Raw genomic sequence first — 144179 nt, forward strand, 5'->3', positions numbered from 1 at the left:
ATGAGCATTGGTTCAAAGTGGTTTCAGCCCAGGCCAAGTTTAAACCTTAACAATATAGTGTTAAAGTATTTCTGAAGCCAGACATTTTTGAAAAACAGATATGATATACCAATTTCTGAAAAAAAAAAAACAAAAAAAAAAAGTCTGTTTAGAATTCCCTCCAGAGCACTCAATTGTTTCGTAGCGCCATAAGCCTATTTTCTATTTGGAATATCGTAGCAAATTTGTTTAACGACATTTTCGAAAATGATTCTTGGCACAGGCCAAAGAGTCCTGCAGCATCTTAAGTTTTAATTAACCAATGGCACCCGTGAGAATTTAGACCGTTTATCTGGCCCATTTTTCTATCTTAAGATGTAAATGTGAGTAAGTTAAAATTAAAAATTAAAATACATCTACATAACAACTTTATTATGATTCGTTGATTACCTAATGTGATGAAAAGCAGTGAACATGGCAACTAAATATAATTCATCTCATTATAAAAATGTCATAAAAATAAAGCACTTGATTGCACATTATATAGCAGTACAACCTTTTTACATCCTTGTACTGTTAATATCATGATCCATGTGAATGTTCACATTACTCTAACAAGTAATCACCAGCAAATCGGATAACAGAAATAAAACTGGCAAAAAATCTCCAATATTCTTCACATTGAAAATAAAGATGTCTCAAAATATATTACTAAACTCAAAGATTAGGTCTAACCTAATATGGCATTTTCTTATCTTACCAATTCTTTTAAATATCAATGATTACCTTCACAAATTATTTCAACAACTACGAGGGGCATTTAAATAGTTTTGCAAACTGCAGGTTTTATTTTTTTTTAAAAAAAAAATATTTACAGACCTTCCAAGTAATATTCATTTATTTTCATCACAGAGGTCCAACATCTGAACAAGTCTTATCCATCTAATTACTCTGTTCACTTCATCTAAAACCTGAATGGTATTGAATCAATTCCCTTGTAGGATTTCTTCAGTCTTAGGAACACATCAAAATGTATGGGCAAAATGCAGCTTCTCATTATCATTCAAAATGAAGACATCTTTACCTAATTTTGTCTTCCAATTCAGAATTTATCAGAACAGACATGAGTTAGTCAGAAGATGCATCCATAACATTGTATCCTGAAGGCTGACTCACAGCTGATAGTAACAACTGGAACAATTTCATCATCGTACCAGCCATGTGTGCAGGTGCAAAACTTTTGAATGACCTTCACATAAACGTGAGAACATAAATGCTAAATTATAACTAGGTCGACCTGCTTACATATTAGGGCCAATGCTAGTAATGTTGGAATGAATCAGTTTAAATCTTAAGAACGTATGTGGATAATACATTTTTTTAAATAACAACAATCCCACAAGTACGTTCTGTAGAAACACAGCATGGATTTTGTACTTGAAAGGACAACTATTTAATATTATGACTGTGAATCTATGAATATTTTAAAGAAACAAATCTTGATGTTTATAACTATTCGGACAAAAACTGAACTAGCTACATAAATAGCCTTTGGCACACAGAGGTTATGTTATAATGTAATGAACGCTTTGAAAATTGTGACAACTAGGGATTGAACACACAGACATACAGGCCACAACGCATTTCAACCTAAACATGCTGTAGTTTCAAACATGTAAGTGCTCCTGTTTCAAAATACATTCCTGAAGAAGCCAAGTAAATTTAATGAAATATAGATTAACAAACTGTACCCATATGCCACGATGAGTACCTTTCATTATATTATGAAGTTGGTAATGATATTGACAGCCTAAGAGACTATTTTATTCACAGAAGGTAATGAGAACTGAACATGGAGTTTTCAATAACACACAAGGCAATGAAACATATCAACGAGGTTTTAAACTTGGAACACCCATATTAAAAGGCAATACATTTACCCACTGCACATTAACATAATTTTTGTATTACATAAAAGAAGTAAAATTTTGACGTGCAATTTTATAGTGCATTAACATTACGGTATCCTGCATGTCTTGCACAATATGCAGACTCCAGAATAATACTAATGTGCATTCACTTTCAATCTTTGAATCAGTTTACAAATACTGCTGAAGAGTAATATTAAGAAATGAAAATGACACCAGAGGGGAAATTAAAAGCAAACTTTGTTCAGGTAATGTATGCTACTTCTCTATTCATAAACTTTTATTCTCTCGTCTAATATCGAAGAAAGTAAAGGATGGAATGCAAAACAGTAATTTTGCAAGTAGTATGGATCTGAAACAATGGTCTCTTACACTACATAAGCAACGTAAATTAAGATTTTTGAAAATATACCACGTTTGTTACAACCTGTCCCTTTTCCCGCGCTACGGTGTTTCGGTGACAGTTTCGGTGCCATTGAGAAACGAGGAAAAAATCGTCTGCTGGGCAGTGAGGAGCGAATGGAAGCCAGAAGAGAGGCCTTTACGTAGACGATTGCGTTTTTAATTGGCTGCCTGGCTTTGACTTTCCCCAGCACGGAGAAAAGGGAGCGATCAGCTAGCGCGGGAACCGGGACAGGTTGTAACAAACGCGGTATAAATATTAGCAGATCCCATGCAGCCAAATGGTCAGGACTCTCACCTTTGATGCAAGTGGTCCCAGATTGGATTCCTGATGGGAGCCCCCAAAATTTCAGTATTGATTCAGCATCACGAGGACAAATGGGGAGCTACTTGAAAAGAAGTAGCAGGCTCCGATCCTGAAAGCGAGAAAACAATGGTGATGTGACTCGATGCGCTGACCACGTGTCAACCAATGACAGGCTGCTGCTTGGTAAGCCACGGGTCTTAGACTGTTGTTGCACCATGAAATTTAGTTTAATTAGAAAATAAACCTTAAGAAAGATATTTGTACTTGAAAGACCAGGGGAGTGGAAAAACTTACAACACAACTGCATAATCTATATTCATCCCCTGATATTATCAGAATAATTAAATCCAGATGACTTGGTTGGACAGGCCACGTAGCATGACAAGAGGATAGAAATATCTACAGGGTTCTTGTTGGGACAATCTGGTTGGTTGAAGCAAATTCTATTCTTGTTGATATCATTAACATTAACATCTTGGCAGAGTGTTCATTGGTTTCTCAAGCAGAATTTAATCAAGGTGTTTCAGGTTCAGTTCCTGGATCATCATCTACTTACTGCCTTCAGGAGCTTACAACAGAACTATAAATTTTGGGAGTTATGCTTTACGTTAAATGTACAAGGCCTCTAAAAATGTACCCAGTGCCTAACATATGAATAACCTGTATTTATACTAACTCAGAGCTAAAAACTTTAACAATACAAAAAAACTTTCAATGAAATTTTCTATTTTACTGTACTTGATACACTGAAATAAATATGAATGGCAAGTGGTATGGTACAATTAATAAAATATATGCTTGACATGTAAAGAGGCAAATGTGAGGCATGTTCTAACCATTAATAAATTACTTTCTTCATGCTCAAATTACTTGCATGCATTCTTCACACGGAAACTGACACATTTGCAAACTGATTTATCATTATGTGCAACAGTTATTAAATAGAAAGCCCATGCCACTATACCCAGAGGAAAAAAGAAGAAAGATATTAACATATGTGCATACATAATTCATTTCAAATATATTTTCTATGACACACATAAAAATTTTATATTGCTTGGAACTTTCTTTCATTGCAAGGATTACTAGAATACAAGAATGATTTTCTTAAAAACAAAACTACTTTCTGGAGCACATTATAATTCTCTTTAAAACTAATACATAAATATTCCACTCTAGATTGTTCATAAACAAATTCTTTGACATCTCAACAATTTATACTTTCTCAGACAGGTAAGCGGATACTGCGATTCCCAAATCTCTGGATTAGAATGTAAGATATTTATATTTATTATTCTCTGTACATGCATTGCACTTTTTACATTCTTCAGGAGACTGTGCTAAAGAATAAAAATAGTAATGTGGAAAAATGAAAAATCTGGGAAATAATATTCTTAGATTGTTGCACTGCAACCAGAGGACTTAAATGTATAATGCAGGAAAACAATAATAATAAAAAATCCAGCAACATAAAACCAGGGATTATTCTTATCAAAGGACACAAATTAAAGTTAAAATTTAGAAACACTGGGGAAAAAAATCTATTCCGAACTTTGTATGAATATCCAATTTAAGTGCATAATTTACTTTATAAACAACTCATCATTGCCAAAAAAAACAACAATCAACCCCTTGTAAAAGGAATGAAAAAATAGTTTATAATGCACAAGTACATTATCTTTAGTTCAGGTACCATAAATATTGCTTCTGTAAGTATACATTATGGTTATTAATGTCCAACTTATCGTACATTCACATGGAACACAAGAGAATAATGCATTAATGTTGTGCTGCTTACGAAAATTTTCACTGAAATCTATAATTAGCAATAAAAAAAGTAAATATAATTCATGAATGCAATATATAATTTGTTTTTTATAAACACAAATAACTATCAAGCATTACCTATGTAGATCATTAAAAAACTTGCAATGGTAAATAAAAGAAGAAAAATACAAATGACTAACTACCACTCATTACGCTGTATTTGAACAAAAGGCAAACAAAACTTAACTCTTTATCTTGCATAATGACAATTGCTGTCTGAAAAGGAAGACTTAACGTGAGCATTTCATGTGCAACTTGTAGCCCTACGCCTACCACACTTCAATGGCACAAACTTATACATTTTATTTTTTCACTAGGAACAAATAACTAACACCTACTGAAGAGGATTTGACAAAAATAATAACACACAGGTATAAAAATATTCTATTCCTAACAATTCTGGCTTCTGGTCCTATTCCATGGCACAACAATTAAAGGTTAAAATATACTCTACTCTACTGTCTATCATTACTCTGTTATTTTTCCTGGAAGAAGGATGTGATATTTTTGGCCAACAACTATGTACCACTTTCATGAAAATCTCTACTGTTTAAAGGTAACTCAAACGTGGCCCCTTCAGCAACAATGACTTATCTGCTTCCATGGTCGCTATTTACGACTCCTAGTTCTTCTAGCTGAAAGAATAGATAACATGTATCAAAGACAACTTCTGTCTATATTACAAATAATTCTTGCCATCAAATGTGTACTGATTTTTAGCATTTATGGAAGTGTGAAAAGTTCTAATAAAAATTTATACTCCAATTAGGCAATAATTGAAGCATAGTTTGTAACATATATTCCTAGTTAAATTAATCTAATATCACTAATGATAATATACAAATAACTGCATAAAATAAATATAGTGGAACATCGATTTTACGTTCCCAGGTTATTTTCCCACATTATACATTCAATCTTGATGATGGCTACAACATAGCAAAATGTAAAAAAAATTCCTCGATTTTCTCGCATTTTAAGTTTTTTTAAGCTTGGTCCCCTGAAAAACGTAAAATCGAGGTTTCACTGTATTTTGTAAATACAATAACACTAGCTGCTTAACTGCTCTGCCCAAAGTTCCAACCTGAACCCAATTGAACATCTTTGGGATGAGCTGGAGCATCGGTTGCATGCCAGACTCACTCGACCAACTAACACACGTCAACTATCAGGAAGAATGGAAAAAATTCCCCCAGTAGTTTACTAGAACTTAGTGGCGAGCCTATCCCGTAGGATACTCTCTGTATTAACAGGAAAGAAAGATGCAACATCTTATTAATAACACGATTGGTGCCTTCAAAATCAAAAGCATGACTTTTTGGATACATATATATAGTATATTTAGAATAGTTCTTAATTCAATGCACTGAAAACAGCACTCTTGAGATTAACATCGCTGAAACAGCCCTGATATGTCCAAGGGAGCTTTCAGACCAGTTACTAGTGACAAGTAGTAGTAAATGACAATTGTCACTTGTGACATATTGAAAAACACATTACAGTGTTAATTTTTGATGTTTTTGAAAGGCATGCGATACATTTTGCTACCATGTTTTGTCACGAAATAATGTGAAATGAATTGGAAAATGCGAAATAAACTGTTAAACACGAAATTTAGGGTTTACTTACAGATGTGACACCTTCTGAAGTCTAAATTATCCTGCAAGTTATGCAATTCACAGAAAATTGATTAATTCTGCTGTTAATATGGAGAAGCAAAAATGGACTCCCTTACACAGAAATAAACTTAATACTCTGATAACTACATAAATGTGCTATTAGAAGTGAAATGTTAATTTTGTGTAATAAGTAGTTTTTAAATCAAATTTAGGATTATATTCACAATTTTAAAACCAAAATGTATTTTTATATACCACTTTTCATCTAATTTTTCACCACTATAACACCGAAATTTTATTTTATTTACCGCTTTTGAATCTGATATTGACTGTTTTTGTACCGAAATTTTGCTCTTTTATTTACCAAAATTATGTGCCTGTACTTATAAGTGAACCTTCCGAAATAAAATGCAACCTAACATACCAGAGTAATACGACAAGCTGTACATGTTGCTCGTCACTCAGACTGCACTGCCAGGTGGTTGTACTTGCAAAATGAATGCTTCATTCCCCCCCCCCCCAAATTGGAGGGGCTCATGTTGCTTGTAGCTTGTCACTTTGGTGTGAGAGCTCCCTAAGGGCTAAAAGTTCATATGTTTTATATGAAATATTGAATGTGTTAGATGACATCACTTACTTGTTTGAGTTTTCCTTGACAATACCTAAAGATAATCACAAAACAGGCCATATGAGAGATCAGTTTGGTTTACTTGGGATGGAAAAAGGGGATGGGGGTCCAGTGAAAAACACTAGGGATGGACCAATATGAAAATTTCAAAATACCGATAAAGTACAGATGTCAAATTTGCTATATTGTGTCCATCCAGTATAAAATTTCAAATATTTCACAAGAAATACGAATGGTTGACTAATTTACTTAACCCAGTGACTGCAATAGATTTTGCCTAAAGAAGCAGTGTACTTTGTCATTTACTTTACAAAAACAGGTACATGAATTATACCTTTAAGTTCATAAAAATAATAAATGACCCAGTTTTGCACTAAATTTCTAGAAATATGGGATATTTCTAGAGCTTTGGTTAAGCTGCCTCATCCTTTATGTATAAGAATATTTCCTTGCATCTACTTAAAATAAAGTTTCTGTGGGATTACCTTTTCACATACACCAATTAAATTCATGCACATTTAATCCTCAGAATTAACAACCTTCATTATTCCCAATTTCCGGTCATTAGACATCATTCTATGATTAAAATTGCATTTTTTTTTAAAAAAAAAAGTGCTTATCTTGTCTTGGATTGTGTATTCATGTTTACCTCCTTCTCCTCGTCAACTTCATCTTCATCTTCATCATCACTTCCATGTATTGAAGGAGCAGGAGTGGTTGCACGAGATGAAGATGGTGATGGTGGCTCCGAGATTGGACGGGGGTAATTGAATCTGCCCACGGAAGACTCTTCGTCAATCGCCATATCTGGGTACACTGTCTGGAGTGCTTTTATTCTGGCCTGCCTGTAGAACTGTGAAAAGATCAAGCATGCTTCATCATAACAATATTTCACTTTCAATTAATATGAAGGTGTTATGTTTTCTTCAAGACCAAAACAAAAACACAACACATACATTGCCTTTTTAACTTGTAATAATTCTTCTCAAACAAGCATAATTTTGACAATACTTGTCAAAATTATTAGGGGGGGGGGGCAGCGGCTCTGAATCACTGAAACAAATTAATGAATAACTCACTCTCTCCCTTTTTTAAGTTTTGGCCTCAGTGTTCGGAATCTCGTAAAAGCCCATGAATTCCTCAAAAATATTATATTAAAATTTTAATTTACAGTTCGAATGCAAAATGTCAATTGTTCACGGATGGATATGTCACAAGTTTCGTCAACCATAATAGCAAAATATTCCCGACTTTTAATATCTGCTACCATGGAGCGCAAAACAGATCTCTGTAATATATCAATGATCTCGTTCTGAATGTCATGCGAGAGCCATCTGTACCCCGAACGTCCCATTCACTCTTCTAGTTCATGCACATCATCTTTTGACTCTTTTTAGTAAAAATGTTAACAATATTCATAATTATATACTTAGTATATAGTAATAAGTCATGTGTTTTGCTGTCTCTGGTCATAGCTCCCCCAAAGTTGATGGTTTAGCGGTCTCAGCCCCCAAAACTGATGGTCTAGAACATTTCAATGTGTATTTAAAGTTAAGTTCATGTGGCACAATTCAGAGTAAACTTTTCAAGAGAAGCAAAATAATACATTAGATTCTCTTAAGGAAAATTATTTGGGGGGCTCTGCCCTCACATCGATAACATTAGGGGGTTCGAGCCCCCCCCCCCCCCAAGAACCATGGAGTCTGCGCCTATGCTTGGTATTCAAAGATGTAATTGTAATGGTGTTCATGTAAATACACATGTGTATTTCCACACAACACTGAAACATTTATTTTCCTGTAGTTTACGGTTATTACAAGCATAAGAAAACAGTTTTTTCTTTGTGACGTTTCAGGAGAACACACGCTCCTTTCATCAGACATTTATTTTCATTTTGACTAAAGATACAGTTATAACAATGGTTAGTAATTTTTAAACAAAAAGAATCTGTTATATAATGGATGTTGTCAATGTTACATTGTTGTAATATAGCAACTTAACTGTGAAAAAAGCAGTCTATTTTTTTTTTTTTATTTATTTATTTATTTATTATGAATCCCAAATATCATCAGGTAATTCAAATTCATCATTGTTTTCACAAAGTCTCTTGATGTTTTCTGTTACATTAAATTTTAAAGATGGTGGCTTACTCCATTTGTGAAAAAGAAAACTCCACACTGGATCTATGTTACCATTTTCATTATTTAATTTATTCCAGTGTTCTTCTGCAATGAACGAGGCTTCCCAGACATTCAACTCTGTGTTTCCCGTTAATCTTTTTAAAACCCTTCTCTTTTTAATCAAATGCTTCTCTTCGATGATATGAGTTGACAAACCTGTTCTTGGGTTTAGATTTATAATGTCCAAATCATGTTCGTGCCATCTTATTGCCATTTTCCTTGCTGTTTGTCCCACATAATCTTTTGAACATGAACACCTTATATTATATATTCCTGTGGTTTCCACATCTGGTAGCGAGTTTCTCATTTTGAATTCATTAAATGTACATTCCAAACTTCTTGGTGATTTAAAAACAATTTTGAAATTAAAACTTCTAAAAATTTTTGCAATTTTATGTGAGAATCCCTTGTGGAATGGAATGCACACAAATTTCTTTTCAACAGATTTTTCATCTTTGTCTGTATTTCTCTTTTCCTTTAGTTTTCTTGCAACTTGTTTTTTGATTTGGTTTATTCTGTTAGTGTGAAAGCCATTTTCTTTTGCTATATTAAAGAGCCTTTCTTCTTCATTTTTGATATCCTCATTATTAGAACATAGTCTTTGTGCTCTCAGGAAAAAATTTAAAAATATGTTATCCATTGTTATACGCGAATGTTCTGATTTTGCATGGATGTATTTTTCCCCCGCTAATTTTTTTCTATGGACTGATGTTAGAATTGTTGAGTCCATGCCAAATCAGAACATTCGCGTATAACAATGGATAACATATTTTTAAATTTTTTCCTGAGAGCACAAAGACTATGTTCTAATAATGAGGATATAAAAAATGAAGAAGAAAGGCTCTTTAATATAGCAAAAGAAAATGGCTTTCACACTAACAGAATAAACCAAATCAAAAAACAAGTTGCAAGAAAACTAAAGGAAAAGAGAAATACAGACAAAGATGAAAAATCTGTTGAAAAGAAATTTGTGTGCATTCCATTCCACAAGGGATTCTCACATAAAATTGCAAAAATTTTTAGAAGTTTTAATTTCAAAATTGTTTTTAAATCACCAAGAAGTTTGGAATGTACATTTAATGAATTCAAAATGAGAAACTCGCTACCAGATGTGGAAACCACAGGAATATATAATATAAGGTGTTCATGTTCAAAAGATTATGTGGGACAAACAGCAAGGAAAATGGCAATAAGATGGCACGAACATGATTTGGACATTATAAATCTAAACCCAAGAACAGGTTTGTCAACTCATATCATCGAAGAGAAGCATTTGATTAAAAAGAGAAGGGTTTTAAAAAGATTAACGGGAAACACAGAGTTGAATGTCTGGGAAGCCTCGTTCATTGCAGAAGAACACTGGAATAAATTAAATAATGAAAATGGTAACATAGATCCAGTGTGGAGTTTTCTTTTTCACAAATGGAGTAAGCCACCATCTTTAAAATTTAATGTAACAGAAAACATCAAGAGACTTTGTGAAAACAATGATGAATTTGAATTACCTGATGATATTTGGGATTCATAATAAATAAATAAATAAAAGAAAAAAAATAGACTGCTTTTTTCACAGTTAAGTTGCTATATTACAACAATGTAACATTGACAACATCCATTATATAACAGATTCTTTTTGTTTAAAAATTACTAACCATTGTTATAACTGTATCTTTAGTCAAAATGAAAATAAATGTCTGATGAAAGGAGCGTGTGTTCTCCTGAAACGTCACAAAGAAAAAACTGTTTTCTTATGCTTGTAATAACCGTAAACTACAGGAAAATAATTCTATCATGCAAGCAATGCGTACATACAAGAAAAACTGAAACATTTGTCATGCTTTATCAGGAACCTGTAAATAAACACTTCCATAATATATGGGTAAACATAAAAGCTGCTTACCTCTACTACTATATCTGCTGTATATTTCAAGCTAATAACTCTCATTGTATACCTGGTCACTTCCTCATTGTTGTTTGACATTTAAATATTTATTCTATAACAATTAATTTAATTCCAGGCACATATAAATATATCTCCACCACAAACAATTTGTCCATTGAGAATGCAAATGTTCTATCTCCAAATTGTAAACAAATGGAGATAATTTGACTGTAGTCTATTTAGGAAGTAATTGTTTCATCTCTGCAATTGTCTGATGCATACATACAACTAATACTGATATATTGAGAGTCTTTTTGGTCCATGTGCAGAATTTGGAAACAGCCACGAGAGTTCAAACTCCAACAGCCAATGAAACCTTACGACAATTTCCTAAACCAACTACAAGTGTCATCCGAGGTATGCATTCTATCACTTGTGGGATATGCTTAACAATGGTAGTGGTCTTCGGTTCTTTCTTTTGTGGTTAACAGACAAGAATTTTGAATAATAGTGGATTCAAACCAGTTGATTGATTTCCCAAAATATGAATTATATATTTTACAGTGCTCAAAATAAGTTTTGCATATTATGATTGCGTCTCGATATCCCCAAAAGATATACAATGTTCATTATGTGAGCAATGCCCGAGACAGAAACCGACATAATGCCCCAAGAGAGTTCGATATTCAGCAGATAGAGGGCAGTAGTTGCCACATGATTCCTGAGCAGATTTGAAAGCAGCCCGATGGGAGCTGGTGGAAAACAAGGGGCAACATGCCTCGAGCAACCATTTCTGCTACGGATCGTATTCGAATTGTAACGTTGCTGCAAGAAGGACATCGCCAAGTGGACATCGATGCCCATGTTGGAGTGAGCCAAAGTGATGTCTCTCGAGTGTGGAAAAAGTTCAGGGAGACACAATCAGTTGCCGATCGACCAAGGACAGGGCGGCCACGCAAAACAACACACAAGGAAGATCGGTATGTGGCGATATCGGCACGTGGTAGACTCACTGTAACTGCTGCCAGTTTGTGCCAGGATCTGCGGAGGGCCTCAGGAGCAAATGTTTCCAATCAGACAGTGCGGACTCGACTTCATGAGGAAGGATTGACGTCAAGAAGACCCAAGGTTCCTCTGAAACCATACCATAAGAGACACCGTGTAAGGTGGGCAACAATGCACAGCGAATGAGTCAGAAACAGTGGGAGCACATGCTCTTTACAGACGAGGTCACCATCAGTTTGCACCCGTTAAGCAAAAGCATAAGTGTTTGGAGACGATCAGATGAGAGATTGAATGAGCCCTTCAACCAGGAACGTCACCAGCAGCAGGGGGCTCCATCATGTTTTGGGGTGGAATCATGTGTGGTCGACGTACGCCCCTAATTCCTCTCCAGGGTCACATGACAGGTCTGATATACAGAAACGCTATTCTCGAACCCGTGGTAGCAGGTTTCTCTACAACTGTGGGAGATGGCTTCAAGCTGGTGGATAATAACGCTCGACCACATCGAGCCAGAGTGATTCAAGAGTTCCTTGATGTGCATGGCATTCGACGCATGGTGTGGCCGGCGTATTCTCCAGACGTGAACTGTGTGGGACATGCATGGGGACACCTGAAGTGAGCAATTGTCAGCCATGAAAATCCTCCCGTGAACAAGGTGCAATTGCGGGAGGCTGCCATTCAAGAGTGGGACAATCTTCCTCAGGAGAAGTTGATTGCACTTACCCTTAGCATACCCTGTCGTGTTCAAGCATGCCTTCGGACTCAAGGTGGCTATACACGGTACTGAACTCCCATCTGTTGATCCCAGACATGCCTTTGAGCCGTAGGTACATAGTATTGCCCTGCCTTTCTTTTGTGTTTCGCATCCCACATTTTCAATCTTGTGCTTCTGGTGTGATTTTGTTTCTTCTGATACACTGTTTCCTTTTGTTTGTATGTCTCTTCTGTACTCTTGAATATGATTCCATGTATGTAGTACAATTAAATGATAAGAAACCCTGAATATGCAAAACTTTCTTTGAGCACTGTACTTTGCAACCAAATGACAAATTTATAATGAAACTGTTTCAGCTCCATCTCGTTTCCAGAATGCAGTGTTAAATCTGGAAGACAGAACATTGGCACTCTCAAATCAAAACTAGTGTTGCGTGCAATTGCTTTATCTGAAATTTCGATACTGAATTACAGCATAAATACCTAACCAAACAACAACTTATTTTTAGAGAGGCTTCAATATATCAGCCTTTGCAATGATACAAACTTTCAGCACAATCGTGACAAAGGTCCAATAAATATATCATGTCAAACTTTAAAGGGCTCTCCTGAAAAAAGAAAAAATTGGACATAGAACATTTACATTCTCAGTGGACGAATTATTAAGAAAATGGCACTAAGTACTTTGAACAAACAGCCTCACTGATGTAGACACTCATACAATGAGAGCCTGCAGGGGGAGATTTCTGAAAATAGTTAATGTAATTTGAATGGTGAAATTGTAGATATTTTATAACAAAAAGTATTGTTTTCTGTGACTTAGAGGCCATAAGTTACAGCAACTATTATAATAATAATTATTATTTGAAATAGGGTTACATTTAAGCTTACAGTCTATTTTACACTGATTATCTAACTATAAAAAACAGCTTTTTGTCCTTCATGAATTAATGTTAACTATACAGTTATGCATATAGATATACAGAATATGGAAATTACAAATGTATGTAATTAAAAAAAAACAAAAAAAAAACAGTAGTAGTAGTAGTAGTAATGCAATAATAATAATAATAATAATAATAATAATAATAATAATAATAAAGTTTCTGCGATTCTGCCCTCTCTGAGAAAAAATCCTGTGGGCACCTTTGACTCATACCAATTCCCATGAATACCAAAGCCAATGCTAGAAAATTGTAGCATTTAAAAGTTGTTCAAAATATTGATACATGTAAATATTAGTGGGTGATTATTCCAAATTATATGCATCAATTTACCAAGAGTTTTGCTTTAAAACATACAATAAATTACATCAAAATATGAAACAACTTGTATGTAAACATAAAATCCATTTTTTTTCCACAATACTGCCACAAAATGAATGAAAACTTCAAATTTTGCATAATTTCTGCAATAATGAGACTCAACAAAAATGCCATGTGATGTGATGTGATGTGATATGTCTTGGCTCACACCTAGTAATAATCCATACATCTGGGTAATATGTGTATACTGATGATGTTAAAATGGAACTGATATATGTATTCTCTGAAGCTAAGTACCAGCACTGACAGTTCCACATTAAGTCCTGGCTCATTTTTCACCCTCATTGTTACAATGACCCTAAAGAAGCAGCATACAATAAGAAAACCAAATACACGTAAAATATGGTATGCAGAAATCTTAGAAAACTAACCCCCCAAAAGAAAATGGGAAGAAGGGTACAGAACATCCAGTAAATTAGAAATGAAGCAATTTACAAGATAGAAATATGAGTGGGTGTGTGAAAAACTTACTATTCCGAGATTCCTCCAATCAAGCAGATCGCTTAATCTCTCCGTTCTATTCCTCTGAATGATGCGTTGCCTTCGGTTGAGGCGTGAGAAATCATACATGAACTGTGCTAGCTGCTGAACGGAACCCTCCAGCGACATGTAGCGTCTATCAACAATGTAAATTCCGTAGCTCATGGGATCTGCTATATGTTCAGCCATGAAACACCCAAATCCTGAAACAAAGGAAGAAGCTCATACGTACTAATTTCTTTCATTTCTTTCCATCACAACACCTTATACTACTGCTATGCTGTCATGGGCGATGGATATGTTTATGCCTAACTTTGTTATATGAAACTAAAAGTTATCCTGTAATATGAATATTGACAGTACTATATTGTTTTTGATGTAAAATTAAAAATATGTATTTCCCAGAAAAATATATTAATATTTTTGCATGTTACAATCAATTCAATTCAATTTGTGTTTCACCAAAAGAGAAGTTGAAAAAGATGACAATGCTAACTAAATTCAATATTTATCATCATAATGTGATTGTTATAACATAATTCTGTATTTAATTTTCACTACAAAGTGTGAATAGGATGGATTACTGCATTGTATCACTGCTAATTCTTCTGCTATGTGGATATCAAAATAAAGGTGAATACCAATTTTACACTTAATCTCCTCCCTGGATGCAATACAACAAAAGATTTGAATTAACTTCCAGATTCTACATTTATCCGCAATTTTAAGTTTTATGCACATGTCACTGAAAAACACAAAGTTCCACTGTTCAGAAAATTACCGTTCACTTTGCAGATCCAAAAACTAACCTTAACTTAGTACAAAATATTTTGGCATTGTGTGGTTATTTTCTATTATATAATTGTGTAATTCATATACCCTTCTCTTGTAACTAAATATGCACATTCTTTCTTCAATGCAAAACCCAATGTAGTCACCTGGTTACATTTGTTAAGGATGTGAATAAAGCATTCCAATTCTTCATGAAACATTTGTAATTTTAAATTATATTGGTTACCAGTAATCATAAATTTTATAATAAAATTTAATTCATGTATCCTTGGTTTTGCATAATAAATTTCTAACATGAAGCTTCCATTTGAGAAGTAAAAACCACAAAGTTAATACATTAGACAGCTTTCAAACTGAAATGACAAACAACATGGGTTTCACACCAAAGCAACAAGCGACATGGGTCCCTCCCATTTGAATAAATGCAATCACTTGATTAACAACCCAAGGTAACAAGATGCATGCCATTGAGACAAATCCATGTGCCCCACAAGCGACACCTTGTTGTGTGACTATGGTATGAAAGGCTGCTTTTATTTCTGAATGTTTGCTTCCAAGTGACACAACTCTGAAAGCTGCATAATAAAGAAAGTGAACAAACATGAAGATTCTTCATGAAAAGTCATTATATCGGCAAGAATTTTATTTCAGTTCATTCCAAATTACATTTATTCTAGCTTCGAAAGAAATGACCAACCGGGAGTCAAACACAGCAAATTGATAGTGCTGTTGAAGATGAGAATTTGATAAAAACTTTCATTTCATAACAAAGGGAAGAGATAATATGGATTTTCATGTTCAGCAAACCTAATTATGCATACCTGAAAGATTTGTTGTAACTGAGGGAATTCCCATGACTGTACACTCAGCTGGTGTGTATCCCCAAGGTTCATAGTAGCTAGGAAACACGCCTAAATGGCATCCTCTCACAAATTCTTCATAGTCAAGTCCAAACAGTGGATTTGTAGAAGACAGAAATTCAGGATGGAAAACAACCTACAACAGAGGAAATAAAAAATAGGCATATGCAGGGTGATTCATAAAAAGTTGACACTTATATACATGTCCATGTGTGTTCCATTTTTTTAAACCATGAAAGCTACAGTAAGACTTCCCCAATTTGCCTCCTATGTGAACATACAATAATGTATAATCTATACTAGTTCATTTATACATTTTTTGCTTTAAGAATATTACAGCAAAAACACGGTTTGTCTTGCAACACCTTTACTGCACTTACAAAAATTGCATTAGAATCAAAATATTAATAATACACATAAGCTATTAGTGTTCTTATTTTATTCAAACAATAACTTTTATGAATTGTACACATACTGTATATGCTGCTAAGAAAAATGAACACAAAATTTCATAATGTAGTATATTTTAAAGAAACTTTTTCTCAAACATCTATTAAGAAGCAAGTTTACAGAACGAACACGAAAAAGTTTTTAATATCCAGAGTTTTTGTGTGTAGTTCTCCCCCAGATTGCACAAGAATATTAAATAATAATTCCACAATCATCAGACTTATTTAAACATATCCTCTATGTGTAACAAAATCAGATTGGTTATTGTAAGTTAAAGAAATATTATTTATGCATTCAAAACAGACTTATTGGGGAAAATATGCTTAAAACAAGTTACGTATAAATTAAATTACCTTAACTCTATCATGAATAGTGTTGAACAACTGGCATCTCCTGATTGAATTCAGAACTGGATCGTTCCAATCATCCACAATGTTGTGGGTGGTAACTGGAGGCAAACCATTTCTCTGCAGAGCATAAATACATCTTTTGATCTTCACAACATCTTCCTTCCTCAGAAGATCTTCTGGACTAGGTAACTTCCCCCTGCAAAAAGGTGTCAGCTACATCAAGTTTCCCAGTAAAAATAAGTTGATAGGTTTTTCCATGTGTGTTCTCGAATACAATTTTTACAGGCACTAGTCACTTGTGTGACATTAACTAACTGGGAACCGGTATTCTCATTTAGTCACTAGCTTAATTTTGTGATTTTTATGTGTAATTAATTATAACCTTTTTAGTTATCTTAGCATTGCAAGGTATTCAAAGTTTTTAGAAGTGTTACTTCTACCTAAACTAAATATGACTTATTTAAATTGCATTTCCTTCTTGTTTTCTTTTTAATTATTAACTAATTACCGTATTTGCTGCTGTACACATTTTTGAGGAAAAAGCTTTATCACTTAATTAATTCACAGTATTTCAAATATGAAGTAATATTTAGGTCTACATTCAACTTTTTACTTTGACAGCGTATACGCATCCATGCATATGAATGCTCTCGTACACTACAAGGAAGCAAGAAAGAAATCGTCCAACTCAGATTAGAGAAAATTTCCAGAAATGAAAGCAATCAAAAACTGAGTATTGGCATTTAAAATGCACCCTGTTTTTCAGATCTATTTAAAGGAAAAGGTTGAGTCTTATATGCCGGCAAAATACAATAATACTTCTTTGAATATAATTACTAAAATATTGAACTAGTAAAAAATATAACAAATTTTTCAATAAACTATTACACTTAGTTACTTCAATCAATCAAACCAAACAAATTGTCAACTAATATGAATAAACCCAAAAACGTATAAGCACAACACAAAAAATGTATCTTTTAACACACACATCATCCACAATGTTCTGGGTGGTAACTGGACGCAACAGTGACAAGGCCAGATGAAGGAAACAGTCAGTAAGCTTGCCTTTCTAACTCACAAGAAAAGTTCAGAAACTAACACATTTACAAACAACATGCAAGTTTCACATGTGGGATCAGTAAAATTATTTTCAACTTTACTCATTAATAGGGCTTGGAAGTTGAGGAAAAATCCTTTTTTTTCCTAGTGTCCGAAGACGAGGGCCACCATAACATATGTTCATTTTAGGTCATTGTAGGCCAGAAAAAGGTAGGTTTTATTTGTCCTTTTTTGCCTTTTTCAGCATTTTTTGGCTTATTGGTCCTTTTTTAGGCTTTTTCTGGGTCTTAACGGCTTTTTTTTGCAACTTCACCTTCTTTCAACTATGTTTTTACTGCACATTCTCAATTCGAATCATCATCAGTTCATCACCTCTTAAACATCCTTTCTGTAGTAAAGAAATAAAAAAAGAGAGAAATACATATATTTGAACCGATCCCTGAAACGAGAGAAAAACATTTTTGGACGACTGAAGCAGGTACGGTAAAAGATCCTTTAACTGTAACTTGTCTGGAAGGTCGCGCTGTAAGTGGCAACTTTGTCTTGTTTTGAAGCTTTCAGCACGGTGTATACAACCAGACAGCACACGCCTGCAAAGATCTCAAGGTGCTGCGCAGAGGGAGGGGGTGGGGAGGTTAAAACTGAAGTTATTAATTAATTTGGATCACATTTATACGTCCTTTTTTCCGTTTTAGGTCCTTTTTTGGCAATTTATAGGTCTTCAACTTCCAAGCCCTACTCATTAATATGTCCCATCACTGCATTATAAAAATAACGTTCCATTTCCTTAACACTTTTGCAGAAATACATCCTTACTGAAACACTGTATTCAATAACCCATGAAAGTTCTTCTAAATAACTGAAGTAAAAAGTACACAACAAAAATACACAAAACAATACCTCAAACAAATCTCATACATCTTCTTCCCCATATCCTGTTGGATATCAGTGATTGTGTCCCTGAGACTCTTAGTGACGGCATGCCCCCTCAGGCTCTCCACATTGAAGTTGTTTGTTTTGGCAGGGAAAATGAGGAACGCCACAACAGTTGTATCAGAGTTGGCAGCCTGAAAGAAAAACATGGGAAATTTTAATCTTGTGCTGTCAACATGATAGAATTCTAAGAAAAAAAAACACACATATCTGAACATTAATCCACCAAATTTTAGATGAAAACCTGTCTTCTTCGAGAGCTGAAGGCAAAAACTTGAGGATCAACTTAGAGGTACGTATTTGTTTTCTTTGAAGTGAAGAACATAATACGTAATTATGTGCAGTGAAGATTTAACTTAATTCATCAAAATATGTAATTAGAAGAGAAATACAATGTCATTTCTACAGTACAGAAGCAAATAATTTCCCGGACTTTTGAATAATAATTCTGAAATGTTTCAACTTACTTTGTTTACAGCACATTTTTCAGTACTTATTTCTACTTGCAAACACCTGTTGTACCAAATTAGGATTTACAAATATGTGAAAAATCGAGTACAACAACAATATTTATTACTCCCAGAAGTTACTAGGTTTTTAAATATTTATGAAATTCACTGATATTTTCCATGACTTATTTAGTCATAGGTGGCTTTCCGTGCTTTACATCTCAGATAAAATCCTAATGAATATCTTTCATGTTTAATTTTGTTTCTCATAAATTCACAAAAATCATTGCACATTCTTAATATTTCCATTTCTTATGTTTCTTTTTTTATACACATATGTAATTTTAAAGTAGAGCTGAAATAAAACTTTGTTGGTTGATTTACTTAAGTATCACTGTCGTTTAAGTTAACATGATGGCAAAATGATAAGTAGTAGTATGAAAAGGAACCAGAAAAGGAATAAAAATAATTCCCCAGAATTCTTAACATGAAAATAGCAGAAAATGCAGAACAAGATTACAGTAAATATAAAAGAAAGGGTTTGGGTGTTGACATCAAGCACAGAACATACATAAATATACATATTTGTATGTTCTTACCTTCAAATAATGATTTAATCTCGCCAACGCCTCAATAAATATATCTGCACCCTTGTTACCAAATTCGTAACGGCCAGCAATGAAGAAGTATAAAGTTTTATCGAGATCAAAGTTAAAATGGCTGCAAAAAAAGAAAAAAAAATGATCGTGCTAATATAAAATGATTAGAAACAATAAAAGGAAGGAAGCACAATGCTTATAAGAGGGGCACAGCAGTAGATCATTAGTATGTGTTACTGTAGTGCTTACAGAAATCTAAACACTAACATCCTTGCAAACTTAACAAAAATTGCGCTTGCCACAACAAAAATGAAGTTTATCATGAGAATTAGCCTCTTTTCACATAATAAAAATACATTTGAAGCTAGACTTCGATATTTGTGAATTATTTGGCAATGAATATAATATTTAGACACCAAAGCTGAAGCCAAATGAAATTCAACACAAAAAAGCAGAGACCCTTATATTTCTGCACTTTATAATCACACAAAAGGATGAAAAGTAATACGATCTAATTTTTATGATGGAAACTGTAAACAGTTTAAAAATTACTTACTTGCGTGAAATTTCATATTTCTATGTTGCACAATTTAACGGTTATTTCCGATGGAGATCTCTGCTCCGGATGCCGTACTCTTAGTGAATTTAGACAGTCTTCGAAATTAATCGGAAATAACCATTAAATTGTGCAACGTGGAGATCTGATTTTATTTGAAAATATTCCTAATTTTGCAATGAAATGTACCTTGCGAGATCAAACTTGGATAGCAAAACACTTTGAGAGCATCTCTATACACCACACAAATTAATTTCTGCTGTGACCTTGAGGTCTTAGATTTGAATCCAGGCTAAGGCATGCTTTATGGTTGTTCATTCGTGAATATCATCACACATTCATGTCAAAATTTAAAGCTAAATTTAAGGCCACACTGGAACCCTTGGTTTGTGCCTGTGAAAGTTGTTTTTGAATATTCCTTTCCTTTCAAAAATCCTCTATGACATTCCAAATTTTGAAAAAGTACATCTGTTTAGACCATTTATGTGAATCTTTGAGTAGCTTGCTTTAGCTGCCTAGATATCTGTGCTAGAAAACAATAATAGGCTTGCGGCACCACAAAAGTACTGTGAAAGCAAACAAAGATGTAGGTTAGTGCTCTAGAAGAGAATTCTAAACACCTTTTCAAAAATTTTAGTATCACAGAGGTTTGTTGAAAGGAGAGGAATTTTTGAAAACTACTTGGCTGGCAAAGGCCAAACAAAGGTCAGGTTTAGCCTTAAGTGCATTTTATGCTCAAATAAGCTAACGGAGTCCGGATCTAATCCGGATCTAATCATTTAAAGTCAGATCCAAACCTCTGTGAAATGTGCCTGCAGCAGGGTTCAAACCAAGATCCCTTGCTTACAAGATGAGTGCATTTCCACTATGTCACTGTGATCAATCACTGAAGTATAAAAATGGTTGACCAAAGAAATATGACCGAAATTGCCCATATGAAAACATCAAATAGCACATGATCCTGCATTAAAAAGTTACACGATGACGTGCAAAATTTTCCTCAAGTTTAAAACCACATGCCAAAAATGTCAAGCTGAGAAATTCAGTTCGATGTTCAGCTAAAAAATGACAGCTGTATTGTGGGTCTTGAGAATAATGATTTCAAACACAGCTAAATAAATTCGCTCTGTGAGTGGCAGTTAGCATTAAATCTGAAAAATAGCTGGAATTTGGATTTCATCACTCAACGAAAAGACTCTTAGATAAGGCAAAACTTACACCACATGCCCTCATTTCACTGAGTAATGAAGACTAGTTTTGGCATGTTCTTACTTTGTTCTCAAGCTTTCACCACAGCATGTGGCTTCCTCAGGAGATAGGACAAGTATAGTAATTCTTACCCATAGAAATGCCCTCTGACAAACTGATGAATCTTCTCCTTCGAGATGGCATGTAAGTTCTGGAACTCGTGCAAAGCACTAAATTTCTTCACATTGAGTCCATTTGGAGTGATGAAGTCTGGTTTTCTCTTCAGCAAATGCTCAGCTTCGTAGCCTGTTATTTCAGACACGGTGGTAAATACATGACACAGATGGGTGGCTGCTCGTTCCATACAGTAACGATGGTATATCTGGCGTCTTCCAGCTTCCTCGTCCACACTAAACTGCAAGGGGCAAAAAGGAAAGTTATTTCAATCAAGAAAAGTACATCATTGCAACTGGATACCATAATAACTTCTTTTAAAAATAGAGGCCAGGCAATTATGGCAAGTTTTTATACCAAAAAAATGTATATTCAGAAACTAAATGAAAACAGATTACAATTTTGCTTTGGCATTTATAAGTTAAATGTCTGCTTGATTTAACTAATTTAATAAGGGTCAAGACTGATTACACTTCTTCAACCCCATTTTGTTTGGAGAAAGGGGGAGAGAGTGAAAAAAGACACCCCACCACATTCATCCCTTGTGCTCGAAGTCTATGGAAAATATCATTACTGGACAACAGAATTCTGCAACACACTGGCATCTGCAGAATGGGAGAGGGAAGGGCTACAGTCCTTGCCAAAATTTTGAGAAAATCAAAATTTTTCCAACAGAGGTAGTAAAGAACTCAGGAAATACTCAACCCACCCCCTTAAAATGACCCACAATTACCATTTTTGTCTTTGAACAACTTTTAAAAACGAAGGTTACATGTAATAATTACAAAATGTTTTATACTGTATCCCACCCCTACATAAATGCAGCTATGTGCATGGGCGTCAGGAAGGGGGGGGCAAGGGGGGGGGGGTGTGGCCCCCTCCTGGAAAATGAAAGTCAACCAAAAATTTTGTATCTCTCACATATAATTCCATTCTAGCCACAATAATGTGTGTTAATTATTGCATGAACACCATAAATTCAAAATTAAGCAATGTTTTTTTAGGGAACAACACTATTTTGGGGAAAACTGTGCCTCGTTTGCCCCCCTGGAAAAAATACCTTCCTTGCCCCTCCCTGGAAAAAATCTTGCGGGCGTCCATGGCTATGTGATATCAACTTTTACAATTCCAGCCCACTCCGAATGAAAAGTCTGTGTATGCTAGTCGCAACACACTTTATTATTACTGTGAATGAGAAAATCTCTACCCACTACACATTTATAATTGTGCACAAGCCATCTTACCTTACCAAGACTGTTATAAAAATCTGTGCTCCCAGCACAGAGATACCTTCCAAGGAGGGTAGCATGGGTGGTAAATATGGTGGAAACTTCCACATGCCTGATGCGGAGGGCAATGAGCCCAACTCCTGCCTGCCATTCATGGAAATGCGCCACTATCCTCGGAGGAGAATCAGAATAGTCCTCCGCAGCCTTCCGGAACTGTAAGGAATCCGATGCATAAATATGATTGGTTTTGTCTGGCACGAAATGCATACATGCGGCACTCCAGCATTACGTGTGTCACATTCGCACATATAGTGCAAGGATAATACTGTACATTGATTTCATACAATTATGGAGTACTTAGTGGTGTCAAGGAAAAAAAAAACCTTCAATGTGATAACATACCATGAATGCACAAAAAACATTAATAAAAAATATATTGTGTGTGTGACACTTTAAAAATGTGGCAAAATTAGGCTTCATTTCATCAACTACAGATGCTAATAGTTTTTGCTAGTGAAGCATGAAAATTATATGCATTGACAAACATTCAAGCCTTAATACATTCAAAAACAGTAACTTTCAGATTTATTCATTTTGTTACTTACATGGAACAGGAGCACTTTCTGTGGAATTCCTTCCCCACATGCAATTTCTATCAACTGATATGTTTCTGAATAGACTAAGGAACCAAAGTTTTCAACTTTAAATGTCGTTTCTTATCAAATATAGGATTCAAGATCGTGATATTGGATACAGGACTCAAGTTTCAGATACAAGAATAAGCTTATGGATCCAGCTACGCATCCCTAATACAAATGCAATGTCTGTGAAATGCCAGACGAGATCTTAAAAGGCTACAACAATAACCAAGGCTAACTGCTATTTATGATGAAGTTATACTGTAAAGGTACTTTACACCATGCCATGAGGCATACCAGGTATCCAAAAAAGTTCATGCCTTATATTGCAGTGAGAAATAAAGACTGTAATTTCTGGCAAATGTGTTTTATTCAGAAAAGTAAGCTCCTTCAGTTTCAATTACATGTTCCCAACGAGATACAAGCTTATAAATCCCGCGTTTGTAAAAGTTTTAGTCCCTAGAAGCAAAAAGTTGTCCTATGACCTGTGTGAGTGACATCATCTCGGTTTCGGAACTGTTGCTCACGCAAAAATGGTTATCCATGGCCAAAAACAAGTGAAAGTCGGATGGGGCAATGTCCAGGGAGTAAGGAGGATGAGGTAAAATTTCCCAACCAAGTGTGTTGATTACCTGCTTGGTCGCTTTCGCCGTATGAGGTCTAGCGTTGTCTTGAAGAAGGATCACTCCTTTCCTGTTGACTAGTGCTGGCTGCTTCGGGCGCAGTGCAGCTGCAATCCTTTGCAACTGGGACGAGTACACCTGGGATGTGATGGTTTTGCCATGGTCTAGCAATTCAAAGTGCACAACACCAGCGTTGGTCCACCAAACACAAGAGCAGTACCTTCTGTTGATGAATGTTTTCTTTGGGGGTCAATGCAACAGAACCAGCAGACGAGCAATTATGTTTTCTTTTGCGGTTAGTGTATAACACCCATTTCTCGTCACATGTCAATATCTGGTCCAGGAATGGGGCTTTCTTGTGGCGTGACAGCAATGATGCGCAAATGGTGAGCCGCTGGTGTTTGTTTTCCTCGGACAAAATGTGAGGAACCCACTTACTGAGCTTCCAAGTCTTCCCAAGGTTGTGCAGATGCAATCGAATGGTTTCCTCGGACACACAAAACCCCTGTGCAAGTTCTCTGCGCATTTCCTGTGGATCACGCTCGATTGTCTCCTTCAGCAGGGCTTCGTCGATAGTGGCAGGGCATCCAGCTCGAGGCTTGTCCTGGAGGCTCTCATCGCCCGATGCAAATTGACTGAACCACTTTCACGCTGTGCGCTCAATCCCTGATGCCTCTCCAAACGCGGAGCATATCTTTCGAGCAGTGGCTGCAGCATTGCTGCCCAATTTGAACTCATACAGTAAACACGGCCATAAAATGTCCTTTGACACTGACATGTTCCCACCGACATGCCTCCCAACTCTGCACTGACTGACGGTTGCCGGGAATGTAAACTTCTGACGTCATCCAGAAAGGGTTGCTGACACATGCCGTTTGACTTTCACGTTTTGTACCAGCGGCACAAACTTTTTTGGATACCTTGTATATAGAGTGATGTAGTGGTAGGGCCCCACACATTCTATCGATCTTGGCCATGTTGGAGGTGATGTGATGTGATGTGATTAGCACCATGATCCAGATGCCTTTACCTCCACCTCCACCTCCCACCCGGGTACCCATTTAACTGAGGCTGGGTGAGCCCCAAAGCTGCTTGATTCAGGGAGACTGCTGGAAAAATTACCTTTGATCACTCACCTCAAAAATCTAACCTAGATCTCCCACGTAACAGTCAAGACACCCTACTGACTATACCACCATGGATCCTAAGTTACACTGCAAAGTGAAAAGCTCACTGGTTTAACGGGCACCTGGATCTTACCACTTCTGAAATTTGCTAAGCATTACATACATATTTTTGTTACCACAATACAAGAAATTGACAACATGTAGGCTTACATTTAACATATTTTCCCTTCTATTACTGCAGCAGAAACATATATTATTATTAGGGGCATGCATATTTCGTTTTTGACGAAAAAACGAAATTTGAAAAAACACATTGTAGTGTTAATTTTTCATGTTTTTGAAAGGTGTGAGGTGCATTTTGTGACCATATTTTGTCACGAAATAATGCGAAATGAACTGCAAAAAGCGAAATTAACTCTTAAACACGAAATTAAGGGTTTATTCACCGCCGTGACACCTTCCGAGGTCTGAATTATCCTGAGAGTTATGCAATTCCCGGAAAATTGATTAATTCTGCTGTTAATATTGGAGAAGCAAAAATGGACTCCTTTACACAGAAATAAACTTAATACTCTGATTACTACATAAATGTGCTATTAGAAGTGAAATGTTAATTATGTGGAATAAGTGTAGTTTTTAAATCAAATTTAGGAAAATTTTCACAATTTTAAAACCAATGTGTCTTTTTATATACCACTTTTCATCCATTTTTTCACCGCTATAACACCGATATTTTATTTTATTTACCGCTTTTGAACCCGAAATTGACTCAGTTTTTGTACCGAAATTTTGCCTTTTTATTTACCAAAAATATGTGCCTCTAATTATTATTATTAAAACCAGTTTGTGAACTAAACCAAGTACAACTTGCAAACATTTCCGGCATATTGAGCCTGTAGTTGAAAATTTACAATCTCATTTCGGAGAGGGGCATTTTGCTGCGTGACAATACGATTGAATTGTGCCTCAGGGCATATATAAGTAATTTACTGAGTAAGAATTTTTACATCAAAAAGTTATGACAAAAGTGATACTTTTTCTCATTGAGAACATTTTAGAAGTCTGACAGTCTTTCCTTAAATATAAATCCCTTATGACAAAATATAGAAATTTGTAGCACTGTAACTTCCATATATTTTTAATTTTCAACTTTAAACCTGAACAAAATGATTTTTTGAAACTAGCAGAACAATGAATGCTTGGAAAACAATACCAAATGATTGATTAAGTGGCATAGCTGTTAGTATGGGCAAGATTCAAACTTAAATGGAAAGCCCCTGCACCTCACACAGGGCTCATGTATGTACTTATGCACTTATAAAAGGAGTAAAGCTATCCCCTGTGTATTGGACCGTGTCATGAACCCATACAAGGGGTGCAGAGATAAGGTCCCACACTTAGTGGAAATGATGTCATATCAGCACCGCTTTCGAGCCACCTTTACTCGACCCCCCCCCCCTCTCCACCTTTCATAAAGAGGATGGGTGGGCCCTAGAGCAGCTTTATGCAGAGGGATTTTTGGAAAAAATCTCACATGAGATCACCCACTGTAGGAATTCCACCTGAATCTCCCAAATCTGTCCACTCGACTAAACTCTTGTATCAGTAGTTACACATTGCATTATATATTTACATGCCCCCTCCCCCCCCCCCCACCTGCCTGCTCTCTAAAAATGGAAAATGTGTGTAGTATCATCATTCTTTGTCAGAACACAAATCATGCAATGGATGGCATCCCTCATACACCGAAATGATATTCATAAACTGATCTTAACACCAAACAAGCAACCATATACCATACCTCTTCTATGAACTGGGCTACAATGAATCCTAAAATGACAGCATCGTTTGCTTCCACGTCCAAATGAGGAATACCTATATTAGTCTTCTCCCAGAGCTCTTGCTTAAACACATCCATCTTCCATGCAGCTGAACCAACTTCGAAAAGGATCACCTGAGGATTTCCATCCACCAACCACGTACCAGTGTGAACCTATGAAGGTGAGGACCAAACATATTAATTCTCACGTACAATATTATCAAGTTTCTTAATGTTTCTTTACAAAAATATATGCTCCAACAAGCACTATATATGTTATTTTGAAATATTTTAATATTCTTAAACTTTAAACTCAGAACTTACACAAATGAAAGGACTGAAACATTGCCAAAAAGAAAACATAGTGCCTGTTTGAGTGCAATATAGATCTTTACCATAATTATTTTATAAAAGTTGATCCAAAATATTTCAAATTCTTAAAAATTTTATAAACAGAAAATTTTCTCGTATTAATATTTCATCCAAATTAAAAACCCAAAATATATTGGACTTTTAAGTTCAGATAAATCAATACAATTATAACACAATTAAGATGAATTATTATTTCATTGCTGTGCTAATGAGGATGAATTAATGCTTACAGTGAAACATGAAAGAAACATGTTCACCACAAAAATCAGCACATTTCTCTACCATTACTATTTAATCAATTAAAATATGAGTATATGTACTGTTTTAATCGTTCTTGTTATATTAATTTCTTATTTGTTTGTTCATACAGTCGTGGACACTTCTGGGTTGTAACGTTGCTAGTGAAAGTCAATGGTATTGTTACAACCCAATAGTGTCTGTAACTACTCTGCTATAGGCTGATCAGGGTTCCTGCTCATTTTGACAAAACAAATACCCTTTCTTTCAGATTTCGCAGGCACTTGTAGTGAATACAAGCTTTACACAGCCTAGGAGGAACATATTCAATGATATACTGGATATCAATATCCCCCTCTCACAGTAATATGTTTAGGATTCGCTTTCATATCTGGATGAAAAAAATACAGTATAATAAACCAGCAGACTGCAATTGAATTCTATTTGGTATTATTCAATCTCATATTTCATGTATTTTTAAATCCATAAACTAATTCCACACATACATCACCTTTACTCCTTGTTCTCGCAACCTATTGACAGCAACCTGCAATGGGTTACTGGCTGGGAAATCTCCCTCTTCAATTTCCGTCCGAGCATAACTTTCATTGTATGGGCCAAGGAGACAATACTGTTCACCCATCTCTTCTGTGGAGATGTAAGCTTTGGATCGGATAACTGTGTAAATACCACCAACTGAAAAGAGAACAATAATGTGTTCTGAAATTCAGATATGCAGGAAAATCAAAGACCTATATATTGTATGTAGTATGAACTGGTTTTGGTAGTTATATCTTTAATACACATTATGCACTCTTCATCTCATCAACCTTACCTCAATCATTAGGAGATTGATTCCACATCTTGCCACACTGATATGTAGATAATAGTAGCAGGAAATATTGCCTACCATTTAGAAAAATTTCAATGGCTGCCCCAGATTCAGGCATATGAGCATCGAGTATGTAAAGAGTTATTTTGTGTATTTATGTGATTTACACCTCGCACCTTCAACATACAATCCCATATATTTTAAAACTTTGCCCCTAGGTTAAAAAAAACATGCAGTATCTGAAGTTCTGTGGAAATATAGCACTAACAATTGGCAATAGACAGGCATTTCTTCAAATCATCATAAGCCCATTTCTGCTTTGATATATTGAGGTTTATTCGTTTTAAACTATTTACAAAAGAAGTTAAAACCTGGCCGTTATTCACAAAATCCCCATCTCTGTGTACCCTGTCCCCCCATCCCGAAGAGAGAGTGTAGACTCCTGTAGCCCATGGCTTCACGAGTAAAAGAAAAATAACCCTTCAGTACCAAAAAAAAGGCGGCTGAAGGTACAGGTATGTGTATATGTGTACCCGGTTTCCCACATGAAATGAACTATGTGCCTGGTCAAAGCAAACTATTGTAGGTGGCAGCACCCCTGTTGTGTCCCCACACTTTTGATGGGCAATTGTTCTCCCATTTAAATATATGGGGAATTTGATGATGAACGTGCTGCTATTACATTAAATTGCAAGTTTAATTTCATCTTAACCTCAGACATTATATCTGAACATGATAGTTGATCAGTGCTGTAAAAGTAAGACTTTTTTGAAAAGATGATCGTCAACAACATAAAATATATCGGAACTCAAAAAAGCCTTAAAATTTGCACAGCACTTGTTAAAGTCACTTGCAATTTTCACAATTAAAGGGCTTTTTTGTTGTGAATCTGGTAAAAAATAATACATAATAATTCCCCGTGACTGTATTTTTATTTTTATAGTTGTTTTCAATAACTGACTTCTTCTTTTCACGTGATATCATACTTTTCCACATGGCTAGTAAATATAGTCATTTCTTTCATATACACACATTTATCGAGAAAAATAGTTATTACAAAAAATAGTTTATCTTCTGTTTCATGTCTCGCAACCTCTAGGGCATTCTTATTTTACAAGAATAATAGTTTTAAAATTGTTGTTAACAAAAAAACAAAGGATAAAAATTCGAGGGGAAAATGTCTGCTTAATACAATGAAAATATTAAGTTATCGGATAGGGCATAGTGTTATAGTATATAATAATAAATATCATGCGTTTACACACTTAATACATTTTTCTTTATAATTTTGGGAGTTTCTCAGATTCCAATTCCTGCCGTTGAATTACATACTCGCAACCAGAAAAAACGTAAAGCATAGTGTAAAAATCGAAATTTTTTTATTATCAACCCATGGCAGCTAGGGACGACAAAAATGACATGAAGTTTAGTGCTCTTTGTGCACAAACATACAAAATTTAGCCCATTTGTGGAAACATGGTGTTGCACTTTAATATATTAATTCTTAGGTTCAGGAGAATGTAATTTTCAGAAACTTATGACTGGCTACATAATGTTAAAGCTTTGCTAAACCAATTATTATTATCGATTTACACGAGAAATTCTCACCTTCGTTGAAAATTATGTTTGAATAGCCATCCCATCGTGCTCCAATGTAAAGATTAGGGCAACCAAATGACGAACAAAATTATTTAGGAACACAACAGGGGCTGCGCCGCCACTGGAAAAGTTTGGCAATGAACAGCCAGAAAGGAAGGAAGTTAAGATCCCATCGGTTCACATAGATAAAGCCGCTCCCCCTAGAGAAGAAGATACCTCTTACATCGCAGTACTACGCCAAACATCTGAGACCCACTGCTCCCTTCCCTTCCTATTCACAGGTACCTGTAATCCCTAAACCGGTACAGTAAACTTCTGCTGGTCGGCTGTCCAGTGACACACCCACCTACCCAACGGCCAAGAATTCAAAAGGAGTCATTACAAACGTACAGCAATACATACATATACAAAAGTTGTACACTAACATTACCAAAACACATGAAACTAAAAACCGACCGGTCCAATTAAATTAATTAATAAACATATAACATAAAAAGGATCCAGTAATGATGGCCTCATTACAAATACCAGATTCAGTTTTCTTTTTCAATGAAGGTTCACGTTTGAATTTCTTCATGGGTGTGACTTCTCCTTTTTGTTTGTTCTTGCATAAATTTCATATACCAATCATTCGTCTCCATCACCATTATTAGCCTAAAGAGGTAGAAAAATGCAAAATAAAGGGCTCAAAGCACAATATGTAATAATCAGAGAAAAAAATGGATTTGTATGGAGAAATGAGGTGTACTTCTTCCTCATAGTCCCAAAAATGTATCCGCAGGGGATGCTATTTTAGGGGTCTACAAAATATTTTCTGAACTGGACAAGTAGTCATGGAGCCGCTGTGGCCCCGCTGTTCCAGCATCAAAGACTGCTGGAACGCAGTTCTGTTCAGTTCCAGTTTGATTGATTTGCCTTATTTTACTTCACTTTCTGTGCCACTTTTGGCTAATTTGTGAAAATGAAGATGATGAGATGATATGATGAATGGATACTTTTTCACACACATCCATGTACAGGCCGGGATTCGAACCCGGGACACATGGTGCCGTACATTGTAGCATGCTGTGATAACCACTCCACCAAGGAGATCGGCCAGTTCCTTTTCGAGTCATACATATGCAATACAGAAACGCATATTGGGAATTTTGATTATTAAGTAATATTTACTATGTGCAAATTTAACAATGATCTTGCAAGAAAATATCCAGCTTCAAAGGATGGAAGAAACTAATATCAGCTGAAGTATAGGGTGTCTGTGACCTTCCTCTGGTGTTGAAAGAGTGCTACTAATGTTACCGGCATTAAAATCGTATTTCTTGTCTCAATCAAAAATTACCTAAAATTTTAAATAGTTTTTTTTCAATTTTATTTTTAGCGAAGCTTACTTGTTACATTTGCATTCACTTATGGAGATATTCCATTCTATTATCCAAGAATTGGAAAAGGAGCAAAATTCTGTGCTTCAAATTATATATTCATTCTTAGTTATGATTGGCACCTGTTAAATAATAGATTAGGAGATTGCTAATTTCAAGATCTGAATATTCCTTGCTTAAAGGTAAGAGGAAATTATTGAAAGTGTCTGAGAAGTATCTGTGAGCAAAGTGTTGGTAAGATTTTTTAATTGATTAAATTATGAATAATGGAAATGCCACTTTTTGCGGTGTCCTCTTTATGGCCTTGTCTTCCTTTTTCACCATGCTCTGTCCTCTTTTTGAATGGATGTGTCTGGTCACCCTAAATGAACATGAAGATCACAGTGTATCCAAATCTAGGATTTGTTGTACTGTTCATAATCACAAATGTATCAAAATTGCATAGTCGATTACCACGTATGAGTTAACAACGTTCAAAAAATAGTTTGCAAGTATATTATTAGGATAAACTAGCAAAATAATTATTATATGTTTATTCTTGAAATATTATAACTCGTGAAGTATATCATCTTTCATCAGGGGCATCAACTATTGAACAGTGATTTACACGTCACTGAATACCGTGACAATTGCTTTCAATTTATGAAATTACGAACCTGAGATCAGTGTTGTTGTTATTTTAGATGCCAGATGATCTACAAAAAATCAATTTGCATACTGCATACCCAAAGAGGTGCTTGAAGCTATCGATGGTCTTGCCACAATTCTAACGACAGATATCTTCCCAAAAAGAATTCTGATGGGATTGGTAGTGCGTATTGACCAACTTCTACTGGAAACTGCTCAAAACCAACCAACCAGGGGTGATTCCTCCATGTAGGAAGTGAGGAACTTCCTACAGTTCATTTACACTTATTTCCAGTCTTCTACTTTTTTAGGAGTTTAATATGCATAATAAAATTATGAGCGCAATGTGCTTACATTTGACTAGGTTCGCTACTGTTCGCCTGCTCCAGCTGACAGCCAAAGACGACAGTCTTCCCTCTTCCCTGATGCTGAGGAACTTCCATCTACAGCGGGATGGACTCGGGGTGTTGAAGGGCGTTGCCAGCGAGGAAGGATCGAGGGTTTCCTCATCAGTGATACCAATCCTAGAATTATGGTTCTATACCTAACATAATTTGAACTTCGTTGGCATCTAGCACCCTGTGTTTGGTAAGTGCTCTTAACGCACGTCCTTGGGAGATAGATAAATTTCATTCAAAGGAAGATACTTTGAGGAAAGAGCAAATATATTTTATATCTTATTTGAACTTCTCTAGCAGACTTGTTTCAAACAAGAGAGAGTGCCGACTAAAGGACACACTTTTACAATCACATGCCGGTCCATCCCTCCCCGATTATGAAATGAACATTTTATGAAAGGAACTCGGTAGAAAGTTGGAGGTCACAAATAAAACTGGTCGCCCTTCCCAATTTTGTCCAACTTTTTCAAGCCCATTTCATTCATACTGAACCCCCCTTTCCCAAACAGTCATACAATCAGCAAAACAATAGCTTACAGACCAAGGTTGTCACACAGAGTAGTTTGGTGCTCTTTATTTACACTCAATTCTCGTAAGTATTTGAATAGTGCTGTATTCTGCAAATTACCATGTTTTCAAATTTCCTTATAATTGAACAACCTTGCAAATTCGGGTATCGGGACGTCTGGGGTAAACCTGGGGGGGAGGGGGGCCGCAAGGTGCCGAAACTGGGGGATAGCAAAGACATTATATTTCCCGTTGTAGATAAGGTTTAGCATAGTGTGGGGGGCAAAAGTGGCTAAAACTAGGGGAAGCTGCCCTCTAATCGCCCCCACTCTTCATAAAATTAAAACGACCAAATATTGAAGACTGCACACTTCTGGAGCTTGCGTATCTCCACAAACAACCCATTCATTCACGAAAGAGAAAAATTGAAATTCTATCACAATCTGAAAAAATTTCAACGTTATTTTCGTATGTATTTTTTAGGATCGCATATAAATACTTTTCATTGTTAGAGGGGCATTGCCCCCTTGGGTACAGGGTTGTAGCTAATATTCTAAATGCGGATAGTACAAGTGATCCGTGGGCCTGTTTAATTGAACGCACTTTCGAAACCTTTCCTCTGCCTGTTTACTATAACTTCCTACACCTAAAAAAAGCCATGAGTCGCCACTGCAACAAATAAGGTCCAAATGAAGAAAAACAGTTCATAATCAAAACTAAAATATCGTCGAAGGAAGCTGTTGACTCATGGTACTGTTTAGTTTGCTGTAAGGACAAAGTTCTCAATATGGAAAAGTTTCTAATGTACACTGCTTATGTTCATAAAATCTGCATTGGATTCACACAAAAAAGGACAAAAAAAGATTGATTTTAACGTATACAAGACAGTAATTATCAATATTCAATAATGTTATAGTAAAGATCTCTTGAAATGAATGCTGCCCATTTCATTCACAATGTTTCCTCAAATAATTGTTGTTTGTCCTAAACGCATCTTGCGTTATTACCCCTTAGCTCGTGGCGATATTACCCACGTAGTTAGGTAATAACGCCAGTTTGCAACGTTTTGTTTAAAGTTCCCAACATTTCGTTTTGGATTCCAGCTACCGTTTGCTTTTCTGTGTGTACTACATAAGCTACTCTATCTTACCCTTTGCTTGTTTGTGAAAAAGAACTTTCATCAGCAGACACACAATTGACACAACCTTAACATGGCGTTATTTCCCGAAGGGACCTTATTTTTTTCTACTTCAGACACGCCGGATACCTGATGACAAGCAGATAACGGCGGTGTTGTTATCACAGCGTGCAACGACGCCAGAGTTCCAAGCTCGAATCCTGCTCTTTGTGAGTGTCCCTTAATCAAGTTCATCACACATCCTTATCGTCGCGATTAGCAAAAGTGGCAGAAAAGCGACGCTAAATAAAAATGAAAATGAAGGTGATGAAAAGCTGTTGCTATCGTGCATTAAAAATATTTTCTTAAGTTGGATGGCAATAACCTTCAATTTAAAGTTTGGCAAATGTTCATATCAGGGTCATTAAAAGTCTTTGTTTCAACTCAAGCACATTTATTATAATGTACAGATGCTCGACTGTAATTAGTGAACAGATCATAGAAAAGTTATTTCAACAAGTTGCTGTGGTGAAACGCAGCCACACTTGATAGCGGGAACTTGCGTGGCTGTTACGTCACTGGGTAAAGATCAAAAAGAAAGAAAATGGGGCGGAAATTAAACTTCTGCAACCAGCCAACCAATGCGGAAAATACCAGATGGAATTTATTTACGACCTCTCACACAAGCGACCTTGAGCGAGTGACCAGTTGTGACGTACGTACTGCGTCATACATAATATAAATGTACAAGTATAAGCTAACTTGCTCGCTGACTTGTGTCAACGTTAGGAATATAAGATAAAATAATATGGAAGGGCACTCATTTAAACCGTCCTCACCCGACCGCAAACTATCTTGCTTCAAGTTCCAGTAGCGACAAGAGTGGTTTATTTATTTCTGTCTCATTTTACCACATATGACGTACTTAATATTTTAGGAAAGAGGAGAGGGCACGTCACTGATTGCTTCGTTGATATTCACTTGTCACACTGCTGTGCATTTAGTAGTCGGAACTGGATACGCAGTTCTCAATGAGAATCGAATCCGCTATCCCTTGATAGTAAAATGATAGTATTTATAGTTGGGCTGTGAGAACTCAATAAACGTGTTGTTTAATGTGCATTAGCTACAGTACGACCATACAATGTCAACGTTAATATCAAATTATGAGGTTGAAAGAACTATATTCAGTCTTCTCTTTTCGAGCTCTGAAAAATATGATTTATGGTACTTGCTGATCCACCCAACATCCTTCTTATCAAACAACTTTTGTTATCAAAACCTACGTCAGTAAATGTTACGTAATAAGTCGAATATTTTTTCCCATTCCAATAGCATGTTATAAAATAAATAACAATATTTTCTTTTCATTGAAAATTTCTTTCAATTTTAGAGATGTTATCGAGAAGAAACTTGGCAGTGCCTCGATCTCGTCTCGAGTTGTAAATGCCTGACTCGTTCTCTGGTCCACCTAGATTTATAAATATTCGTCTCGTTAACACATCAAAGTAGCATTATGCCGTTGAGTTGAGTTGAGTGTTTTAACTCCACTTTATGCACAGTAAGGCTAATCGAGACTGGACCTACAGTTTAAAGTGGGATCCGAACCACTTGTGCCTCCATCTGGTATCGAACCCGGGACACCTTGATTACAAGGCGACGACGCTACCACTGCGCCATCGGGGAGGCCCTAGCATTTTGCCGTGTCACCGTATAAACTCTAACGGTGAACAGAGGTCATTAAGACAAACAACTTCTCTCGATCAAGTTTGACGCTACGAATCCCCGAAAAAAAATAATCTTTTCCTGAATGTACAGTCACGGACACTTCTAGCTTGTAACAATACCAATGACTCTGCATGGAATCTCTTCAACCCACAAGTGTCCGTGACTGTACATGCAATCATGCAACATAGGCCTCGCGATTTCCACCATACAAATGTACTTTTCTGTACACTATAAGGTACGAGGGTGGTTTGAAAAGTTCTCGGAATGGAACAGAAAGAAACGACTTACACGTGATTTTTTTTTGATTTTTCAATGTAGTCTCCCTGTACACTAATGCACTTGGTCCAGCAATGTTCCAATGCCTTGATCCCATCTCGAAAATTAGATTCCGCCAGGCCTGTGAAATACGTGTCAACTTCGGCTATTAGTTCTTCCTTTGAAGAGAATCTCCGTCCACCAAGGAAACTTTTGAGTTTGGGGAAAAGATGGAAGTCTGAGGAAGCCAAATCAGGCGAATAAGGCGGATGTGGCAACAATTCGTAACCAAGTTCATGAATTTTTGCCATGGCAACGACACTTGTGTGAGGGCGCGCATTGTCCTGATGCAAGATGATTTTCTTTCTTGCCAAACCTGGCCTCTTTTCCCGTATCTTATGCTTTAGTTGGTCGAGGAGATTAGCGTAGTATTGTCCCGTAATTGTTTGACCAGTGGGAAGATAATCGATCAACAGAATCCCTTTCGCATCCCAAAACACTGACGCCATTACCTTTCCGGCCGACCGTATTGCCTTTGCTTTCTTTGGTGGTGGTGAATCAACATGTTTCCACTGCTTTGACTGTTATTTTGTCTCTGGGGTATAGTAGTGGACCCACGTTTCATCTGTCGTCACAAACCGGCGCAAAAAAATCTGTTTGGTTTCTCTTAAAACGAGTCAAACATTGTTCGGAAATGTCCACTCTGATGCGTTTATGGTCCTGTGTTAAAAGTCGCGGCACCCATCTTGCAGATAATTTTCTCATATCCAATTCAACTGTTAAAATGTGATACGCCCGTTCGGATGACATTCCTATAGCTTCAGCAATTTCACGCACTTTCAGTCGGCGATCCTCCATGACCAATTTATGCACTTTTTCAATAATTTCTGGGGTAGTAGCACATTTTGGGCGACCACTACGTGGATCATCTTCTAAGCTGTCCCGACCAAATTTAAACTCGTTTGTCCACTTTGCAACAGTTGAATATGAAGGAGCAGAGTCCCCCAGTGTGTTCAGAAAATCGGCATGAATTTCCTTTGCTTTCATACCTTTCTTTACGAAGTACTTAATCACCGCTCGAATCTCGATTTTTTCCATCTTCACAAAGCACTGCACGGGAACAACTACAAAGTGACGTCCGCACCACAGATCTCTACCCAGAACACTGACGCGCCACGTGTTTATTAATAAAGGATGGCCTATTACTATGCGGGATCCTCATTGTCCTAGCACTGACATCTGGTGGTGATTCCGAGAACTTTTGAAACCACCCTCGTATATACCCCCTTGGTATGCCTAAAATCGCACAGTAAAGTAAATTTGATTTGGATAAACCTGTCTCGACTTTACTGACGCCTCCGTGCCATCCATATTCTTCAAGTTTCAAGCTCTTCCCGGTGACGTAGTGATTAACGCTGTCGCAGTGGTTCACGGGTTCGAGTCTGATGAGGGCACATTTGAGTAGTTTGAATCTCAATTTTAACTCAGCCTCAATTTCGCGGCCTGTTTCTGCAACTTTTGGCAAATCACAACGATGAAAATGGATGATGGTTAGATTATATTGATAACGGTGCACTTGCAAAGTAACAATCATGTCAAGACCACGACTAGAATCTTCAGTCGCAAGATAGTGAGTATTATTTCCAATGACAGTGAGCACAACTATCAGTTCTATGCATAAAGTGAATTTTAAACGAATTTCGCCTATGCTTATGTCAGACATTATGAATAGGTTCATAAACATATCTCGCGTTTTCACAGCTTTGTAGCATTTTCCACAATAACCTCACCCCTACAGCTTGACAAACAAGAAATTATAAGTTTACCACACGATTTTGAAACCTAAGCATGCGAATTAAAGCAAAAAAACTCAAACCATGAACAATATTTTACTGGTCTATTCTCGACATAATGGTTACAGGCACGAAAAATGTACAGAGACCACTTCGACTTTCCCGCAAAAACTGGGGGAAAAAATATATATATAAGTATGACCTTTACGTAAGTTATGATTTCCAGAAAAAGGGATGGCCACAGCTATTCTCAAGTTTTATCATTCACGACGAAAACGAGACAAAACAAATGTAAGCGAGCAAGCCAGTTCACCTTGCCAAAACAACGTTGTCACGAGGTTGAAGTCAAGGACACGAAGAAATAAGACCCGTCTCATTTCGGACTGGATTTATTTAGTCGAAATCCACGACAAAAACGTATGTTATTCTTAAACATATGAATTGCGACACACGCGCCGACATACTACACATAATCACGAACTTAGCAGAATGTATGTAATGCATAATATATAAATAGTTTCAACACGTTTTCCCTCCGACTCTCATGACCAGTGTTCGAAAATTTTTCTTCAAAGATAGGCGCTCTTCAAAGATAGGCGCCAGCTCTGAAAATCAGGCGCCAGAAAACCACCTACTAGCAATTGTGCATACTACAGTATGTTTCAAAAATCGCGCAATCCAAACTTTGAAAATGTATAGGCCTATCATGAAAATCGTTAAGAGATATTTACACCGAATTTTCTCCACGAAACTAATCCTGTAGGCTATCACTGGGTTCATATGTTAGCATTTATCTAAATAAAAGCAATTACATTATTTTTAAAAAACATTGTTAATTTGCTGAAAACAACTGAGGACTGATTTTCAACAATAAATACCAACTCGTAAACAATTGGTGGAATCATTTGTTGGTGTTTGGCTGGTTGCAAAACAGTTGCTTTGTGAGGTACAGCAGAAGCAAGGAATTTTTATTGGAAAACCTTTTGCACATGAGTGTAAGAATGAGTAGTAAAATACTCTTCAGCAATGCACACGCACTGCTCCAATGAATACGCCATGCTGAATCAATTAAAAAAACAGGCACAGTAGCGGCGAAAGTGAGCGAAGAGAATTCAATGTAACCAAGGGCAGCCTAGGATTCTCTCACGAGTCCAATTTCGGCACAAAATTTTGATTTTAAGATTTTTCACGTAAATGTATAGGCAACACTTAGACACATGTTGCATGCGACTGTTGGCAATATTTCGACCTGCTAGTGTTGCAATATACGGAGATATGTCCCATAAATGGCACTTTTCACTCAACCCATAAAATCGTCAGTCAAAAATTCGTCAAATGTTGCACAAGACCAATATTGGTCGCAAATGACAGACTGACATGGAATCAGTCATCAAATGTCTAATTATGACCATTCGAAACTTTCTTACATATTTTTCTTACTCAGAAGTTCATTTCTGGAAAAAATTGAATGCTGCTTTCCGTCAGTTATTAATTTATATAATTTTCTCTACGAAGTGAACTGATAATTTTAAGCATTAAAAAAACTCAATGGATGAGGCTTTATAATGCAGAAAACCCGGTGTAAATATCTCTTACGGTTTTCATGATATATTTTTCCGAAATTTGTGTTGTGCGACTTTTGAAACACACTGTATAAGATGCTGAGCATCACGGTATTCAAAACATCACTAAATTATTTGAGAAAGCAGGAAATGGGGGACAAAGGGTAAGAAATTGTTACTGACTCTATGGAATGTTCACAGCGTTGATAATAAAATCATTTGCTAACTTACGCTGTGCTGCAATTTGAACTTAGAATCATCAAAAGTTCGTACATTTTACAGCAAAAGATCACAGTCACCAGGCTGAAGTTTTTAGTCGCCGTGGCGACCGAGATTATTCGAGCCCTGCTCATGACAATGTTTCTTTTCTTTCAATAATCAAACGATCAAAATAACTATTTGTACGATTATGTCTGCTTCTGCTGCTTAACCTTCTCATTGATGCATCCTGGGTAGGTACGAGTTTTCACCTTCGTTTTAAAAGTTGTTCAAAGACAAAACTGGTAATCGGGGATCAATTTGGTACTTTAGTATTATATGGACTACCTCATTTCAGACCGTCTGTTTCTGGAAAAGCAAAAGAAACAGGTAAGGTTAGGTTAAATTACATGTTTGCGAGGCGAATATACGGCAATCTAATGTAGACAAATGAGGTAGTCTGTATAATACTAAAGTACGTACCATCAATTTTAACCCTTAACCAGGCGCGCCTCTTTCCTCACCTTAAGTAGGCGCGTGGTAAATTTGACCCCCAAAATATTCGCGATTAAAATTACCACCTGAGCGCTATAAAACATGGCCGCTCTATGTAGGGTACATCTTTGTTTACATTCAGTAAGTAGTACAGTGGGATCCATGAGTATTACCGTGCAAATTGTCCCATCACCATATCCGTGCACTTTATTTAAACCAGTAAGAGCTTCAAGAAGTAAAAGAAAGCTCAAAACAAACTGTTGACAATTTCTGCACCAGCATACATAAAAATCAAACACATAGGATGTAAGAGAAAATTAATGAAAATAGTCATGGACAATTTGCACGGTAATACTAATGGATCCCACTGTACGTAATAGCAGTGTGTTGTCATGCTGATATGGAAGAAACGTTTAAATTATGTTCATATTGTGTACTAACCTTGACTACAGAAGGTATTCAAAATTATGTTCCTCTGTTGCACCACATTCCTGGCATTTCTGAAGGATATTGGCATTTACACGTGCAAGTTCATCTACTGTAATTCTCTCAATTTCTCGTGCAATACTCTCTCTTAACTCACGGATGGTGTGCGGATTGTCTTTGTATACTTTATTTTTTAGATTTCCCCATTTTTCTTTCCACTTTTATTCAGAACGGACCCTGTTACTCTAAAAAAAATTATGAAGTTTAATATAGTAGTCCTATGTGGAACAGGAACACCAGGAAATTTCGTTGCAAAACGTCGTCGCACTTCTCCACAATTCCTCTTTCCGAAGTAACACTCTACAACAGGCATGTCAAACTCAAAATATGAACTGGGCCAATGTTAGATAGGGCGGGCCGCAAGGAAAATAATTAAATTATCTTTAATACTTTATTTTAAAGAATGACTAACATAACACTTAATAAAGTATATTGAACATTCATTGAAACTTGATCATTGCTTCTTGCCTGACAGCTGGTATCTTTTTTCTGCCACCAACTTATCAATATCAGGAGAGATCTTATTCAAAGCAGCTACTTTCAGAACACAGCTAAGATGAACGTCTGAAAATCTGGATCTCGTTGGTGACTTGTTTCCTTTCACGAGTGAGAAAAGTTTTTCACACTGGTAAGTGATACCGAACATGGAAATTATTTCACACGCAAATTTGCGGGTTTCTGGAAAACGTGCAGGCAAGTACTTGTAAAAGTCAGGGATACCCACTTCGCTGTACTTTTGTTTCAAAGTTGAGTCGCACTGAATTTCAATTACTCCCATCTGCAAATGTGCTGCATCTTTTTCTACGTCAGTCGTAAACAGGACTGAAAACAGGGAGATCTTGTCTTCGAAAGAACGAACATCGTGGAACCTTTTCCCAAATTCAGTATTCAAAACCTGAATTTTTTCGGCGTACTTTTTGTACAAAACAGGGTCCTTTGAACTTGATCTGTATTTAGAACAAGTTGGAAAGTGCGTCAAGTCTTCGTTTCTTAACTGTTTTTCCCAAAGCAATAACTTACGCTCGAATGTTTTGACTTGATCATTCATGTTGGTGATTAATTGATCTTTTCCTTGCAGTTTCAAATTTAAATCTCACAAGTGTTTCGTTATATCAACAAGAAAGGAAAGATCTTGTAACCACGTTGGTTGCGAAAAAAGGCTGGTGTCTTGTTCTTTCATTTCCAAAAATTGGCATATTTCATCTTTCAAGTTACAGAATCTTTCAAGAACCATAGAACACGATAGCCAAGCGCACTTCTGTGTAGTAGGGCACTCCAGAATATTCGCTTTCTAAATCTGTTAAGAAAGCAGAAAATTGTCGCTGGTTTAAGCCACGGGATCTTATGAAGTTGATAGCTTTTTTCACAGGCTTCATCACACTTCCCATGTTGATTACTTTTGAACACAAGACCTCTTGGTGAATGATGCAATGCACATGATGGCACATGTGTTTATCACAGGTTTCACGAAATTCGTTTTGCAGTTTTGTCACAAAACCATTGTTTTTTTCCCGTCATTGAAGGGACACCATCCGTAGCTATACAGGATAACTTTGACAGAGGTAAATCATACTTCCGCAAAAGTTCACGAACAGCAATCAATATATCCTCACCGGTAGTAGTGTCATGCAACGGTACAATGTCCAATAGCTCCTCATCACAAGCACGAAGAAACACAGCTAAGTGAGCTACACCACCGATGTCTGTACTCTCATCACAAGCGATGGAATAAGCAATGAAATTTGATACTTCTGTTTTAATTTGATCACTCAAATCACAGGCTAGTTCGGTTACTCTTTCAGCAACCGTGTTGCGGGATAGTGAAATACCTTGAAAAGCTTTTACACTTGCGGGATTAACTATTTCAGCAGCTTTGCCCAAGCACCGTTTAATAAACACGCCTTCGGCAAAAGGTTTTGACTGTTTAGCTATCAACTCCGACAATGCGTTTCGGGCGAAGGCAGCTTGTTCCCCTTTCCCTTCAACCCTCCCCTCATTCTAGATTCCGGAGGGAAAACTGCGCAGGCAGACGACTTAGCCTTGGACTCTGAACAACTGGTAATCACTACATTCGTCAACCACCCCAATAATGCAACACGACCACCTTTTTTCACCTACCGAGGGTATATCCTGTCCAAGAGGAAAACGTGTGAAATTTCACATCGTCTTATATAATAACACAGATATTTTAGCAACTACATCTGAAGGCTCTACTATTTAAAAACAGGTAATAGCAAAGGGGCCGCATGCGGCCCGCGGGCCGCGTGTTTGACATGCCATATTAAGCCACAATCTTCAACACACGGACACGGCACACCACAACTTCTGAGGGAGGATTATACTGGCGTCAGTCTGCAACGTCAACAGAAAGGGATAGAGAGCGAAGGCAGGGAGAGCGAAAAAACAGACTATAGCGTGTGACTGTCGTGGACCCCGTTCACCGGGAAAGACAAGCTCTGACGCCGGGCCGCTTGCCGCCGAGTCTCGTAGCGAATGTCAGGGAATGCTCTGTACTATAGTGCAGGAGGCCTTAGAAAGAGCGTTTCGCGGGCTAACAGCAGACGTCGCTCGCACACTATTGCCGATACTCTCGTGTCGTCTGCTCCTCAGCCGAACAAACAGGCCGAGGTAGCAAGAGGCAGAGGTCACTCACCCTTCCAGAAGGGTGCAGCGAGCTAGCTGTGGCAACCAGGCTCGCTCATTCGCGGACCTGATTGGTTCTCGCAGACACACCTTCATATTGTCGTCTGCTGTAAGCCCGCGAAGCGATCTTTCTAAGGCTTCCTGCACTATATCTTTAAACATGGTGACCAATTTTTCTCAAATGTGAGACCAATCCATCAAGAAATTTTGCAATTATATAAATTGAAACTCAAAAGCTTTGTATTTATGGTGGTTATCATAAATACAATGTTTGTGATTTTACCACCACTCCTCTCCTAATCCATGATGTAAATATTGTGTACATACAAAATTGCGGACCAATGAAATATTGTATTCTAGACACTTTTGAAAGAAAGAAAAAAACAATAGCAGAGAGTCTGCAACATTGGGAAAATCAGTTTTTCATCCACCATCTTGAAACACATTTTTAAGCTGCAGAAATAATTTTACCTAAATAATTCTAAATTTGCAGCTGTTATTATGGCCACTAAATAGAAGGTTTATCCCTGTCTGCCCATCCACCCTAACTCATACATCATATTTTGATAATTCTACTGCCAAATTATAGTGCAAGTACATAATACTCTTGTAAGTTTCACACACAAAGCTCAAAACAATAGACTATTCAAAGGTTTGAAAATGTCAAAAATAAACAAAGTGTATGAAACATGTATATGAAAGTATACATGTACACTGAATTTACTTGAGTACCCTACAATCTTAAAAAAAAAAGAACTGAAATTGTGGAAGATCGTGCACGACTTACATGGGTATAGAACTCCTAACCAGACATAAATGGCATTATATCGAATAGGCAAGCAACCCATAATGATGAGAAATTAGAAAATAATTTAAAGAATTTTCCGATTTAATTATACCATAATTAACGACATTTTAATAAAGTGTACTCAATTCTCCCATGTAATGCTTAAACATGCAAAAAATGTATTGTATCAATTGATCATCACAGTTGAAACTAAAATGTGCCACTATGGTTTCCCCTCCACATAAGGAAGTGACTGATAACCAAAGTTCTATCACATTTCAAAATTATAAGCTTTGTTCAGCTATGCGGTATCAATCAATGCAAATGTTTTATCTAAAAATGTCTGATACTTTTTCCTTTTTGTTTCTTGGATATACATTATTCTTATTTCTGTTAAAAGTCCATTTCCAGCATGATTTGTGGAAAATAGCTTGAAAAAAAAAAAAACACTATGACTTGTACTACATTCATTATTTTTAGTATTATAAGCTTTACTATGCCTTTTCTTTACAAGTTTTTCAAAACTTTTTGACAATCATAGAACCTCACAAGTATTGAAAGCAATAATTTACATTTTCTGAAAAAAAAAAAAACAAAAAAAACCCACTTTTTGACTGTTTTTTGGTGGGTTTTTTCAAGGTGTTTTTTCTGAAAAAAAAAATGTGGGGAAAACTGGGCTGTGCCCACCCGGGCCAACCCTGTGTGTGGGTATTAAAAAATTCCTACCTGGGGGTCAAATTTACCCCCACATGCCTTCTTAAAGGTTAAGGGGAGTTTGCAATTATGACTTCAGTTCTTCGGAGAGTTTCTTGCTGCTTTAAATTGAAAAATTTGATTTTTTTAAACATTTCAGGAGGGGCTGCAACCCATCAGCTCACCCTTGCATATGCCAGTTACCCAAACCCCACAAAAATATATATCACCACTTCCTGGCAAAGCCGTAACTAGGGAGGATGGGAGTGTGTTTCCCTCTTGATACACCAATACCCCTCCCACTTACATATTATGTAATTTTTTTCTGATTGACACTATGCAAAGACTTCATACATGCAAATCAATCAACATCGACCCTCCCCCAACAGTAAATTCCTAGTTATGCCTGTCCTAAAATAATATTTCAATATCACTGCACCAGTACTAGGGGTGTACAGAATGGAAACTTTTGTCAGATGAGCCTAGGATGCGAAATTTCAGGATTTCCCATCACCGAAAGTTTTTTAATTTCACACACACACTTTCGATCTCAAGTGGTTGTTTCCAGCATTTCCAATAAAGTTTCAACAGTTGTAGTTTCAAAACCTTCAAGTAAAAGCTCATAAGACACCACTCTGAACTCTTAAGTTGAGATCACCTACATACGATAAAACTCTAAGATATGAGCATGCTGCCATGAAACAAATATGGCGAGAGAGAGATCAATTCGTAGTCATGCAAAATGTCTCATGGAAGTGACATTCTACAACATGGCATACATACTTAAAAATGTTGAACTCTGTTTCACAGGGGATAGCATATTAAAAACTGACTGATTGATTTGGTGTTTTAAGTCCACTTTATGCACAGTAAGACTAATCGGGACTAAACCTACAGTTTAAAGTGGGTTCCGAAACACTATGTGCCTCCACCGGGTATCGAACCCGTGACCCCTTGATTACAAGGCGACAACGCTACCGCATCGGGGAGGCCCAATAGCATATCAAAAATAACTGTTAAATTAGCATGGGGATTCCTTCACGTGTGTATATTATGTAAAATAAAATAAAATGTACATACTTTACATGGTAGAAAATTCTTCTTTCAACATTTCAACCTTGCCAAATGGAGATCATCACGAGGTAAACGAAAGGAAAAGAAATCCCCTACACAGGGCACTGCATGGAGGTAGGGTCCACACATTCTCAATCCCTGTTATGGTGGAGCTCATGTGATCAGCATTGTACTCTGACCATATTCATTCCCCTACTCCACGGTATCCGTTGGTCAGAGATGTGATGAGCCCCAGAACCAGTTACGCAGGGAAATTGTAGGAAGAATACCCACAGAGATTACCCATCATGAGAATCAAATTGGGTTTCTAATACGACTGCCAGATGCCCTACCAACTAAACATCACTGCTCCAGTCATCATGAGAAACTTGTCAAGTTATGTAAAAATTTGAAAAGACTTGAAATCTTTAGGTTAATAATAATAATAATGATAATTAGGGAATGGAACTTTAAGTAAATAATTATTTTTTTTTTCTGAATAAGATAGAGACCCTTATAGACCCACATATTTTCCAGTTTTCCGTATGTAAATACATATTTTGCGAATTTCCATTTTAAATACATAATATGGCTTATTGACTTCAGCTACCTCGAAATTCCCGAAGGAAAAATGTTTATTCTCCGCACCTCTTTCATATTGAGAGTGCTAGGTTTGTTTTGTCTTTGAACACGCTCGCTGGCAGACTTCTGGCACCTTGCCTACAAATCCTATTGGGAGAAAATATTACCCAGATGAGGCAAGAGCACAACGTAATGCAGAGCTTCCACTGTTTCTGCTTTTGTCATGTTCTGATCCAGTGCTTGTGCAGCAGTGTGTGTTTTCTCGTGCGATATGCCAAAAGTTAAGGCAAGTGTTTGCAACAGTTCTGTAAAGAATATAAGGATGTATTTTCAACTGATGGCAAAGTGTTATTTTGCCAACCGTATGGTAAATCTATCGCAGCTGACCAATGTTTGCAAATTATGCAGCATGTAGGTAGCAACAAGCATGTTGTTGCTTCTTCACGTTTGAGCGGCAGACAGGCACTTATCGGGCAACAAACTCCATCTACTTCTGGGGAACCATCAAAATTGTCAGCTTTTCCAATGGACTTGTACAGAGCATTTGTGTCCCCAGATATTCCACTGTTCAAATTAAAGAACCCTGATTTACGAAAGTTTCTCGCGAAATATACGAACTTCGAACTGCCTGACGAATCAATGTTGCGAAAAACGTATCTACACAGACGTTACGAGCAAACCTTACAACACATTCGCTCACAATGTGTGCATCAAAATATTTTGGTATGTATTGACGAAACTACAGACTCCACTGGTAGAAAAGTGGGAAATGTGATTGTGGGAGTGCTAAATAATGACGAAATTGTCTGACCGAAAAATTATTTGCTAGTTTGTAGAGAGCTAGCTGGTGCTACACATGAAACGATAGCAAGGCTTTTTAACGAAGCAATGCAGCTACTGTGGCCGGAAGGCATACAATTTGACAATGTTCTCCTCCTTGTGACAGATGCTGCAGCTTACATGAAAAAAAGCTGCAGTAGGCCTTGCTGTTAGCTACCCCAAAATGGTTCACGTTACATGTGTGGCTCATGCGATGCATAGCATTTGTGAAAAGATAAGAGCTCTTTATCCCAATGTCGATAAACTGGTTTCAAATGGGAAGAAAGTTTTTATCAAATCGGCTAGCAAATAGACATTTTTAAACAAAAATGTCCTGAGGTTCCCCTTCCCCCTACACCTGTAGTTACGCGATGAGGCACTTGGTTGGATGCAGCTGTATATTATGCACAGAACTTTGAAAAATTTGCATCTGTTGTAAATGATCTCGACAAAGAAGAGATCATATAGAAATTCTGCAAGAACTGTTGAAGGATCCCTCCTTAAAAGTCAAATTGGCATACTTCTCAACAAACCTATCCTTTCTCTATAATTCCATACGAAAGCTTGAATCGTCTGCGAACACTTTGGCAGCTTCGGTGGGTGAAGTCCGTAAAGTAGAAACGAAAATGAAAGAACTCACTGGATCTAACGCACAAGTGCTTATGTCTAAATGTACAGAATCTTTTGGGAAAAACCAAGGTCTTCAAACTTTGTGCCAAATTGCACGTGCCTTGGAAGGTGAAGAAGAGGAAGCTTTGGAAAACTTCAGCATTAGTGACATTTCGTGCTTCAAATATGCAAGAATTATTTCTTGTGACATGGAGCGATCTTTCTCACAATATAAGATGCTTTTTAGAGATAATCGTCACAGATTTACAATGGAGAATTTGGAAAAAAACTATGGTGATCACTGCAACTCTTCCAAAAAAATGCTCGCTAAGAGGTTAGCTTTAGAAACTGATTTCAGGTGTTTAAAATGCATGTAATATTTTGTTTTTGGTCACATATTTTCCTGTTTTTATCACATAAAGTTCCATTCCCTAATGATAATGAACGGTGATTAGATCAAAAAATAAACACAAAAAATGCCCATGCCATGCCACAAAAATTCAGTACACACGGGTGTGAAATCATAAGTCACTCATCATTCTCATATACGGAGAACTGAAAACGTTGACAGTACATCTGTTACATTAACTTATGAAGAAAGAAAGAAAAAATCACCTACCTTTGTTAGCCACTTCCCATGCTGTCTCAAACGTCCACCTATTCTCACATGATGCTAATTGTCCTCTATCAAGGAACTGAAAAAAATCATGAACACTGTCTGCCCTGTAGAATCTTCGAGACATCCTCTCCCTGGACATTTTGATTAGTTTGATACGTTTACTTTCCACTTGAACACTAAAAACACTATCTTTTGTGTAACTTCAATGTTTGTGCTGCTGCATTGGAAGTGTCCTCCTTCAGCTATGCTGCAAGTCACCACTTGATGTACCTAGAACAAGACATATCACAGCTTAATTTTTGATGCAAGGGTGTTATGCAAGAATGATACACCGTCAATCCACTAGTCACCTCCCCCAACACACACACACATAAAATATTTAGTCTGTGACAATATTCCTGCGCATTTGAAGGTTTTTTTTCTCCTAGGGAAGGGTAACCAAACCCCTCCCACCACCAACAAATGCTGGTATTCCTCTTAGACTGCTAGATTTGAAAACTCAGGTTTCCTGACATGAAGAAGTTTTGTTATAATTATCAGTCCCCATAATAATTAATACAGTTTATGTATGTTATTGAAATTTGCACCTATCTTATGTTATTTTTTGGCTAATCAGGACAACATTAATGAAACAAAATCGCATATGAAATAAGAGCATGACCATGTTTTGTGACCATCAAATATAATTTTATTATCCTATAAAATAAAGTTTAAGATAAATCATAAAATTTACTACTGGAATAGTACAATGACAGTAAAAAACTTCTCACGTTATGTGCTGGAAACCTACTTGTTAAACTCAACACACAAACAGCATGATAAAAAGCACTTTAAAAGTTTTTCCAAGCTTTTGATTCCCTCTCTGAATCATTATCAGGGCTGAAAAAACTTAAGAACATGGAGAAACTATTCAAGTTGCATAGTCTTCAAGCACGTGGATATTTCAATTCGTAACAATCTAGAATCTTTGAAATGTAAAGTAAAAAGAACTCCAATCCTAGACATTTAGCCATCACCTTTCCAGTCGGGAAATAGCTAGAAACATCTAAGGAATGTCTTGTCAGACATTGCTGAGCTTCCTTGATCGCCATCCTCACAAACCGGTGTAAACAATTGCAATCAAGGAAGAGACTACAGGTAAATGAGTCGGCAGTATTGGGTAAATTCGATTGGAATAAATGTCTAGGAGGATGGAGGTCAGTGGTCAGTCAATCCAGCACTACAGGGAAAAGGCAGGAGGACAATTTGGGCGAGACCGTGTTGAGGTGAGTCGCAAGTCAGACTCTTTTGTACAGTTTCGAGCATAACCCCTCGTCGCAGTTCTTCAGCTGCTGTGCAGACAGGTATACATACCATTTCCAATAGCCATGCTGATTCAGTCTTCGGGGGTTTAAAACTCAGGTGTTGTGTTTTGCCATTTAAGTGTATAATTAGTACTTTCCGCACCTTACCATCAAGTTCACCATGAGTAGCGAGTTGCTCCACAATCAAGGATGAATGATCAGTGAGTTACATCAGCCGGTTCGATCCCACATATCAAAGGGTATGTTACGAATTTCCCTGATCCTCAACTAGTCAAAATCCATGAAAAAAGTATGCAGAATTTACTATATTTTCATCACTTTATGAATAAATAAGAGTAGTGAAGGTGTCACAAATCTTACCTCATGATTTATTTGTATATAACTGTATTTTCCTAAATAATCAAATCTTTATTAACCTCATACAGGATAAATGCTGAGAATGTAACCTCAAGTTCATCTCTAAATTCCATTTTCTGGGAAAGCAAGGTAATCAACTGACAAATTAAACCATTTCCATATTTAACATTCAGGCACTTGTTCCACAGATTTTCTGAGGTACCAGTCAATATCAGGCACAGCTCGTGCATTATTTACCTGGAGGTTCACTGAAGTCATGTGGCACATATTCAGTTTCCACGAATAGACTTCCTTCGCCTAACAAAAGGATGGGGGTAAACTACAATAAATTGTGCCTTTATGAAAAAAGTGGGGTTTTGTTGGAAAATCATGGATGTCCTCAAGTAAGTGAGACTCTTTCATTGATATGCGACAGGTTTGTTCAAATTTGGGGCTGGTCGACCAGCACACACTTTTTTTTTCAGTGGACAAGGAAGTTTGTGTTTTGCCATTTAAGTTTATAATTAGTACCTCCCGCACCTTACCATCAAGCTCACCATGAGTAGCGAGTTGCTCCATAATCAAGGATGAATGATCAGTGAGCTACATCACCTGGTTCGATTATGTGCATTTCTATTGGTCAACACCTACACTGCATCAAATGACATAACCTAGGTAAAGTCCATCCCTCGCTTCACTCACAGCATCATGTAATACTTTCCAACAAGTATCCACTTCAAAAACTAACACACTTGAGACATTGACACCGAGCAACAGCGAGTCACGTCTTCACGCCATTCTTTCTCTTTCACGAACCTCAAGTGTTTCCACCTTTAAGGAAAAACCTCTGAATGCATGCACGAGCTATTTTGGTAATGTATTTCAATTCATCGCATCTAATTCCAGCTTTTATTTGTTTCCACTCATCCATTTCTGCCACAATCTTGCATTTATTGCAAGAAGTTTGGTCCAAAATCATACAAGAGAAGATTGAATATGTAATGTGTGCGCTTCAAACTTGAACCACACACAGCAACACTGGAAGGGAGGAAGCAGCGAGAACGGAGCCTTGTCCCGCGACTTCTGCGAGAGAACGAACTGCACATGACTGTTGGGTGGACACATAGGTTCTGCAATATCCTCTTCCATGTATTTTGCCCTTCCCCCCTCCTCGAGCTTCTGCTCCTGCACGAAGCTTTCACAATAATAATAATAATAATAATAAATTCTTTATTTCCGTAGACCCATATCCATGGGTGTGGAAAACGTCATACAATACTAAATATTACAAATGGAGTAAGATTACAATAAAAAGAACAAAATGCAAACACAAAAATACAAATAAATCATATGGGTTAAACATAAACAGTTATAAGTGTTACATACTAAACTTGTAAAACAGATAATCCAAATATAGGAGACATACAATATCAAAAGAATTTAAATGCTTCAATTTACTAATCCAGTTTAACTATTGAAATTCATTGAGATTATATAGAGGTATATCTGTTAAATACTGTTTAATTGATTTCAGTTTCTTGTGAGTTTCTGTAATTTCTTTGATGAATGTGGGAAGTTTGTTATGGTATTTTATTCCTGCAACATGAGGTGATTTGTCTGAGAGAACAAGTCTGTGTGCTTGCATGTGGAAGTTCTCTTCTTGACGTGTGTTGTGCTGATGGACGGTCGAATTCTTATCTAATTTACGGTGTTTTAGTACATATTCAATTACTTTGTAAATATATAAGGAATATATGGTCATAATTTTATTTTCTCTAAATAATTCTCTACATGAGTTTCTAATTGGTATTTTGAACATATACCTTATTGCTCTTTTCTGTAGAGTAAGCAATCTTTGAGTGTATTCCTGCGCAGCTCCTCCCCATGCTATTATGCAATATTCTAGGTATGGATATACAAGTCCATAGTATAGATTTGTGTTTATTTCAGACACATTATATTGTGTTATGAGTTTTAGTAGATATAAGTTTTTCCCTACTTTTTTGCATACATGGTCAATATGATATGTCCATCTTAATTTGTCATCAATAACTAAACCTAAAAATGTAACTGGATTTTCATAATTGATTTGATTACAATCTATTTGTAAGTTTATATTATCAACATTGGGTTTATTTCCAGGATTGAAAGCCATATACATTGTTTTTTTGATAGTTTACATTCAAGTTATATGAATTTAAGTGCTGAGTTATTATATTTACTGATATGTAGGTTTGTATTTCTAATTCTTCTTGTGTATTTGCACTGCATGTTATGGTTGTGTCATCTGCGTATGTTAAAATATTTGTATTGTCTGGAGCGGGTAAGTCGTTGGTATATAGTATGAACAGTAGCGGGCCTAGTATAGAGTCTTGAGGGACTCCTGTTTTTGCATATTCAGTGTCAGATATAATTTTGTGAACCACGGGGTTTTCAGTATGTAGTATCTGGGTGTACTGTGGTCTATCCGTGAGAAAAGATTTTATCAGTTTGTATGTATTTCCTCTAATGCCAAGATTGTATATTTTTTGCATGAGCATAGAGTGGTCTAAGCAGTCAAAGGCTTTGGACAGATCCAGGAAAATAGCACAGGGTATCTCATTATCTTCTAATGCATCTATAATTATCTCAATAAATTGAGAAGTAGCTGTACTTGTCGATTTACCCTTTTGGAAACCATGTTGTAGTGGACTAATTATGTTATATTTGGCACAGAATTCGTATATTTTGTTACAAATGATTTTCTCTAACAGTTTTGAGGCACGAGCTGTCCTGTGGGGGTTCAAAAAGGGGCTGTATCAGTGCGGCTGATTCGCGGTTTCTTCTTCGCAGCAAAAGGTGTTATGGACACAAATACATGACTTATTGTGTACAAATTTTAACGAAATAATGTGAAAATGTACAGACATTGTTTATTGTTCATTCTCAAGGTGATTATTGTATATTACTGGGGGTTCACTGATCTTGTGCACTATAGGGCCAACCGCGCCTGGTCAATATTCTCTCATATCTTTGTCATGGTGTGTTTGGACAACTATTCATAAACTTACATACGCATGCTACTTAAATGCTCTTATACATTAAAAGGAAAATGTGTAAATTTACATGTAACTCTAATATTGCAAACTTCTGATTTTCCATGCCATTAAATTTAAGGTACCCCTCACCCTCTGGAAAAAGTGAAGTATTCTGAATGTTTTATGAAGATTATGCTATTTATGAATGTTTTCAATTGTTCTTAGCTTGCAGAAATGTGTTATTGTGAAGTGCTGTTAGGTCTGGGTCATTCCACGTCAATTCATCCAGGCCATGTCACCCACCATCCCTGATTTTGATGAAATTCGGTATACTTATAGAACTTTTGATGCTGATTACAAAAATGACAACATTTTTAAAATTGGTCAAGGGGTTCAGAAGTTACGAGCTTTTTAAGAACTCCGTGTACACCACATGCAGCTCCACTTTGAATGACACGCATTAGGTTATAAACGATCGTATCTTCCCTCGGGTTTGCCGTAGAAACTTCAAGTTTGTTTTGTTTTGTTCAGAATAGTATAAGCTTTCATTTAAATAACGTTTCAGATGAATGCATCAATAAACATGTATTTTTATAAATAGTTTTATGTATTTTTTTAGAAAAATAAATGACTAACTTCAAGAGCGAATTTCATGCAATGCCCCCCCTTCAATTTCCCCCCAATGTTATATGTAGGTAGGTCAGAGTGTGTACTAATGCCTGTTGGAAAAATTGGGATGGGCAGTTCAGAGACAGGGTGATAAAAAAATCATTTGCATAAAAAGACATTAAAAGTAAATCTTATTAAAAATGCTTATGTATTTAGCACAAAGCCTGAAGTATATTATGTTTCAAGCTACAATATTCAAAATTTATGTTCACTATGTATGAATGTAAGCATAGGCGTAACCTGGCGGGGGCAAAGGGAAGCTCTTGCCCTCTCCAAAGTTTATATATTAATTTAAAATTTACAAGTTAAATATATATTTTGTGATCCTCCTGGCACTTGAGGAACAAACGAATAAAGAGTAATAATTGTGATTTTTCAAATGTATTTATCAAATAATCCTGGACACTATTTTTATGCGATGGAAAACTTCGTTATTATCTCAACCCAAAGATAGTTTCCAAGTGACACCCATTAAGATAGCACCTAAAAATTGTACTCTATGCATTGCCAAAATTTTATGTAATATAAATTGTGCCGTTCACATTTTAGATGGATATTTTGACCATTTTAAACACACTAAAGTATTTGACTTATCACTAAGTACATATGTCCATCCATTTGTGTTGTTAATGTCCACTGGATACATCATACTTTTTGGCCAGTAGTAGGAAGTTAATGGACCAAGTGGATGCAAGAATTTAATAGTTGCATCTTCATATTCACGTGGACTTTTGAAGCAATCCTACAATCAAGTTTGAGTCACGCACACACACACATGCTGATACATAACTGTTTACAGTTGGAACTCGGAAAGTTACTTCTTCACAAAAGTCAAACCATACATATATACAAAACATATTACATCAGCACTTACTATTTTTGCTCTGACTGTTAAACAACTAGTGTTTCGAAGTAAATAGTTACAAAGTTACAAGTACAGTTACTTTTTATTTAGGAATTCTAACTGTAACTAGCTACTTTTAAAAGTAAGTACCTGTAGCGTTAACAACGGTAACAGTGTTACTTCTTGCAGTAGGGAAATAGCTAAATTGGACAACTCTGTTCCAGACTATAAAAATAAAATATGTACCTTCTCCGGATGCTACGTGAAAGGATTTTCTTGGAATCGCTGGCAAGGAAGCTATGCTTTGTTGCATGCTAGATTTAGAACATCCACGCTTTCCTGTAATTCATTTCTAATTGTATGTGAAAACTCCATTGTTTTGGTAGACTGCTGCGTTCGTTTGGAATGTGGTTGTCCAGTTAGGAAAAAGTCATTGTCGAGGGAGTGAATCTTTGGATCTTGTTGAATTTGGAATGGAGGAGAAAGAAATAGGTGCAAGTGGAATCAATGACACCATATTCAAAATACCGTGGTCAGCATACAAATGATGTTTTAATTGTAATCGTTCAAGCAAAGCTGACTGTGTTTTCCATCATTTATTAGCAGTAATAATGTAAATACTATATGAATGCATATTATGTACTAGAAACATAAGTAAAACACGGAAGTTGCACAAAATAAATGATCATTAACAGTACGTTACTGTTACAGTAACTGTAAAAGGAACTCAGTTACTTTCAAAGTCAGTTACTTTCAAAGTACCAGTAACAATAACTGAGTAACTTTTATAATGATTGAATGTAACTCAGTTACTTGTAAAAAGTAACTTACGGAACCTGTAAGTTCAAAATAGTGCATACTTCCTGATATTGTTGTAGTACTTTGCAATCGCTGACACACTGTACTGTGGGTTGTTAACATTTCACCCTAGATGATTACTATGAAATTTATTCCTTTAATACTATTTCTACCGAATTGGTACATAATTGCCGTACTTGTTGCTTTATACTATAGAAGTCTATACAAGTATTTTTACTGTTCTAACCATCCCGTCACAAGTATATTTTCTGTGGTATGTGGCGAAAAAGCTCCATTTGAAAAAACTTCCATCAGCACAAACGTGTAGTATTAATTCTTACTTCATATTACGTATCCCCATGAAGAGTAGCCAAAAAAGAACTTCCATATTGAGATAAAATGCACAAAAAGAATGTTCTCGAAGATAAATTTGCTAAACTTGGGAATGTTAATAATGATTATATATATAATTATATAATATATACATTTTTTGTAAAAAATGAAGACTGTTGAAACTAACTTAGATACAGTGGAACCTCGATTTTACGTTATCCAGGAGACCAAGCTCAAAAACTTAATACGTGGGAAAATGTAAAATCTTGGAAAATTTCTGAACAATTTGCTATGTTGGGACCACAAAGATTGAATGCAAAATGAAGGAAAATGTAAAATCGAGGAACTTAAATCGGGGTTTCGCTGTAATTATTACTTGCAAATTTTAAATTAATATATAAACTTTGGAGAGGGCAAGAGCTTCCCTTTGCCCCCCCCCCCCCAAGTTACGCCTATTCTTACATTCATACATAGTGAACATAAATTTTGAATATTGTAGCTTGAAACATAATATACTTCAGGCTTTGTGCTAAATACATAAGCATTTTTAATAAGATTTACTTTTAATGTCATTTTATGCAAATGATTTTTTTATCACCCTGTCTCTGAACCGCCCATCCCAATTTTTCCAACAGGCATTAGTACACACTCTGACCTACCTACATATAACATTGGGGGGAAATTGAAGGGGGGGCATTGCATGAAATTCGTTCTTGAAGTTAGTCATTTATTTTTCTAAAAAAATACATAAAACTATTTATAAAAATACATGTTTATTGATGCATTCATCTGAAACGGTATTTAAATGAAAGCTTATACTATTCTGAACAAAACAAAACAAACTTGAAGTTTCTACGGCAAACCCGAGGGAAGATACGATCGTTTATAACCTAATGCATGTCATTCAAAGTGGAGCTGCATGTGGAGTACACGGAGTTCTTAAAAAGCTCGTAACTTCTGAACCCCTTGACCAATTTTAAAAAGTTGTCATTTTTGTAATCAGCATCAAAAGTTCTATAAGTATACCGAATTTCATCAAAATCGGGGATGGTGGGTGACATTTTCACAAAATTCTGGATGATTTGACATGGAATGACCCGGCTATTTTACCATGAAGCAGAACAGCCTGAAGGCCTCGTGCAACACACCACATATAATTTTACGTCACTAGGTTAGGAGCGTTAAGATTGGAATTGATAGAAATTTTCGATGTGTTCTTTCGCTATTTTAGTGTGCATACAAATCATTTTTACTAATAAAAAGGTGCAAAAGTACTTCGGGATGGCAGAGATTTTAACTTACGCATGCTATACTTTGGAGTTAATATATCAAGATATCTCCATTGTTTGTTTTCTTCCACAGGCTGGAACAAATTTTATATTACATGAAACATGGATATCTGTTGATTAAAAATAAAATAAACATAATTCTGGAGGGGTGCAGTGCATGAACAGTCCCAAATTTTAAAACGGCCTACAACAAGGTCTCCAGCTCTATCCGTTTTGAAATTGTATGGAATTTTCTCATAAAACAAACCAAGTCTCATTATTAATCATAAAATTTGAAAAGATAAAAATTATTTGTGCATAGTTTTTTATTGGAAGTATGGATGTTGTTCTAATTTTACTTAAAAAACAGACACTGCGAGAAACAACTGTATGCTGTATAAAACATGTAAAATTCCATGAGCAGATAAGATGCACATTCAGCTCTCTCCCAGTACATGTGAGTGGTTGGATGGTGATCTCTCTACCCTCTCAAACTACAAACGTTCACTACAATAACTCAAAGTTAACAATGCTTTTGGGATAGTGAACCTCAATTTACGTATAATTTGATACCTTTTACAATTAAAAAAGGATAAATATTAAAATACATTACTACATTTCCTTACACAACACACATACGATATTGCAGTGAGTGTACCAGGGATTTAACAACCCATGTTGTATAATACCAGTCAAAAAGCAGACATTCATAGAAAAACATTGAAACTTAACATAACCAAGTCAGCTCTCATAAATGCAGGTATTATATTCTACAATAAATTGCCAAACAACATAAAGTTCATTCCTTACGAAAAATAAGCAAATCAAAGTTAGCTACAGAAGTATATTTAACTGATAAGATATCCATACAATGTAAATAAGTATATGGAAGAAGAATAAAATATAATACTCGAGTATTTGTTACTTCAAATTTATGTATAACATTTTTACAAGGAGCCAGGAAAATACAAATATAAGAATATTTCTATTGTTTTACCTATCACTAGCTTGTGAAACTCTATTTTTTATATATATATTTTAATATAATAAGTAACTACTAGAAATACTAAAACATTTAAATAATTAATGTATTGTTCCATGTAGAACATGTGGTAACAGTTTCATACATCGGAGATACATTTCTTCAATTTTACACAAGAAACTACTTACGGAAATGAGTTTCTCCAAGGTTTTCAACGTTCGTCGAGGTATTTTCTTTCATCGTGGAATATATTTGTCCGGGAAATCATGTATTTTTCAAGAGAAATAACTCACCTACGCACAATTGCCATTGCTTTCATTTGCTTGCCCTACGACAACCGGATGCTGCGTACGTTTGATGACATAAGCCCCTGTCAGTGTTTCAACCCCTAAGGCTAATAACGTATTAAACAAATTAGATGACTGGTTTTTCAATAATAATCTACTCCTCAACAGCAAAAAAACAAATTACATTACATTTTCTACAATCCAAACCAGAAACCAAATAAGCCTCAATCTAATATCTGGGAATACACAACTAGAGCCTAAAAAAAATCAAAATTTCTGGGTATCATTCTGGATGAACACCTTAGCTATACAAAACACATAAACATGCTACAATCAAAATTAAGTAGTGTGTGCTATGCCTTTCGAGAAATGGTAGATATCTCAAGCACCCAAACTGTAAAGTGCCTTTATATGGCAAACTTTGATGCTTTACTAAGATACGGTATTATGGTTTGGGGTAACAAGGGCCACTCCAATGTCCTTTTTATGCTTCAAAAAAGAGCTATAAGAATCATAGCTGGAGTAAAGAAAACTTATTCATGTAGAACTCTTTTCCGTAAACTTAATGTGTTACCTCTCCCCTGCATATACATTTATGAATGCTTAATTTATGTTAAGCAAAATATTTCAAACTTTGCCACAAATGAGGAAATACATGGCCTAAACACAAGAAATAAAGACAACTTCACATAAAACACTGCCGCCTTAACTTATGTAAGAAAGGTCCCTTAAACTCTTCCATAGATCTCTACAATAAACTACCACAAGATGTGAGGAAAGAACCAAAATTGATGATATTCAAGCACAAGATAAAATCAATGCTTCTGAAGCATGTTTTTTATTCTATAGCTGAATACATGGAAGCGACTTTTACATAAGACAAATGTACATAATGTAGTATAATCACATATTATTCTTGTAAAATTAAATGTCAAATGAAAGTGGATAATTAGTATCACCTAGAAGTAGGTTGCAATGTTCTACATCTTCTCATGTAATACTTTTTTGTGATTTTGATATAATACCAGAGTAAGACCCAATTTTTTTTTTTTTACAATATTTGGCTATATATTTTGTATTTGTAAAATCTATTAATGTAATATTGTATTGTAATGTAAGTATTGACATGTCCTATATTACCACGTACTGTAATTTGTACACACCGGTAGTCCTTGGATGCAAATAAACTAAACTAAACTAAACTAACCTTATCGGAAATGTTTCGTGAGGCTATCGGTCAGCTACCGTGCATAATGGTTTGTGGGGCTATCTGTCAACTACCCGTGCATAATGTATAATTTCCACCAGTGACTAACATAATAGTAGGTATTTTTCGGTGAAGAAGGTTGAAACACTGCATACCCACAACATAAGTCAAGATGTGCCTGCCATATTGTGTGTTCCGGAAGCGAAGAAAGTAATAAAAAAAAATCACTCATAATGTGAAAAATTGCGTTTGTTTTCGTGTAAAAAGCATAATGGCACCTTGAACAATGTTCCGCAATACACAATTGGTAAGTACGAACCATGCAATTTTAATGTGTCTCCGATCTATGAAACTGGTACCGAACATGTATCATAGTTCCTCATGTAAATGCATAAGGTATAATTGATTTAATTTTTTTTTAATGTAATTGTAAATGGTTTGACCTGTTCAACATCATGTACATTTGTGCACATGATGATCTAATGGATTGGATTGATTTGGTGTTTTAAGTCTACTTTATGCACAGTAAGGCTAATCTGGACTGGACCTACAGTTTAAAGTGGGATCCGGACCACTAAGGACCACTAGGATCCCTTGATTACAGGGCGACGACGATGATGATCTAATAAATGAAAAATAAATAAATAAATGGTTCGTCAGTAAAAATACCGATTAAAAAAGTCGTGTGAAACAGATTTCAACTGAGGAGTAGAGGCACAACAAATACCTATATGAAAAATCAACATAATAAAAGAAAATCTTGAGGTTGTTTCAATATCATCTTGATAATTCAAGCAGGGAGGGGTGGGGAGTTGTAACTTTTCCTAGGACCTACGATTCAGCAGTGCATACTGGTATTGTATTTTGTTCCTGCATCATGTAACATCAATCTTCCTATGTACACAGCGGATGGACGACATTTCATGAAAATTAGGATTCCGAAAAATCGTGAGGAATGTTGGCTATGACAGCTAGTAAGATAATTGAAGACTGTAAATGAAAGGCTATATGTACTTTTTCAGTCATCTTTCACAACCTACTGCCACTAACGTTACTGTGTAGATATGCGTACTAAAGGACAAACCTCTTCCCTTGTAATAAAATCGGCATAATAAAGCCGCCCTACATACAGACATCACTTAATTACAGGCATTACATTAGAAAATTTGCAAAAGTATTTTATAATCAGTAAGTAGACGAATATGCAATATATATATATTGTATAAGAGAGTTTCATACCTAGTACAACAACGTACCTTTTTTTGAGTACGGAAGATGCTAAACTAATTCTTCTGAGAGTGCCCAGTAGAAAAACGCACTTTTTACTGCCACTTCTGAGAAATAATGAAATTACGCAACAAATAAATTCAAGCAAATCACACGATTAGCCGGTGTAACATGGTTCCACTCGCACTCTAACTGAACAACACGTTTCTGCCCAATGCCCTATGATTTGAAGGTCGAGAAACACGTTTAATGTAAACAATCACTGCAGATGGCAGCATCAGTCAAACTCCAATCAGCTGATAGCTCAGCTCATTAAAACACCGGAAATAACACCCAGAGAGTGTAGAATCTTGAGACTAGTGACCCTGCGTATGTTCAGTTATGTAACATTTTGCATGCCATAAAATAGAGAGAGAGATAAGAGTTGTGTTTTAGTACAGTCAATAACATTTTTCACGTAAATTCAGTCGCGGTTCGCCACGACAAAGCCATACAAAATCATTTGAAATAAAACGTCGCCCCGGTAACCGAGTGTTGTAAGACAGAAATTTATAAATTGCACTCACGATCTCGCCACCGAAAGTCTCAGGTTCGAGCCCTGTCGTGAGCATGGATGTTCCCTTCACCAATTTCATTTGATCATTCATTCTCATCGTCGCATCGCAATTTGCCTAAACATGGCATAAAACCAGTGGCGTGCGGTGACATTTAAACTAGGGCACGCAACATGGGCCAACCGAAATGAATTATGGGGGCCAGAACCCCCCCCCCCCCTGGCCATCATGTTATTCAGAAAATAACTTTTTTCTACAATTTTATAATGAGAAATTTCTCATCCTTGTATGTAACGAGGTAAAATATATGTATGATATTTTATATTCGCAAATATATTCTGATGTAGGTACGTAGAGCCCAACAATTCAACTTTGATTATTTCCTTCATGCAGTGCGATGAACATTGAACGGGAAGGAAATGGCACAATCATTTTCCGTCCTTTCAAATTTCATGTAATAAATTAGATAAATCTCAGTATCCTCTACTATTACACAACACCTTTCGCAGAGGAAACCAACGAATAAGACCAACAATAAAGTTTCACTGTTTTTCTACTCAGTCAATCACTCTGTAGAGATATTTTTTCTTCCTGTCAAAAATCAAAATGCCTAATATACTGCTTACCATCCTTCACAACTCCTGCCTGAAACAATTTTTCCAAATCAGGAACAGACCTTCCATTTCGGATTGTTTACACTTTTTTCGTAAATTCCGAAAATCCCTTCTCCAGTATGTCATCAATAACTCCCGGTCCCCCTCTTTTATCACTTCACGGCACCGACAAACAATAGAGATCCTGTAATGTAAATAATATGAACGAAGCACTCGCTGCAAATTTCACACAACAGAAGAAAGCAAAAGTCAACCTCGCACGGTACGTTGTGTCCGGTCCCGCTATGCCCGAAAACCACGCGTTCTTGTGGACGAATGAATCGGAGTTGCCAGTCGACAAAGTATTTTGTAGAAGGGAGATAATTAAGGACAAGTAGAAAATACGTCAGCATACATCCCAGAACACTTCAAAAGCTAAACTACCGTACATCACTTTGCAATGTCTGGCGGGAGGGAAGGGGGGGTCATTCGAATCCCATTGTAAGCATTGTGTTTTATTATGTATTTCTTTTATCATTCATTCATATCGTTTGGTCAACAATCAACACCCATGCTATGGAACTCAAAGGAAATGTTGATCCCGAAAGGAGATAAACAGATACTTTCATACTCTGAGAATTGTGCGAAACTTGCAAATTGTTCACATATTTTCCCCTCGACACAGTGGCAGTCCATTCTGGTCTTCACCTCCCTATACGAAAAAAAACTTGCTAGCGTAACTTTAACCTCACATAAATATTTTATATGTGATAGTTTACGCGTATATTAAATATGATCTTCCACCACTACATATTCTTGCCCTCCTGTCTGATTAATGCATCACTTTTTATAATGTATTTTTATTGCAATCCAACAGTGATCTATCTACGCGTGGCTGCTAAATGCTAGTAAGCTAAGCATTTCAGAAAAAAATATGTTGACTACTGTCAACACTGCATACACTGTCAAAATCTTGGGTACCCTCGAAGCTTAGAACCGGGAAAGAACTGGGAGAGAGGGAAGCGCGGGCAGACCCAAACACGTGGCCGGGGCTGATATGAGCCAATGGGGTTACCTTCCGAATTTCTAGGGTACCAAGCAGAAGAAACAGCGTCTTTCTGCGGAAATCGGCAGGGACGCGGATCGGGTGGTTGCCGAAGTCTCAATCGGGATCATTCGGGACTGCCTTCAGGAAGGCAGCAGCGTGTTCGTGCGGAAATCGGAATTTCTTGCAGTGGAACTGCTTTCGGAGCGATAATTGTTGAATTTTCATGTTCGGGAAAGACGAAAAATGTTTATTTTTTCTTACTGTGTTGTGGGTACGCAGTGCGTACCTTGCGTATCCTGAATGCACGCCGCTGCATAAAACTACGTAAAATAAGGATGATGCAAGCAAAAATGACAACAATAAAAAAAACGTTACGATTTACGATCATTTCATGTTTGAGAGACTACTGGCAGTGTTGTAGTTGGAGTTCAATTGTGTTATTTTTATATAAAGTAAAGTGCTCCCCTGTGCTTGCACCACGCCATGAAGGCGTATAGGGGATTAGGTCCCCACACTTTCTTGATCTCGGCCGAGTTGGGGTGATGTGATCAGCACTACGCCCCTGGCCGCCTTTACCCCCCCAGAGTTTACTCCAGGTACCCACTTTATACGACTCTGGGTGGGCGCTGGAGCCACTTGAACAGCTTCAAAAAGTCCCGGTTTCCCCTTGCCGGGGATCGAACCCGGGTCTCTCGCATGGTAGTCAGATGCCCTAACGAACTGAGTTACACCTGTTATATTTATAAATTTCATCTAATCGTCTTCCATCCTCATTATTAGGATTATTATTAATTTATGAGTGGTCCACAGCGAGAGGTGCAGTGACCCATAGGGCAAGGGGGAAGTTGCCTCTGGGAAGCCCCAGATAATGTTTTGCTTCCCCCCGAAGCACAATATTAACAACTGCAAAATAACATTCAATTAGTGGGTCAAGTTTTAGCACATTTACTTGTCGTATTTTTGTGGTGCTTTGGTGCCACTTTTCCATTTTTTACTGCTTAGAAAAAAAATACAGCAGTATTGTGAGGGGAAGCAAAGTATCATAATTTTAGTAGGGAATACATAACACAACATGTAATTAAAGCTTCTGAAAATAATTCCTGCATATTCAGTGGCACAGGGTTACAGTACCCCACAATTTCTTCCATCCAAATTCTATCCCTTGTGGGCCTCCACAATTGTGCAGTGGTATCATTGTCTCCTTGTAATGAAGGAGTCCCAGGTTTGATACCCAGTGGAGGCACATATAGGGGTTCGGATCCCACTTTAAACTGTAGGTCCAGTCCATAGGCATGGGCAGACTCTCTGATTAGGGGTGCAATAGCCTTGAAAGCAGTCGGGAAAGAAAAACCTCATTTTATCTCTGTTTTAGTTTATATATATATATTATTAATATTAACATATTACTTAAATATATTACACAATCAATTCATCCTCCCCATAAGAAACCAACAGCAAAAGTGATATAAATTGTCTCTGAAATGTGCATGCTCTTCTTCCTTCAAACCAAACTGTCTGAAGTACTTAGATGCTCTTACTTGTCTCTGGTCATTTACAATGCAATTCAGGAAACAAATTGCGAGCAAAGCGAGTAAGATCATTTTTCGATCCAATTTTTTTCAAATTGAAAACAGCATTTATTTAATAGGACGCAAAAAATTCATGGGACGCCATGGCATTCTCCTCTACAATTTTTGTCATTCAGATTGTTTGGCACCAAGCAGTGGCGGATCCAGAGGGGGCACAGTGCCACATGCCCCCCAAATACTCGAGCAAATTATACTCGTAATATGTAATTTACAAAATTAATAAAAATAAAATCTTATTATGTGTACACTTTTGAAAAGTGGTGCACCCCGTATATCGTTAAAAACTGCTGAGTGCCAAACATCATTTGAAGTTGGTGCCCCCATACACCAATGGAAGTTGGTGTCCCCGAACATCGTTGAAAGTAGGTGCCCACGTGCATCATTGAAAGTTGGTGCCTCTGATCAGTTTGAGAGTATTAGCAAAATTCCTGTCCATTACTCTTTCTTTGTCAATCCAACTACAGAGCAAGCAAATGGATTTAACGCAATCATCAAACTTGGTTCAGCTTGTTTACTCATCTCTATTGGATATATGAAAGAACAGTGAAGTAAAGCACTTGCTGAAGAGCTGGATGTTGATGTAAAAATCCCAAGAATTGCACAGAATCAAGGACATAGGTCAAATATTCCCTCAAAGAATGTCATCGATTATTTCAGATGTGTTGTGTTCATCCCTTTTCTGGATTATTTAATATCTGAATTTGATTATAGATTTTAAAAAAAACAAAACAGATTGAAGTCTTAAGCACTCTACAGAAAGTAATTCCGAAATTCATTGTTGAAGAAGATAATCCAGCTAAAGATATAATTGAGGCAGCTAAATTTTATGAAGCTGATGTTTAGTCTATTTTAGCATTAGAAGGGGAACTCAAGTTATGAAGACAATTCTGGTTATTAGAAAAATCTACCCCAGATAATCCAGCAGAGGCATACAAATTTTCTTCCTTGTATCCCAACATTAGAAGTTTGCTTCACCTGTTGTGTGAGATTCCAGTCACAACGGCTACAGCTGAGCGTTCATTCTCCAATCTGCGAAAAATCAAGACCTACCTTAAATCTACAGTGGGTAATGAACGATTGAATGGTTTGGCTCTCCTGTACATCCATAAATACAAATACCAACTGAAACCAGAGGAGGTTATAGACATATTTGCAAGGAAACATTCACGAAAACTACAGCTACAGTATTTGTAGGGTGAGTTAAATGTCTTTAGTAAGTTCCAATTATTTGACGATTGAAAAGTTAAACTGGTGTCCAATGTACAGATGACTCGAATTGGTAGTTAAAGAAATATTAAAGTATAAAATACTTTAATATTAATAATTTAATTATATTTACCATGGTAAACTTTAATTTAAAGTAGTACTGTAATCTTCATTAGTATTTATGTGTACACTTTTGGATTTTGGTGCCCCCCCAAAAAAATAATGGAGATTGAACTTTGTACCCCCCAGAAATCAAACATTACTGTGCCACTATTTTCTAAAATTAAAGGAGTGACCATTTCTGAAGCCACCCACATACCAACCCCAGTTCCACTTACTACTGCAGGCCAATGACAATCTGCCATCAGGACCTAGTCAAATATCCTTTCTAAGGTTGTGTGTTATCCTGTATTTTGACTAGGGATGGGACCGATTAATCGGTACTCTATCGGTATCGGCCGGTATAGGCATATCGGTGTATCGATTTATCGGTAAAATTACCGATTATTTTACCGATCCGATATATCGATAAATATCTTATAATTTAGTGCAAAATACTGCCATTTTGTTGTAATTTTTATAGATAATTCCCATGCTCTTCTTTCTAAAAAGTAAATGTCTAAATATTTCGCTTCTCTTGCACTGCAGTCACCTCAAAACACACATTTATTAAGGAGATCAATGAATATTTCAGGTTCTTCAAGGACCATTTCTAATTTTGTATCGGATCGGTATCGGTAAATTTTAAATCTGTAGTTTATCGGTATCGGCCAAAATTTCATATCGGCCCATCCCTAATTTTGACCTTATACACGTATGTGTCCTTTACAGCTTCAGCTTTAACCTGGGTAAAAAGATTTGTCCTCCCGAGACACATTTTGATTTAAGTGCATCTGTAATTTGTTACCTTTTCAGGGGGTCGCTGGATCACACGTTGCACAAATATTTTACTCTGTTCAACTTGATTCTATTTTAAAAGATAATACAAAATGGACATGCTCAATTGAGATATTTAGTAGGAAGTGCAATTATATAACAACTATTGTCCAGAAATTCACAACCAGAATGAAAAAAGTACTAAAATAAGATTATTTTTTATTTCACATAAATTTTTCTCTCGTAAGTTCATGATACATGGATGGTCTTTTGTTTTTTAGCCATTGTTCACTAGTTTCCGTGGTTTATTTTGTTTTACACATCGTCTCCAGGGCTAATTACTCACTTTTAGATTTCAACATGGGCGATTGCTGCTTTTGCAGACATCAATGGGTGATCACTTAATTTTAGATGTCAAGGTGTGGGTGATATTTAAAGAGAAAATAAAAACAGGCTTAATTCAGGAAATCCATGTTACTTTTCTCTTCATAAACTAAGAAACTAAAAGTTAAAATATACAAAACAGTAATTTTGCGTGTAGTTTTATATGGATGTGAAATTTGGTCCCTCACATTGAAAGAGGAACATAAATTAAGACTGTTTGAAAATAAAATCCTTAGAAAAATATTTGGACCTAAAAGGAATCAGGAGACAGGTGAATCAAGGCAGCTTAGGTGGGCAGGCCATATGGCACGAATGGAAGAGTTTACAGGATTCTTGTTGGGAAACCTGATGGTAAGAGACCACTAGGAAGGCCAAGACGAAGATGGAGTGATAATGTTTAGATGGACCTAAAGAAAATCGGTAAGGATGGAAAAGATTGGATTGATCTTGCCCAGGAGAGGAACAGATGACAGGCTTGTGTTGCTGCAGCCATAAACCTTTGGGTTTAAGAAGGCTAGAGTGTTAGTTGTTAGTGGAGGTGATCACTATTTACTATTACATTATCAGCAAGCCTGGTGAGAGAACCATGTTTTTACATGCCAAATCTCTCTCCCACTGCGGACCTGGATTGAACCCTAACTTCTGATTCCGTTATCTTTCATCTGAAACTGAAGAAGTGATCCATGGCTGTGATAAGTGAGTGTTCCCTATTTCCATTTCATTTGCATATGTATATTCAAAACTTCTATGGTTAAAAGTTACTAAATTTGTGTAATTTTACCATGTATTTGATAAAGTCCTTTTTGTATCCAGCTGTTCAGGAACTCGAGACAAGACCAGCAGAGGTGTGTGGAATGTGAAGACAGATTTGGGTAACTATGTCCACTTCTTGCCTGCCGTTGCATTTGTGATGTACACAGGCGTCTAGCTGAGGGTAGAAATATGGCAACAAATGCCACCAGAAACTTACAGCAAGGATGAAAATGACCTGAAGCCAGCCTCTTTTCTTTTTCCTGTGTTTGCACAGCATCCTACACTTCTGGGTTGATAACAACCCACTGAAAATCAACAGAGTTCTAATAACTGGCATTTGTTTAGTTTTAAAAAATACTTTAGTTGAAATGTGTATTATGCTTTTATGATCCAAAGTCATAAATGCTTGTGCATAGCTTTGTCCTTAAATAGTCAATTAGCCTGTAAGCTGAAGAAGTATAATATATACTTAACTAAAATTATGTACAGGATGAGTCAAAATATGGCTACATGTTTGAAGTAAATGTAGTGTATTACTGTACAATGTACAGGGAAATGGTATATTAAACTTGAAACTTCCTTTTTTCATTTCAGATAAGTCACGTGCCTGAACTTATGTCATTAGTAGACCTCGGAGTTTAGGTTTTAAACCTATTTTTTTCTTTGCAGGTAAATAAGAAATAAGTTACGTATGCGTTTCATTAAAAAATGCAACTGACAAAGTTTTATAGGGCCTAAAAGAACCTATTTTAAGTTTTTTCACCTAAATGAAACCTTTTTTTTAGGTTTTTAAGGATTTTTGTGTCACACAGAGGTATTTTCTTGCTTTGGTACCGGAAAAAGTCAATGATTAACATGTTTGAAATAAACTTTCTGTCGATTTCTCTTCCTCCAACTCCATAATGTTTTTCAAAGCTCCAAACCAATGGTTTCCAAAGCATGCGCCGCTGGGGCTGGCTTACAGAGGCACCGCAAAATGTTCCAATATATTCAATCAATGATATGATTGATTGTTCCAAATATGTGCTTATTTAGTACTTTTACACATAAAATATTTCTGGATTTGAAATATGTGTTTAATTTTTAACGTAAGGCAAGCAACCTAACCAAACTGAGCACTGACTTGGGCACCGCAGAAAGATTTTTAAACACTAAGTTTTGGGAAACCCTGCTCTAAAGAAAGCAAAATGTCTGGCACCACTGTTACCTGCACGATCGTTCTGTGCTTTGTGGAATTCATGCCTTGCAAAGTACAACATTTCAACATTCAAATTTGCACCACTGACTGTTTTTTGTTGAAAGATCATGTTGAATACACAAGATAGTCCTTACAGAAAAAAGCTGTGTTTGACTGTGGATAACATGAAATTATGTATTCAGGGTTGTCACTCTAGGACCATGATAAAATTCAAAATTCCTAGTTTTCAAGGCGAAATTTAAAAAAATTCAATGCTACAAGCAGATAAAAAAAGGTAAAGTGCTCCCCTGTGTAATGCACCATGCCATGGAGGCATATAGGAGGTGTGGGGTTAGGGCCCCACACTTTATTGATCACGTCCGAAGGTGGGGGTGATGTGATCAGCACCATGCCCCTTGTTGCCTTTACCCCCAGATTTTCCTCCAGGTACCCACTTTTACGACACTGGGTGGGCGCTGGAGCTGCTTGAACAGGTGGAAAAAATCAGTTCTCCCCCACCAGTGATCAAACCCGAGTCTCTCGCATGGTAGTCAGATGCCCTAACAGGCAGATAAAGGGTGATCCATAAAGAACGCTGGATTTGAAAAGGATGCCATACTTTTTTTTTCTTTTTTTTTTGGTGGCAGCATTGTTTGTGTGATTGTTGTTATCAGTTATCATTGAGGTTGTGTGTTGAGAAGCATTTCAGTTGTTCTACTGTTTGTGTGTGTTGTTAACGCCATGGAAAGGTACAGTAAGGAACAGCGAGTTTTGATTGTCAAAACGCACTACAAGAATGGTGAGTGTTTTGTGGTGACTGTTCGGAAACTCCATACGATACTTGGTCATCTTCATGCACCGAACGAATCAACTGTTCGTAGGTTAATCAAGAAATTTGAAGAAACTGGATCAACACAAGACATCAAAAGCCCTGGACGCCCTCGGAAGTCGCTGGAGTGAAGCAAACGTTGCTGTTGTGTGTGATTCTGTTGCTGTGAGTCCTGCAAAATCGTATCGCCGTCGTGCTCAAGAACTGCATATTGCGCCAACATATAATGCAAATAATCTTGACGAAAGATCTGCACTTGCACGCATACAAAGTGCAGTTAACGCAGGAACTGAAACCAGCGGATCATGGAAAACAACGGCAATTTGTTGACTGGATCCTTCAAAGGGAACGAGGGTTTCGCAAAGCACATAATTTTCAGCGATGAAGCTACTTTTCATTTAAACGGGTTCGTAAACAAGCACAATTGCCGAATATGGGGATCTGAGAACCCAAGAGTGCTTCAGGAAAAGGAAATGCATCATCAGAGAGTTACGGTTTGGTGTGGGATTTGGAGTGGGGGTTTGATTGGTCCTTACTTTTTTAAAGACTGCGAAGGAAATGCTCCGACAGTGAATGGAATTCATTACCGTGCAATGCTAACTGATTTTCTTTGGCCTCGTTTGGATCAAATGAACATCGAAAATGTATGGTTCCAACAAGACGGCGCAACTTGCCACACTTCAGGAGACACAATCAATCTGCTGCGTGAGATGTTCCCGGACAGAATAATCTCGTTGCGAGGAGACCAAACCTTCCCACCTCGATCTTGCGACTTGACACCATGAGACTTTTTCTTGGGGGGGGGGGGGGGGGGGGCTACACCAAGTCGCAAGTTTACCAGAACAAACCCCGAAACTTGTTTGAACTAAAGCAAGAAATCAGACGTGTCCTCAACACACTTGATGGGGAAATGTTGTGATCGGGTCATGGTGAATTTCATTGACAGAGTGATTGCGTGTAGTAGGGGGATCATATGCCCGATATTGTTTTCCATGTTTAAACCTTAATATCTCCTGAAGAGAATGTTTTTTTTTTTTTAAAATACATTTATAGCAACTTCAAATCTGGCGTTCTTTATGGATCACCCTTTATTTTCTCTATTTCAACCTTACGTATTATCGCCTCTCATCACACATATATTAACAATATAAAGAGTCTGTGGGATTCCATTGTATCCAAAAATTAAAATTTAGTTTTTTAACGGTTGTACCTAATCAGTATTTTTCATGAATTTTGAACCATTTTACATATTTTGGAACCTACTTCAGCCATTTTTTTTAGCTTAATTTAAGATTTTTTAGAACCTAAAATTCCAAGGTGTAGTCATTAGCAAAGATTGTGCTGAGTTGCATAGTGGGCAATTGCATGCCAGAATGATCGTGAGGGCCGTGTGCACAGCAATGGACAAACTAAACAACAATTTGGTGTAAGCAGTCGTTCTCTCCACTTTCCAACAGTGGACGGCAACAATGTTACTTTAAAATCATGTCTCGCCAGTCTCATGATCATTCTGGCATAGAATTGCCCACGCTGCAACTGTAACTTGCTGTTACATGTAAAGTGCCATCTTGGCTAATGACATAAGCATGACTTACCTGAAATGAAAAAATGAGGTTTCAAGTTTAATATCTCGTTCACCATTTCACTCTATATTACACAGTCATACACTACATTTACTTCAAACATGTAGCCATATTTCTAAATCACTCTGTATATAGAGCAGGATCCATTGGAATATACAGCAAAACGTTTCCTAATGGACACCTTTGAATAGCTGACACCTCTAAATTACGGCCATTTTTAAATTCCCCGGCAGAAATACATAGGGTTTAATGGCAATATTACTTCTCAATAATGGACATTCTTAACAGATGCGGATGCTGAAAACTACCTCCCCAATGCAAATAAAACTTCTTAATAACGGACAACCTGAATGAAAACTAGCGCACACTGTTTCATGTTACACCGAACATATTTCTTTTTAAAAGTGCAGACAGTAGACAGCATTCTTTGTGGTTATCTTGAGAAGTGTGTCTCACTTCTGCTACGATGTCGCAGAAACTCAAACGACTGACTTTAAAGGAAAAAGTTGAAGTCAATTTCTAATGTATATAGGGATACTTTAGTAAATTTAAATTCACCGTTATGTAGTACAGTATTTTTCTGAATAACTGACATTTATTTTTCCCCCAGGCCTGTCTGTTATTGAGAAATTCTACTCACTTACATACACACACCTGCCAATACTTTTCCAGCATTGTTTTTTGTGGGGTCTGTAAAATGCTGCACAACATTAATTATCCTGGAAGTTATGAAAGATTTTTTTTTAAATTCATTTTGCACCATTCTTTAATATTTTACAGCAAGTTGATGCATGTGATTGGAGTGGAATGCTTACACAGTAAGATTAATTAATATTTTTGAACAACTTTTAATTGTTACAATTTTCACTCATCAACATGGGTATCGATTCAAAGTGTATCGGCTTAGTTCTAGTTTGTACTGGCTTGGTGGCCACATTTGTTGATTTTTTTTGTCAACCAGAAGTTCCAAATTTGAATCCATCGTTGTTGGCATGGCCGTATTTAAGGGGGGGGGGTTCTTAGGGTTCAAACCCCCCCCCCCCGAAACGTCTGACATGTTAGATTTATACAGGTTGAGAATTCAAAGTCGAAAACTTATTCACAGCTCTACCTAGGTACAAAAATGCAACAGGAAGACAATGTGGAGAGAAATCCGCCTTGGGACAATTTAGTCAGAATTTTCAAACAGTTGGAATTCCTGAAACTTGAGGAAAACAGGTTCTATTTATGTCCACAACCCACCCGCAACCCTTAAACTTTCACTTGACCGTTCTCATTTCAGTTGTTTTTTCTGGTTGGGACTCAAAATTTCCCCTTTTAACTTTTAAATTCCCTGGGCTGTTAGATAAGGTGTTTAACCCCCCTCCCCTTTCATTTCTATAATTATAATATTCAAATATCGTCTTTAAGTTTAAGATAGATATACAAAAGAAAAAGTTTAATGTTTTCATTTCCCAGTTTATTGCATATTTTTATACGTTTTTTTCCGTCTTTCCTATTTATCCCCCCCCCCTGCAAAATCCCTTGTTTGAACAATTTCCCTACTGGGAATATTACTGCACCATGCGCGAGATGGGTCTGCATCGCGACAAATGAATGGATCGCTTAAGGTTGAATTTAGATTTGACTGTCAAACAAACATGACTCTTATAGTCCAGTCATTGTCGTAGCCAATAGCCTCCAGTCTCAAATTTGTCATTGCTGGATGGAAGTATCTTTGTCCTTTTAGATCGCGTCCTTGTGGTGTGATACGAGTGTGTTTCTTGTGCCGGAGTTTTAGTGCTTTGCGAACCCAAAAATGAAACGCGGTGCAGATGGGAGAAGCGGACAACTCTCGATTGGGATGTTTTTCAAGAAAAAACCTAAAAGTGAAAACGGATGTAACAGTGGTGACACCTCTAATGATGACTTCGCCGCGAAATCAACGGATGACAAGCAAAATGATATTATCACAAATGCATCAGCCAATTTGTTGGTAACTAAAAGTGATAGTTCTTTCTGTGAAAATGATATTGGTCTTTACCTTAATGTAGCAAATCTCAACAATCTGAAAAAAGAACAACTTTTGAAGAATCCGTGGGTTCCTTCTTCAACATATGCTTTCCCACGCAGAACTGCACGAAATCTAAGATTTCAGCTAACGTGGTTGGAAAAGTTTCCGTGGCTAGCCTATTCCAGTAAACTGGAAGGCGCATTGTGCAAAGTGTGCGTACTGTTTTCTCGAGGGGAGGAAGGGGGTAAAGGGGGGCATCAACATTTAGGGGCTCTTTTTACCAAAGAGCACTGCAATTTAAAAAATGCTTTGGAAGATTTTGCAAACCATGCGAATACGTCATACCATAAACGGTGTTTAGAGCTAGCCGAGAATTTCATAAAAGTGACTGAAGGGAAAAGTAATAAGATAGTGGACCAATTGTGCAGCGAGCGAGCTAAACAAGGAGCTGAAAATCGCGAGAAACTGCGCTCCATTATAGAAACAATTATTCTCTGCGGTCGTCAAGAAATTGCCCTTCGCGGAACGGATGACTTTGGAAACGTGATGAAGTCTGAGGAGGCTGAAACAAACGACGGTAATTTCCGTGCCTTACTACGGTTCCGTGTAAGTGCAGGTGACGTTGTGCTTCAGAAACATTTGGAATCGGGTGCGCTCAATTCAAAGTACACAAGCCCTACCATTCAGAACGAGTTAATTACAATTTGTGGTGACATAATTAAGAAAGAGATAGTGGAGAAAGTGAATGCTGCCGAGTGTTTCTCTGTGATGGCAGACGAAACTACAGACATTTCTCGAATTGAACAGGTATCTGTGTGTGTGCGTTATGTAGATGTGAAGGAAGGTAAAATTCGCGAAGACTTTCTTGAATTTGTTCCAGCAGTCGACCTTACAGGCAAGGGCTTGGCCATGCTGCTTTCTGCAACCTTAAAAAGAAATAACATAAACTGTCATTTCTTGGTTGGACAGGGATATGACGGAGCATCAGCCATGAGCGGTTACTTGCATGGTGTTAATGAATATATTAGGAAGGACCACCCCATGGCTCTTTACGTCCATTGTAGTGCTCATTCCTTGAACCTTGCTTTGGCAAATTCGTGTACTCTATCGTCCATACGCAATTGCCTAGGAAGCATTCAGTCTGTTGCAAATTTCTTCCGTTCGTCTGCTCAAAGAAACGAAGTTCTGAAAACGGCAATAAAAGAAAACCTACCAGAATGTCAACATGCAACTCTGTTAGGTCTTTGTGAAACAAGATGGGTCCATAAGCACGAGAGTGTTATCAGATTTAAAGAGTTGTACCCAGCTGTAGTGAATGCACTGGAGTTGCTAGAATCGTCTGCAAACAAAGAGACTGCTCAAAAGGCATGCCAATTGTTAAGTGCCATTGAAGGAGCTAAATTCGTTGTCCCCCTCCTGATTTTAGAAAACATATTTTCTTACACCCTAACTTTATGTAGACAACTCCAGGCTGTAAATGCAGACTTAGCAGAAGCTTGCAACCATGTGGACCATGTTATCAATACTTTAAATGCCATGCGCGAAAATGTAGAAGAAGAATTCAAGAAGATTTTCGCCTATGCCACTTACATGGTTACTGAAAACGGTGGCCATATGGATTTTCCCAGGATCGTGAAAAGACAAGCCCATCGAGACAATATCCCGTCTATGACCTGTGAGGAGTATTATAAGTTGAATGTTTTTCTTCCATTTCTAAACCATATTATAACACAGCTTAGTGACAGATTCCAACGCCACAGGACACTGATCTCTTCTTTGCAAAATGTTATTCCAAGTAAATGTGTTACAGCCAATAGTGAAGACCTGAAGGAATGTGTAGACTTTTATAAAAACTGCCTTCCTGAGCCCAGTATTGCCCACGCTGAATTTGCGGTGTGGAAATCAAAATGGGAGAAGCACAACACACCACCCAAGTCTGCTGTAGAAGGATTTGTGCAGTGCAATTCTTCATTATTTCCGAACATAAGTAAACTTCTACAGATACTGGCTACATTGCCAGTTTCAACTTCTTCACCGGAAAGAACATTTTCATCACTCAGACGACTGAAGACTTACCTTCGAAATTCCACCAGTGAAAATCGACTCAACGGTCTGGCATTGATGTCTGTTCATCGCAACATGAAGATAAACCCTGAGGATGTGCTCGACCAGTTTTCAAAGCGTTCTCGGCATTTTGTATTGTAGCTTCCATTTCGGTGAGTTGTTTCCCTTTATTATTATTATCATCATCATCATCATCATCATCATTATCATCACCACGATGATCATTATTGTAGGAGAAAAGTTTGAATTTCAATTTTGTATGTGTCACATTTTAAATATTATTGCTGCCACATATTCTTCATTTCTTTATTCACTAATTCTTTTCGTTGTTGCGAGAACATCATTGAAGCATTAAGTAGACGTTTTCTGTATTTTCAAAAAAAAATACTGCATTAAAGTTTCTATTTTAGTTATTTTATGTCGATTTTCTACATTGTGGGTTAACCGCGACGATGAGGATGTACCTACCCATGCTTGACCAGAGTTCGAACCTGGAACCCTCTAACTTCGTACTTTACTCTTACTATTCCCGCAGGGCAGCTAGTGTAGTATTTACATTTAACCATTTTTTCGTGCCATGAAACACATAGTGTTTAGTGACTGCATGTAATACTATTAACTATATGATCAATTATGGTTGAACCCCCCCCCCCCCCCCCCCCGAAATATTTTTCTGTCTACGGCCATGGTTGTTGGTGAGTGTGCTTTCATCATTTCATCTGCTCAACTTTCATCCTCATCATTATGATTACCCAAAAATGGCAGAATAACAGTAATATAACAATAATGCTAAAAAATAATGTAGTTGCAAATAAATGACCTGAACAGACACATTCACCTTTTTGCGTATTTATTTGGTAGGTTGATTAGTCTCCTGCTTTGTTTCAGATTTTGATAGTTGCCAAGATGGACACAACTAGTGTGTAAGGAGTCTAGTATTGTCATCACAATATTTGGCGATATATAATGTTGTTGGCAATATATTGTCACGATATTTGGTGATATATCATCACAATATTTGACAATATATTGTGTCAGCAATATATCGTCAAGATATTTGGCAATATATATTGTGTCTGTAATATGTCATCTCGATATTTCATTTCGTAAATGATTGTCGGGGTTACAAACACTTCATTTTACGTAATAAAGATAGATACATGCAATTTTTTCCAAAATGTTAGAAAACTCACCAAGTTTTTGTGACAGTCACAAATGTTCCATGTGCTCGCCTCGCGATATCCTGCAGATATCTAAGCGATAGTCCATTTCCTGCCACACTCGGGATAGCATATCACGTGTAACACTGTTGATGGAATTCGTTACGCGTGTTTTCAGTTCCTCAATGATAGTGTCTAATGGAGGATAGTAAACGGTATCTTTTACGTATCCCCAGAGAAAAAAATTGCAAGAAGAAAAGTCAGGGGAACGAGGCAGCCATGATAAAAGGTTTTCATCCTCATCACTCCCGCACCCAATCCAACGTTGTGGTAATTTTCTGTTGAGCAATGATCGCACTTCACAGTGCAAGTGAGGTGGTGCTCCATCCAATTGCATGATGAAGGTGTTAGAATCTTCTTCCACTTGAGGAAATAGCTACTCATTCAACATATCCAGGAATGTTAATCCCATTACAGTTTTCTCCGTGAATAAGAGTGGACCGTACACCTTTTCTTGTGACAGCACAAAAATCATTCACTTTAGGCGAGTCCCGAACCAACTCAACAAACTGATGAGGATTTTCCGTTCCCCCCTAATGCGCACATTGTGTGTGTTTACTTTTCCACTTAGGTGGAATGTCGCCTCGTCAGTGGAAATTAAATTCTCAATGACATTGTCATCGTCAGCCACGAGATTTTGCATATCGCTGGCGAACGTTTCCCGTACACGATGGTCGTTACGCGTTAGCTTTTGATGCAGACTTAGGCAGTATGGTTTCATGTTTAGCCGTTTTCGTAGAACACTCCATAATGTTGTCTTCGGAATGTTTAGTTCCTTGGATCCAGCAGGAATCGATTTCTTTGGGCTCCGTAGATAGGTTTCACGAACTCGCTCCGCATCATGTTCAGACACTGATGGTCGACCGCTGCTTTTGACTTTGCAAATCCAACCTTTTATCTTTGAACTGTGCATACCACCTTCTAATCGAATTGTCTTTCCGATATCGTGCACGAAAATGTTGTTGCAGAACTGTAACGGACCTCGTTGCGTGATATTCAAGGACACAGAACGTCTTCTCACTAGTAATATCCACCATTTTGGCAAACTGCCGCCTAGCGGCAGAATCGGGAAACAGAGGTGTATGAAACAAATAAGGAACAAAAGTTGTTGAGTTTCTCAACAATATCGTGCATTTGTGTTCACCGTGTCATTCACCCAGATCGATTACAACAATGAGGAAACCCCGACAATCATTTACGAAAACCCGGTATATAGTGAAGACGATATATCACCGATATGGGAAAAAATCATATCATATATATATCATCTGTGACTATATTTTCTTGACGATATATCACAATATCAAATTTCCGATATCGTCCATCCCTAAAGGGAGTCCTGACAGTGTAGTGGCTAACACTGTGACTTTGTAAACAAGGAGTTTATCTTCTATGGAGAGAGTATTTAGATCCCATTTTCAACCATACATGTAGCCCAATTAGCCTATCTGAGCACCAAGGGACTTAAAACATACTTTGCCAAACATTTTGTCAAATGCACATAAGGAAATTTTTCCACATTTGCTGGTTAGCATGATAATGCATGTTGTGGAATTTTTCAGTACCTGGCTAACGATGTCAGTTACCACATATAAGAAAGGAACGACTTTTTAAAAATGATTGAATTTTAAATTAATATAATTTCAAAACTTGTTGCCGTTAATTTCCTTGGAACACACAGATTTTGTTACACAGCATTTGTGTGCTCTGTAATAAATTAATACTAACAAAACTACTGAACAAAAATTTTGAATACAATTCAATGTCAGAGCTCTGCAATATTTTAATAATAATAGTAACAAAATTACTGAACAAACAATTTTGAGTGCAACAAAATAGCAAATGTAATTCATTAATAAACAGTGAGTTTCAAAATTCAATAAGCAATTATCTTTCTCCTCTGCTTAAATAGTTATAAAATGATCAAAATATCTTTATTTTTAAATGTTATCATACTTGTGTAAGACTGAAGTCTTACAAAAATTATCTTCACACATGTGTGAAGTGTACATATTTTTCCTGAATATCTAGTTTACCACGACTCTTCTCTCATACACAGTGGATTGTTTTCAACTGCAGTGTTGCAGACCAACACAAAAAAAGCAAACCAAAAATCCATCTAGTCTCCTTTGCTGCAAGATATACATATATATAATTGATTGATTAAACAATTAACAATTAATTTAGACAAATCCATACTTCTCCCCCAAGTACACCTTTTTATAAACATGTACAACTGAACTTATGCCATGCTGCTTTATTAAGTGACTAGATATACAGAATTCCTCAACAGCCGAGGTTTATAATCTGATCCTTTAAATCAATTCCACAAACCAATAAATAGTAGGATTTGTAACAATGTGTAACAATGTATGCATATATGTTAAAACCTTAACTTTTAATTACTTTTAGCATGAAATATATATATAAATAAAAATATAAAAAGAACACCAGAAAATACTCCATTTTTTTGTGGAAGTACTTGACAAGGCATTGTATACACCATACAGATTCTAATTTAATCTAAATGTTTCTCTTTCTTTAGTTTTTCTCTTTGTAGCGTGCAAAGGCACAGGATAAAGGATTATCAAAAAATAATACCAAATTTATACTAAAACGAATTTTTAAATTATCTATTCATGAAATAGAAAATATAAACAACTTTTGTGGTGTATGCAATACAATGAAATATATATATATTTATTCTTTTCAATTGAGATTGAGGTCACAATGTTTTTAGAGAAACTAGGTGATTACACCTAGTACAACTGCACATTTCTTTTTCTTTTTTACAAACAAAATATAGTTAGTTGCCTGGTTTTATCATTTGGTCAAATTTTATGCATTTCTCTTTTGAACATTTTTCCCCTGTAGATGGAAGCACTATCATCATCTGAGTCTCACAGTCTTCAAAATAAATATGACTGTTAATGCTTGAGTAATTCGATGCACCCAGTATAGCCTGCAATAGAAAGAATAATAAATATAAATTACATTTTCAAGAGGAGTCACATTGCACAATGGTTCAGATCCCACTATAAACTGTAGGTGCAGTTCTGATTAGCCTTTCTGTGCATAAAGTGGACTTAAAACAAACCTCACCCAACCCTTAACATTAGGGATGACACATATTAAAAATGCAGAAGGTAGTATTTCACACAACATATTAAAAATAAGATGTTCGAACTGACCTTGGTCCTTCTTCAGGTATAGTAAAAAATTACTAGCGGAATAGTTAAAATTTGGGTTCAGCCGATATCAGTGGGATCGGCATTGGAAAGTAGTGGCTGGATTTTATTTACAGATACTTTTCCAGCATTTTGATGATTCGCAGGGTCCACAAAAGTGCTGTGCGACACACTCACAGAGTCTAATTATCCTCGAAGTTATGCAAAATTCAATGTTTCCATTGAAAAGGTGAAGAAACTGTATTTTGTATACACCGTAAGATGTATTTTTATATTCTGATTTATTTTTTGAATACTTTAAAGCGAAACACTGGTAAATTGAAACTTATAATTGGAGCAGAATAATTGCAAGCAATATTTTGAACAACTTTTAATTATTAAAATTTTCAAACATCGGTGGGAATCTGTAAGGGTATCGACTCAATCCTAGTTAGAGTGACTGAAAGCATAAAAATGTGCTGCCCTATATATGTCGTTGCAGTGGTCAGCCAGTCCTTGCATCTATCTGTGACTCTTTCTCCCATTCCTGAAGATGGATTGAGGTCAGTCTGAGGTAGACTGACTGGCTGACTGCTTCAACAACAGGATAACACATTTTTATACACCTTTAATCCCCCCCTTTTTTTAAAAAAAAAAATATATATTTTAACCATGACACATTTTTTTCTCCCTTCCCTGAAGAAGGATTGAGGTCATTTTGAAATTTGGAAGATTAAACAAAGTGTGATTTTATCTCATTTTTAATAGATTGTATTAATCTTAGTTTACTAGTAAAATAGCTTGTTTTTTAGCGCAAAATGCTGCCATATTTAATTGCTTTTAATGAATGTAATGACATAATTAGTGTTTGTTAGTTTAGTAATAGTTCCTTTCTCGAGGCAAAACCTGTTTCAGTCGCCTGGTTACACAATTACAGAGGAGAATGGACCATACAGTTTCTTCATGAAAAGCTTGCAATTTTACACAGGATTTGTTGAATATCTGTTATTTGTGTTGGCTAAACTTTCATTATTGGTACACCCTAAAAGTAGCACAAGTTTCATGCAATAAGTGGTGAAAAATCCAGACAAATACATTTCCATGGTCCTACAGGGTGGCCACTCTAGGACCTTGATAAAATTCACGTATAACTCCCAGTTTTCAAGGAAAAATTTCCAAAAAATTCAAGGATACAAGCAGATGTTTTCCCTATTTCAGGCTTACTTATAACCCCCTCTCACCATCCACACACATACACATAAAAATATATTAAAAATATAAAGGGTCTGTGCAAATCCAATTTAACCAAAAATTCTAATTCAATTAAACAATATTTATATATGTGTGTGTCTAATATTTAATTCAAGGTGCAGAGTTTACATTTGCAATTTCACATACTCAAGACTCAAAATATTATAATCTACAAACATGTCACAGATGTTACGGGATATATTAATCTACGAAAAATTGTTAACTGCGTAAGAATTTTCAGCTCTAATTTACCTAATCAACTTCAAGATATCTTGCAAGAATTTTCCGTCTGTCAGATAGATTGTTCTGCAAAGGATGCTAACAAAGAAAACAGACAGAGAATTCTGTTCTATTTTCCATGGAGCCTTATTTTCCATCCTCAACAAAAATAAAAACTAAACTGTGAAAAATTTGCCTCAGGACATTAATAAATATGTATAAATTCAAAGGGATTTGGATTAATAAAAGTTACAATTTTTCACATCCACGGAGGAAAATTCACGTAGAATTCAAGCATAATTTCTGGAGCCAATAATTCACGCATAATTCCCGGAATTCCCGGTGAGTAGCCAAACACATAACTACAGTGAAACCCCAGTTTTACGTTCCTCGATTTTACATTTTCCTGCATTATAAATTCTTTATCCACAATCTCCTAAAACAACGCATAACTGAGATTCCACTGTACACTCAACGATTACTTACTTCTTAAGTTTCTTCCTCGCACTGTTAATCGTATCAGAATTGTCTTTAAGGACAAAGGTGCGTATTCCCAACATATAGCTCTTGACATACTGATCCCAGTCAATGCCAGGGATGTTGAAGTCGAACACAGACTTGTCTTCATCAATCAGATCGCTCAGCAGCCGCTTCATGTTATCGCAGTGGAAGTTCCATTCATGCAGGGCAAAAAACTCACCAGTTTTTGCTGCCATTTGGAACCTCTTGCAAACTTTCACCATTCTGAGAAAAGGTAACGAATAAACATATATTAATAAATGTGAAATTAGATGTAAAAGTAGTACAGAAGCTTGGGGCTCACTCAATAATGACTGATAAAATTGCCGAAAATGTTATTGATCCAATATTTCCATAAATAATCTGTAAATTTAAATCCTAGTATTGTATTGCCATTTTGTTCTGTTTCTTTCTTTCTTTAATATCAAGTATAATTCTGAGACTAGCACCATATTTGTGAAATACCGAGTTTAATTTAGTAACTATTCCAATATTTTAAGGAGTTGCAATGTAATTCATTATTTACATTAATTTTCTTACATACATTCATACCCAGTGGCGGCGATTAGGGGAGGTAAAGGAGGGGCAGTTGCCCCCCCCCCTACTTTTCGCCACTCTTGACCACGCACTATGCTTAACCATATGTACAAAGGGAACCCAATCGCTGTCACTGTTCATACCTAAAACAATATGAACAAATTGTTACAACTCTTATATTAGTAAATTTGTAATTATGATGGGACACCTGTAAGGTGGAATCTGTCATTATGACACACCCCTCTAAGCAGCAATTTATGATTGGCCCATTTGTGTTTAATGTGATACAATACTATTGCACTATAATTTCATATGCTCGCATTCACAATAATTATTAACAAGTACTGAAGAGCAGAAACAGTAATGAGGTGAGGTGAATATTTATAATTTCTTTACGTTGGTTTTGTAAAATAGATATATCCAAATTCTTTTTTTTCCAAAATAAAAGTCAATTATCTCGCATACATGTAGCTCGAGATAATTGAAGTCAACAAAAATTGATATATTTTTGTTTCTGGGATCTAATACAGATTTAGAATTTTTTTCTGCATTGCATTATTGATATTTTTTGTACCAAGTGTACCATTATGCTGCAGAGAGTTACTGAGAATGTAGATTTGCTAACACTTGACTAAATTCACCAACATACATTTTGGAACAATGTGTCTTCCTTTCTGCTTAACAAGATCTGGTGACTTTAATTTTGTACACCTAATGAAACATGCAACTTGCAGACTTATGAATACTTACATGGGTTTCACACCTCTTAGCCGGAACAGAAGATCTACAATGTAGGCAGGAAGAAAATGGAACAGCAGCTCACAGATCTTGTGGAAAATTCGGTTAGTTCTAAAAGTGAAGCCAGGATACCACATCACATGACGAGTGGGAGTTGCGCATGCATGCTTGAAAGTTAGCTTCCCAAACTCTTCCCAGCGGACAGGGTTTAAGGTACCTGAAGTGCAGTTGTACACTTGAACACCTTCGGTTCTGAAACAAAATCAATTGCATGCATAATTTACAACTACTTTCATACACCAATATAATGTATGATTCACGTAATACTAGATAATGCTATTCACATTCACAATTTATTGATTGGATTAATGAGATTACTAATCCCACAGGCACATGAAAATGTTATTTGTTGTATAAGTGGTGTTCCACACAATTTTTCAATTATAATTTAAAAAATAAACTTCCGAGTCACTCTTAAATTATCTATGTTACTAATAAGTTATTATAAACTATGCAAAATTATTCAACGTTATTAAAAGGTGCTGAAAAATATAAAATTTAAGACAATAATTTTTGCATGAAATATTGCCCAACAAAAAATGAACAGCAATTTTGTTTTCTATTCCTGAGAAGCTTTTCAACATTACAGTTACATGGCTTGTGGAAAAAGAAAGAAACAAGAAAGAGCGAAGGTTTCAGACTTTTACTGAAAGTGTTGCCAAATATAAACTAAATATCCACAATATGTACATGCATTTTGGGATGAATCGATCTCATATTGACAGTGTCTAAAACTCAATGCATAATCAAGGTGTTCTTCGCAGCTGATCATTGGTGATTCATTCATGTTGAGATTTGGACTTTTAACCACTGTTTAAATTTAGCATATACCTACTTTCGCAGACTGATTCAGTCTCCATCCTCAGAGTTGTGTGCTATTCTCTAATTAATCATTCATTCAGTCCCCGGACATGTGATGCATTTGGGGCTAGCATTGATATGATATACGTATTATATATGATATAAATTCTACTGCCTAGGATGATTATTTTTTGGTGCCCTAACCACGAGACGAGGTTTAGTCATGTCAAAAGTTCTGAAATTCCATAAATTATTAACTAATGTAATTGCTGAATTTACCTGTAGGTGGCAGTGTGCCAAGCAACAGTGATGAGAGTGTTGACAACACAGTCAACCGGTATGATGTCCATGATGAGATGCTGGTCACAGATGATGCTACGAATAGTACCTCGTCCAATCTCCATCATGATCCCCGTGATGCCGCAGACATTGTCCACCCAACCGGGCACCGGCTCCTTCCAAGCTGCTGTTACTATCGAACCCAACTCAAGTCAGAGTCTAAACACACATGAAACATACAGTTTACAGGGAGAGGAGAGTGTGGGACAGAGGCCAGACAGCAGAAAGAAGAGAAAGAATAGTGTTAATGCCAAGACAGATATGCACAAAAGTTGCAACACGAAAGCACACAGTTAGTTAATTTTTTTTGGCTAAATAGGGTTTCTACTCATGTTTATTTACACAGCATTGATTGAGTTGATGTTTTAAGTCCACTTCATGCACAGTAAGGCTAATCGGGACTATGCCTATAGCTTAGAGTGGGATCCGAAGCACTATGTGCCTCCACTGGGTATAGAACCTGGGACCCCTTGATTACAAGGTGATTGTGCTACCACTGCACCATCTGGGAGGCTATTTAGACAGCAAGATGTACACGTATTCTCATGCATTAATGGGTGTTGCGAGGGGGGACAGTTGACCTCACTTGGAAACTTACACCATTCTTTCATTGGAATGTAAAAAAAAAGCAAAATCCTGATAATAATGTCGATAAAAGAAATAAATTCCCAGTAGCTCAGTTGGAAAAGCATCTGGCTACCATGCAGAAGACCCAGGTTCGAATCCCGGGGTAGGTGATCTTGACCAGGAATTTTTCCAATCATTTCCCAGTTTCTCCATGGCTCTGAGGCCTACCCAGCCTCATATCAATATCTACCTGGGGGCAACCCTGGGCTGTAAAGTTGGCTGGGCATGATGCTGATCACATCATCCCAACTATGGGTGAGATCAAGAATATGTGGAGCTCTACCTCCACATCATCCCATATGTCTTCATAGCATGTGTGCACATGGACAGGGGAACCTTTCTCCTCTTTTTACCTTTATAAACAGTGGAACCCCAACTGTCTGTTCGTGGATTTTATATTCCCCCATTACACTGAATAGCCCCAACATAGCAAAATGTTATAAAACTTTCTCCAATTTTACATTTTCTGTGCATTTTAAAGTTTCTTCTCTCTAGTTACCTGAAGAATGTAATACTGAGGTTGCACTGTATTTACATTTATGACTGTGCAGATTCAAATCTTGCAATAATTTCAGCTTACAGCTATACTACCACCTCATCATATATTTCGCCCATGTCAAGGTGTTGCCTGACCAAACACTGTTATCTAACTTTCTAGACTACTAGAGCCTGCTATTTCTCTATTAAACTAGCTCCCTGATTGTAGCTGGGCCAAAAGAAAAACATTCCACTATGACTCAAACCACTCACAACACAGGCAAGAGCACCAACCATTCAGCAATAGCGAAACCCAAATTATATAGGGTGATTCAAAAGTCTCTTGACATTTTCCTTGTATCACTAATGAATGATTTTCAGGATGGGATAAAAAAAAAAAGACTTGTTTTCCAGCAAAATGGTGCACCATCCCATTTCGCCAGAATCGATCGGGACTATTTCGCTAACACCTTTCCCAATAGATGGATTGGCCATGGCTCACCAAGACTTTGGGCGGCTCACTCTCCAGACCTGACATCCCTAGACTTCTTTGTCTGGGGTTTCATTATGTCTAGGGTGTGCCAAGTAAAATCAACACCATAGAGCAACTGACATAGCGAATAGCTGGAGCAACAGGTGAGATCACGCCAGCTATGTTGGAGCATGTGTTCCGGTCTATGCAAGAGAGGTGTGTGCTATGCCTAGACTTACAGGGCCACCAAATTGAAATGTACTGAATTTGTCTTTTAATCTAGAGTACTTTTCAGCATTGTCAATAAAATGCTCTTTAATTAAAATGTCAAGAGACTTTTGAATCACCCAGTATTTTACCTTACTTTTTCTCCCCAAAATTTTGCTAATTTTCCTCACGAGTAGGAACCCTGACACATGTATTACATACAAACTGTTAGTCAATTCAGTATTTTGGTTTAAAATATCACAACCGCATGCACAATTACAAACATGAAGAATGCTACATAAAAAAATATATAAGTGTAGATGACAATGTATGCTGCAAAGGAGATGGTGAAGTATGTTACAAACAGAAAATGGTTCAAATGAGCATAAGAAGCACCAAACCAGGAAGAATAATCATGAAAACCAATTAGTAACAAGACAGGAGAGTTATATACAGAAAACCCACAGCAAGTTGAAAGAGTAAGTGCTTGTCAAAATGAAGGCTACATGTTTACCACCATCACAATAAAGCATACAAGATCATACCACCATTTTAAGCATATCAATGCACAAATAAGGGTTCCGAGGGTGGGTACTTCAGGGAGGCATACCAAAACAAGCATACATTTTAAGAGGAAAACACAAAACATACAAATTGGTTTCACATAAAAATAACGTTGAAAGAAAAATACTAGAGAACATGAAAATTGCAAAGAGTATGAAGTATTATGTTGGTCTTACATGATAAAATTTTAAAAGTACGAAAACTGCTGGGGAAAAGGGGGGTGGGTAGAATCTTCCATATTTCAAGAATTTACAATATTATTAGTAATAAGGATTAAAAAATTTAAAATACAATGTTTGTCAACAAATAATGGCAAATCTGTTTATCAGTAAATTTGTAACTTTGCCAATGATATATATTTATAAACTTAAGAAAAATCTTATTGTTCTGATCAGTATAAACTCAAAACTGATATACACTGTTTTAAAATATATTCTCAGTCTGGCTGTGAAGTGATTAATATGTTATGTTGGATCAGTCAATTTTATATTATTGTTAAAAATATTCACTATGGTTCAATTAAATAAGAAGAAAGAAACAAAGAAAGCATAACGTAGTGGCATTCACCATCCAAGGGAAAGTGTTCGATGAGGGTCATATCCTCCTTCCAAGAATCAAAATCCATCTAAATTTAGAACCACAGTAAAGAGCTTGCTAATGAAACATTTATTTTATGGTACAGATTACTTAGGAGACATTTTCCATTAATGGACTATAAGACTTGTTTTTTAGTATTACATTACTTTGTAACTTTCCCTAAGTATAATTGCTTTTACATTTCTACATTATTGTTTTGCTATTTTAATAGATATAAGTATGGGTTAATTACTTTGTATTCAAAATTAAGACATTAATGTTATTGATCTATCCCATATCATGGTGCAGTTTGTACTTGTGTGATCAAATGAATAATAATAACCCATGACTCAACAGCCCTCGAAGGGCCTTGGCCTATCTCCCAACTGCCAGTCTCCCTCCACAATCCTACCAAGAGGTGTGAAGATCTTCAACCAGTAATGGGGTGACGTGGGGTCAGCATGTTGAATCCTGGCTGTTATAGGAGATGCCAGTGACCGGATTACGCTACTCACTCGTAGCTCCCAATTTCCTATTGATGGTGGGTTGCCACCGGTCCTATACACAGGCCGAAAACCCAGAGACTGAACACATGCCGTATCACAGTCGGAGCCCAAAGAACAGTGCCTCAGACTGCACAGCAGGACTGATCAAGTGGATGGAAATAAATCAATCAATCAAACTAATGTCCTAAAGGAAAGGTGTGAAAGGTAAGGAGTAACATCATCCCCTTTCCAAAGTTCTGGGCAGCCAACTGGATCAAAGGCTATAAATTTAGTTAATTATTAAGTTATCAACAATGGCATGGCAACCTTGTATTGATGATTTCTGATGCAATACTCTGGTAAACTAGAGAAAATTATATTAAGAGAAAACAAAAATGATCAAGCTGCAACTTGCAATCATTCATTTTAAATTCGACAGAATGACAAAACATAATTTAATCAAATGATTAAATCTTGCAAAGTGTATAATACATTCACTTACGTACTTGACATGGTATATTTGGCACAAATAATGTTACGAAAAATCACTAAAACCATTTGATTTCTGATTGGAGCAACTGTTTTATAGCCTTCGATCTTCTACTTCTGGTCTTTACAGTAGGCATGAAAAAATCAACAAGTATATTTACAAGTACACAAAACACAAAAGCAAAGAAAGAAAAAGATACAAGACAGATAAAAATGCTGGAAATGGGGGAAAAGGATATAAATACAGTTTTGGAAAAAGAAGGGAATGTAAATAAATGCTTAACCTAATTTTTTAACACCACCTCAACTCTAACATACCTACTTCCAGAGGTTTTATGTTCAATTTAAATCTATGTTGATGATTAAAAATAATAGTCTCTCTATGAATATTAGGGCACAAGCAATATCACCACTCTGAACGGATGTCAATACTGTTACCAATTCCCAACGATGCCAATGCTTGAACATTGTAACAATTAAAAGTTGCGTTCAGAATATATATAAGTATCCCATTGCAATTATATCACATCAGTCTACTAGCTTTACTTTAAAATATTCAACGAATTCTGTAATAGATAAATTGAATATTAAAAGAGGCATTTTAATTATGAAATTCAATTGTACCACATCAAGTTTGGACAAAGTGAATTAAAAAGTACAAATTTTGCATAAAAATACTTGGAACTCCCAGACAGTTTCGACCAGTATCAGTGAACATATACGTTCTGATACTGACACTGGTAAATTTGCATTAGTATTGGCTTGGCCCTAATATTATATATATATACAGTGCGTCCATTTCGATCTGCAGCCGAGAGATCGGGAGAAACGTGGCGGGCGGCGCTGACGGAGATGCCGACATTTGAGGCCTGTAATGCCCGCTTATTTTTGTGGACATCTTGCAAAACGAGCACTAACCTGTGTTATAACACGCAAAAGTTGAGTAGTACTTGGTTACTAGATACATCATCGTCTTACTCTAGTGCAGTAAAATTTGTACAAAAGGAACTCTTGCACAGAACAATCCCTGGTTGAACCACATTTTTAACGTAATTTCTAGGTAAATTATAAAGGAGAAGCATGTAAATATAAATAATATGAATATTTTAGTAAAATATTACCAAAATTTAAAAAGGCAAAAGCTTTCTGTTTTGTACAGGTTTTACTGTGCAATTATTTTTGACTCAAAAAATGGACAAAATGAAACTGAACTGAAACACTAATCCCAGACACCAGTTTCAGAAACTTATTAGTATTATTATAACCTATATACGCTTAAGTGTTTCCACTGTGTATGTTACCAAGATAAATTCATGGTCAATTTCAATTGACTAGTTTGCCAATGAACAGAATTCAGTAATATACTTTTGCATTCAAATAAAATCTATATGTATTCATAAAAATTAAGAATTACATAGAGTATTTATCTTTGAAAATTTACTAAACTACTATACGCTTATGTTTTTTTTTTTTTTTTCTAAATCACACAATACACTGAAATATGTTTAACTATGTACATACTCTGTAGAGCATGCAAATAAAATTAAATATGATGAACAAAGTTTAAACCCTTGATTGTTTTTCAAATTTCTTGCCACCAGTCTCATCATAATTAAGCATTTATGGTGTACAAGTACTGTTGACTTACTGTCCTGGTCAATTTGCATCATACACTTACATCATCTTCAGATACTGTTATTTTCATTCTCCCAATGTTGATATGGAGAATGTTGGTCGATGAAACTTAAACATTTATAACAACTTTCTTGGTTCCTGTATTTTTTTAAAGTCTGTTTCAATGCTTTTATGGATTTTTTTCGTTAATCTATACTGCTGGACAAAAAAAAAAAAACCGGACACCTTAATATTTGACATCTGAATTGCAATTATTTATTATTTTATTCTAATTTAACTTATTAACAATTCTGTTTCAGAGGCTAACTAAATGTTGCAGAAATTATTGCAAATAAGAAAACCTGAATATATTCAACAGAGAACAAATTATTATATAAATTACGTAGCACTACTTAATTTATGCGTTATCACAAAAAATGCAAGTGTCCGGTTTATATTGTCCAGCAGTGTATTTCTAAATCTAACCTACTTAGGAATGCAGTTCTATTGTGTAAATTGGAGAAAAATCTGTTGTCACACACTTATATCATGCATGGGTGTCAATCTGGTGTTCTAGTGCATCCGGTTAAATGTTTTTTTTTTGCTGTTTCGATCTCGTTTGTTACTTATTACAAGCAAACTGGGTTCTGAAGCTTGTCCAAAATAATTTTACGTTTATATAAATCTGATATTATGCATAAATGTACATGCACAAATGGAAGATGAAGATAAAATACAACTTATGCTTCTTTAGTCTCTCGGTGTTGTTAGTGGAGAAAAATAGGAGGAATGCTGGCCCCAGCATGGGCATGAGTTTCTTTGTGAATCTCTCTTCATTAATTTCGTCTCATCATCATTCATCCTCACCATTGTGATTATCCAAAAGTGGCAGAAAAATCGATGTTAAATAGCAAAACTATGAATACTTTACTTTCCAAGAAACATACCATTATTTGCAATTTCATTATGTGCGAGGGTTTTTGTTTTATTTTAATTGTAATACAAAATAATCAACATTTACTAATAGTAACTTATAATCCAATGAATCTATTAAAAACAATGAACAGGAATTGCAAATTGCACAATTTCCATTTTACCACTTATGTGGGTCTATGCTTTTTGAACCTCAGCATCACATAACTGAAACAAAAATCTTGGAGGACTTTTGTGACAACAGATGCTTTTCTTCTATCAGGTACCACTAAACCTCTTGTTGTTATTAAGAGAATAGAAGGGAGGGGGGGGGGGGTATCAGTGCTGTATCCATCACTAAAATTTTCAATTACTTAATATGGCTATATACAAAATTAATTTTCATTAATTTCCATCCAAGGTTTACTTATGTCCCCAGGGGATATCTTCAACATGCTTAATCGTTCTGGTTTTTCACTCAAACTCAAAACACGTAATAGTGACTGAACGTTATCATTGCCATCATCTTATAAATATAACAAATCGTATGGTCAAATTGGTTTGAAATAAAGCAAAACTTATCACAGTGAAAAGAAATCAAATTTAGAGAGGGCACTGCTATCAGTTTGGTTTAATATGATTATATTTAAAAAATGGAGGGATGTTACAGACATTTTATGTTAGCATCAGTTACAATCCAAGATCAATATTATGTAGGAACTGAAGCTTTTCTGGCAACATGGAAACATGTGTTCTCAGGAAATCTACCAGGCTAAGTAAGGTTCACTTTCAAGTGTGCACAATTCTCTCACCTTCAGGGAATGGAAATGTATGAAAACGAGAGCGATGTATGTGCTTCATGGAAAGCTGCACATGCAAAATAATCTAACAGTTACTTTTAGTGGTTTTTATTGATTTTATGTGCAATGTTTCGTTCTGGTTTCCAAGAACTTCCTCAAGCTGTGAGGTTGTGTTTTTGTATGTATATCGTATCAATATCCTCTAAATAGAGAATCATATCAAGCCATATTCTTAACCTCAGTCATCGGCTGTTGCTCTATCAGTAGAGGCACATATTTTTGGTAAATAAAAAAGGAAAATTTCAGTTCAGAAACAGTCAATTTCGGGTTCAAAAGCGGTAAATAAAATGAAATTTCTACGTTATAGCGGTGTAAAAGCGGTATATATAATGACATTTTAGTTTTAAAAATGTGAATATAATCCAAAATTTGATTCAAAAACTGCACTATTACACAAAATAAACATATCCCTTGTAATAGCACATTAAATCATTACCAGAATATTAAGTTTATTCCTGTGCAAAGGGGTCCATTTTTGCTTCCCAAATGTTTGCAGCAGAATTAATAAATTTTCCGTGAATTGCATAACTCGCAGGATAATTGAGACTTCAGAAAGTGTCGCGATGGTATATAAATGGTAAATTTCATGTTTAAGAGAGTATTTTGCATTTTTCAGTTTATTTCGCATCATTTCGTGTCAAAACAGGGTAAGAAAATGCACCTCGCACCTTTCAGAAACATGAAAAAATTAGTATTACAATGAGTTATTTCACATTTCGTGTTTTCGTCAAAAACGAAATATGCATGCCTCTATCTATCAGGCATTCAAAGAATGCCATGTCACTTATTAACAAATCTTCCTGATGTACTAGATAAGGTGCTGAGCAACTGGAATTTGCAGGGCAATGACCAGGGTGAGAGCAACAGGCAGTGTGGGATCTTTTGACTAGAGTCGTTGAACAAGTAGCAACTGGGGAGATTGAGCAGTCGAACATGATTTGATTCGAACAGCTATCAGTGGGGAGCTTGATCATCAGAGACAGACAGGTATTGTTCTATCCAACCATGTTGATCTAGACTTGAAGGTATAAATCCAAATGCTTGTGTTTTGCCATTTCCAAGTGTCTAGTTAGTATCTCTTGCTCTTTACCATTAGACTTACCATGAAGAGCGAGCACTCAAATCAAGAGGATGAATGATACCTAGAGTTGCATCACCCACCTCAATGGTTAAAGGTTCTTGGTTCGATCCCACATTCACGTGAAAACGTTATGATATCTTAGTGTAGCTTGAGAAAGTTCTGGGAAACCACCACAAAATGTCACAGATCAAATCAATAAAACCACTAAAAATAACTGTGTTAGATTATTTTGCATGTACAAAAAGTGGTTATGCGAACCTTCAAGAAGAATCATTGAAAGCTGACTTAACCTGGATGATCGAAGAATATATTTTATAAGGGTTTCTCAAGTACATAATTTACCTAGCCTGCTTTCCTCTTTTTTTTTTTTCCAATTCCTAGGACTGGGATGAAACAAGCCCAAATATCAATCACATGATAATACCGTTAAAGCAATCTGATCCAAAGTTAAACAGGTGAATTCTGACTTGATAAATGGAGAATTAAAAAAAAATTGAGGTTTAGTGATACCATTTACACCTAAGATGCTTTGTAACTGTATTCTATCATTAAATCACCGTTCATACGGTCATATATCCAGATTCATGCTAGTCCTTCTAACCTATGGAGGGCCTCACGATAGCCGATGGAATTGCTCCAGTCTCTTCTGCCACGATGCTCTCTGCCATTGCTTTGGTCAGGGTGTATGTATTTGGATGCTTCCCTATTAACCTGCAAGATGTGAAGTGTAAATTAGAATTCATTCTTAGCCTACGGACAAGAAAATAATATTACTGCGGCCAGTCTTAGGCACATATGGAAATATAGACTCTTTGCAATAAAAAAAATGGGTTCAGTTCTACTTGATATGTCAGAAATTCTAAATAATGACCTATATAGAATGGCAATTTAAGCAATTCAAACTAGGGATGGGGGGAGGGGGAGAAAAGCATCTAAGTGCTATTGTCCATATGGTAGCCAGATATCCTAGTTTTCACCTAATGGTTCCAATATCCCCAGGGGATATCTTCAACATGCTTAAATGTTCTGGATTTTCACTGAAATGTAAAACACGTAATGGTGATGGAACTTTATCATTGTCATCACCTGATAAATATAACAAATCATATGGTCAAAGTGCTTTTCATGCAAGATTAGGATTCAAACACTTTCATTAAAGGTTCTGAACCTACTGATATCCTGTGCATGTGGTGCGCCGAATTGAAAACAATGAATGTTATGTGCTGAAGCAAAGCACAGTTTATCACGGCATTATTGACACATCCTATTTTTTTTTAATCTAAAAATTGATGTATTAACCTTTCATTGTGTAATCATTGCATCTTCACATCAGATAATGAAACCAATGTTAGTGGTGAAGAATCTCCGGGCACAAAAGATTATTTTTTTTAAAGTCCATATTTCAGAACACTGTAGTACATTTCCTCAAGTGTAATATTTCGACTATAATGCACAAATCAATAACAACTACCTAGTAATGTGTTAACTTTTTTTTCAGGCAGGAAATGTGTTTGCTACACTGTCATGAAGAATTGATGTGCATCGATTTGGACTACTCAATTGTGCATCGATTTGGACTACTCAATTTTAACGTATATTCACAAGTATTCCGAATCTTGCACTACAGGCAGTTTAGTAATAAATGATTAAGTAATACCGGCACAATAAAATATTTTTTTTTAAAAAAAAGCTTCACATAATGGTTGAACCCCACTTTAAAAAAAAAAAAAAAAGGGCAGGGTATAAAATCTGTGATGATTATGTGGTGAAATACAGAATACACCAAAGTGTCCTGGATTTTTCTCTGCAGAATCTGCTAAGCTAAGCTGAGAATCTTCAGCTTAACATGATTCTTTGTACAGGGACAGTGTAACAAGTTCCATCACCACTATTACCTGGGTTTCTAGACGGGTCTTACTATAAACCTAGATCTTATGTTTTTTCCATACTCACTCAGCATGCATGCACAGAAATGAATAAAGTAGCTCCTCAATTGTCAAGACAATGTCAGGTCAACACTTCAAGTTTTCCACCAGGGACGAAACTTCAACCCGCGAATGGACCAACTGCAATCACATAACCTAAATCTATTCTTCTCTCGCGATCAGTTGCAACATAAACATGTACTCACTTGGATTCCACAATCCCAAGAATCTCGTCATCCATGGACTGCACACACTGAACTACACAGTGTGGATTCGCAGGTGGAGGGTAGACAATTTCTTTAACTTCCTTCTTTTCAGCATTAGAGTATGCAGTGGATACATGCACAAAGGCCTGAAACGATAAATCAAAGTTTACAACAAATACAGGTACATGGTTCACACTTATATCTTCAAAACCAAATTTCAAGACCTTCAAGGTTTCTCACATGCTTCTAAATAGGGTTTGAATGACATGAAAATTTTGCCAATAAAAAAGTACTGACATAAAATTTAGCAACAGTGCTACTGGAACCAATATAAAATTGCAAATGATCCATGAAAAATCTGACTTGTTCTTTCACCTCTTTTGCATGCAACCAGGAGATTAAATCTGATTTTGCTTCAGGAAAGAAATTGCTTTACACATGACAGAAACATAAATAAAACACTTCATTCATTTACTTTATTAGAATTAATGATCAGTGATTGTGTGTAGTTTGTTTGCAAGAAAACTAAAAGCAGAAAGTAACTTATAGTTAGTTACTTTAAAGTACTGTCCAAACCCTGATTACTGTGACATCATTTCCTGCAAGATTGTAGTCAGTGGCAACCATAAGTAAATGTTCATACATTTGAAGCAAGTAAGTTGGAACTGTGCTTACTACATACCCATATGCCCACTAATCAAAAACTAGCACGATAGAAAAATGGCTTTTGAATGAAATTACTAACTTTCCACTAGCTTACTGAACAAGTGTTAAATTCATGTCTACTTCTAGTAACTCTAAATAATATTCCACAGGAAATCATGATAAGTAGGATGCAGATTATTGTCTATTTACTGTTTGTATTCTTTAGTGTTGCAACATAGGTTCGAATACTTTAAATTTGTTTCATGCTTCTTCCGAGCATGCATTTTTATAGTGTCTATTTTGCACAATTTTGACTAAAAAATGCCTTTTGGGAGTATTTTTTGCTTACACCTCCCTTCTTTTGCAACTTAGGCTCTACCAACACAACACTGTTGAAGGCAAACTGTTTTCCGAGTGTCCCTTCAGCAATTTCTTCCACAGCTCAACCAAGCTGAGAACTGCAGCAAACTCGTAAATTTAAGTAAATAGTTATTTTATTCCTCCTCTTGCCTCACCTTCTCTTGTGCCCAAGTTGCCACATGCACGGTTTCCATCCCTGACTTGATTGTTAAAAACTTCAACAATGTAAAACACTAATTGTCACTATGTTTTCTCCCTTCATTATGATACAAACACTTGGCACTGATTAAAGATGACTATGATGTGTTGGAATGCCACATATTTTGGAAACGCAAGGGCAGGATTACATGGTAAACAGCTGATTGCATTGCTTAAGGCGAGGATGGACAATTTCCCCTAGGTCTTTCTCGCTGGGGCAGCTGCTGACCGATGTTGCCAACTTTGCTCTTTTGGAGCAATATCTGACTCTTTCGTGCACTCGTTTGACTGAACTGTGGCACCCGCCCTCTTCCCCACCATGATGCCACCATTGGCTCCGGCCCATAAAGACCAACCTTTGCCACGAGTGTACATTTTGCACGTGACGTGATATTCATATATAGGCTGCGACACCCACCCCCTCTTTCCTCTCCAGGTATTTCTATACATAGCGCTGTGGCTAAGGTGAAGATGACAATATTATTATCTGTGAATCCTTTATTTTCGATTTCATATGAACATCATTGGATTATTGAGATGGGTAATGTTGCCAAATCTAGGCAGTGAAAACCACGAATAAATTGCAATCACTTTAAAGCTAACGGTAATAGCAGCACCTCCACCCCTCGGACACCTAAAATTACCCTAGGAGGCACATTATGCAGCCTTCGTTAATCTAGCTCCTTGAAAGTCAGCTCTATTAATGGTGAAATGTAGCTCTTTTATGCACATCAGGTTTGGCAACTCTGCCAGGATGGCTGCAGGAGTCAAGGAGAAATGCATTACGCTTATGGGACTATGTTTTCATTCGTTCTCTCGGCAATATCAAACATCCAATAATGTAGAAAAGTACATGGACGGAAAAGGACAGGTTGAACTATGACATAGTAGAAGGAAAAGTCGAAACTCGCATTTGATTAGCCTTAATTTGAAGTTGAAGTTAATTTCCCGTAAGGAATGCATGGGATTCTGTAAATACTTATTAATTATATTTTTCAAACATTCGTGTCTAGCTTACTAATCAAGTTGAAAAACAGTTTCCACTTGCAACATGGAGAGAAATTCATACTCTCTTGCATACTAAACCCTTTTTTAAATAGCAGTGCCCAATCAGACGATATTGAAATAAATGCAAAACTAGTGCATAATTGTCCCTCCTCGTCTTAAGCAGCAAGCACCATTCACCACCATGTTTAGCTGAAGTAACAGAAAAGTGACACAAAAATAAGACAAATAGAAAACAAAAACTGAAGTTCAATAAAGATACTTTATAATAATAATAACCTGTGGTTCTACAGCCTACTGCCAGTCTCCCTCCCACAATCCTACCTAGAGGTGTGGAGATCTTCAACCATTAATGGGGTGAAGTGGGGTCGCCATGTCGAACCCCCAACCCTTATAAGAGATATGCGTGACCAGGTTATGCTACTCACTCATAGATCCCCAATTTCTTCACAATGGTGGGTTGCCTCCGGTCCTATACACAGGCCGACAACCCAGGATACTTTATAGTGCCTCTTTAAGAGTATATTTTCGTTATTTCTGGTGCCTATAAACCAACACCTTAATAATAGCAATGGTAATATGCTCTTACCTGTAAGTTAGACATCTGCTTGCACAAGTGAATAACTCTCTGAGTTCCTAAAGTGTTCAATATCACGGCATCCTTCAAACTTTCATTGAACCTAACAGTAGCTGCTGAGTGAAATACAACATTCACGTTGTTTGCAAGCTGAAGGGTGTCAGCTTCGCTCAGACCCAGCCCTGGTTCCGCAACGTCCCCTTGGAGAGATACGAGTCTATCCAACATATGAGGGCATTCTTTTTGTACTCTGTCGAATACCTGCAAAGAGATTAAACACATTTCATTTGCTGTTAACATAATAAGTCCATTTGCACAAGTACATCTTTGACTTTTATTTGATTCTTCTTTTGATAATACAGAAGTTATTATTATTATTACGCTTCTAACAACCCAAGTAACCGAAAGTGGTTGGCCCAACGTACTTAAAATGGCTGGCCAAACATAAGAACATAACGTTGGGCAATGGTAATTTTGGCCGTGGTTCCAACATTGTCCCAACGTGTGGATTTTACATTGGGCCATCATATTGAAAACTAAAGTATATATAGGTGTGTGTTCTGATACATACATAATTTATTGTGAGGTGAAATGTAAACTATAGTAAAAATGATTTGTGAAAAAAATACACAGCACTTTCTCAGTCACCTGGTATCATTGTTTTAAAGTGATAGCACAGGAGTTTACTTAGTTTTCCACCTTTCATGGAATTTAATCTGAACATATTGCTTAACCACCTTCACAATAATACATGTAAGAATGTTCTTGTTCTACTACAGCAAAAGAGACAAACAATAAGCAATTCCCAACACATCTTTCATCCATGGCAGCTGACAAAGGACTGGCGAGTGACTGCAAGTTAAAAATAACTTCTACATCCATTAAAAAATATATTATATTTCCAGTATGTGCTGAGACTTAAATATTAGAAAAGAAACACTGTTACATGTAATTTATTTTACACTCTAGAATTTACAGCACACTCTTGAAAGTTGTCTTAACATGACAAAGTTGTTTTTAAAACTGATTTTGACTCACATTTCCATGGTCAAACATTGGCCCAATGTAAGACTAACATCAATTTGCCAACTAACGCAAAGCCAATCTTTCCCATTACTGACGTTGGCCCAACGGTTGTGATTACTTGGGAAGCACGCTTATTGATTTAACATATTGGGAGAACATACATTAATTTGTAATTTAATGCCTGTCAGTAAGAAGTTTGTTTGAAGTCCACTTTAACCACTTTAACCCTTTGACATATATTTTCGTTAAATGACTTGTACACCTTGGTCAGGCAGACCCTGCTATTATATTACATCTTTGGATTGTCATAAATGTGCTAGAATTCTGTTGAAATTACAACAATGTTAATGTTGAACATATGGTACAAATTACTTTTTATTTATCAATTATAATTAAACAGCACAAATGTATTTTTCAGTACACAAAAAATAGTAACTTACTCTGTACACCAGGGTCTGACTGACTGACCCTGTAAGATGCAACAGAAATTTAAATGAATCACACTGGTTCTATTTCAAGCTGTGGAATGCTACACTCCTGACTGTTAACACATCTGACTCCACACTGAATTTACACACAGGCAACAATAACCTGCATTTCCTATTCCCGCAGAAAGATATTAACAGTGTACCAGGGGAGACCCTGGTGTACAGAGAGAGAGTTAAGCAGAGATAGGCTAATCAGGACTGGACTGGAATGTGAATCACCTGTGCCTCCACCTTGGATCAAACCTAGAACCTCTTGATAATAAGTCGAAACTGTTACCAATACATCACAGAGAAGACCCATCAAGAAATGTGCTAACTTAATAATGAGAAAACTCAAATTCAGGAACGCAAAGCGATACATGCATATAAAAAAGCAGTAAAAAATTAGTAATCATACATCAGATCTTTGCAGACTGTTCATGCAATCACATCTATTTTATAACAAGCATTAGTGTAAATAATATACATTTTTTTTATGCTTATGTTTTTCATTTGTTCATTCGATACAAATACACATGTGTCTGTCCTTTACAAAAGCAGATGTAATTTATGCCGAAAAGCTGAAAAATGAAAAAAATACAATCACAATTTTTTTTAATAAGGCATAAACACTATGAATTGAAAAACTGAAACAACATTTAGAGATAAGGAACATGATGATCATTAACATTTTCCGGTCGGGAATCGGGTGTGATGCGAGTAGAGTAAAACACCCGTTCCGGTCGCCAATCGGATAGGATACGATGGCCGTATTTCCATTGCGTTTAAATTTAGTTGCCCGAACCTTATGCAATTATCGTTGCACACGCTTGGAGATAGTTCTATTTTTCGCCACCAAAGAGCAGCTTATGTTGGTTGGGTAAAGGCTTACCGTTATTTCATTGTTTTTTTATAAAGTGCACAGTGCATGTTTATGCTGATTTATCAAAAATACAAAAAATATGTAATTTTTCAATAAATATTGCAATATGTAAGTTATAAAAATGTAACATCTAATTGAATTATCTATTAGAACAGAATCTAAGCTTTCATTTGATATATAATACATTGTGATACTATTAATAGTGTATTTTTCTGTATTTTTTTAAAAAAATGCCCTAAAACGTCCATCCTCAGGTAAAAGATGCGTGGAAATCGTCAGACTGGAAAGTATTAACTTTCATTATTAAACATTGCCTTCAGATATTATTACCATACTTTCTATTTTAAAGATATAAATGTAATGATCGGAACAGTGGAACAGGTGCACGAGACTTCCTAATCTGCAAGAATGCAGCTTCCAGGGTGGAAAGAGGCCACCACCCAATCACCCTCCCCATGAAGAAACCTTCTCTACACTCTTTAAGCATACTGAACCAACACTTACTGGATTCTTAAGTAACTCCTTGTGCCTTGATTCGACACTTAAGCCCCTCTTTGGTCGAACTAACAAGTAGATGGTTTTGATGTCCGGGCAGGTTCGAAGAAGCTTCTCTACAAGAGCTTTCCCGATGAACCCAGTGGCACCGGTGACCAGCACAGAACGGCCTCGGAAGAAGCCCACAACAGGGCTGGTGTCTGCAGCCATCTTATCAGAGCTCAACGTTTTTAAGTTTCCAACAAAGACAGGTGCCACATTGAAGAATTCTGCATAAACAACAATAGAGAAATCATTAACGATTTGTCTCACATGTAACTTTCAATGAAACAATACTAATTCAATTATTTCTAAGAATTATTACATCATCATACATATTCAGATTTAAAATATAAAGCTTGGCTTCTTCAGCACAAGACAAAATTCAAGTATAATTATAGCTTTTCCAGTATCAGTTCTTAAGGCTAATTTGTACATGCACAAAGTTTAATCTTATTGGGAGAAAAATTGTTCAAGATTATCTTTGGCTCATTAGAAGATTGTAAATTTTTAACTACTACTTATTGAAATCCTGTAACTTGTAAATGTACAATTTGAGCAAGTATCAAAACAGTCCAATTATTACAACAATCAAACTGACATCTGTATGTTTAATTTGTGTTACAATGGCACCTTGGTGGCAAACATATTGACTGGTCAACTTGCAATGGACATTCGTGTTTCTTCATGAATGTCTCTTCTTTTCAATTTAATCTTCATTGCTGTGATTAACTTCAAAGTTTAAAATGAAATACAAATGCAAAAATACAAATATATGTTTCATCACAATCAGCCTTGTCCTGTAATGTTATAATTTTTTACTATAAATGATATTTATAGAGCATCAGTTTAAAATTTTGAAAATGTAACCCTAGCTACTACCCCACTGCTTTAGATTTTTGTGGTAAGTTAATAGAGAACTGTCAAATATAGCAAAATACAATAAAATTAATCTCAATAATCCTTCACTTAAATGAATTTTATAACTTAAGTTAGATTGTTGTAACTGTATATTTGGTAATTAAGCTGGTTCAAGTCATTTGCACAGTACAGATGTTAAGATTTGTTCCACACCCTAGCCGTGCAGTCTAAGGTGCAAGCTTTGGGCTCTGGCTACGGGGCTCGTGCAGGTTTGAGTCTCTCAGGGGAAGCGTAACAACTTTCGGTCTCTGTATGAGACCGATGGCCACCCATCATAGTTTAGTTTATTTGCGTCCAAGGACTACCTGTGTGTACAAATAACAGTACATGGTAATATAGGACATGTCAATACTTATATTACAATACAATACTACATTAATAGATTTTACACATACAAATACAAAATACATAGCCAAAAATTGTAAAAAAATGGGTCTTACTCTGGTATTATATCAAAATCACAAAAAAATATAACACGAGAAGATATAGATCACTACAGCCTACTTCTAGGTGATACTAATTATCCACCTTCATTTGACATTTAAATTTACAAGAAGAATATGTGATTATGCTACATTATACACATTTTGTCTCATGTAAAAGTCGCTTCCATGTATTCAGCTATAGAATAAAATACATGCTTCAGAAGCATCGATTTTATCTTGTGCTTGAATATCATCAATTTTGGATCTTTCCTCACATCTTGTGGGTGGTAGTTTATTGTAGAGATCTATGGAAGAGTTTAAGGGACCTTTCTTACATAAGTTAAGACAGCAGTGTTTTATGTGAAGTTTGTCTTTATTTCTTGTGTTTAGACCATGTATTTCCTAATTTGTGGCAAAGTTGGAAATATTTTGCTTAACATATAAAATGCATTCATAAATGTATATGCAGGGGAGAGTTAACACATTAAATTTATGGAAAAGAGTTCTATATGAATAAGTTTTCTTTACTCCAGCTATGATTCTTATAGCTCTTTTTTGAAGCATAAGAAGGACATTGGAGTGGCCCTTGTTACTCCAAACCATAATTCTGTATCTTAGTAAAGCATCAAAGTTTGCCATATAAAGGTACTTTACAGTTTGGTGCTTGAGATGTCTACCATTTCTTGAAGGGGCATAGTACACACTACTTAATTTTGATTGTAGCATGTTTATGTGTTCTGTATAGCTAAGGTGTTCATCCAGAAGGATACCCAGAAATTTTGAATTTTTTTTAGGCTCTAGTTGTGTATTCCCAGATATTCGATTGAGGCTTCTTTGGTTTCTGGTTTGGATTGTAGAAAATGTAATGTAATTTTTTTTTTGCTGTTGAGGAGTAGATTATTATTTAAAAACCAGTCACCTAATTTGCTTAATATGTTATTAGCCTTAGATTGTAGAGCATCTTTGGAAGTGTCTGTTACTATAATATTTGTATCATCAGCATATAATATTGCATTTGCCTCAGGTATAACATTTGGTAAATCATTCATGTACATAAGAAACAAAAGAGGGCCAAGAATACTTCCCTGAGGCACCACACATGTTACACTTTTCATGGTGGAGTCTTGATGTGTTACGTATCCTTTTGCTGTGGTGTGAGGGATTTCTACAATTTGCTTTCTATTGGTAAGTTAAGATTGAAACCACTTTTGTGGTAGTCCACAGATACCAAGTTTTTGAAGTTTCCACATCAGTATCTCGTGATTTACGGAATCGAAAGCTTTTGATAGGTCACAAAAGACTCCTACCGTGTGATTACATTTATTCAGCGATTGTGCGACACATTCTACTAAGTCTCCTAATGCTGTTTTCGTGCTTCGTTCGGACCTAAAACCATGCTGCAACAAGCTTAAGATTGAGTGTTTACTACAGAAATTTTCTACTTTCATCATTATTACATGTTCAATAATTTTTGAGAAGACAGAGTTGCAAAATGGGCCTGTAATTTGATAAATCTTTTGGGTCATTTTTATTCAGTAATGGTTTAACAACAGCTACTTTTAGCCTGTCTGGGAAAATACCCTGTTCAATGGAATTGTTTATTATATGTAGTAATGGTTGACATAGGGAAGTATAACGTTTCTTAATTAGGAAGTCTGGTATTTCATCAATGCCAGAAGATTAACTTTAATTCCTGTGCAGTAATGGGGGAAATGAACAAGGATTTGTCATTTACTGTTATGTGTGTAGAACATTCTTCTGGAGCAGACATAAACCCATCCCTTCTATTTGGAACTGCATTTACAAAATACTCATTGAAAGTATTCGCAACATTAGGGGGATGTTGGACTTCTTTTCCATTAATGCACATCACCATATTATTACGTAAAGATTGGTGTTTTGTTGATGCATTTCTTATAATTTCTCACATTGTTTTACATTTATTGTTTGAATTATTGATTTTACGGACATTATGATTAATTTTTGCTTGGTGCAGTATTTGCTTATACCTCTTGTAATATTTCAGAAAAGATGGATTGGGATTCACCTTACTTTCAGAATGGAGCATTTTTAGTTTTCTATTTGAGATAGTGAGGGAATTGGGGAGCTATGAATGAATAGTGTAACCCAGTCATAGAAAACTACGACGACAACTGGGGGTCCATCATGCTCACAACACATCACCCTGTAAATGGTTGGATGAGGCCGGCGGTCAGTAGGTAGGTAGGTGCTCTCTCTCACGGGCTGTTACGCCATGGGTTGTTACTATGGATGTTAAGATTTACCATGTACATAAAGTATCCATGCTTATTAATCCTTAAAATAAAAACCAACTCCACCTTTTGTTATTTATGTCAAAGCTATTTTAAATGCCCAACTATTATTATTGCAATATCAAAAAGCTTCTATACTCTGAACCATCCATATGAGAAATGACATGTGCATCCTTGTTCCTTTACTTGTGAGTCACAAGGCACGCAGAAACCATTCTGACATGAAGAAGGTTTTGTATTGTATGTTTCGTTCTGAACATTAGCATTCTTGTCTATTTCTTTCTGGCTATCAGCATATATATTACATTATTTTTAACATCTGAAAAAATCTGTCTCTCATGCATGTCAACTACTTTCCCAACAGTTTTGTGAAGATTGGCCAGTTATGCATTGACGTCATAATAGGATAATGGTGCTCCATTTCCGAAGGAGTTCAATTTAGATAGGATGTGGGTCAAAGGCATCCAGCTGGTAAACAGCAATGTGTCTCGAATAGCAAACACAGTCCTCATTGTCATCAAATATCCAAGTTGTGCACGTAGTCCCAAAAAGTAATGTGTTACAGTTACCTTAACTTTGGTCCCAAAAGTAGCATGCTACCATTACTTTGTTTTCAAAATTAACATGTTACCATTACATTGTCGCACAATAAGGCATTTAACTGTTTACACAACTATTACGTTTGTCCTCTGAAATGCATATTTTCCTAGTGTAATTTTACATGCACAAGTTTAAAACAACACAACAAAGTATGTCTCCTCCAGACAAATAAATTGCCTATTCTTAATTTAGAAAGGTTAACGCAAGAATAGTAAGATGAAATAATACAGTTCCCATGTATACTTGTTAATGTGATTGCATTACATTATATTAGGCTATTTTTCTGCCACTTTTAACTAATCGCTGCAATGAGGATGACTGATGAAATAGGTGAAGGGACACTCAAAGAACATATGTCCAGGTTAGGATTCATAGCATACTGTGATAAATAACCACTCCACCACAAAAGATGGCTCTTAACATGACTAACGTAAGTAATAAAAAGTAACATGTTACTTCTCAATCCCATCCAATATACAAGAAGACAGCCTACATTTTATGCGCAAGTGAGAGCTGGGACGTATCCACAATTTTTGGGAGTTTGTGTGTGTGTGTGGTGCAAATTTCCAAATCTGGTGAAAAGTAGGAAAGTTTCTTAATAAACCACAAGACACAAATTCAAATATATCTTCGCCATAACAACGCAAAATTTGGAAGAGTTTGTAACACAAGGCTGATATTATAAATGTTTATGTATTGATTTTTTCTTTAATAGTTGCTGGGCAAGGATACAACGGAACATACAGAAATAATTATGTAAATTAGAATGTTCTCTTCCCCACACTGAAAGAAATTATTAACTCTGATGGGAAGTGATTTTCTTTTATTTATACCCTGGAATCAGAGTTGGCATGATTAAAAAATACATCTAAATAATTAAAACAAGTGCTTGGAAATAATACATCTCTCTTTTTTAAATATAGATATGTTGAAGTTTTCAACATGCTTTTAAAAACATTACATTCATTCGTTTGAAAACGCTTTCGAAATCAATATTTTTTCAAGTGTATTTTAAAGTACATTTTTGTGTTTACATTGCATCTACATAAACAACAATTTACAAGACTGGGATGGTGATATTGGCATAAGTTAGGATGTTTAAAACACATTTCCAATGTTTAAATAAAATGTATGGTTTTTAACAAAATAATGTTTTTTTGTGAAAGATTTACCATTACAAATATACTCTCGTAAAAATTAGAACTGATTATAATGACAGTCATTAAACAATCTTTCTTTCATCTATTAAAATACATTTTATTGGCTTTCGTTTAAACATTCTTGCTGTTTTAAAGCTTTTTAGTTACTTAATCAAACACTGCATAAAACGAATGAAACACTTTCTGTTTCTTTAAAGTATTTATGCGTCATTAAAAAAAAATTACCTACCCTATCACGTACATATTATAGGAGACAATGTCTAAAACGCTTCCAAGCCAACGACTTACATTGCGGCTTATCATCCACTTGTTTCAGCACGCACAATAACATGCTGTGAATTTTAAATTAAGAACCCAATCTGGTCAGTTTGTTCTACGTCCTACTTCATCATACATTCATCACTGTCCAGAGCTTTTATGAGGGCGAATGAATGCAATGGAATCTGTACATTCGCAACAGGTGCCAGCGTTTCACTTAAACTCAGGCATGAAGGAGATGGGGGGGGGGTAAGTGATGTCACGACGTCAAGGGCCTTTTGATTTGCTGAAGAAAAGTAATATAACACTTACATACAATTGATTTTTCTCACATATACGCAGTGGCAGAAAAACTGCCCCTAGCGGCAGGGGAGATGCCTCCTCCTTGCCAGGGTTCGAACTGAAGGGGGTAACTCAAGTAATCTCGAGTTAAATCCTCAGCTATAACTGACGGCAACTTGCAATACACAATGCACAAAATAACGACGACTTCGTAGTACATGCATTGGAATATATTCTTCTTTCCTGCTTGTTTACTTTGTAAATGGAGCAGGTGACAAACTTGTAAAGTTTATCTGAGCTGATAAGAAGAAAAAACTGTGCCAGACATGTTTACTGTGGGCACACACACTCGCTGTTCAATGTCAAAGTCGGAAACGTATATAGGCCGCTGCCGGATGGTACGCTGAAACAGCTTTGTCTTCAAAGAGCAGGGCATTTAATCGTGGCCTGTACAAAGGAAAACTACATTCGAACATATCTATTAAGAAGTGACAGGGACAAATACGATGTGGACCTATTGTTATATAATTCGCGATTAAAATTAACCGATATGCCATCTGGTGGGACTTTCAGGAACTAGTCTAAGTAGGATACGTTGTGTTGAAGTCGTTTAAAGCATGGGGAATATGCGAAAGAGTCAGGTGTACTGTTCAGGTTTTTTTGTGCTGAAAATCGTTTTATGGGTCAGGACAAATGAAAATTTATCATGTGTTTCCACCCCGTGGAATCAACAAAATGAAATTTGTAAATAAATCAGGGAAAACGTAATTGATTGACAGAAGATTCTGGCATGGGGAATGACACTGTAATTCGGCAAGGAAATTACAAAGAATGCATGAGTCTGCGCACTTTATTTTTCGAGAGATAAATATTATAATGCCATGAAAGTAAAATTTTAAATTGTATTTTATAAACAAAACTTTTTCTTTTTCGAAAAGTCACAAAGTGTCTTACCACGGGCGTGGTCTTACCCAATGCATCCATGTATTATGTATGTGAGAAATTTGGAACAGGTGCAAGTCGATGGAAGATGAAAATAGTTTGAGAATGAATTAATGTCAAATGTAACCAGAAAATGAAAATTGACATGCTACTGTTGCTCTTTCATTCAGTACGATGTCCTTTATTAGTGAAGATAGCCTGGTCATGAAATCGTGAATATTATCGAGAAAGAACTGCAACGATATGTTCGCAATTTTCTCCTGCCAGCTTTTCAAGTATAGGTCAATTTCAATGTCTTTATTTTCAAATAATTTCCGAGAACCCCCAGTTCCAACATGAGGTGCAGATGATGCAGCACAACTTTGAACAACCAGTGCGTATACATTAGTTTCGTCTGCGTTTTCCGTGATATTTTTGCCTATCATAATTAAATGCTTCGTTCTCAACACAGCTTCACCTTCGTTATAGTTCCTGGAATTCACATCGCATTCACAATATTTAAAAATATCGTGTAATTTAAACATTTTTACCATACCAGCCATGACAACATGCTGCTGTTTCGTACTACTGCTGAATGTAAACAAAGATTTATCCTATATAGAGCGGCCATATTGGAAGCGACACTAGCGCTCAGATGGTAATTTTAACCGCGAATTGCATCAAGTATCCTCTATGGAAATTAATGAGCTTTCAACTGAAACGTATAATCAGAGAACCAATAAACTGTTTATTACTTGAAAATTGTGAGATAATAGCACAAAATATACAATTAGTAGCATTTGTAAAGCATTTGTAATTCTCACACCGTTGAACTTTTTAGGAAACCACTATTATTGTATTTTATCTCTAATAATAATAATGATAATAATTGTTATTATTATTTTAACGTAGCCCTTGTGTTTGATCCTAGATAAGACACACAAGGACTATGTTAAAATTATTATTGTAGATAAAATACGAGAAATATAGGGTTTTCCTAACAAGTGTGCACACTAGCCATTGTATTCGTAGCCTAATATTACTAATGTTCGTGGTCCAGATTCAATTCCTTGAGGTTTCGGATCTCAATCCATTTTTATTTTTTTCCGGTTAGGCCTCCCGACGGTGTAGTGGAGTTCCACCGCCTTGTAATCAACGGGTCCCCCCCGAGTTTCATACTCGGTGGATGCACATAGCGGTTCGCGTCCCACCTTAAACTGTAGGTCCAGTCCCGATTAGCCTCTCTCTACATAAAGTGAACTCAAAAATCAAATTCAATGTCTTTCTGATTTCTTATGTCGCTTTTCTAACTCACGTAACTCGTAAATGGTCGCCTGATGAAACAGATACAAGAAACTCATTTGGGATTCAGTAACGTAAGAAAAAAATAGTGAGGGGAGGGAGGCGAATATATCTTCCAGACGGGTTGTTACGTGCAATATACCTCTAAATATCCAGTCTTGCGTTTTTATTTCGGGGGGGAGGGCAACCGCTCCCCCTCTGGCGTCGTAACTGTTCGGACCCCACTTTAAAATTTGAATCCAGTAATAATTAACTCGTATCAACAACAGTATCTATCTTTGCGAATTACTAATTTAGATACTAAACTAAATTTGTAATAACGAAACATCGCCCTACTTATGAGCAAACATAGGAACAGATGTTTAGAAATGTAGCGCTAATATTCATCATGTTAAATCATGAACATTCGCAATTGTTAAGCTAGTGATCAACATGTCGTGTTCTTCCCTACAAAGAAGAAGATGTCTTTAAACGACAAATGTACGTACAATTCTTGTGTTCGACTGAAAGCTGTTTTGTTATTTGTAATTTTTCGCAGCACACAACAGCGAAGAAAATCGAATAAAATGAACATATCCACTGTTTACGTGCTAATGCTGTTTCATTGCCCAACTCAATCCACTACTTCCGAACCAATCCGATACAAAGAGAAGTTGATACCAGCATTACCTAATGCAAAACACTTGGAGCCAAGACAAGCCGGGAACCAAAATCTCATTTCATCGGAATTAGCCTCGCGTGCTACGCAAACTTTGATCTGAGGATCAACAATGTAGACCTATCTCAACGAACAATGAGAACAATGTTCCTGGATTTGGATTCCAACTGGCTTCTCTTCGTGGGTCTAATTATAAGTCGCGTCTCTGGTTTATTTGGAAAACTAAGTTGTGGGTTCTTTTTTTGCCAGTATGACGGTAAAGGCAAGCGCTTTTTCAGCTGTGCGCCTCTGTCGGGCAACGAGGCTGAAGAGTCTCCCGGGCGAAGTAACTTGAATGAGAAGTTTTGGCTGTTTGATTGATTTGGTTTACTTTACTTCGCTTTTCTGCCATTTTTGACTAATCGCGAAGATGATTATGGATGATATGAAGGAACACTCACAAGTAACATCCTTGCCCAGGCCGGGATTCGAACCTTACGCGCTGTGCTAACCACTCAGCCACGGAGATCGGCCACCTCTCCGAACTTGAGCACTTACGATCACTGCATGCTTTTACGAAGGGGTTTCAAAACACTTTTCTAAACTGAAGAGTAGTTAATGAAAACACTTTTTTCCCCCGCACTAACATACTGTTGTTAATGCCAATTTATTGCATTTACGATAGAATTTGATGTTTCCGAAAACGACGCAGCCACCACGGGGATCGAGGAGAATCTGGCAACCGCGAAATAATCTGGAATTTATAGAATAACACAGTACACGAGAAGATTTTCAAATATAAATAAGTGTTTTAAGAAAAGCTTACGATATAACTAGAAACACAGCCCTTCATTTTATGATGAAGAGATACCTTATCAACCATTATTCTTAGAAAATAAGAAAATTATATTCTTAAGAATATAATATTTCTTGGCATGTAGTTTAACTTTAAATGTTTTATTTGTTTAAAACTTTAAAAAAAGATACATACATTTTGCCAAATCTGCTGCGAAACAGTTGGGTGTCGTAGAAAAAAGCGGACAGTCTGACATCACACCTGCTTCTGCTCGTTTGGGATTTTACCGCATATTCAAGCTGTGAGAAAAGCGGACAGCTGTGTAAACCCGGATGATTATCCAGGAAAAATGTTTGGAAAACATTCTCAAAGAATTACATTTGGGGTAAATGCATAAAAATGCATGAGATATGTAGGCTACTGGAGCTTCGTCCGGCAACAAATGAACAAACACGTCCATGATTAACGTCCCAGTCCCCATAAATTCCGCCAAAGACTGGTCCTCCTAGTTTCAAAATGATGGCGGGTGAACTCCATCCAGACTCGATACTTATCTTCCCGGTGCCTTGATCGTGGGCTGGATAGAGCGAGGAAAATAAACCATGTACTGTCTGCTTCTTCAGAAACTGAATTCGAGCCACGCAGAAGCAGAAATAAAAATCAACGCACTGTCCGCAAATTCCTCACTTTCCTTTCACTGTCCGCTTCTTTCTTCCAAAATAGTTAGGCAAAATTCCATTAACAGAAGACTATTAATTTCAGGTTTTGATCCACTCTATAGACCACTATCTCGTATCCATGAAATACAAAGCGCAATTCTACATTTGGAATGCCATGCCGTAAACAAAAAAAGCCGCGCACACCTGATTCGCCTTTTATCAGCTCTCCCATCTTCACGAAGTACATTGTCATCGATTTCCTTTCGTGTCTACACGCTCGGGCGAAACATGTCATTTAACTTTTAGGCTTATCCTCTGTGGCTCCAACTAGCGCATGATTACTTCCGGAAGCCAGCTGCTCTTATTATAAATCGATTTCTCATCGTCCTTTTGAGAGTGCAAAGTCTTGTTAAAGACAACTTGATGTTAAAGTCGCAATTCATGGATAGATGGAGAAGCAGCGGAAACTCTTTGAAAGAAATGTGTAGGAAACTGAAAGTGTGGAGATAGAGACATAGACAGGGCGGAGAAAGAGAGAGAGAGAGGAGAGAGAGCAGGGGGTGGGGGTATAAAATTTGGGCCCCTACGCTATGCTTTCAACTTTACAACTTTAAAATATACACACATCTGATTAAAAATTATTCATTCATCTTCGTTTATATAAGCGCCACGTGCACTATGCATTTCGCCACACACAGCACACGCACCAAAGAAAAAGAAACCGACACTACATTACGGTAGCCACAGTGACCATGAGCTGAGAAAGAAGGATGTTGATTTCAACCGTCAATATACCTCAATTTGACTTTCAATTGTTGGTATTAAAAATGTTTACATTCGTTTCTTCGAGGAACAATTTTTTATATTCTGAAAATTGGGTTATGACGTTAGAAGTTATTTAAACTCTAGAAACCCCCTCCTTTCTACCTTCTTTAATGAAATAAACGAGAAAAAGGACTTAGCATGTTTTATTTTGCTATTATTATGACAATATTAAGGATTTTTAATAGTCGATGGTCTTTGTCACTTCTATCACTTCAGCGTCTAATTTTTGCGCCCCCTGGACTCGTGGCCCCTAGGATAGCCTAATGGCAACCCCCGTCCCCGAGAGAGAGAGAGAGAAAGAAAGAAAATGTACTTAGAAGTGATATATTACATCAGCCTTAGACGCAATGTCTTCTTCATGATATACAGGATTGAACATTTCCAACATACCTCATTCTTATAAGACATGAATTCCAAAAGTTCCCGGAATCACACTATTGTAGCTGAAGGATCGCATCGCTCCATCTGGATCGATTGATTTATGTTATTTAGCGTCGCTTTAATGCAACTTCTACCAAATCGCGACGATGAGGATATGTGATGAAAATGATGGATACTCGCAAAGGACACCCATGCCGGGATTCAAAACCGGGACCCTTGACGTCTGAGTTAACCACATCGCGCACAATCTGGAGACACGGTTTTGTGAAAGAACGACACATTGGGCCGTGCCGTGGAGATAGGGTGTCGTTCCACTGTTTTAGGGATCATTTGCAAGAGCTCAAATCTCATCACAAGTGACATCATTATATCCGAAAATACAATGTTCGAACAATACACCTAGTCAATCCGCCGGAGGCATTGGACACGTCTTTTCTCTTGAGCGTCTCATTCAAACTGAGAGATTCCAAGTACCAGTCATACGAAGCAGTGTTGCCATATCTGATCCATTTTTCCAACTACATTCACTCGCAGTACGCAGATGGCAAACCTTGTTCCTGCAGCGAGTACTTTTGTTTGCAACGTCAAGCACACATAATTCCCATGCTTGATTTACGTGGAAAATAAAGTGCAACTACTCTTTGAACTACGAAAGGCGTTGTGAGACAGAAAGAGAGAGAAGAGGGATGAAGTGCTGGATTTGTATAGTACAGGGTGCTTCGTAAATACCTGAGCCTACACTCTCGTTCCCAGCGTTGCCGTTAGGCTCGGCAATTGCGTTGTACGCCTCTTTTCTCATCTCGGGACAAACTGGAAGGGCAAAAACAGAAAAAAAGGTAAATAAAAATTAACATAAAAACGTGCGAGGATTTTTAAATTTAAAAATAGCAGGCAACTTGAATGTAATTGTATTTTTACCGACATATTTTACACAGGACCAAACACGCAAAAGAGTACTATGAAGAACGCTACATGAGATATGAAAGAGGGAGTTGGGTGATGAGGATGATCAGAGGCTTGAGAAGGAGAATTGAAAGTAGAGTCGAATTACTTTCGGAACCTCTCCAGCTGACTGCGCGAGTCTGTCTAGCGAGCCTAGTGGGCGTGTAGAACCTGAGCAAGGGGCGTAGCGATAGGTTCTGGGTTGAGATGACGTCAGTGGCTCGCTTGGTTAATTGGCTGCTTCGAGAGTTGTGACTCGTTCCGAAGCTTCAAATGCATAACAGCCAAAGATGTTACGAAAATAATTTTGCTCTAAGGACGGTTGAAGGCTGATTGTGATGAACATCAGGGGTGGCCCAGTATTGAAATGTCAAATAGAGAGGAAGAGAGAATGTGAGAGAGAAGGTTTTTCAAATCTCTCAACAGTTTTCGCGAAAGAATAAAAAACGATAGAGAACACCTTTTTACCTCACATTACAAGCCACTAAAGCTTCGTGTGTGTTCCTTTTTAGGGGAATCAGGCTAAAACTGAGCCTACACTTTGGATATGAACAATTTATCTTCCCTCGGGATCGAACCCACGCCACTTTGATATTTAACAATAAATTTCGTAGTTTTCCTCAATATATGCTGAAGTTCAGATCCTCAAAATTCCGGCCAAGATACTTCAGTGAGAAAGAGATCTGGTTGACTTGAGATTTTTGGAAACAGACTTAGCCAGGTTGAAAAGGCAACAAGGGCTATTTGAACTGGATTTGTGTTGTTGTTTTCATGTCTTGTTGCTCATAAGTAAATACAAAGAGCTTTGTATACTTTCTCGGAGCAGAGTTCAAATTGAGTTAGCATGTGCACAATTAGTAACATAATGTAAAATGATGGAGATGCATGAATATGAAATCAAGAGAGTGGTTTCATAAGAGAGCTAGAATACACATGGTGCTAAAAAAAAACTCATTCCATATATTTGGGTATGCTTTAAACTTAAGATCCTTCAGTGATCATATACTTTAAACTTAATACTTTTCCTTGATAAAAGCAAAGCAAATACACATGTTTACCTATGAAAACTCGGAACAGGTGACTACGAAAGATTAAAGCTAATTTATTATCAAATCATGGGATGGCATCAACAGTTTTATCATCACTGGTTCTGTTTGCAGGGAATACGCTCTCTTTTTCTGTGGTATATCGGTCAAGGTCACGCGTCAACTATGGCTACAAATGTCAGCAGAAACTGTATTGAATTAAACCCAGAATTGATGTACACTCGCAAACAAAAGAAATGGAAGAAATTTAATCTGATTTTAGTTTTCTTCTGAAATTATGCTTTGTAAAAATGCACAAAATTGAGTCTGCGTACACACGTAACACAATAAAGAAAAGAACGATTTGAATTCGTGACAACCACCCGATCCTAGATGTCAAGAAACCAAAACTAAACAAATTTGCCCAATACACAACGTAACATGAAACCTTAGCACATTCACAATACAGCCAATAACAATAGCACATCATATTTCTTTTACAACTAAACTTTTCAATTATTCGACACATTTCACATGGTTCAAGAGCTTTAATCAGAATAAAATGTTTAAACATCGTCAAAGCGAATATGAAAAGACACTTCCTACCTCACAAAATAAATGGAATAAATTAAATCTAGTTAAGTTTTTGTGAAATTGTACAGTTTGTAAAAATACACATTTATTAAGACGCACACTGTTAATAAAACAAGCACTTGCTTTCTTCTGAAACTAAAGGAAGAACAATAATAGCATTCACGCCAGGGTTCAGGGAGAGAACCAACAAAATAATCTTGTAATGAAAACATGTGCAAGGAATCAATTGGAAATGCAACAAATCTTTATTTTTGTTATTGATGTTGCCATACCCCAAAAAGCAGCTAAATGTACAGTTAATAATAGCGATGGGAGTAATAGAAGAACACATTCTCGGTCTACAAATGACTGTCCCGCTGTGTCTGGTCTCGTTTCGAGTGTTGAAATCGGACCACCGTGGCGTAGTGGTTAGCACAGCGCACGATGCGAGTAATCTCTGGTTAGAATCTCCCCCCCCCCCCTTCTTGGGCATGGGTGTTCTTTGTGAGTGTCCCTTCGATTAGCCAAAAGGTTAAAGAATCAAAAAGTAACAGTTACTTGCAACTGAGTTAAAGTAACTACTACTTCCACACACTGGTAGTAAGCAACAGAAATTTAAGAAAACTCCCTCCCATAGCACTGCACGGAATAAACAAGTTTGCTTTGTAGGTATGGTGCAAAAGTTAAACAAAATCTGTCATTACGCATTAAAAACAATGGTACTCTTAAATAAACTGAATCCTTCGTTGTAAAGTGGGACCTCCATTAAGGAAAGTTTCATTATTCATTTGTTTCTCTCGTGTCCCCCACACGCAAGCCATTAGAGCCAATTTTTCACGCGTGGTAAAGGTACAATCAGCACTCGCAGTCCATATTGACAGTTTTCATCGTTACACAAATCGATCGTCGCTAATTTAAAAGGAAATACTTTCTTCGCAATGTAATGTTTTCGCCATGTAGGACGGGCGTACCTTCGCATTTTTTACCTGAGCAACTATACTGCGCTGGAATAGTCACATGGGTTCTCTTGACAGAAAATTACGATAAAATATTTTCAACTGTTATTATTACGGCCTTGAATAAAGTATGTTCTCTGCCAGATGTGTCTAACTGGTAAAAAAAAAACTTTGTATGGAAACTGTTTTGAATCGGGACGTTAATTGACTGTATTTATTTTATTCTGCGTCGCTTTTCTGCCAGTTCTGGTCAGTCGTGAGGATGATCACGCACTGGGAAAGGCTAAGACTGGTTCTAGCCCAAGACTCAAACCCGGAACATTCGAATCGAGACCAAGACCGCATTTTAAAGAAACTAATGTGGAAAAATGACTAACAAAGGGTTTTTATTTTCGGTTTGTTCTGTGAAGAAGTAATAATGTAAGAAATAGGAAAATTTCGACTAAATTAAGATTGCTTTTCCATGCGACTTATTCAGACCTACCAACAGGTTGGCTGCCTGATTATTCAGAGATAAGTTTATACATGTTGCTCATTGTCTTCGGTTTGTTTTAATAAATATGCTTTAAAACTGTTGCATAATTTCAAAATTTCCCAAATTTTCCCATCCGATATGAGAGATTTCGTGATAACTACAATGATATCTAATTATTACGTCACGCAAAGTTCCCAAACATTTCACGAAACTAATCCCCTTTTCCACATACTTTAAATAACTCTCCACACCGTCGTATAATGATTTAACCTATTAATAATTAACTGCCACGTCTTGAAATTTGCATGTGAATCAAATGAATAAGGATTCGATACCCGGTGGAGGCACATAGTGGTTCGGATCCCACTTTAAAAACTGACTGTAGGTCCAGTCCCGATTAGCCTTACTGTGCACAAAGTGGACTTAAAACACCAAATCAACAATCAAATGAATTAAGTTAATACAATTTCGTTGAAAATAAATAAATAAAAAAAAGCACGAAGAGTAAAAATAAAAGCATTTCTATACGAAATATTTGCCCGAAAACTAAATCAGTTGGGAGGGAAGAGTGAAATGTGATTTCAGTTCCAATTCTGGCAAGCAGGAAAAGCACTTTATTTCCTTGATTTTTCCAGGTTTCGGAACGCTATTACTGAATCCCCCGACTTTTCGAGGACAATGGGAACTCTGTCAAATTTACTGTTTATTAATTAATTGCGACAGTGTGTGATACCAGTGATTCAGGGCGAGAAACCAAGATCCGATTTTTTTTTTTTCAAGGCGTCGAAAATTCATGTGAAAAAAAAGGAAACCCAAGGCAGAGATGGATGGCTGATAATGTGGAGACTTTGACGATGGTAAATATTACACGATTGAGAAAGAACTGCCAATTACAGATAGTTGGGGACTTATGGTGTGGTTGTTGTCAGGGAACAGCACTGCTACTATGAGAAAAGGCTCGTTCTCGTCTCGATCTCGGAAGCAGTGTAAGAATTCAAACGTTTTACAAAAACTGCTATTTTCACCTGATAGTACAAAGGTATTGTACTAAAACCAAGTTTACTTACGTTCGTGTTGTATAACAGCGAAAAAATCCACTACTGCTCCGTACCGCTAGGAATTCTACTATTGCAATGCCTTTCAGGTTTCTGTGTAATCTTGTTTTAAACGTTACCTTTCCCAACTGTCCATTACCTTTTGGACTCCATATTATTATCACAATCCTCCTCTAAAGGATTGTGACGCACACTTTAAAAAAAGGGAAATGAAAAATTCATTACTATAATTTGACACCTCGTTACCACGCGGGACCAGCTATGCAGTGTTAAGTAAGTGCCATACATGTCTGGGCGTAAAGCCACAGGTTTCGACAATCACAAAAATAATTATAAGCTAACCTTGAAATGCACATATTCTTGGCATAGCAGAGCATAGAGTGTCTGCGTCACAGACAGATAATTGGCTTTGCACCGGGTGACCCGAAACTTAGCGCAAAGCTTTTGTGTTTTGTCACCATTTGGTAAAGTCAAATAACATCCGCAACGTCTCCAGCTGATTGCGCGGTCTAGTAAGCAGGCCTACCAACAATTCAAAGTGCGAGCGGAAGCCCGAACGATAGGTGCTGGGATGAGATGACGTCAGCGACTTGCCAGGATCCGCGCTAGGTGATTGGGTGCCTCGGGATCCGCAACTCGCTCCCAAGCTGCAGATGCAGAACTGCCGCCGATCAGGGCCGGCGGAAAGGGGGGTTGAACCGTGCCACCGCCCATAGCGGCAAATTTCCAGGGCGGCAAAAGAGAAAAAAAATAAGCCTATTTAAAACTTGAAAGTTTTAATATTATATTATATAACTTGGAAGTTAATACCGTATATGTCAACCCACCGTTTTGAAGGAACATATCAGTAGTCTCACTTCAAAACCACCGAGTGCCACAAGGTGGGAAAGCAGATTCGATGCCTTAACTCCTTTGAGATATCAAGTGGGAGAGGTCTATGATGCGCTCCTTCAAATAATTGGCGACAATAAAACTGTCCAAATGATCGCATAACAGGCTCAGTGTATTGCAAACCAGTTGCGTGGCTTTACATTTCTTTGCTCACTAGTTATCTGGTATGACTTTTTACTCCACGTAATGTAATCAGCAAATGTCTTCAAAACATTAATCTATGATGTGTTACATGCTGTTAGATGATTTCTTGCAAACATATCAGCGTTTTGAAAAATACAGGAGTGATGAAACATTTCAGAGTATCTTAGACCCTACTCGGCAGCCTGGCAGGGCCTCCCTCCCTCAACTCGTGGCGTCGGGGGGTGGCGACCTGTGAGTCCCATTTGATGAGAAAGAATTGGCATCGAATTTAGATATAGATGATCCAAAGATAGGCAACACTGTACAGGACCGAAATCGAAAGAAGCGGTAGTTTCAGTATGATGAAACTGTTCCAAGATCCACAAAAATGGTACAAAGTTGATTTTTATTACCAGGTCCTAGACGATTATTTTAGCTCTAAGAAAAATATTTGAGCAGCTTAAACATCATAGTGAATTTTCAACTTCCTTTATGATTTTAGTAAGCATAAAGACATGCCATCTGATCTTTTGTTTGAAAAGTGTAGAAAACTCCCTGAATGTTAACACATGAAGTCTACTGAATTAAAAGATGAACTAAAAGTGCTTTCGGCTATAATAAAACAATTACACCAAAGGAGACCTTAAACTGATAAAGGGTCATTATTTTGCACCTAATGTGAGTGTAGAACTTCGAATTTATTAACTTTGTCGGTAACCGTGGCAAGTGGCGAAGAAAGTATTTTTTTTTTTTTTTTTGGAAATTAAGGCTAATAAAAATACTATCTTCGGTCAATCATGTCTGAAACAAATTAATTTCCATTTTATGCAAGATAGCACTATATGAAAAATAATATTACATGCAAAGGTAAAGTTCAATGTGCATATAGCACCATGTCATCAAGTCTTCTCGATCTCGGCCATTTTGAAGGTGATGTGACCAGCACCACTCTCCGGCCGCCTTTACCTCCTAGGGTTGCATGGGTGAACCCCAGAGCCGTTTTATGCGGGGACAACGCAGGAAATAATTCAGACCTCAGATCACCCACACGGAGATCTGGGAATATTATATGTACAAATCCAATCATATATCACAGACCTACAACGGTAAACATATGAAGTCAAGCCTTCATTTCTTTCCTAATACTTGTTACATTTAAGGGAGGGAGAGAGAGAGAGAAGAGAGAGTTTTCATAAAATATAATGATAATATACAATTAGTGTCGCATTTTTTTAAAGTTGAACTGTGTTCGAGCGAATAGTATTGAAATGGCGTAACAAGTTTCATTATTTTATAGTTTGATATTTTACTTAGGAATATATTGATTTTCAATTTCCCGTTACTGCGTAATGACGGGGGGGGGGGGAGTGAGGTTGAAAGAGAGCGGCATCTGCCGCCACCGCCCAGGGCGGCAAAATGACTTGCGTCGGCCCTGCCGGCGATGTTTTGAAAATAATCGCTCTCTACCGAAAATGCAGTTTCAAATTCGAAACGAAAAACCATTTGAGAATTGTCAATGGCTGAGAAATCGAGTTAATGCCTCGATCAAAACTTTAGTCGACTGGAAGGTAAAACATATGAAAATCAAAATTACTTTACCTATTTACGTATACCCTGGGAGGTGCGGTTGTCTGTTCTTTTTTTTTTTTTTATCTATGTTGCTTGCTGCTTAATGAGCTAAACATCATCTTTTTATGTAGAAACTGTGCGAAAAATACATCTCCCACCCCACCCCAACGCACACGCCGCTTACGTAATAGAAGCAAATAAAGTTAATATTTCACACACTACAGTATTGTACTTTTCCTTTTTCGTGCCCATATAATATTCATTAAAATTCCAGGTTTTCATGGAGAATTTTCCAAACATTCAAGGACAAAAATAATTATCGTTGTATATAATCTTAATTTGTATTTACATTCTGCGAATATCTCCCTTATACATCTTACCGAGTATGTGAATTCTTTATGGATCCGCCCGCGCCAAGACGTCGAAAGTTAACAACTAACATAAAAGTATATGACGACCGACGACCCCCCACCCCCTCTCACTTTCAACCCGCAAATCCTTGGAAAGCTAAGGGCCATCTCTCCCTTTCTTTCTTGGTAATCATCTCCAGCGAGTTGTCTAAAACTAACAATAAGAAGTACTCGTACGTTAATGTAAGTGTTAATTTCAATGCCAGGTTCAAAGTTTAAAAAAAATGATCACCCTCATCCCTTGAAATTTAGAATTAACCATTAAGCGATTGAGACCCCCTTTTTTTTGTCGTCTAAAATAAAGTGCGCCCCCCCCCCTCCCCAGACTACGTCTCAAAGAAGTAGTAAACATTCAATGAAGCTTGAGGGTCACAGCTAAAGAAAGACCTAGAAAGTTCAAGAGTTGAATTAAATATGATTTTTCATGTCTGTTTCCGGAATTCAATGAATTCCTGTTCGGTAGACGCTGACTAAGTAATTCAAATATATTTAAGCTCACTTTCCATTACGTAAATATTAACTAAACAAAACACTACCAACTCTGTTAAATATATAAAGGGCTTAAAATCACAAACTAGCATTACTACTCACCAATGTTTTTCTTGGAATATTTAATCATTTTTGTGAACTGCATAAAGTCTATGAATAGCATTCCTACATTTTTTTTTTGCAAGCTACTACCTCATTTAAAGTAGACAATGTTTATGAAATTGTTTCGTATATGCTACAGCTATATTTATGAGACTTACAACAGCCTACATTGCCTTGTATTAGTTTTTGACCCACACATTCCGAAAAAACAAGCCACTTCACTTACTATAAATCAGGCAAGCGAGGAAGATATTTTCAGAATGTCAGTTTCAAACTTACAATTCCTCTGGTACCATTATGCCGGCCCACAGTCACTCTTCGATCTTAACGTTTATTCTTCATTGTGAATCTTGAAGTAAAGCGCTGGACAAGACACGACCCTGTTTTCCCAACCTATTTCCTGGATCAACAACTTCTATTTGCACCTATCGGTACTAAGTGGCTTGCCATTATCCACAAGGTCTTTGCCCTTAGCTCGCACATTTTACCCTGACAATTCCAAACTTCGTGACGTCACTTGAGATCTGTTATATGCTTGAGTCAAGCAACAGTCAACGCTTCTTTTGTTCCATGTCTCTTTTTGGATCAAACACTTTTTTTCTCATCGTTCTACTTCGATTATTTCACGTCACTTTTCTAACTTTTGAGTTAATCGCGACGACGAGGATGAATGAAAACTGACGAAATGGGTGATCCCATGCTTTAACCAGGATTCGAACATGTGACATCTGGCTTCGGAGCGTTCTATGCTCACTACTCCGCGACGGAGGGATGCGTCTCGATTTTTAAAATAAACTATCTCTCGGAACAAAATTACATCAACAGAAAACTACAGGATGTCCCATAAATCTGCACACACAGGAAAAAACTGTAGAATTACAGAGTTTGTTCAAAATATCCGCGATTGTATTGCATACACAATTGAAGACTGAATCTCCCCTACTGCAACACTTTATGGATCATAGTCGCAGAAATTTGCTGGCACACTTGCACAGCGAATTCTTTAAGATGCTCTGAATTTTGACTTCGTACACCACGGCTTTCAGGTGGACGACAAAATAATAATAATAAAAGCGGAGTGAGAACTGGGCTCCTTGGAGGCCACTTCATTCATCCTTGGCGTCCAATCCAACGGTGTGTTCAGGTAATGTCACACTCTCAGCACATAATGTGGAGGGACGCCATCCCGCTGAAAACTACTATGGGCCTAGACATATGGGACAACCTGTATATTCATTGCTACTACGAGGTGAATTTCAAAAGTAAAGGCAGATTGGTTACAAAAAAAAAAGTGTAACGAAAATGTATTCGTCGTTGGGAGTTCGGCCACTTCAGCAATGCAGTTTTCAACAATCTTCCCCTCGTGCACACGGTTTCCCACAGTCCCACATTGTTGCCTGGGAAATTTCTAGAATTTCCGCGGCAAAAACACTAATTTGTGAAACGACGATTTTTCTGTCTTTCGCAGTCGCACGCCCAACAAGATCATCAGCGCGAACACTACGTTTGCCAACTCTCCCCTCATCGTGAACATTTGCACGACCTTCGCTAACCCTTTAACGGGCAAAGGGAATATAGTTGGCGGCGATTTGGATCCAAAACCGGGAGGGGGGCATGGCGCCAAAACGGGGGGGGGGGGGACAAAGACAGTATATTTCCCTTTGTAGATTAGGTTTAGCATAGTGCGGCGGCAAAAGTGGCAAAAAGTGGGGGGCAATTGCCCCCCTCGCCACCCTTAATAGCCGCCACTGGCCACCAGTTTTCTTCGTCTACAAAGGGTAGTGGGGAAATATTTCCCATGTTGTGCTGTGTGCTGCAGTCTGCTGGAACTTCTAAGAAAGTGATGCTGCAGTGCGCTCTTGGTTTGTTTGGTGCCTGCAGCAGTGAATGCACCAGATAATGCTCTATGCCAATCACAGAGCCTCCAGGGAGAATATCTTATTTTTAAAGGTATGTTTATATGTTGAATTCTTCCTAGATTGCTACATGTAGGTGTGATGTTTCAGTTAGATGTTTGGGTAACGTTTCTCAAATTGAGTGAAATGTGCTTCCAGAAATTTCATTTTGCGAAGCACATGCTGGTGGGAGAATGCTTCCCGCTGCCCACGGGAGAAGTGATTTATTTTACACTTGAAGTCAATGTATTTGTTTTGATTAGTGGCGAAAAATCAAGTAAAGTGTACTACAGATACAACTGCGTCACATATACATGTTTTACTATATTTGTCTATAACATAAAAAATATAGACAGTATAAAGTAAGTAAATTTTATTTAGTGTATTTTACGTCATTCTTTGACACTTTTGGCTAATCGCGATGGCGAGGAAGATAATGAGGAGGCAATGACACACGTAGACAAGACAAAGAACACAAAATCCTCCAGATATCTTTATTATTAGGATTTCTGACTAATGGTGTGTTATGACCCCTCCCCCTTTCACCCTTTAGCACGTCACTGCTCTGATTTATGAATATGTTTATGAATACATAAATGTATTAGTTGTTAATAATTATATCATATTCCTAATGGCATAAATAATTTTTACTCCAGATGTTGGCCAAACACTACAATAATGAAAAGCTCCTGAGTATCCTATTTTCACTCCCAGATTGTCCCAGTGATTCAGAGGCTGAAGGAGATTTAGATATTGATGAAGCTGGTGTTCTTGAAGAAGGCTTTCCCCTCTGCTATTCCTGAGCAGCGAGCATGACTCCACATGCAGGCCCCAGCAACGTTACTGAAACTAGTCCACGAATAATGACAAGAAAAAGAAGAACTGATGAAGAAAATTTGAATCAAACCCGTGAACGGAACATGAAGAAACTTATATGGCAAAGAAAGTGATTCGAAGATCAGCTTCCACCGAAGGAGATTTGATTGACACAAATATAGATTTCTTGCCAGTGTTGAATAATGAAGAGAGTGTTGGTGAGATTTTATCAGATGATGATACTGATAGCGATACTAATGTTAGTGATAATGGTTGGTGTAGAAACATAAGTGCTGCATTTGATCAATTACCTACATTTGATAATGCAACAGCGCCTCAATTAGGGCTTGTTAATGAAAAATGCAAATTACCTGGGGACTACTTCATGCAATTTTTTGATGAGCAATTGTTTGAAGAACTTGTAAAGCAAAGAAATTTGTATGCCCTTCAAAGAGGTCTTCAAAATTGAACACCAGTCACAACCACAGAACTTAAATCTTTTATTGGAACTGTTATTATGATGGGTATTCATTACATCCCTGCAGTTTCTATGTATTGGTCGTCTGATCCATTACTCAGGGTCCAATCTGTAGCGCAAGTTATGACATGTAAGCGTTTCAAGAAAATTCTTGAAGCTTTACATTGTAATGACAATAAAACTGCAAAGCAAAGAGGGGAAACAGTTTATGACAAAGTACATAAAATAAGGCCATTGCTGCAATCCCTGAATGGCAAATTCAAATCAAAATACAATCCTTCAAATCGTCAATCAGTAGATGAGTGTCAAAGGCAGATCCAGCATGAAACAATATATGCCGATGAAATCAATCAAGAGGGGTTATAAAATGTGGGCTAGGGCTGATGCAGATACAGGATACCTGTGTGAATTTGATATTTACACAGGAAAAGATGACTCAGAAGTGATTCAGAAGTGATATATTGGGTACCAGTTGTAAAAAAAATGTGTAATAAGGTAAATGGTACAAATATTCTTGTTGTGTTTGACAACTTCTTTACCAGTTATGAACTAGTTCATAGTCTATACCTTGATGGAATATATGCTTGTGGTACAGTGAGGCAAAGCCGCAAAGATCTTCCTCAAGTCTTGAAAAGAAAAAACAAAATGGAAAAAGGACAACATAATATTTGCAGTAAAGAATGAAGTTTGTGCTATCCAATGGAAATATACGAAACATGTAAACCTTCTTACCTCAGCCCATAATCCTGACAATGTTGTACAAAGTGGCCAAGATAAAAGAGGCCCCGCGTTATACGTGATATAAAAAGAACATTAAGCAAGTAAGAGCTGCATTTATGTTACAAGAATTTTTTTCGCACGTTGTGTGATGACGTGTTGTTATTTCTTACCGCTATGGCGGCGCTCGAGCGGGGTCACGTGATGTCGAGCAGCGATTGAGTGATCAGTGCTGCGTTGTCAGTAGTCTGTTTGAAGCGTGTTGTGAAGTGCTGCAGAATGCCTTTGTCAATCGAACAGTGTTTTCATTGTTGAAAACGTACTTCGGATGTAAATCATTTAAAACTGTAAATGAAAGGTTCACGATAAAATATCCAGAGTCAGCTGCTCCTGCGAAAAGTGTTGTGCAGAAATTGATCACGAAATTTAGAGCAACAGGTTCAGTCGCTAACGCCAAACGTAACCGTGTAAAGACAGTTTGTTCGGCGGACAATACTGAACGTGTTCACAAGGCTATGGTAAGGAGTCCACGGAAATCAACTAGACGTCTCTCCTCCCAACTAAACATCAAACGAACGTCATGCCAGAACATGTTGCAGCAGTTACATATGCGACCATACAAAGTAAGAGTGATGCAAGCATTAAAACCTACGGATTACGGACAACGACAACACTATTGCGAATGGTTACTCACGAATGTTGCTGATGGTTATCTGGATCCTCATCTTTACTTCCACTCAGACGAAGCATGGTTTCACCTTAGCGGGTACGCGAACTCTCAAACCACACGCTATTGGTCAACAGACAATCCCAGGGAACGCTTTGAGGTGCCTCTGCATGATTTGAAAGTAGGCGTTTGGTGTGCTGTTTCAGGCCAACAGATTGCAGGCCCTATTTTCTTTCACAACACTGTGAACTCGCAAGTGTATGTAACGGAATTGTTGCAACCATTCATAGCGCAGCTAACGGATGAAGAACGAGAGTATGCGTCTTTCCAGCAAGATGGCGCTACGGCGCATACTTCACGGTTTTCAATGTCATACGTCCATGAAGCTTTCGGAGAAGAACGTACAGTTTCCCCAGGTTTATGGCCTTCCAGATCGCCCGATCTGTCGACCTGTGATTTTTATTTGTGGGGTAATTTAAAGGGTAAGGTCTACAGTAACAACCCGCATACAATCGAAGAGTTGAAAACAAACATTCGCAATGCGATTGCGGAAATAACACCAAATGAATTGGCAAAAGTTTCCAGAAACATGTTGAGACGTGCTGAGTTGTGTATCGAGGTTCATGGTGAACATTTTCAGCACCTCCTGTGAACTATTGACCTATTGAATGTTCAGTACGTTGTTTTTCATAATAATACTTTCCTACTCTGTATTCTGTATATACAATAAATGAGTGAATTGTCTGTATGTTGTTTATAAAACATGGGGCCTCTTTTAGTTTGGCCACCCTGTACAAGTGAATAGGACACAGAAGGATGGAACCAAGCAGCTGATAACGAGCCCTGTTGCTGTGAGGGACTACACACTGTACATGTGCGGTGTTGATAGTTTTGATCAGCTTCGCGAATCTTATACAGTTTCAAGAAGATCACGGAAATGGTGGTTCCGTATCTTTTACTTTCTGTTACATGCTGCTCTTGTGAATAGTTATATTATGTACAATAGTTATATTGTTGAGCAAGGAAACACAAATGCGCACACTAATCTTTCTTTCAATCTAGCAGTATCTAGATATCTTGTAAAGGATTTCACATCAAGGAAATATGATGTTTATCCAAACTTCTTAAATAGAAAAAAGCATCTGACTGGCAAAACATTAGGAGTTCCAGAAGAAGTGAGATTCTGTAATGTAGGGCAGCATTTGCCAGAAGGACTGGAAAATATCAGAAGATGTAGACTATGCTCAACAAAGAAAAATGACAAAAATTTCATGTGTATATTTCTTTGTATATATTGTAAAGTGCCATTGTGTGCACTTCCCTGCTTTGCAAATTTTCATAGGAAATAGTGATAATGGATCAGATTATATGTTTATATTCAACCATTGGCTTAAAATAATTTCGCCCAATTGAGCAGTGGTAAAAATATTCCCACATTGTAGGAGTGTATTTGGGCAGTGGGAAATATAACGCCACCTCATAAAAATTATTGTGCATTATTTATTATTAAAAAATCACCTTTTTCCATCAAAGTGTACCTAAACTAGTGGTTAAAGTAAAGTAAAGTGTTCCCCTGTGCATAGCACCACGCCATGAAGGCGTATAGGGGGTGTGGGGGTAACGCCCCACACTTTCTTGATCCGGTCGTGAGTGGGGGTGATGTGATCAGCATCACGCCCCTGACCGCCTTTACCCCTCAGGGTTTCCCCCAGGTACCCATGTTATTCGACGCTGGGTGGGCGCCGGGGCCGCTTCCACCGTTAGAAAAGTTCCCGGATTTGAACCGGCCGGGGATCGAACCCGGGACCTTGAGCATGGTAGTCAGACGCGTTACCGACTGAGCCACCGCGGCCACTAGTGGTTATTTGTCAAAATTTTCAAAATTCCTATTTCAGAACAGAATTGCTCATTTAAGGGCTAACTCACAGCACCATTACCTTACTTTTCCCCTCACTCATTGCTGCTGAACCGTACTTTGCAACGGGCGAGATTGTTTATTCTCGCAGCCATCATTACTCACTTCATTGCTTTCTGCTATACTTCCATAGTTCAAATTTTAGCCGGCGGTGCACTGCCAGCTTGCACTTCCACAACACGAATCGTGTAAAATCTTTCTTGATCTTTGTGTTCCAATTCCAAATATTTCACTTGTCCAAAAACGTTCAGTTTTTTTAAGCTGTTTTCCTCTTTAGTAGCAACAACAATAATGCAATTAAACTGACAAATTATTTCATTCAATGTTCTTGAAAAACCAAGCTAAAAAAGTTTCAATAGAGTGTCATAATGCAGATTAACACATGCAGATAAAATGAAGATACACAATCAAGTGCTTTCTACACAAAATGAAGATACACAATCAAGTGCTTTCTACACAATCTCGTGAACCATTTTCAAAATCCACAGCAGAAAGTTGGGAGGGGGGAGCTCAGATTATTACTGTTCTCTTCTACATACGGATTAAATGTATAAATACAGCACCTTAGACATAATTTTGTGTTGTTAAAGTCGTCCCTTCAAACTGTTGTGCCCGCGTCAGCCGGTCCCGGGTTGGATCCCCGGTGGAGGCACAGTGACTGAGATTGCACATTAAACTGTAGGTCAAGTCGCGATTAGCCTATGTGCGCATAAAGAGGACAAACTTTTGCCTGCGTCAGTGGAAATACATGAAACGAACTTCCCTTCACCCTACAGTTTTTCCTTTTTTACAGAAAGGAAGAGAGCAGTGAACCACAAATTAACACGAAACGCTAAAACTAATCAATCGCTTTAATTTGTTCCGTCTAATTCAACTTACGAAGTCTACAAAACCATACGAAACTGTGTGGAATCACATGCTATGAACGCCAAATAAAGAGAGGTTATCAAATTACTCTAGCCCATAGAGGGGTATAGTCAATAGCATTTGGAGCGGCTACGATTAGTTCATTCAACCTACATACATGTGTGGGAATGAGATACATCGACATACGCTCTTTGTTCTTCTCAACACAGACACTGAGTCGTTACGAAAATCTCATTTTCTAAAGATTATCCTTATCCACCAATCACTTCACATCACATACGAAAATACGAGGGGCGTTCAAGTCAAACCGGGACTTCAGAGTTTATTAAATAAAGGAACGAATTTCAAGGAGTGGAAACTGCATTTATTTTTCGACGTACTCCCCTGCTACATTTATACACTGATCCCAGCGTTTAACTAATACCTGGAAAGCTTCGGCATAAAAAGATTTGTCAGTACGCCTGAACCATCCAAGGACAGCCTGCTTCATTTTGAGATCGTCACTGACGAACGTACAGCCATTTTTGAATCGTTACACCATTCAAATGTCTTACTGCGGCTGAGCGTCTCAGCACCATACTTAGCTTGAAGTCTTCTGTAGATCTCTGCGGATATTACGCCTTCATTCACAAGAAACTTCATCACTACACACAGTGACGGCGATTAGGGGAGTTTGCCCCCCCCCCCCACATTTGGCAGCTTCCTCCCGGGTTTTAGAACACAATCGCAGCCACTGACTACACACTATTTCATGCACGCACTAGCATTGTTGTCCGCCATCTTGATTAAGGGTCTCTGGACTGACTCGCGACATGTGCGCCGCTTATCAGTAATAGGACACACTAGTCACTTGCTACTGCGTGTAGTACCGCCATGCCAGCATACATTCATATACCTGTAAAATTAAAAGTTACCGGTTTGACTTGAACGCCCCTCGTACGTACAAATAAGGGATTACGGCCCGTTTCGCCTTATTGCGTTTTCATCTTCCCCCAATAGAATTTCGCGTGATTTATCTGACACTAACTTTCTAATGCGAAAGGGGACATCCCATTTCGCCTTATCCTGTTTCGCTTTACACACAAAAAAATTCCCACCAGGAGATATTATCGACATGAAGGGTCATTATTATTAATGTATTATTAACCTAACCTAACCGACAGGTTAGGAGCCAAGGTAGACAACATCACAAGCTCTGCGCCCCCATTATGAATGACCTCTCAAGTCGATAATATTCCCAGGTAGGAATTTATTTGTGTGTAAGGCGAAATGAAATCATTTGAAATTGTATTGGGGAGGTGAAAACGCAATAAGGCAAAACGGGATAAGGCGAAACGGGAGGACACGAAATAACACTGATGACGTCACACAAGGCCACAGTCTGGATCAAGGAAAACCACAGACTTTAGTTATAGGTGTGTGAATGAGTGGTAGTTCTGCATAATGTAAAATCCACGCTGCATATACGGCGCTAATAGAAAAAATGTAACAGTAAAATGCTAGCTGTTATTATAAGTTTGCTACGTACAACTAAGCAGGTATTCAACAAAAGAGATGCCGTTTAGAAAAACCACGCTAAAATTCTTTTCAGCAACTTGTTCTACTTTCTACATATTCAAGACTTTGTATTGCCAAGTTAATGGCGCTAATCATTTAACTTTTCATCATACAACAGCTAATCTAAAGGAGACTGAATATGAATCTACAAGAACAGAAGGTGCTGGAGTTGAAGACACACAAAAAGCTGACGAGGCTCTTACGTAGCACTGTTCGATATCGCTTGAATATCGATATCGGGTCGATATATCGATTATCTAAATATCAATATCGCACAGTGCTACTTGGAGCACTTAAAATTCCCGATGGAGGCACGCCACATAGTGGTTCGTATATAAATTGTAATTCAGTCCCGATTAGCCTATCTGCTCTAACCCCTACACCACATGCAGACGTGGAATGAGAATTGGGGCGGCTGTACACGTAAAATTTAGAAAACGTTATCTCCTTTTTTTATGAAAATACAAACAGACGAGAAATTTTTAATGCAGATTATGAAATGATATTGTAAAACTTTATTCTAAATACTTCAATATTAATAAAAAAAAATAATAGTACCTGAATACCTAGGTAATATTCATTGACTGTGCATAAAAATGTAGTGATGTGAAGACAAATTTATGAACCAAAACGAAAAAAGTTTACCGGGAAAACGTAATTCCAATTTATCAGTAAACAACCCTGTGGGTCCAGGAGTCAGAGCTGCATTAGGCTGCAAAAATGCAGTACATGCTGTACTACGTGGAAGGGGTCGAAGTCTGCTTTCAGCGAAAGTCCCCTTTTACCCATTTATCTTAGCAAGTATTGCTGTTACACCATGCTAATTCGTCAATGATCATGTAATCAGCTATCTTTCTTTTAAAATCAAAATCCAAAGTTAATGTATGCCACGGGCTGTCAATACGATTACAAACATGCATACACATCGTATTTACATTTTTGTCTTCTTGTGTCACTTTCCTGCTTGCTTAGGCTAATCGTGACATGGAGGGTGAATGATGATTGGATGAAACTGATGCAAGACCGAGACTTGCGCAAAAATACTCCCGGGATATAAAATATAAAAAAAATCCACGGAACAACATACGATCAACACGTTAAACTTAATATTAACAAAGAAGTTATTAAACATTATTAACCAGAAGCAGCAATCGTACGACTCTCTCACAATACAAACGGAATACGCCCTTCAAGACGGCGGAAAAACGACTCACTACGTATCGATTCCAGCGTCGTTAAAACCCGCTTCACATTCAGTGTGTCTGGAATCACTTATCTTTGCCAGAGCAGATCTTTTCTCCCGGTTCCCGTACGGACCACTTCTTTCTCCACGACCTACTTCTCAGTCCCCTCCCACAACCTGGTCACTTTGGGGACAATTTATGCATGTATGTATTGACTATATGTGTGTGTGTTCTAGAATGGGTTTCCAAAATGCAAATATTTTTAATAATTAAAAAAAATATTTTTTTAGTTTTATCTTTGCCACATTGAATTTTACCATACCAATAATCCACTTTGGTTCCTTGATTGATTTTACTTCGCTTTTCTGCCACTTCTGACTAATCGCGAAGATGAGGATGAATGGTGATGAGTAGGAAGCGGAAGTTGATGACCTACAAATATAGGTATATGGCCTATAGAATGTCCTAAAAAATAGGAAAAAATGACAAAAAATGCAAAAAAAAATACCATTAAATTTGTTAGTTTCAGGTTAAAAATTGAAATTAAAAGGAAATTAAACAAAATTGAATCTTGGTTTAATAAAAAAGGCACCAAATGATACCACATGCACATTCAATTAAAATATGCAACGAGGATGTCCAATGGAAACATCCGAATAATTTTAGAACAATTTCATGAAAAAGTCGAATACATGAATGAATTGGTGTAAAGTGCATTAATTTCTCGCATCTTTGTCTGGTGATGTAGTGTGTTTTGTTTCTGTGGCACTGTAAAGAAAAATAAATCCTGCAAGATGGTATATAGATCTATGTTCACCTTGGTGAAAAGGCTCAAGAATATTACCAAAATGAAAGAAGTGACAAAATATGATAAAACAATACACCGAATATTGCAAAAAATTACTGAAAAATGCCGAAAATCGGGGAAAATGAGCTATAACCTGAAAATTGGCAAAAAAATGCAAACAATGCACTGAAAAATTATCTTTTTTGGGTTCTAGACGAAGTGTAATATTGTGTATATTTAATGGGCATCGTGTCCGGGATGCCAGAAAAAAGATGACATTTCATCAACTTCCGCTCCCTAGTGATGAGATGAGGTGGATGAATCACGAATCCCACAGAGGAATATACTGGCTGTGGGGTCAGACGCCAGAGCCTCGCTAGTCTGCACGATGCAGTTCAGGTGTACTACCTAGGTGGAAGGGAGGTTGACATTTGGGTCACCCCTTACAACACAATTCACTTCGGGGTAAAGGTCGGTGCCAGGAAGGTAGGGCTGGGCATGTGCCCACCTAAACTCTCAGATCACCCATTTGCTCACAACACAGAAGCCTCTAGAAATAAACATACTGCATTCATATTTTCCTATAAAATGTCCAGAAATTGGAATTCCCCACAATTCACTCTTCTTTGGCATTGCTTTAATATAATCAGCAAAGTTACGAAAATCTTAGTAAATAATGGAAACAGACCGTGTGCCGTTTGATTGGTTCTAAAATTATGGGCACATCGGCAAATAGGCTAAGTTCAGAATAGGTCTGGTTGACCATACCGCATATATGCTCGCCACTCCGAGCGCCACTCGTAACTGCGCAATGAGGGCAAAAAATATATAAGTTCAGGAGGAAAAGTGTTAGTTCTCTTCCGGTTCTTTGTCACTTCACAACAGGGGACTTCACTAACTGATTTATAACCGTACGTCATATTTCTAGCATAAATTATATACTCACTCGAAGTCGCTGCTGATTGAGAAATGCGGTGCTGGCTGTTCGGGTATCCCAAAACGAAGGTAACTGGCAATACGGTAAAGGCGTTTGACTGCCATACGGAAGATTCCGGTTCGATGACAGGAGGGGACCCTGGAGTAATTGGGCAGAGTGTGGTGCAGATCACGCCATTTTCGACGTCGAATAGACCTTACCTCATCGTAAGAAAAAAAAAACACGTGCTCATATTCAGATGGTGAAAATACATAACGTTCTCGTGTACTTTTGATGTTCTGTATCGTACATTTTCACAGGAATATAAAAGTTTGACTGAACTCCGCGAGACCGAGGCGTACATTTGTAAAACTGAGACGATACCGATAGATTGATTGGTATATTTTACTTACCTTTTCTGCCACTTTTCGCTAATCGCGACGATGACGATCAGTGATAACATGATGAAGGCACACTCATAAATAACGCCCATGCCGGGATTCAAATCCGGATCCCTAGCGTCGTCGCGCGTCGTGCTAACCACTCCGCCACGTTCGAGACTTCCGTAAATGAATGTCACGAAAATACTCGCAAATCAAAATTCCTATCCTCTGAGAGTTATCCAGTTTAGGATGCGAACCTGAAACTCATCTACTGCAAGGGAGAGAGAGACCTTAATGAACTTGGAAAACAACGCCAGATAAAGATACAAAATCAACACCAAGTGTTGCCATTCGTAACACTATTTCTTTCACTATCGCTGTCTGAAAGAGCCTAATGTACCTACACAGAGACACAAATTGACACAGACATAATTACACCCATCCACCACCATTACTTATGCATGGATCACGGACCAAATTGAAGAAGACCCGGACAGCGCTCGCGGGGGTTTAGTGACGACATATTTAGACACGCTGTCACGTTTGTGTTTGTACATCGCGTTTACTCAGCAACCATGTTTGCCTTTCAACTTTTAAAAAATTCCAACGAGAAAAAACTTGCGCTCCACAGTATCTCGAAAAAATTGTCACATGTTTACATGTGGTCTAGCAAAAATAAACACTGTTTCACGAGAGCGCATGCCACGATTTGAACCCAGAAACACTCGCATCCACTACATACTATGGAGATCAAGCAGAGTTTGGTTTGATATGTTATTCACCGTCGTTTTTCTGTCACTTTTGGCTAATCGCGACGACGAGGATGAGTGATGAGATTTATGAATTGACTCGCAAAGAACTAACAGAAACATGTTGCTTTTAAAAAATTACTTTATTTGCATTATCTGGCTCAATTCAGAAGTTGCCATATTTATTAGCCAGAACTAAGCATGATTTACTCGCATGAAGAAACAATATGCTACTCACAGAAACCACAATGACCGTGACTGACAATGATACGAACATACACGTGTACATGTGTGTGTGTGTGTGTGTGTGTGTGGGGGGGGGGGTGTGTGTGTGTGTGTGTGTGTGTGTGTGTGTGTGTGTGTGTGTGTGTGTGTGTGTGTGTGTGTGTGTGTGTGTGTGTGTGTGTGTGTGTGTGTGTGTGTGTGTTTTTCATGTACAAAATATGGTTCAGTTGAAATTTCGCCATGTAAAATAGTGCGTTACTTCTGGAAATTCACTTGTAAAGTAAAGCAACTTCTAACCGCAAGGAAGGAAACTTCTAAAGACACTTTCCTCCTATAATAGATCTCTCCAAATGTAAGATCACCAGCATGTAAAATATCTCTGAAAGCTAAACAGCGAATATACATTTTGTGCGCATAAGAATGCGCAGATCTCATTCTGCGCACAAGCCTGCATGGGCGGGTCGTCCCCTGCAACGTCACACTATAGATTCGTTTCGAGCATGCAAATAAGATATGAGAAAGAATACGCCGAAAATGCAGTTGAACCAGCGATAGGATGTGGAAAAGAATTCCGAAGGGAAAAATAATACAGTTCTAAAAATATGAAAGGAAGAAAGAGAACACGGTATGACAAAATCGTCATTAAGGATTATGTTGATTGTTCTGCGGTTATATACCTCACTGTTTATTTTCTTCTGTGGAGTATTGATTTACTACATCGGGTATCATTAGGATCCTTGTATAAGTTTCCTCCTAGAGAGTACACCACGTGGAAAACTCCATCCCTATAAATCCACGTGTCTATATGGGAAATATGAGCCACGTCAATTCCAACTGGCATGTTTTTTAGTCATTGCATGCAACATTCATTGATGATGGTTTTTCGGGCGGACGACAAGAAAGAGGAAACAGCACGCAAGCTGGCGTGATCCTTCCTGCCTTCTAATACAGCTTTCCCGTGTCACATTGATTCAACGACGGATTTCACCACGCAGAAGAGTGTTCCAGAAATCAGTCATTTATCATCACCGCCTGACACATTATAAATTAAAATAAAACACATTTACTACTCACCGGATCTAACTCTAGTATTGGAACTGATACTTATCACAAGAAGCGGCCATTACTTTGTTCTCCCGACTCGCATGCCCATAATATACACGAAATAATGTGTTGAAACTGAAATCCTTTAATTCAAAGTACCTTCCGTATAACCAGTGCTCGAAATTTTTTCTTCAAAGCTAGGCGCCAAGAAACCACCTACTAGCAAGTGTGCATACTACAGTGTGTTTCAAAAGTCGCCCAACCCAAACTTTGAAAATGTATATCGTGAAAACCGTAAGAGATATTTACACCTGGTTTTCTGCACTAAACTGATCATGTAGGCTATCACTGGGTTAATAAATTTATGTTGGCATTTATCCAAATAAAAGAAATTACATTATTTGAAACACATTGTTAATTTGCTGAAAACATCTGAGAATTGATTTTCAACAATAAATACCAAATCTTAACTATTTGTGGGATCATTTGTTGGTCGTTGAGGTATACTAGTCGTAAAACAGTTGCCTTGTGAGGTACAGCAGAAGCAGGGTATTTTTCTTCGAAAACTTCTTGCACACGAGTGCAAGAATCAGTAGTATCATAAAATACTCTTCAGCAAAACATACGCGCTGCTCAAATGTATACGCCATGCTGAATCAATTAAAATAAACAGGCACAGTAGCTGTAAAGTGAGCAAAGAGAATTCAGGATGACCAGGAGCAGTCTAGGATTCTCTCAAGAGTTCAATTTCGGCAGAAAATCTTTGATTTATTATTTTTCATGTAAATGTATGGCCAATACTTAGGCACATGTTGCGTGCGTCTGTTGACAATATTTCGACCTGCAAGTGTTGCCATCTACGGAGATGTGTCCCAAAAATGTAATTTTTTCACATAAATTCGTCAGTCAAAAATCCATCAAATGTTGCACATGAGCAATATTGGTCGTAAATGACAGATTGACATGGCATCAGACATCTAATTATGATCATTCGATAATTTCTTACATATTTTTCTCACTCAATAGTGCATTTCTGGAAAAATGTTAACGCTGCCTTCTGCCAATTATTAATTTATCTAATTTTCTGTGTGGCGTAAACTGATAATTGCATTGGAAATATCTCAATGGATGAGGCTTTATAATGAAGAAAACCCGGTGTAAATATCTCTTACTGTTTTCATGATATACATTTTCAAAATTTGGGTTGTGAGACTTTTGAAACATTATGTATAAGAAGCTGAGCATCACGGTATTCAAAACATCGCTAAATCATTTGAGAAAGCAGGAAATAGGAGACAAAGAGTAAGAAATTGTTACCGATTCTATGGAATGTTCACAATGTTAATAAAAAAAATGCCAACTTACGCTGCACTGTAATTTGAACTTAGAATCTTCAAAATTTCGTACATATTACAGCAAAAGATCACAGTCGCCAGGCTGAAATTTTTCGTCGGGATTTTTCGAGCCCTGCGTATAACTATTTTTTTTTACTCCGTGTTATTTTTAAAATTTAACGTTGTTCTTTTCTAACTCTATACATTAATCACAGCCATGATGAGTGCAGAGTTCATAAGACAGATTACACAATATCATATACATGATTCGAATCTAGGACCTCCTGGCTTCTAGTACCCTGAGCAACCCACTTCAGCTTGGAGATTATCAATCTACTGTACAACTTAACAAAACTTAGTTTTTCAGGTGTTGGAACCCTGTATATACGAGATCGGGAGGTTATCACTTGGGTTAACTTTGAAAGTTTCAGAAAAGGACGCCACATCAACTTTACTTTCTTCCTCCTTGAGTTTCAGCAAACCTCCCCTCGCCATCAAACACCGTTCCATTTTGTATCTAAACTTCTGACGCTGGAGAGCTAAATATAGAAGAGGTTTACTACGAGCGTGTAGGGGGAAGGGGGAGTCATTTGCCAAACATACCAATGATTTACGTTTCTCTTGCGTCAGTAGTTCACGTCTGGTAAACTGACGTTCCTACATACATTATTCAGTAGCAGTTCTGAAGCGTAAAAACATTTTGTGGGCGGAATACTGTCGAGAGGTCATTCGAAATCGAAACAAAAGATGATGGATTCACGCATTTCAGGAGTGAGCTGAAATTTCTGGCATGGTACCCAGATAGTCGTCAATACATAACTCTCTCGTATCACCTCGCGTGCAGGGGGTCCACAGCACACCATTAATTCTCACCTTGAATATAACTATTATAGTCCAAATATTCTCAGTAAAAAAAAAAAGGTAAAGTGCTCCCCTGTGCAAATCACCACGCCATGAAGGCAGTTGAGGAAAAAATTTTCTTTCCCCAGTTTCGAAAGATTTTGGAAATGCAGAAAACAGTGAAGTAAAATCCAGAGTGTGATAAAATTCCACAACTTCAACACTGCATATTTACAATGTATTGGTGACCATATTTTTAAATGAGAGTCGAAGTATCGTCTCATGGTAACATCCCCAGAATTTGCAATAACGATAAAAAAGCCACAAAATAGGAAAGAAAGAACATTAGGTTTGAGTTGCGTTTGTTCTTGAGTCCACTTTATGCACAGAAAGGCTAATCGGAACTGGACCTACAGTTTAAAGTGGGGTCCGAACCACTATGTGCCTTCACCGAGTATCAAACCTGGGACCCCTTGATTACAAGGCGACGAATTTACCACTACAAATCGTAAACAAGGCAGAAAGAACAACCGAGCTCGATCAATACAGATAAATTTTGTCATATAATACTAACAATGCAGCTTTCCAAAATGAAATCATACTTTACAAAATTTGAATAGCAAAGTTATACATGTATAATAATCCATTTGCATTGTGAGTTTTATGCCTTGAATAGTTTCTGTACATGTGATGGATGCTACATAACGGTTTTTCTCAAGTAAATGCACCAAGGAACACACACAGATAGGGAGGGAATAGCTGTCAATAGGAATTCCATACATCTTGAAAAGCAGGCTGAAATGTCTACACTTTACAGCATACCCTAAAAAAATCTTTCATAGTTTACCTTTTTTTAAAATTATCTGCCAAAAATTATAGAAAATTTAGGATGCGTTTTAATGATTCCATAATCGGCAATTTTTTTCTCCTGACTGGAACGGCCAAATACAATTACATGTATAGGCGTATGTATAATGTTATTTGGAAAGGGCAAGCATCCTTCGATATTTCCTGCCAGGGTAGAGGAAATAAAAAAAATAAGTACTACGCACAGGAAATAACAGCCATTATTTGAACGAGACTCACTTTTCCGGTACGAGTTCGGGGTGTAGAAGGTTCACAGTATAAAAAAGGGGGGGGTGTTAAATTCAGCTTACCATGCCCTTCAACGAACATTGAAATCAACCAACCTGAAATTCACATTAATGGTCAAAGGTAATTTAGGAGAGACGTCAATTCTTTTTTACGGCCATTTTCACGGGGAACTCATTGTTAAATGCGAAAAAAAAATATCCCCCTTTATGCATGTACCTTTTTAATACAGTTTTAAAATCAATTGGGAATTCCACACCCTCTGCAGTATCTCTCTTGAACATTATAGACTCTACTCGTCACAATTAATATTTCACGTTAATTATCTCCCCGGTATCCAACATTTGCCTTTAATAAAATAAATCGTTGGCTCATTATTTCTTGAGGTCCGGTTTAGTACCATATACAGGATTTTAGAAGCGGGTGAACAACATTATATTTTCAGGCTGGACCAGTATCTTGGCTTCAGTACAATACTGTGCAGTGTAGTAAGTGGACCCCCCTCCCCTCCACGCAAAACTTCCAAATACCCTTTTCCCCCTAGCTATTACCCGGAATTCTAGGATAGTTTTCTTGCAGAAGCAGAAGCCAGAAGCGTGAAAAATATAACTCCAATACAAAGAACTATATTATTAGTAACCATATCTGAAACTTATAATTTTGTTTTAATGTGGTGTTCACTGTCTTCCGATAGAACTCAAATCACTAGAACTCAGTGGCGTACGCAAGGGGGCGGTTACCGGGTTTAAACAACCCCTTGAGCTTTTGAAATATTATGGAAAATGCTGTAGAAAAAAATTAAAAATGGCTAATTTATCACAGTCAAAGATCTGCGACAGTAATAATAATAATAATAATAATTTGAATTATTATTCCCATGCAGAATGAAGAAAAACACAACATTTCAAACACAATCTAAGTGGCCGCAAAGTTCAATTTTGCATTTTTTTAAATTTTTTTTTTGCAAAAAGTCGCGCAGTGACTCTCGCGAGAATTGTGAAAATTCCTTGCTTCGTCGCAGTGTGCCAACGTTATTGCAAACGTTCTTCCTGGTACTGATTTCACATCCGCTTGTGAACTCTCAAGTGATGCTGATTCTACATCCACATCATTAAATAATGTTGAAGAAGTGCTTTCTGAATCACCTAGAAGTGATAAATGTGTTGGAATGTCTTTAAACTTACTTTTCAACGAAAACATAGACTCAGTGGAATTTAGCAACATGTATTCTCGCGCTTCATCATCATCCTGGGCGAGTTCCATAGGTAAAGGTAATGTAAATTTCCCCGTGCATATAGCACCGTGCCATGAAGGCACACGTAGTGGTGTGGTGTGCCCCACACATTCTCGATATCGGCCACTTTGCAGGTGATGTGATCAGCACCATGCTCCTGCAGCCTTTATCCCCCAGGATTGCTCTCAGATACCCTTGCGGAGACAAGGCTGGATAAATTCCAACCAATTCCGGGAATCGAACCCGGATATCCCACGAAGTTGTCAGACTAGACCTGCGCGGCTCCTTGAATGAGTTTCATATTTCGATTATTTCAATAAATTTAATATATTTGCTTGTTTTTATGGATTTTCTTCACACGTAAAATGTCTCACTTATCATATACAAATAACCGTTGACTAGACAATTATTTTGAAACAAAAGAAATGTAATTTTGTTCTATTTCTTTCATAAATAGCAGCTGCATTAGTAGTAATTAAACTAATTAATTATAAGAATTATTAATGAATTTATTATTATGATTAATTAATTAAAGTATAATAAAACAATGGTAATGTGAATTTGTAGAAAGTTTTCGAAATAACACCCCCCTTGATGAAATCTTACGTACCTACTGCTAGAACTTGTTGCAAATTATGCACTTTTAATTAATCTGACGTTTCCATACAAATGTATTCAAGGCAACGGAAAAAGAAATATTGGACGCATTCTATAACAGCAACAATAATAAATGTAACAAAAAAATTCGATACGTTTTGCACCGCTACTTTTCACACATTTTCCAGAGTGACCGTATGGAGCAAACATTTTCGTAATCTGGCGTAATTTCACTCTATGCAATTGTCTTTGTCTAGAATTTAACAGTTGCTTTTATTAACTAGTGTTGGGATTAGCTTAAGGAGAAAAATGCGACGCAAAACAATAAAAACACAAAACGTTTTTACGAGTGCATATTCTCATTAATGCGAGCTTTGTGCTAAAATGGCACAAAAATTGTTCAAGTTAAGGGTCACGTTATCTCCCAAAAGATAAATAATCTTGCTTTTCCACAAATATTATTTTAAATTTCAGTTTGAATGTAATATTTGCTTGGAAAACAGAATATTCAGTTTCACCACCGATATTCGTTACCTAATGGTGTCTTGCTCTTGCACCTTCCTTCCCCCCCTCCCCTTTAACATATATACATTAATGTTTTCTCTCAAAAATTTACATAAATAAGATACATTCAGAAATAATTTAAGGAAAAAAATATGCGTGGATAATACATTAAAAACACCATACGTGCCACTTCTATACATTAAAATGTGTGATAAAAAAAGTCACGGCATTTTAAAAAATGTAATTTGCTTCAAGCATGTAGTCACAATATGGCAAAAATAGTAGGCAGTAGCATGATCAGAACCTGAAAATTACACAGAAAAATTAGCTAATATTCACATTTTGATTACATTCAACAACATGCATTCTTGTCCACCCTAAACAACAAACACAAAACAAGAAGTTAGTAGTATCCTTATTTAAAACTAGACTGGACAATAATAATCTGTTCTGGTACATGCAGTTAGGCTTACCGACAAACCATTTTTGAAATTAATCGAAACACACACCTCTATCATTTCAAGGCCAGACATCGATCAAAACCTTTATGCGTTAGCTGCAAAACAAGATTACTTTGCACATAAAGAATATTGTCAGTTAACAAAAAGAATACACCCTTGGAGTTAGCCAGTATTCAATCACTTGTAGAATCGATACACATTGTTGCTGGCGAAGGTTGTAGCGGAACATAGCCACGCCAAAAACTGTTTCCCTAGCACACTCCAGCCTGTACATTACGCATCGTACGTGTACCGAAACCTTGCATCCACGTTTTTTGTCACTGCACGCAGTTTTGAGGCAATGTAACGACCGGTTTCGAAGAAAAGTGACGGGCCAACTGCAAAACAGCTTGTGGCCGAGAGCTGCCTCAACCGGCACGGCTGTGAGGAGACGCCGAACGTGACGTCTGGTGGTGGGGGCGTGTAGCATGCTCAGGAAAAACGGGAAAATATGCACTTACCTTGTTCTTACATAGGTTTCCATGCGTGTAAAGGATTCTTGGATGAAGCAAGAGCACACGCAAGTCACGCGTGGCGGCACTAACACGTGACGTCACTTCAACTGGGTCACTAGGGGAGAGAGGATCGTTACACTGTCGCCCGCCCAGAGTTTCGCCCTTTTTCACCTATCCGTGTTGCCAACTCACTACCAGAAAAATCACCTAAGTGGTATTGACCAGTGCCAAGCTAAAAAATGTGTTGTAGATACGATGAAGGATATTAGGGATGTCCGGGCATTTTATGAAACCAAATGAAATATTCAATATTCTCATGGGTGGGAAGCACGATTATGTTGGGTCATTTTTTACCCAGAAATTTTTGTGCTAAGGATCAGTTTGTTTATGCATTTTTTCTGTATACACTATTTTACTATATTTATATTATTTATGTCTCTTTCTACCTTTTGGGTTAATCGCGACAACGAAGATAAATGCTTATGAACGTGAACGTCCGGAATTTTTTTTCTCACAATTTAAATTCGGTACAAGTTGATTATTGTTTATTGAAAGAAGGTTCCTGGGCCGTATTTAAATTGATCCGGAAAAAAAGGTTCCTGGGCCGTATTTAAATTAATGCGGAAAAAAGGTTCCTGGACAGAATTGAAATATTTTAAACATAAAAAGGTTCCTTACGATCTAGATCCTATTTATACCCGCTGATTTTCTCTCCCGGACAGGAAACACATTTATTTACAATTCCAGAACCTTTAACCCCCCCCCCCCCACCCTGAGATTGTTCAAGAGCCAGGAACCCATACATTCTAGTGGGTTCCGTTAGAGGACCGGAACCAGTGGCGTATTCTGAGTCCAAGGTCTGGGATATCTCACTATGTCACATGGTCCTAGGCTATGAATAGAAATAAGTTCACCAACTCCTAAGAAATCAGGTTGCCAACTCATAGGAAACCAGGTTGCCAACTCATAGGAAACCAGGTTGCCAACTCATAGGAAACCACGTTGCCAACTCATAGGAAACCACGTTGCCAACTCATAGGAAACCACGTTGCCAACTCATAGGAAACCACGTTGCCAACTCAAAGGAAACCACGTTGCCAACTCAAAGGAAACCACGTTGCCAACTCATAGGAAACCACGTTGTCAACTCATAGGAAACCAGGTTGCCAACTCATAGGAAATCAGGTTGCCAACTCATAGGAAATCAGGTTGCCAACTCATAGGAAATCAGGTTGCCAACTCATAGGAAATCAGGTTGCCAACTCCAGAATCAGCATCAATCATCTGACATATGAATAATTTTACTTACAATTTCTGATCGATTTTTCTCTTGTATTTTATTCTCTAGACTTCAGGCTTCGCAGATAGCCTAGTTAGCCCAGAATATACGCTCCTGACCGGAACCTTTTTTCTTACTTGGACCCTATATAAACTGATCCGGAAAAAAGGTTCCTGGACCGCATTTAAATTGATCCGGAAAAAAAAGAAAGGTTCCTGGGCCGTATTTAAATTGACCTGGAAAAATGTTCTTGGACCGAATTTAAATTTATCCAAAAAAAAAAAGTTCCTGGACCGAATTGAAAATCATCCGGAAAAATGGATTTCTTTAAAATTCCTGGACCTTAACCAACCCTGAATATATACTTTTCTGTTGACATTCATTTTCCAGAGGGGGTGTGGCCCCTTGCTCCTCTTCCGAACGTCCATGGTTATGAACGATGAACCGATGAAATAGATCATGGGGCAAACACAATAATGCATCCGTGCCGAGCCCGGGTTCGAGTCTGGGATCTCTGGTTTTGTAGGCAGTTACGCCAACCCTTCGCTACCGAGGTTGGCTATCATTACTATCATTTCCCATACGTGAATACAGATTATTGTACGTGTACAGCAATAATTGTGCCATTATGTAATAATAATTATTATTTTGTAAAAATATGAGAGTCTAGGAACATTTCAGTTACACTGGATTGCAATAGGTGCGCATTCATTCATTTAGAATGAATTATATGCGTAATTCCACAATCCACAATAAACCCAATATGTGTGTATGTAGATCAGGACATGAACCCGAAACGTTCAGTGACGAGATCGTCAAGCTCAGCTTCCTAGCCAGCTGTGAAGCACCGCAACTCATCAGTTCTTGTAAAAGGATTGAATTATAAGCAAGATTTGCACACTCGCAAAAAAACTGAAGATTGGAATATTCTTTGGCAGTTGGCAACATTATCAAGTTTTCAAAATCCCTCTAGCGGCGAGCGAGCGAGTTACCACACCCCTACTGCGGCTGTCAAATCAAACAACGGAAGTGCACGGCAGGCGGAAACAGGATCTGTCGCTTTTCGTTGCAGTTTTATCCTTCAGCAATAAATATAAATAATACATTTCGCATGCCCACAGCGCAACTTGTTCGCTTCTTTACACAATGTTCATTGTTTACTGCATTGGTATATATTTTAGCAATGACAACATAAGGATGAATATTGTGTATTTTTACATAATTTGACTTGCTCATTGGCGTATCTCATATGAGGGTTGGACGTAAGAAAGCGGTTGTATCCCCCTTGATCTTTATTATTTAAATAAATATTTGTGATAAGTGACAAAATGGAGATTTATAAACAAATAGCTCAATTGTTTAAAGGAAGGTCAGCGTTTCCTTAAAAAAGATGCGGCGTAAATAAAGGAATGTGAGAGTATATCTGCTCGACTCGACCCTTCTATGGCGAGTAGCTGTTTACACACATTTTACTAGACTCCAGTAAAGTGGGATAGTAGCTGCAGCTGTTTGGTGATCTTTTGACAGAGTGAACCATCGACGTCGTTGGCGATTTAAAATAAAAAGTTCTGAAACTGTTTACACACTTTTTTTCACGAGAAATGAATACAATAATGC

The 144179-nt window shown here is 37.1% G+C and overlaps 3 protein-coding genes across 13 annotated transcripts in view; 1 reads left to right on the forward strand and 2 right to left on the reverse strand.

Moving 5' to 3' along the window:
* Window positions 1-390: 390 nt before the first annotated feature.
* Window positions 391-61010, reverse strand: Glys (glycogen [starch] synthase). 2 transcript variants are annotated; one of them, XM_083120960.1, is made up of 13 exons: window positions 60817-61010; window positions 48516-48785; window positions 28246-28430; window positions 27108-27299; window positions 22934-23131; window positions 21668-21930; window positions 19772-19892; window positions 18691-18857; window positions 16732-16924; window positions 15890-16064; window positions 14268-14479; window positions 7340-7543; window positions 391-5078 (listed from the first exon to the last, which is right to left on the reverse strand). In XM_083120960.1, the coding sequence occupies exons 2-13, from the start codon at window positions 48652-48654 to the stop codon at window positions 5034-5036; spliced, it is 2094 nt and encodes a 697-aa protein (XP_082977086.1). In that variant the 5' UTR covers window positions 48655-48785; window positions 60817-61010; the 3' UTR covers window positions 391-5033. The 2 variants fall into 2 exon arrangements, with proteins under 2 accessions (XP_082977086.1, XP_082977087.1); XM_083120961.1 differs by having other exon boundaries at window positions 60800-61010.
* Window positions 61011-73177: 12167 nt separating this feature from the next.
* On the forward strand, window positions 73178-75577 carry LOC145987036 (52 kDa repressor of the inhibitor of the protein kinase-like). The gene has a single exon (XM_083121496.1). It carries the CDS (start codon window positions 73178-73180, stop codon window positions 75575-75577), a length of 2400 nt encoding a protein of 799 aa, XP_082977622.1.
* A 3316-nt stretch (window positions 75578-78893) lies between these two features.
* The window catches only part of LOC145986675 (putative fatty acyl-CoA reductase CG5065), a 138759-nt gene continuing 73473 nt past the window's right edge, over window positions 78894-144179 (reverse strand). For 3 of the 10 annotated variants that reach the window (XM_083120971.1, XM_083120966.1, XM_083120968.1), the window contains exons 2-9: window positions 100448-100707; window positions 97580-97828; window positions 94783-94928; window positions 93253-93362; window positions 84228-84420; window positions 83100-83339; window positions 81780-82037; window positions 78894-79618 (exon numbers count right to left, since the gene is read on the reverse strand). In XM_083120971.1, the coding sequence (XP_082977097.1) occupies window positions 79546-79618; window positions 81780-82037; window positions 83100-83339; window positions 84228-84420; window positions 93253-93362; window positions 94783-94928; window positions 97580-97828; window positions 100448-100648 (1470 nt within the window). In that variant the 5' untranslated portion in view covers window positions 100649-100707 and the 3' untranslated portion in view covers window positions 78894-79545. Of the gene's footprint in view, window positions 79619-81779; window positions 82038-83099; window positions 83340-84227; window positions 84421-93252; window positions 93363-94782; window positions 94929-97579; window positions 97829-100447; window positions 100708-106144; window positions 106166-112646; window positions 112728-140837; window positions 141193-141289; window positions 141458-144179 lie in introns of those variants that run through there. The other 7 variants (XM_083120962.1, XM_083120965.1, XM_083120963.1 and 4 more) reach the window with 6 other exon arrangements.

This window comes from Lepisma saccharinum, chromosome 4, assembly GCF_977018435.1.
Source record: "Lepisma saccharinum chromosome 4, izLepSacc3.1, whole genome shotgun sequence".
In the NCBI taxonomy this organism is placed as follows: Eukaryota; Metazoa; Arthropoda; class Insecta; order Zygentoma; family Lepismatidae; genus Lepisma; species Lepisma saccharinum.

Coding starts and splice junctions, on each gene's coding strand:
- Glys (XM_083120960.1), bottom strand. CDS start 48,654: ATGTCCAGGGAGAGGATGTCTCGAAGATTCTACAGGGCAGACAGTGTT. Junction 23,132..27,107: donor TAGCCCAGTTCATAGAAGAG/GTATGGTATATG, acceptor GATTCCTTACAG/TTCCGGAAGGCTGCGGAGGA. Junction 5,079..7,339: donor AAGTTGACGAGGAGAAGGAG/GTAAACATGAAT, acceptor CTATTCTTTCAG/CTAGAAGAACTAGGAGTCGT.
- LOC145987036 (XM_083121496.1), top strand. CDS start 73,178: ATGAAACGCGGTGCAGATGGGAGAAGCGGACAACTCTCGATTGGGATG.